This window comes from Electrophorus electricus, chromosome 6 (assembly GCF_041902795.1).
Source record: "Electrophorus electricus isolate QZ-2024a chromosome 6, ASM4190279v1, whole genome shotgun sequence".
NCBI lineage: Eukaryota > Metazoa > Chordata > Actinopteri > Gymnotiformes > Gymnotidae > Electrophorus > Electrophorus electricus.
The window spans coordinates 578,226-722,404 of NC_137502.1; the positions used below are offsets into that span (position 1 = coordinate 578,226).

The 144,179-nt window shown below is 41.2% G+C and overlaps 1 protein-coding gene across 2 annotated transcripts; it reads right to left on the reverse strand.

Moving 5' to 3' along the window:
• Nucleotides 1–34,259: 34,259 nt before the first annotated feature.
• On the reverse strand, nucleotides 34,260–107,498 carry tmtc2b (transmembrane O-mannosyltransferase targeting cadherins 2b). Of its 2 annotated transcripts, XM_081715785.1 has the most exons (13): nucleotides 107,078–107,498; nucleotides 69,507–70,083; nucleotides 58,711–58,862; nucleotides 58,034–58,608; nucleotides 55,915–56,029; nucleotides 55,122–55,207; nucleotides 53,851–54,035; nucleotides 53,271–53,349; nucleotides 51,417–51,538; nucleotides 48,041–48,122; nucleotides 46,775–46,889; nucleotides 43,120–43,183; nucleotides 34,260–38,089 (listed from the first exon to the last, which is right to left on the reverse strand). In XM_081715785.1, the coding sequence occupies exons 1-13, from the start codon at nucleotides 107,158–107,160 to the stop codon at nucleotides 37,910–37,912; spliced, it is 2,415 nt and encodes an 804-aa protein (XP_081571911.1). In that variant the 5' UTR covers nucleotides 107,161–107,498; the 3' UTR covers nucleotides 34,260–37,909. The 2 variants fall into 2 exon arrangements, with proteins under 2 accessions (XP_081571911.1, XP_035380792.2); XM_035524899.2 differs by having other exon boundaries at nucleotides 58,034–58,862.
• Nucleotides 107,499–144,179: the final 36,681 nt, after the last annotated feature.

Here is a 144,179-nt window from a genome sequence, read left to right on the forward strand (position 1 = left end):
TTACATAAAATGTCAAATATTCCATATTAGTTATCTTGCAGATTACAGCCTGCTTTTTTCATTAAGCCCTGCAACAGGTTTGTTTTTAAGCCTTTAATAACCACATTTTATATTTGTCACTTACTCTTTATAATGCTTCAGTATTGTTCAGTATTTCCTGTTGCACATGTAACCCTCATTAATGCTTATGGTATAGCCAAACTGGCAGCATGTGAAGCTGTTAGTTACAGCCATCAGACATTAAGTTAGGATAAATCCCATCGGAAATGAATACAAGATAAATAAACCTTAATTTATGGATAACTAATGACATATTTACTTTTATGAAAGAAAATGGGAAGAGACAGGGAGCATGTAAGCATTTAAAGAGAAGCTCATTTTTAGCTTTACCTCATCAAAATATAATTTGAGGAGATTTTTCGAAAGGTGTGTAGACTAACACTTAATGACACTTAAAGACAGCACTGATACTTAATGACACTTAATCTCAGCACTAAAACTTAATCACAGCACTAACACTTAATGACAACACTAATACTTAATGACAGCATTAACACTTAATGACAATTGTGTTTTTAAGATGTTGTAAGAAAAAATATGGAAAGTTTTGGAAATCTACAAACATAGAGTTCCCCTAGTATCTACTTGGCACACATTTAAAACAAAATTATATAAATAATTATCCTGTGGTGAAAGTTAATACTAACTTCTTTATGTTCTATTTACACTGGATAGATTTCAGACAGACATCTATTGTCCCTTAGTCTTGGACAAATACACAGAGACATAAATTGTACCCAACCATCAATCTTCAGTTGAAATATTAACAGTTTAAAGTCCTGTGGCTGTTTATGATTTGTAAAATATCTCCTCAGACTGTAGTTTTTATAAAGCTGAATCTACCACTTTACATGGGCATTTGCTTTGTATGTATTTAATTAATTATGTTCTCATCAGAGAAATCACCTTACCGCTGTTTATATATCTCTGGCCTTTCAACCACAACAAACTGCCATTAATGTACTTATCCGCAATTTCATGAAGGAATGAAATCACCGACAATGAAAGACCTGAGCAGAAAGTGCCTGGTCTGCAGAACTGAGAGAGGATGTAGCACAGATACTATATTTACATCCACTCTGCAGTAAGAGTTACTTCACCACACTGACCAAAGACTTAGTGCTGTAGTTTCCACATTCTTGTTAACATCCCTGCTTCTTGAACTGAAAGCCACAAATATTCTGTCTTTCCTAGTTCTGCTTGAACTTCTAATATAATCATATAGTTAGATGGCTGCATTTAACTCTCAATAGAGACTGCATCAGGAGATACAACAGGCCTTCTGCCTATATTTGATTTCCCAAATTAAATCCCTTGTAAAGATATATAAATTAAGGTGATGCTATGATAATTTGTTGTACACACCATATACAAAATGCAATGTAGTATAAGCCACTGATTTGCTAGGAATAGGATAGTTCCACCACACTTCCACCCTAGCCAATTACATTTACATTTACATTTACAGCATTTAGCAGACGCTCTTATCCAGAGCGACTTACAAAAGTGCTTTGTCATTTATTCATAGAATATATCCAAGTACAGTACAGTAGGTTAGAATTAAACATACCAATGAACTAGAATACTGGGATGAATACAGGGATGAATGCTGATACCTATAAGTGCAAAATACATGAGGTCTATCTTAAACAAGGATAAGTGCTATAAACAATAAGTGCTAGAGTTTGTTAAAAAACATAAACAGTGCCCTACAATAAGTAATAAATTAGTCAGTCAATAAGGGAGCAGTGTCAGTTGTCCTTTAAATATTCTGCAAATAGATGGGTCTTCAGTCTGCGTTTGAAGACGGCAAGGGACTCTGCTGTCCGGACAGCAAGTGGGAGTTCATTCCACCATCTTGGAGTCAGGACAGAAAATAGTCTCAATGCTTGTCGTCCATGAGACCTGAAGCAAGGTATTTCAAGCCGAGCCGTACTTGAGGTTTGAAGTACTTGAGGTACAGATCGGGCTTTGACCATTGACCTCAAGTATGAAGGGGTTGGTCCATTTTTGGCTTTGTAGGCAAGCATCAAGGTTTTAAATCTGATGCGTGCAGCTACAGGGAGACAATGAAGGGAGCGCAGCAGTGGAGTAACGTGTGAACTTCGGAAAATTGAAGATCAGTCGTCCTGCTGCATTCTGGACAAGTTGTAGAGGTTTGATGGCTCTTAAAGGAAGACCAACAAGTAGCGAGTTGCAGTAGTCTAGCTTTGAGATCACAAGAGACTGCACAAGCACCTGGGTAGCTTCCTGCGAAAGAAAGGGTCAAATCCTTCATATGTTACAAAGGAGGAATCTGCAAGACTGGGTTAGATTAGAAACATGAGTTGAGAATGACAACTGGTTACACCCAGGCTATGGGCAGCTTCGGATGGTGATACAAGGGAGTTCTCAAAGGAAACTGTGAGGTCATGGTAAGGGTTGGGAGTACCTGGGATGAACAGAAGCTCAGTTTTACTGGGGTTGAGCTTCAAGTGGTGGGCTGTCATCCATGACGCAATGTCAGTCAAGCATGCCAAGATACGTCTGGAGACCCGCGTGTCAGAGGGTGGAAAAGAAATAAATAATTGAGTGTCATTGGCATAGCAGTGGTAGGAGAAACCATGAGAAGATTTTACATCACCAAGAGAATGAGTATACAAAGAGAAGAGAAGGGGGCCCAATACTGAGCCTTGTGGAACACCAGTGGAGAGTCTACATGGTTTGGATGTGGATCCTCTCCATATCACCTGATAGGACCGTCCATCCAGATAGGACTGAAAGCATCTCCAAGCAGAGCCAGTCACACCAAGCCTGGAAAGAACAGAGAGAAGAATGTTGTGGTTCACTGTGTCAAAGGCTGCTGAAAGGTCTAGAAGAATCAAAACAGATGACAGTTTGGCAGCTTTAGCAGCATGAAGTTTCTCAGTCACCGCTATGAAGGCGTTTCTGTAGAATGTGCTGGTTTGTAGCCAGACTGATTGGGATCATGCAGCTGGTTCTGGGTGAGAAAAAGAAACAATTGATTATAAACTGCTTGCTCAAGGGCTTTTGAGAGGAAAGAGAGAAGTGATACTGGTCTGTAGTTGGTAACGCTGCAGCTGTCAAGTGTGGCCTTCTTGAGGATTGGTACCACCCTGGTGGTTTTGAATGCAGTTGGCATGTATCCAGAAGATAAGGAGTTGTTGATGATGACAGAGATGAAAGGAAGCAGATCTCTTGCGATTGTCTGAAACAGAGCAGAAGGAATTGGATCCAGCGGACATGTAGTTGGATTGCTGGAAGTCAGGAGTTGAAGAATTTCATCTGTGGAGAGAGGAGAAAAAGAAGTCAAGAGTTGGATGTTGGGGAATGCACATTAGTTGGAGGAGTGGGAACAGAGGAAAAAGACTGGTGGATTGCTGCAACCTTCTCCTCAAAGAAGGTGATAAAATCCTCTGGAGTAAGAGATGAGGAAGGAGGGGGAGGGGGAGGATTAAGGAGAGAAGAAAAATAGTGAAGAGCTTGCGTGGATCAGATGATGATGATTCGAATTTCTCTCTGTGGTAGGATGGCTTTGCAGATGTTACTTCCAGTGAGAACTTGGAAAGGAGAGACTTGTATGAGCTAAGGTCTGAGTCTACGTGAGATTTTCTCCACCACCTCTCTGCAGTCCTTAGTTCTCTCCTGTGAAGGTGGGGAGGACTTAGCGGGTCTAGAGGAGCGAGGGCACAGAAGATTCATTGATGAGGAGAGTGTAGAAATGAAAGTATTTGTAACTGTATCCAGAGAGAGAGGATAGAGAGTCAGGGTGAGGAAGGGTGGACAAAATAGTAAAAGCAAGGGAAGAAGGAGTTATGGAGTGCAGATTGCGATGGAGGAAGGAGGAACATGTTGGAGAGGACTGGATGGAAAGAGAAGGAAGGGAGACAGAAGGATAGAAAGTGATGGTCCAAGAGGTGGAGGGGGGTGACTGATGTCCGATGTTGTGGTGGTACGGGTGAAGATCAGGTTCAGAACATTACCTGCTTTATGAGTCGGAGGAGAGTGGTTGAGGGTGAGGTCAAATGCTGTCAACAGCGGAAGGATGCAGGAGGAATGCAGCTTGTCTGATGGAAGGTTGACATCACCAAGGAGAATGAATGGATTTCCTTCAATGGGGAATTGACTCAGAAGGATGTCGAGCTCATCAATGAAATGATCTAGGGAACCTGGAGGGCGGTAGATGACAATGATTAGAAGTTTGGTGGGGAAAGACACTGTAATGGCATGAAATTCAAAAGAGGAGATGGAAAGTGTAAAGAAGGAAAGTGGAGTGAAACGCCACTCTCGAGACATTAGTAAACCTGTGCCACCACCCCTGCCAAGATCCCTCAGAGTATGGGTAAATGAAAAGGCAGAGGACAGGGCAGCCGGAATCGTGGAGTTCTCAGGGGTGATCCATGTTTCTGTCAGAGCCAGGAAGTGTAGGAAGTGGAGGGATGCTAATGCTAAGATTAAGTCAGCCTTCTGGACAGCAGATTGCTAGTTCCAGAGCCCTCCTGCCACCACGATATGTGATGGTGTGAAGTGTTGTGAGTCAGTGAGATTGCTGAGATTGTGACGTCTATGATTGTGTCAAGGAGATCTGTGGGATATGTGGACAGGAAGTGTGAAGCACATTTCAGATGCTTGATTTGTGGATGTATGAGATAAAGGATTGAGATAATATTAGAAGATACTTAGCTGAGTTTGTGAAGTCCTGTAGGTGAGGTGTAAATGAACTGATTGAGAACACCACCAAACCTTCTCCAGATGTTGAGTCGTCCCAATTTAACTCAGTTCAATAAGTGCTGAGCCTGCCCCTCAATTCACACCTAAGGTCAGGGCAAAACTACACCTGTAGTGAGTAATTACTGTTACCAAGCAACTAACAACTAGGTTTAGACAACAAACCTTGAATTTCACAGGATCTAAAACAAAAGTAAGTGAACTCAGAGCCTACCTTAACCAACCAGATGATAATCCAACGAGAAAAACCAAAGCACACTACTTCTCCGTTGCCCTTAATGGACGTTCTCTTGCAGATTGGGTCTCGGACACATGCACACCTCGGGACAAGACTAGGACCTCTATAAAGTTGGACTAAACATTAATTGCTTGTTTTGTTCTTTAATTAATTTTTCTATTTACATTGTTATTATTGTGGTGACCATTGTCAGCCAGAGGAGGATGCACCCCCCCTTTGAGTTTTGGTTCCGCTCAAGGTTTCTTCCTCATGCTCTAGGGAGTTTTTCCTTGCCACTGTCACCCCTGGCTTGCTCACTTGGGGATTGGACTTGGATATTTATTGTTTTCTGACAACATTATAAAAAGCGCTGTATAAATAAATTTTGAATTTTGAATTTGTAACTTTACCACTGGGGAAAAGGTAGAATCACCTGCATATCCCTTGTGCTTCAGGAAAGGAACACTGGAGCACATTCTTAGCTGCTGCCTAAGGCACAAGGATAAGATCGCCATCACTGGTGTCATAAGCAGTCACTGAAGATCAAAGGCTATTGCTGACACCATCTACAGAGCCAAAAACTGAGCCAAGCACCTTCAATCATCAAATCCAGCAGTGGCATTTGTCAGACCTGAGGAGAAACCCCAGCCCCAGCTAAAGACAGCACCTCTTTGGAACAGCATGTGATTGGCAGGTGAGGGTCGATGAGGGCCTCTGTGTAAGGCCTACAGTCTCTATATAAGGCCTACAGTACCAGTGTAAGGGCTACAGTCTCTGTGTAAATTCTACAGTCTCTGGGTAAGGTCTACAGTCCCTGTGTAAGGCCTACAGTCTCCTGGGCATCACAGGAACACACAAGAGGAAGACCATCAGAGTCAACACACAGGCAGCAGAAAATACCTCTAGATAGGTTTGGATAAAAAGAAATGATTTGTGGGCATAGGCTACTTGAACACAAGCTGTGAATGATCACTCCCAGCTGGGTTGCCTGGGAGACGGAATCTGATATTTGAAACACCAAAAACACCCAGTGACCCCAGGTAACATAACTGATGATGTGTCCAAGTGTATCACTCGATGTATTTTTCCAAACTAATCAAATTGCAGTTGCATGCTGTTTGTTAACCCCTAAGATGGTTGTCTAGGTGACAGTGGTAACCTAGTAACAGCAACAGTCCCATTAGTAATCGCCGTAACCACTACTACTAACATTCCACTTGTCTGTTTACTCCAGGGCTTGGACTCAGACATGTGTAAAGTTGCTTTGTGACAATGGCTGTTGTAAAAAGCACTGTATAAATAAATTTAACTTTGACTTACTGCTCAAGAAAACAACAGAAATAAGGCCAATAGCTATTGTAACATTGGAGCAATAGTTCACATGATTCTGTGTTTTGGAGGATAACATCTAATTTACTTTGTGATGGACTTATAGAGATGTTTTACATTAAATAAAAACTTCTAAGAAATAATAAAACAAGGTTAAATACAGTCTAAAATCTTTATTAAAATTCTGTAATATGATACATTCTAAAAGTTAATGAAAGATATAAAACATGTATATTGCCCTGTGTATTTCATTAATGCATGGTGTCCACATGTATAGACAGAGCCACAATTTCATAATAAAGCTTTTATGTAAAATGAAGAACCAAGTCATTTTGTATGCAGAGCAAGTAATATAAAAATATCACTTAAAAAAAACAAAACAAAACAAAACACACAGCATGAAACAGAAACGTACGTTTTACTTAACGTTCAGACACGCACACCAACAAAGTCAAAAACTGACAACACAAACACGTAAACGACAGACCTTTATACATATAACAACACAATAAGGAGCAGGTGTGTGACATAAGGAGGGCGTGGCCACATTGCCAAACACACACAGAGATGTTTGGGGGGGCCGTACCTTGACAGAGCTCCCCCCAAGGCTGCGATTCCCAGCGCAGCAGCCTAATGGGCTGTGGCCCCGAAACCACCGCCAAATGGCAAGGCCAGAGGACCGAGCGACCGGACACGGGCCAGCGGGAGGAAGGACGGAGATCAGGACAACAGACACGGGGACGGACACACTGACAGGCACAGACAACATGAGGGGGACATACAAAGATACATAGAGGACTAGTGAAAAGTCCAGGGGGGCGGGCAGGAGCCCCAGCCTCTCCCTCAGTTGTCGGCTGGGCTGGAGTCCCACCTGCATGTGGGGGATCGCCTCTCACCAATTTGGAGGGCGGTGACCTCTGCAGCGCACCAGTTGCTTTGCCTGTCTCTGGGGTGGGCACTGGTGACGCCTCCCCCTCACCTCTACGAGGCTTAGGTACCGGCTTGAGTTCTGGGGCTGTACTCCTTAGTGGGTTGAGTGTCCTCGAGCGGGGTTGCCCCTCTTTGTGCCGCTCGGGAAGGTTTGCTTGCTCCCGAGCAGTGGTTCCTAGGTGGAGCCTTGGGCGGTATCTGAAGTGCCGAGACCTCGTCGCTCTCGGAGTCCGCAGACTCTACATCGCTGCCCCAAGTCTGACCGCAGACTAACGTCGCTGCACTCCCCGTACTCCCCATCATCCGCCTAACCCTCGTAGAAGTCCATGTAGGGGTCGTAGGACCCAGCGGAGTCCACCTCCAAGTGCCAATCCGGCTGGGGTCTGTAGGACTCCGCAGAGTCCAACCCTAGACCATACTCGGGGGGGCGGGGCAAAATTGCCCAGTGGCCTCCATTCCCATGGTGGAAGTGTGGAGTGAGGCCAGGATGACGGAGGGTCTTGCTGCGCGGGTTGTGGGAGGGCGTTATCTCCCTTCTTCCCCTTCCTTTTCTTACTGCCCTTCCCAGGCATCCTTCATCAGTTGGTTTTTCTGTAACGTGGGAGGCTTTAGGCAGGATGCGGAGACAAGCAGCGTGAAACAGAAACTTATGTTTTACTTAACGTTCAGACAAGCACACCAACAAAGTCAAAAACCGACAACCCAAACACGTAAACGACAGACCTTTATACATATAATGTCTCAATAACTAGCAGGTGTGAGACACAAGGAGGGCATGGCCACATTGACGAACACACACACACGCACACACATACTGTGACAAAAACATTCATGAGATTTCTAATAATGTATGAATACATATCTTAATCTTTTGCCGATTTACCCAGCATGATAAAACTTCCACTCTAAAGGGGATATATGAAAAATTCACTTTTTCTGTGCTTGTGCACATATATTTAGATATGTTGAGTGCCTATCAGCCCAAAAAACTGTGAAATTAGACAACCCAGTGAGTTTTTCTTGGCTGCCTACATCATAAAACATGGACTAAGAAAGATTTCACTCCCTTTCTATATCAGGAGGGTAATCATTCTAATTCTATTGATCTGAATCTGAGGATCTCCACCTAGGACTTGAGAACTTTGTGCCATTTTTCTTTCACATGCGCTGGACCTATTAGCACTATGCGAAGCTAATGGGAATCGCTTTGTTGTTGGCTGCACAGATCAGCACGAATTGCTACATCAGCCTGGGTCAGTACAATGCAGAGCTGGTAACAAAACTTTTCCTAAAAGAGGGATACCAACTGTGCGAGGCTAAACTGCAGATGAAGGAAATGTAAGTATTTAAAAAATAATTGTTACTTTGGCTGTTTAGCACTAGTTCATGTAAATGCCTGATGTAATTGATGTAATTTTCTAGAAAAGTATTGGCCTTACTTGTGTTACTTTCTGCAGAATCCACAATAATGTTAATAATGTTAGTTTGTTAGTTGATATTTGTATGATGAACTTCATCTTATCAGCATGTGAACATGAGAGTAAAAGTTACAAAGTTCTCATTGTGTGCACTCAGGTAATCAGGAGTTAGCAACATTAGCATGTTGAGCTAAGGGAAAATTTGCTTTATGTCCACCTGTAAATTGGCAAGTGGGCACTATGTATGTTATTGTGTGTGCCACTGCTAGAATGAGTAAAAGCCTGACATTGGCGCAAACTCAGGGTCCAAGTAGTGTTCAAACATATATGAATGCACCACTATGTGTTCTCCAGCAGAAGTGCTTCTCACAGCACCCACATGGAAGGGGTGAGAGAAGCAGTGGCTCATCATCTTTTAAAAGAACAGGCACTCAAACCAGCCTTCCTGAGCAGGGTTGTTTTGACAGTGTGAGAAGGGTGATGTGCTGCTTGATCCTTGTGGTATTTTAACTGAAACATGTCAGTAATTTCATTAAGACCCAAGGGAACTCTCTTAACTTGTGTAAAGGGGGAATAATAAGTCCCCTTTATTTTCTGTTTTTCCCTCACATGCAAAGCAAACTCGAAAGAAACGCATGTGTTATGAGTTAAGATGTAAGTTGCATTTTGTGCACAATAACCAAAAGTTGAGAGGATATTGCATGGCTGCATTACCCACTGTGGGATGTGTCTCTGGCACCAAACCCTGTATGAGGTTCAAAAGGCTCTCAAACCTTCTTCAGAATTAAGACCAATGTAAATTTGTCAAAGAGCAGCCCAGCAGACATAGTTTCCATGACCAGGTAACAGACAGACAGCTAAGGCATGATAAATCAGAGCCTTGGAAACCTGGCCTGTGCCTTCTGACATGGCCTACCATTCCTCTCTGCCCATTGAGGTCTGGTTCTAATGTGCTACAGTTGCAGCTTAGCAACAACTTACATCTAACAGCAGAATATATTAATATTACTGTTACAGTAAAATCCTATGAATAATCCCATGACCTTTAACATTTGTATATATAGTTGTTCTAGTTTTATATATAGTTTTGCATGTTTTCTACAAAAACATATAATACACCTGAAATAAGATTCAACCAAGGTTTAACAGTGATGAGAGCTCTAATACACTCAGACTAACATTCAGGACTAAACTGGAGTGTATTGATGTTAAAGGTTAAAGGTTAATTTATGAGATTAAATATGACCTGCAGCACTGCAGCAAGAAAGTCCGCTTTATATTTGCTGTGGAATGCAGGGGTAACGGGGGCAGATAGGGTTTGGAATGCAGGGGTAACGGGGGCAGATAGGGTTTGGAATGCAGGGGTAACGGGGGCAGATAGCACTTGGATTCAGTTATCTGTTCAGTTATAAAGGACAGATGCTCCTGGAAGATTCATATTCCCTTTATGTTGTTCAAAGTTTGTAGAAGAAAGACTTTCCTCTTTAATTTTAGATTGAAATGATGGAAATACTATGCAGAATTTCTGTTTATAAAAAGGTATGAGTGCAATAATCATATAAATTCATATAATTAATAATTTAAAGCAATTGGGCTAAAGTCTTCAAACTGATTTAAACTATTAGCCTTGTACTTACCAATCTAACCAGCAGAGGGGTCCATCCATTGTGCAGAAACAGAATATACTTGTTCAAGATAAGATGCACTTCACCACTTCAGCTGCAGTATAATGAGGAGTTGAGCATTTTGGGGCGGGGCTCGGGTGGGGGGGGGGGGTATCAGAGCAGAGAGGCATCAATCTGGACAGTTTCACCTGCTGCACCCCACATGAGCTGGCAGCTCTCATACTATCCATACATACTAAATATTTTAACAGCCTATGATGTGTAAATTTGTCAGCAGAGATTCTAGTCAATGAAGATTAAGCAATGTTGCTATAAAGCCATGACTCAGCTCTCACAGCCAAGTAAAGAGCAACTGCACGTCTGCTGTGAAACCTGCAGACGTCCGCTTTAAACCTGCAGACGTCTGCTCTCACAGGATTAGAATGACTTATGTCATTGTGATGCCCCAAGTGGCACTGACACAAGTTACCCAAAAAGATTAACTGGCATGCACTATATGTGCAGTGCCACGTTAAGTCAAACAACTGCAGCACTTATACCCCACTTTGTAGCTGCAATGTTTTTAGAAGCTTTGTGTGAAGACATTGTGCAGTGGGCAGTGCTTGACTGCATCTCTTATGTCCAGTAACTTTATGGTCACCATCTCCAAATGTTTTAAGTGATGTAGGACACATGTTCTGGGGTTTGAGAGGCACCATACGCATGGATGGAACTCCCTCTTCTCTTTTCCTCCTTTAATTGAGGCAGCTGGATTAAATTATCCCTGTGAAAGACTTTTTCAGATGGATCATGTTCTGATTGTGACTTCACTGTGTGGAGTTCAGCATGCAGCATGACAGAAAGGAAATGCTTGCCAAACAGGTACTGAAGCTACTTCCAGTGCCCTGTTGATCTGTATAATTCTGATCCAAGTGTAGAAAGATTTAGATTAAGACAAGTTAATGGAATAATGAAAATACTTGGAGCACTATCAGAATGCAAAAACACCGTAATCATTCACTGAATTGTGAACATGTAATTGAACATTTTCAGTGATGTGGATTTAGAGATGAAAATTCCACAATCTGCTAAAGAGTAGCTGTTCTGTGTTCCATCTAGAACAGGATGCACAAAATGTTTCATTAATTTTCTTTTTCTGATCTGCACATTGTGCTCCCACTGTTTGTCACAGGACCCTGTGACAGTGGGCACTAAGGGATCAGGGCTGCTTCGTTAGCAAAAGAGGCTCATAGCTGCATCTATGGCAGATCACTGAGGGGCAAATACCAGGGCAAAAACATAAAGCCCCACTCTCAACTACTTGCCCATCCCCCATGCCATAAAGGCTCATGTGTGCTGATGGTGAGTATATATCTGCTGCTCCCTCCCATGAAACATTTCCTTCATCTCCCACAAAGAGTCATGGGAGCTCTGCTCCAGAAATAGCCCGTGGTTCCTCTTTTGGAAAAAGAGTGGGCTATACCATCACAAGCCATTAGTAAGAATAATGAGGCAGATATGTCAGTGAGAGAGGGTTACCTCACCTACACTCATTTGCTCATGGTGGCCCAGGCATGGTATACACACACACACACACACACACATATGTACACACATGCACTATGACATGCCCACACAAACATTCACACACTCATGTACACATACACGCACACACACTGTCCTCTGCAGTGCTGTGCTCTCAGCGCCACTCTTGCAGCAACTCTCGTCCTCTCATACTGTTGCTACAGCTGGTCTCTGTTTCCTCCATCTGGGTCCATCCAGGCCTGCACTGGTACCTACACTACAGGGTTAGTCAACATGCTGATGTTTTAGGAGATCCAGTTTGTCTATGACCACAAAAAACTGAAATCCATTTTAACTAGCCGGTGAGGCTTGTCCTAAGTTAAGATCAACCGGTGTACTACGGTACTACTGTGTGCTACTGTACTACTGTGTTACTATACTATTGTGTACTACTGTGCTACTGTGTGTTGCCGTACTACTTTACTACTGTGTACTACTGTATTACTGTGTGTTACTGAACTACTGTGTACTACTGTACTAGTGTGAACTACTATATACTGTGTACTACTGTATGCTCCTCGTGTAGGACTCCAGGGTTAGAGGCACTGAGCAATTAATTTTACACGAATTCAAAGTCTTTTAAATATATTCACACAATTAGTGGTAAATATTAAAATACTCCAGCAACACATTCCCACAGTTCTGTCACTTTTTAAACCATATTCTTTGACTCACTTATTGAAAGGACAAGGGTTAAATTTAGGTTTAGGGTTAAGGTTGATGGACTGTATGAAATCACAAAATAACCTCTGGTTTTGCAAGTGTTGAAAATCTCACTAATCACATGGTTCATTCATTGGGCTTTTCTTTTTTTCTCTTTAGAATCTGGCCTTTGGCTGATGGATACTGACCAGAAAATTGAGCAGCTGTTTTTGTGAATTTAACCCTCTGAGTTTATCTCACTGAACTGCCTTAATGGCTTTGTTTCCATGTGCTCCAGTTGTGAGTTTCTTAGGGTAGGCCCTGCGTGAGACATCTGTTGATAATTGAACATCTGTGAACATCTGGGTGAACATCTGGGTGTATGTCTTATCCCTCTGTACAACACATCGCTTGGAGTGCTACAAGAGGTTGCTTTGTCTATAGCAGGTTTGTAATGCTGTGCTCAGATGTCTGTAAAGGCCATAGTTGAATAGTTGGGAGGATTTTAATTTGATGGAGAGGGTGGTAGGCATGCTGCCAATACAATCTATCAATCAATAAAAGCTGAAAAAAAATTATAAATGCAGAGCAAAAATACAAGTAAGTCATTAAATGTAATTACTTTATGCTCAGGCCAATTAAAAAGCTAAATAAATTAATACTTTGTGAATAAGGCTAAATTTATTTTACTGAAAATATCTATAATAAAACCTAAACTACATGTTAAACATGTTTTACAACTTTACACGAAGCATGTGGTTCTGACTTTAAATACAGCCTTTAATTCTGACTTTGGTTCTGCGGTTCTGATTTTTAAGAAAGTGAGCCCAACTCAAAAGCCTTGATTAGCTTTCCTCCTATCCTGCCCTTATAGCTCTGGTGATACATTACTGTAATGCTTCCCTTGTAATTTACCCAGCTAAAGCCACACGTCCAGGAGACCCACATCTCTGGGCATTAATGAAAACCCTCAACAGCTTCCTCACCATGCTTGGCAATAACAAAACATGAAATGAAATCACTGTGTCATCCATGCAAGTCTCATTATAGACTGCTGAAGTTAAAGGAAAGTGGATGGTGTTTGGATAGTGTTTACTTGGTGTCTACATAATGTTTCTTCTTACTGCTGCAGGAAAGTACAGGACACTTTTGTGAACTAACTTCAAACACGCCTTCCACACAATCTATGGGACAGCTGTAACCCTGGGTATAAATTACACTGCTCTATGAGACAATAAATACCCATACGTCATGTTAATTTCCATAAAGAGGTTGATGTACCATGATAACACATACAAGTCTGCCCTATAAAAGTGACCAAAGGTGGGTGTCATCTGATGTTTATGAAGTGGGCTAACAAATAAGTAGTGATAGAAGATCCCTAGGTCTGCCAAGATGAGAAAGGGTTGAAAAAGAACACAGACCTGATGCATTCCACACTGTTGCTATGGCTGGAATAAGATTGAAACACACAAACATTCTTCACTGTGGTGTATCAGAATACATTTCTCTACATTCTCTGAGTTCATCTCTTAGTTATGTTACAATGCATCTTGTAACTTCAAGATTATTGTTTTGGCCTTAAATGTTTGATCAGTTCAGTGTTTTGGTGCTGGATGAATTTTTGGTACATTCCTCTTTATTGGATGCAAAGATGGCAGAAAGCTTCACCCCCAGAAAAACCGCACCAAGAATGTTTTAAACAATAACCGGTATGTGGGGGAAGTGAGTGGAATTTGGATACAGAGGTTGGCCCTAGAGAGGGAGCTCACTTTTTGGGAAGCCTGAACCCTGTGACTTACTTAACATCTCATCACAGTATCTAGCACAGCCTTACTGACTAAAAATGCATCTGTCCAGTTTTGATTTGATTTGATTAGATGACTTTAATCAACTCTAGATGATATTGGACTTAGACATTTGTAAAGCTGCTTTGTAACAACTGTTGTAAAATGTGCTATATAAATAAATTTGACGTGACATCAGTTTTAAATTAGTTTTGTCAGTATATTCCTGACAAGATTTAAGGGGCTATGGTGTACATACATATATTCCTAAAATTATGTAATTCCATAAATTACATTGTAATAACTATTATAGTTACAATCTTTTTGTCAATCCTTTAAGTAACTTTTATTTTGGGAAAATTATATAAAAAAAAAAAAAAAACAATCACAAACAATGTAGTGCGATACAACCTAAATGTTATGGCATGAACAGGCTGATTTCTTTGTTGAAGTAAGAATTAGGAACAGTTCTGTGGTGTGCAGAGTCCCACTCAGCAATCTAATAGGGAGAGCATTCAGTCCCACTCAGTCCCGCATGGCAGTCTAACAGGAAGTCCATTCAGTTCTCACTCAGTCCCGCATGGCAGTCTAACAGGAAGTCCCGCTCAGTAACTTAGTAACTTATTTACGCAAGAGTACTCAGCAGCCTGGAACACAAGAACTCTCCAAGGAAGTTGATTATCTTCATTTATATGTACTTTATTTTGCTTCAAAGTGGGCAAATGAAGTATGTGTTATTGCAAAATGTCTAAGGTGATTCCCAAAGATACCTGTCTAAAAGTATCTAATGTCTAATTTGATTCCCAGAGATACCAGTCTAAAGGTATCTATTGTCTAAGGTGATTCCCAGAGATACCTGTCTAAAAGTATCTGGAGTCATTTGTTGAATAAGGATGTAGAGTACATATACTGTAAAATGTAGTTATTTGAAACTATTTTACAAAATAAATATTGACACATTTATACTGACCCATGTATATAGTTAATACTAGTTATAGTTATACCGTTAAACTTTACATCAGTTACTGGACAATCTTATCAAGAGCCACTTATAAAGTGCTTGTCTACTCAAAAACAGTAGTTGTACTTTAGTTATCTACTCAATTATATAATTACTATTTTTCTTAGAATATATTGGTGTCATTTAGTATTGTCATCATTAACCCTGGCATGTTCACTGAGAGGAAATAGCACTGAGATGTTCAAAAGGAAATGACCTCACCAGAGGAGAGAGCAAGGAAGTTTTCAGGAGGAAATGACTTAATATAGGAAATAAACTGGTAGTGACAAAGATGGTCATAAGATCCTAATTTAAATGGATATCCAGGCTGGGCCATTCCTTTGATCCTTTGGGCCAAGTGTTATATTCAGATGTGCCATACAACCTTTCACACCATACAATAACTGGAACTGTGAAGAATCTCCACATGTGAAACACAGTTGCTGTTTTCATGATTTTGTAAAAGTTGGACTATCATGAGTCTTATCATGAGTCAATAAATAGCTAAAAAAACCAGTATTTAACTACAGAGCAATTTAAAAATATCATATACCTCTTGCCTCCTTTACTAAGTACATGTGAATTGCATTTTCCTGAGTGCGCCATTTTTAAAGTAATGAAAAACAGAAGCGCGCCAACTGAACACTCAGGTAAGATACTTCTACTTATCTCACTCTTACTGTACTCTCTTCATTGTCATGGTAACGTGCACTCTAAGTGGTGCTCTACGCATGTGCATAATTTTGGATTTGATTAGTTGTAGTGTGCATGTAAACTGAGATTTTCATCAGATTATTGTGCATATAAGAGTGCATATAAAAAAGCTCAGTTTTAATCTAAAATTGGAATGAATTTTGTTGGTTTGACTAAAATCTTTGCAGGTAAACATAGCCAAAGAGAATTTGTTTCAGTGTTTTAAATCAACTTAGGCAATGACTCAGCAGAAAATCCTGTTGTGATGCATGTAACTATGTTTTATCAGTGGCACTCCCAGTTCCGGCCTCCAGAGGTCCTCATCCCCTGAATTCTAGCCACATTCATTTACACCCGATTCCCCTTACCACTCCTTACTGCACTGTAAATTCTGCTCTGTCAGTACCACATCTGGTGAAGCACTGCTTGTCACTCATTTGCTGCAATCCCAATCTGCATTTTATGGTATTTTCGACCCTTTTTTTTTTGGCCTCTGACTGTTGTTCTAGTGATAATGTTTTTTTTCTGATTTTTTGCCCTGGATTTTTGTAGCAGTGCTGTGGGTTCTGACCATGTTGTTGATTTTTATGAATCTCTGCCTACCCTGGTTTGGATTCTCCATTTATTTCCTACTGCTGCCTTTGTCCTGACTCTGCTCTTTCAGATTGTTTGTTTTCCTTTGTGCTGTCTATTAAAAGCTCCTGTTCTTTTCATTACAGATCCATTTAGATCAGTGCTGTACATAGTTCTGAATTAAAATAACACCAGCCTTTACAATGTTAACTCTACTGACTAAGTGTTATGAAGTATTGGTGTGTACATCTTTGTTTCAATGTCTTATACCATCGTGTCTTATCTTCTTACCACTTAGAATATCGACCAGGCTCCAGTGTGTAAGGGACAAATGGTTGAAGAAACTGTTAACTGTGTACAGTTAAGTTCTGGGCATTTCAAATGTAAATGTAAGCACTCATTATAAAGGATATGCCTTTCAGATTATAGGTGTTTCATAAAGTAAATTTTAGAACATGAAAATATATGATAGACAAATACTATAATCAAAAGATGAATCTGTTGAACATCTGTGTTTGCAATGAAACAACATTGTCTTCCTTTTACTGAATGGATGGATTGTGAATGGATTTACTGAATGGACTGATCAATTTACAGCCATCATTAAACAAGGGGAGCCATCCATGTCTGCCCTTTGTTTTTAACATTTCACAGCTATTGACTGCAGCTTGATTCTCCTCACCTTCACAACAATACCGTAAATAGGGAAACAAATAGAAGTACCATAAATCTGTAACTCTGAGCCACAAAGGCTGGAGTAATATGCACACACTGGTTAACTCACCAACAGAACCAAAAAAAGATGGAACAGTCCACAATCAAGACCCAATGACCAGAGAAAACAGCCAGGAAACACATACACATTCCAAAAGCTTTATACTGAGAGTCAGAAAACAAGATCTATAACTCAAGGAACACAGCACATTGTTGTACCTTAGACTGAGGAGGGGTGTTCCCCAGTTTTTATATACTATAAAAGGTAGGACACCTACCTACTAGGTAGGACACCTATGATAAGCCTCCATATGTGGCTTTAGAGCAGTATTCAGAAAGGTTTACATGAGTGGGTTAGGGTTTTCATTAGGGTCACATGACTGATATTCTCATGTGAAAGCCTCATGCAAATGTAAAACATGTAAATAGCCCACAACAGGTTGGGTTTCAGCTGTTCTGAAAGTCTAAACACATCAAAGGGTCTTTGCTATGCTTATTTTGTCTTTTAATGAATGTGACTGGTGAATTAACTTTGGTTGCTACTTTACAGTTGATGGATGGATAGTGTTTTCTCATGAATACAGACAACTGTTCAACAATTGGTGCTTCTGGTTCTTATTAGATATGGTTGTTCTCTTGAAACAATATGATAAATGTCTTTTTACACACCAGACAATACTTTTGGTATTCAATGGTTTGAAAAACAGCTTCTCTGTCACTTGGGACTTCTGATGAGCTGCATTAATTTCCAAATGCTTGTGGCCTGCATCTCCTGTACAGCTGTGCAGACAGGATGGTAAAAGCAGTTCTCTGTTCATACAGGCATCCTGGACCTCCTTAATCCAAGAAATTATGACTCGTGAAAGTATCTGTCCAGAGATGGAAGGCAGTAAAAACAACAGACAGACAGTGACTAAAGTGGAGCATTTCTGAAGACCAGAGAAATGTTCTCAGTGTGAACAGTACTCTTATACCGTCATTTAAATGCACGTTTCACAACATATTCATAACTGAGTCTATAATTAAAAGCTAAGCAATAGAAACATTTTACTGTAATTCAAACATTTTCTACAACAGTTAAATAACAGCTGAAATTTGTAAACCACTCATCCAGAGGGTGGTGCGTTCAGCAGAGCACATCACTCATATGGAACTTCCTGACATGCAGACCATATATTACAAGCAGTGCCAGACCAAGGCCAGGAGGATTGTGAAGGACCCCACCCATCCCAACAATAGGCTGTTCTCTCTGTTAAGGTTAGGTAAGCTCTTTCGCTCACTGAAGACCAACAAAGAGAGACTGAAGAGGAGCTTCTTCCCGCAGGCCATTCGGGCCCTGAATCAGGGAAACTGATAAACTGTGGAGACCACTCTGTGTACTGTGTAATTTGTCAAAAATGTCATCATAAAAAGACTGTAATAACTGTAAATTGTAAAAAACTGGAAATTGTACATTGTACATTGTGTATATATACATATTATACATATACTGTAGTTCCTGTATCTCTCCTCAGCTCGGACGGAGCAGTTACAAAAGCATTTCACTGTGAGTTATACCATGTATGACTATGTATGTGACAAATAAAACTTTCAAACTTTGAAAAGAAAAGATAAAAGTCAAAGACTTGTTCCAGCAGCAATGCAAACGAGCCTTGTGCTTCAAGGTGTTTGCAAATTCCAGAGCCCCATGGAATGAATTGTGTGAATTACATACACTATTGCAAATACAGCATTTACAAATCCTTTTGACTTCTGGGATATTGTTTGAAACAAATGGTAAACATATGTTTGAGTGTGCTGACATTGTTGAATAAGCAAGGTGTCTTACAGATGTGAGCAGCAGTCCTTTGGTCTACTGTAATGTAGAGGAAGCCATCAGGACCCACACATGCCCCTCTCATGGGTCATTTAGTACTGTGTAGTATTAACTCAAGTGTTTTAACGAACTGAATGGTGATTTATGGTGAGTGGACATGATTGAGGGTTAGCCTTTAATACAATGTACACACACAGTCATAGACACACAGAGTGGTACACACACAATAGGTTAGGGCATAAATCTATAAATCTATAGTCTAATTTTGCTCTTATTATTCTTATTATTATCATTATCTGCTTTTATCTGATATCTATACATTTTTCCTTTGTTCATGCTTTAATCTTTGTTTTTTTTTACTGTTATTTTTGTTTTTATTATCTTGTGTAGTGAAGCACATTGAGCTGCATTCCATGAATGAAAGGTTCCATATCAATAGATATTATTATTATTATTATTATTATTATTATTATTAAAAATGTTATCTTTATCTTTTTTTCATGGGTCTTTCATACTTTGTTTTCATTCTCTTATGAGTGCTGGCGCATACACATACACACACACACATTGATGAATGCTGTGCTCACACAAACACACAGACACAGAATCACACACTCTCACAAGTGCTGGCATGCACATACACATGCAATCAGTAGCCAGTGGGAGATAAACATGTAGGCATTTGTGTATTCCTGTTCTTTTGTGTATTTCCTGATCATTTGTGTATTCCTGTTCTTTTGTGTATTCCTGTTCATTTGTGTATTCCTGTTCTTTTGTGTATTTCCTGTTCTTTTGTGTATTCCTGTTTACACCAAAGGCCTTTGACATGAAAATAAGTATTTTAAAGTACAGTACAAAAGTCTTAGGTCACCATTAGATTTGCTATTTTAGTAATGGTATAATAACCACATATAATTATTTCTCAGTCTCTTCATTAAGATACAGACAGAAAATACAAGAAATATGTACACAAAATATAAACAGACAATTTTCAGAACAAAATGACTTCTACAGGCAAATGTCAGTATTTAATGTGACCTCCCTTGGCACTAAGCACATCTTAAACTCTTTTGGGGAGACTTAAAGTTTTCTGAAATAATCTTCTGGTATACAAGACTTCTCTCAGCACTCAGTGTTCACCTTTCCCGCTATTGCTCAAGTGTAAGGGGAGGCGACATAGTAGCATATATAGAAGCATTGTTGGGTTTTTTTGTTTTTTTAATGTTTCTAATACTGTATACAAATAACCTGTATTTGCTTCTTGTATTCTTATATATATATATATATATATATATATATATATATATATATATATATATATATATATATATATATACAGAGTCTCCAGAGAAACAGAATGTCTTGGACAGAGGTCCATCATAAGGGGACCCTCACAACTCCAGTATGACTTCAGAATAAACCACATGGGTAAAATGAACACATCCAGTTGGGCAATCGGCCCTGATTAAACAATGTTGATGCATCTGCTGTGTATACAAAACAAGACCTGCTCTAAAAATCCCTAAGAGTTTAAACCTATATAGAATTTATATTTACTGTAATTCAGTTGTGCATATAAAATACAACACATGGTTTGTGGTTATTAATGTTTAGTGTGTTGACTGTCTTGAGTTTTGATACAAGAGAAGTTGTAACTCCTAAGATGTAACAAGTCTGACAACACAGAGTAGCTTTTTTGCACTGAGACAATGCCACACCCTACTGACTTTAAATTAGCTTTTGATGATTTGCAAATGTTCTACTAGGCAACAAATGTAATTTAATTTTCTAAATTAAATTAATTACCAGTTAAATTACTGGTAATTAAGAATGGAACTATATATTAAACTAATTTGGAAATATCTTCCATTATCCAAATATTTGTACTAATTCCATTATTTTTTTGTCTGAAACTTTATTCAGTAATCACTGTGAATTTTTTAGTAACTGAAACATATCAAGAAAAATCCTTCAGCACTGCTGATGTTTTGAAAAGTCAATGTTTATGACATGCATAAATCTCAAATGGTGTCCAGCAAGAAGGATCTGCAGAGCTGGCTGGGCCAAATGAAGAACTGTTGAGCTAAAATTTTATGAAAGCAAGAATGAGTTCCCATCCAAATTGGTAATTTTCTTTAACCCAAACATGACTGAGTGCCTATTTGTGGATAATTTAGCAGGATAAAAGATGTCAGCAGGATGGGTGGCTTGTCTCTATATTCAGCAAATCAGCTCTATTATCCCCATTCCTCACTCTCAGATATTTGGATGGCAACAGAGATTTCAGGGAAAGGATGAAATTTCAGATTAATCAGACATGCTCTGGATCATGCACCTTCACCAAATGGATTGAGTTCCAAACCACAACTCTGAGTGCACTCCATTAGTGTAAATATCATAACTGTCAAAGGCATCAGAAACACACTGACACCAGGCTAGCTGAAGGTATTTTAAGATTGGGCCCCTTATGAGAGCAGCGTTTTGAATAGCAGTACTGGCAAGCTAAGGACCTCACTGAGGTCAGCTACTACTACTACTGCTACTATTACTGTTACTGCTACTGCTACTGGCTTGAGCTACTGTCTGATGAACTATGTGTTTAAATCAGGTAAGACAATTCTGTGTGATATGAGCTGGTTGTGTCTGTGCTTTCCTGTGCTGGGATCCCACTTCCAGCACTTGTGTTTCTTTGTTCCTACTCTGAGTGCACATACCTATTCATGCCGGCTCTCTGAGTGGACACACATAACCCCTCCTTTCAACACACTGGCAAGGCGTGGTGGGAGCTGCAGGTCTTGCTGAGGGTCTTTGCCAACCCACAGAGTGCCAGTTTGGCGTGATGGATGACTGTGGTGGCTGGCTGGGATGGATCGTCTCGTCTAATGACTCCCGGAGGACCTGAGTCATGCTGCACGGATGAATAACAAGAAGCTCAACATCACTGCAGAGGTCCAGCAGCCCCGGGACACCGAACACCTACAGTGAGACTATTTACATAACAGCCACTGAAAGGAAGAGAGCTAGTGGGTGTGCAGTGGGTAGGGGCTCTAAAGTTGAAGTGGAGGCCTACCTGTCACTGTCTGTTCACAGAGCAGGTAGCTCAATACACAGTGAAGGACAGTGTAAGCTCTGGCTAGGGCCATGCAGATGCACACAAATACAGTAAGTCCAGAAAGAGCAGAGCATTGTGAAGAGAAACTGCTGTATTCGTGTACTTCTTATTACTTGTTTTTTATAGCTTATTTTGATCTTTTGCTGTCCGGTGTTGACTGGAGGAGGCTGGGCTCCCTCTTTGAGTCTTGGTTCCTCTCAAGATTTCTGCCTCATAATTTTGGGGAGTTTTTCCTCACCACTGTCGCCTTTGGTTTGCTCACTGGGGGGTTTGGATATCTGGACTGTAAAGCTGCTTTGTGACAATGGCTGTTGTAAAAAGTGCTGTATAAATTCATTTGATTTTGTGTATAGTGGGGAGAATATTTCTGTGGGTGGGGCCTCAAAATAAATAAATAAACAAAAACCTGCTCCAGAAGTGCTTGGCTGACTTGATTTGCATAGATCAGGCACAGGGAGATTTGCATATATTTGCATAGACCAGACACAGGGAGATCACAGGGTGATTTTGATAGATCTATAGCACAGTCTCAGTTCGAGAGGATAAATTATGAACAGTTGGAGTGGACAGATTTTTGTGGTTATGTAGACAGTCTGATCTTCCACATGGAACAGATGGGTGAGAATGTGCAGGACCAACAAAGGCCATGGCAATGCCAGGACCCATATGCAGCATTCCTATCTGCTGCCTGTTTAAAATGGAACAAGAAAATCAAATTTTGGTTAAAAAAAATCTGGTAATTCATAGGGATGCTTAATGAAGCATCTGCCAACAATTCATTAATTTCTCAAGTTATCTTTTGAATGACTATATGATTATGTAATGTATGTTTCTAAGTTGTCAGTTAGAATCAAATTTATTGCATACATTTATAGAACCTAATTCTTAAAATGTATGTTTTAACAGCCATAAAATGACAGGCAAATACAGGAAAGGAAACAAACCATCATCCTTCCTTAATGAAGCTAGGGTTAACCTGAACCCTAATCCTTACTGGAGATTGTGTTAGGGTTAATCTAAACCCTAACTCTTACTGGAGATTGTGTTATGGTTAACCTGAACCCTAACTCTTGTTGTAGATTGTGTTATGGTTAACCTGAACCCTAACTCTTACTGGAGATCGTGTTATGGTTAACCTGAACCCTAACTCTTACTGGAGCTTGTGTTAGGGTTAACCCGAACCCTAAGCCTTACTGGAGATTTGGATAGGGTTAACCTGAACCCTACCCCTCACTGGAGCTCGGGTTAGGATTAACTCGAACCCTAACCCTGACTGAAGTTTGTGTTAGGGTTAACCCGAACCCTAACCATTACTGGAGCTTGAGTTAGGGTTAACCTGAACCCTAACCCTTACTGGATATTGGGTTAGGGTTAACCTGAACCCTAATCCTTACTGTAGCTTGTGTCAGGTTTAACGTGAACCCTAACCCTTACTGTAGCTTGAGGTCATCTTATACCCATACAGAGTCACACTGATTAGAGGCAGGTGAAATATTCAGAGCTAAGCTCAAGATCATACTGATATGCTAGTGGGTCACCACATTCACACACACACACATCCTGCCACTCACACATATCCTGCCACTTTGGTGCTCAGAGTTAAGCTCTTCTTATTAATTCCATACATAGTTAATATTTAGAAGAGAATGGTGTCCTCTCTGTCCGTAGTGTGATATACCAGCTAACCAGGCACCTGCAGGGTCACAGGTGAGTGAGAGACAGGGAGATAGAGATAGAGATAGATATATATATAGAGAGAGAGAGAGAGAGAGAGAGAGAGAGAGAGAGATAGAGAGAGAGAGAGAGAGAGAGAGAGAGAGAGAGAGAGAGAGAGAGAAAAAAATATTTATAAAACTCTGGGACATGGTAAAATGTGGGACATGGTATTTTATTCTTGTGCATAAAGTCACCATAACAATAACTAGCACACTGGTGTCAATGCACTCATGCAGTAAACTGACCTTTGCTCAAAACTGATATATAAATCAGTCCATTCAACAATCCTTTTTTATTTTTACATTTTTAATCTGATTTTTGAGATTTCTGTATTAACTGATGTAGTTTTAAAGTAACCAAGTTATAGCAGATCATTTATGGATGATAATAAATTTTTTGTATATCCACCTGCTCCTTTGGGATACTAATACATTGGAAAACCATTTGTGCCGTTATAATTGATTTCCATGATCTCACCATCACAAATGCTTGTACATAATCCTCTACCAAACTGCTTGTTAGCATAGAAAGCTAAGTCTCCATGGTGCAAGCATTCCTCAGGAGAGGAACAGGTGCTACAACTCCATGTCATATTCTTGAGAAATCAGCATCAGTCCAAATGCATTTTAAAATATGCCTTTTTGCCAGCAAAGGTTTTCCTGGCTAATATACTTGGAGACGTGTCCCTTCTGGTCTTTATTCCAGACACTATTCAGTCTTCATCTGAACTGGTGTCCAACTGTCAGCACAGCCGGAAGAGTAGCACTGTGTGCTTCCATCCATCTTTGGACCTGCGACTAATCAAATGCACTGCCTACCTACATGAGTCCAGAACTGGCAGCTCTGATATTAGTGGAACAGAGGACAAAGAGCAAAAAGTAAGTGAGAGAGAGAGAGAGCGAGCGCAAATGAAAGAGAACTAAAAAGAGTGAATGTGAATTGTAAGAGTAATTTGGGGTGCCAGAGCTCACATTCCTTTAGCTCACATGTGCACTGATACAGCACCTGAGTAAAGCACAACCACAAAGTGTAGTTCTCCTGGCTCACGGTGGCTGTTCACTGTAATTCCATAAATACAAAAATTCACTGTTAATCCAGGCTCTGTTGGTCACTTTCAGTTTGATTATACCCTGTACAGCCATGCATATAGGCACATAGTGTATGGCATTAAAATCCTCAGGGATTATCATTTGTTTCTTTAAAAAGGTGCTAAAAAGACAGATAGTAGCACTGTGACATTGACAAACTACCTGCTACTCTTCAAGACACTATTTGTTAACTGCTTATGTATTCACATCTCTAGCATGAAGGAGAGTCCAGAGTTGATGCTAGGGTAATTTAGGTCAGAAAGTACTTCACTGCGTCACATGCTAATAGTTAGCATTCACAGTTGTCTTGTCAATTCTAAGTTAGTCATCAAACAACACTAATGCCAGATAACAGACGATCTCTAGTTAATGCAGGGAGTTATACAATGATGAAAGACCATCCTTATGTTTCCTTATGTTTCCCAGTCTCCATTGAACAATACACAAGGCAACATTTTCCATCAGCTCCCCGTAAGTACACTGTCACTGGGCTAAATGCTGCTCCATAAATTCTGCCACCATTCCTTTTGCAGTTGTGGCTCGTGTGTTTTCAGATCCACAGAAGATTGCAGGGAAGAGTGTTTATCCAAGACAGGTTTCTGAAAGTAAATGTTCACCTTGAAAGGATTAGCATGCCATAAAAACAAATCTAGTAGGAAAAGGTATGGAACACATTCCAGTGTGATACCTGCATCTGCTGTGTATGTTGGTCAGGCTGAATAGTGAGATTTATTTCAGCTGTGTGTGGAGCTGAGTGGTTCCCTCAGGGGTCATTTGCCGTAAACTTCAGAGATTAGGAATAAAGGAAGTGTATATGTTTCTCCATCATGATATTGCTTTTTCATTAAAGAAAATTATGTATATTTTTGGTGGTGCAAAAGTTTTCCCTAACTGCATACTCGGCCAGACCAGGTTTGATGTCACCCAGCGTGTATGGCGAGTTTGTAGAGTTTTGAACACAAGAAAACAGTGGAGACAATGTTGCTATTGAATAACACTGATATTCACATTATCATTCAGCAGTCTTTAATAAGGGTGAAAATGAAATATATGAAACCTAAAAAAACATAAATCCTCACATAATACAGTGTGTAAATGTATTACAGTTCTGGCACCATTTTAGCACTGGTGTGATTAATGTAAGAATTATAGTGTTCACAGAGTAGCAGCAAAGCATCAAACTGAAAATAATTTTCATTATAGAAACAGACACTGCCCTCAGCATAGGAAAACAAGAAAGGGAAATTATTACACAGTGCAAATCTACAATCTAAAAATGTTTTGGAAAGCTAAACAGAACAAGCATTTGTAAGGGCATACTCTCAAAAACTGACTCCAATTAAGTACACTTTCCATATCACTCCATATCAACCTGACATCCACAACAGACACTTCTTAAAAATCAGTATAACTGAAGTGGTTTGGAGAGGGCAAGGGCTCATTTTGGAGTAATCTGTCTGAATTCTCCAAATTCTCCAGAGGGGAAAACTGTGAATGATGGTGTCATGCCCCTGACCCAGACTACGCCTCCCAGCGCCCAGCCTGTCACTCCTCCTAGTCCACTAATCTCTCAATCTGCCTCCTCTGATTATTAAACTCTTTCACCTGCTGCTCATTTCTTCCTCCTGTTTATATCTGTGTGTTTGCTCTTGTCCTTTGTGAAGTATCACCATGGTATTTCCATGTGTACTGAACATTCTTTCTGTCTGTTGTTTTGGTTACAGTCAGTATCACCATGGTATTTCTATGTGTACTGAACATTCTTTCTGTCTGTTGTTTTGATTACAGTCAGTATCACCATGGTATTTCCAGGTGTACTGAACATTCTTTCTGTCTGTTGTTTTGGTTACAGTCAGTATCACCATGGTATTTCCATGTGTACTGAACATTCTTTCTGTCTGTTGTTTTGATTACAGTCAGTATCACCATGGTATTTCCAGGTGTACTGAACATTCTTTCTGTCTGTTGTTTTGGTTACAGTCAGTATCACCATGGTATTTCCATGTGTACTGAACATTCTTTCTGTCTGTTGTTTTGGTTACAGTCAGTATCACCATGGTATTTCCAGGTGTACTGAACATTCTTTCTGTCTGTTGTTTTGGTTACAGTCAGTATCACCATGGTATTTCTATGTGTACTGAACATTCTTTCTGTCTGTTGTTTTGGTTACAGTCAGTATCACCATGGTATTTCCATGTGTACTGAACATTCTTTCTGTCTGTTGTTTTGGTTACAGTCAGTATCACCATGGTATTTCCATGTGTACTGAACATTCTTTCTGTCTGTTGTTTTGGTTACAGTCAGTATCACCATGGTATTTCTATGTGTACTGAACATTCTTTCTGTCTGTTGTTTTGGTTACAGTCAGTATCACCATGGTATTTCCATGTGTACTGAACATTCTTTCTGTCTGTTGTTTTGGTTACAGTCAGTATCACCATGGTATTTCCATGTGTACTGAACATTCTTTCTGTCTGTTGTTTTGGTTACAGTCAGTATCACCATGGTATTTCTATGTGTACTGAACATTCTTTCTGTCTGTTGTTTTGATTACAGTCAGTATCACCATGGTATTTCTATGTGTACTGAACATTCTTTCTGTCTGTTGTTTTGGTTACAGTCAGTATCACCATGGTATTTCCATGTGTACTGAACATTCTTTCTGTCTGTTGTTTTAGCTGTTCCCTGGTTCTCGCTTTTTGTCATATCCCTTTCTGGTTTGGTTGTTTGATTGGCCTGATGCCCGGATTGGTTTATTTTGGACTGTTTTCATGACGATGACCTTGTCTCATCCCTATGTCTTGTATATGTTCATTCTGGCTTCTAACTCTGGCCTGTTTATTGAATCTGGCTTTAGAATATCCCTTTTATAAATAAAATTCTCTCTCCAGTAGCATTACAGAATACTTCACTATTATGCAGACGGCGGATGATGACTCTCTTAACCACTCTATCACCAGTCAGGGAAGAGTACTTGTGTCACAATTAGTCCATCCCAGCTTCCATGTTCCATGTTTTCCCTGTCTTGTGTATTTTATTTCCATGCCTTAGTTTCGTTTTCTCCACTTGTTTGATTGCTCACACCTGTCCCTTGTTTCTAGCTTAAGTTCATGTATTTAAACCATGTCTGATTCCCTGTGTCTTTGGTGTTCATTGTGTGTTTGTGTGTAATATATTGAATGTTTGGATGTATGTAAGCCCATCTTTGTTTGAAGCCTCTGTGTCCGTTAGCCTGTTTGATTCTGGCCATTTTGTTTTTCCTTATTTCCATATGTTACTTAGTTTCTGTTATAGCCTGTTTTCCCTGTTTGCCTTTGTGTGCTTTTGGTTTGTATTTCCTAGCCTTCATTTATCCTAGCCCTTGGTTTTGTTATCATGTATTCTAAAATTCTCCATATTAGCTCTATGACCCTGAACTACCGTAACGACTATGATTCTGGATTTGCCTCTAATAAATCTCACTCTTCTCCGCACATGCGTCTGCCTCCCTACCGCATGTATCCACAAATGTTCAAAGGTTTAACTCAACAATAGGGTGAACAACACAAGCAGTTGTATCTTCTAGCAAACAACGTAAAAGAACTAAGCAGGATTCTACAATCGATGCATCCTTCGGGTGTTCCTGCAAGTTTACAAGCGGTTCCTGTGACCTCAGGTTTTACCAAAGGGGTTTTTCCAGTAAGCAAGCCTGGAAAACATGACAGAAAACCTAATGAATGGAGGGGATTTTTACTGCAGTGCTCCCTATATTTTAATAACTCACCTCCAAGCTCTGATCAGGCATGTATTTTGTTCATTGTTTCATGCTTTACGGGAAAGGCATTAGAACAGGCAACAGATGATGGCCTAGGTTCTGTCCTTGAATAAGAGTTCCAGGCTATATTTGATCACACTCATAAAGGAATGTCCAATGGACAGCAACTAGTAAAGCTCTGTCAAGGTAATTGTTCCGCTTCTGAAAACACTTTGAAATTCCATACGTTAGCTGCTAGTAGTGGATGGAACGAAGCCGATTTGGTTGTATCTTACTGCAAAAGATTCCAGGGGAAATATTAACAGAATTAGCATGCAAGGATCAGGGACTAAACTTGGAGGGATTTCTTTTCTTTACGGTTTGCCTGGACCATGTGCTATCTGCCGACTCAAGAGAGATAACCAGTGATCACATGTAAAAGGAGGCATGCAACCAATGGTCATTACAGGACTGAATCAATCCCATGGATTATCAGTGCCTACCTGAGGCCATGGTGTGTGACTCATCCCGTCTGTCTAAAGAAGAGAGGTTGCATAGGATACACAATGGTCTGTCTCTCCACTGTGGGGAGCCTGGTCATATCCTGTGCAAATGGGCAGCCCCTGGGCAGCATGTGGGAAGAACTCCACACACTAACATGGCGAGTCCTTTGACGAGTGAATTGGTAGCTATATTGTTTGTTAATTTTGTAATGTTCTACTGCCCTAACAGAGTGTCTGTTCCAGCGCTCATCGACTCTGGAGCAGAGGGCAACTTCATCCATGCAGAATGCATCAACCAAATAGGAATCTCCATGAAATCCCTCTGCAAGCCCATGAAATTGTCTGCTCATGGGAGTTTATTTTAAGGAAGCATTGGCTCAGGGATTCATCAGGCCTTCTACGTCCCCTGTAGCTTCAGGTTTTTTCTTTGTGGAAAAGAGGGAAGGTGGTCTCCCACTATGCATAGACTACTAAGGATTTAATGCCATTACCAAAAAATATCCTTATCCATTACCCTTTGTCCCAGTGGCATTAGAACAACTCAGTAGAGTCCAGTACTTCACCAAACTTGATTTAAGGACTAGTTATAATCTGGTCAGAATTAGTAAAGGTGATGAGTGGAAAACAGTGTTTGTTACTACGACTGGATTCTGTGAATACACGGTCATGCCTTGTGGCTTTTGCAATGCCATGTCAATGTTTCAGGTTCTCATTGACGATGTGCTCTGTTATATGTTAGGGAAATTTGTCAGCTTATATAGACAACATTCTTGTTTTTTCCCCTGATTTTGATACGCACTTCTCACGTGTTCGTACAGTGCTCACAGTGCCCTTAGGCAACCAGTTATATGTCAAATGTGAGAAATATCCACCATGTAGCTTTCCTAGGATATGTCATTAGTTCCTACAGTGTGATAAAGGATGACAAGGAAATTGACGCAGTTACTCAATGGCCCAGTCCAAAGATGATTAAGGATCTTCAATAATTCCTAATTATTGCTAAATTTTATAGGTGTTTTCTTAGGAATTATATCATCATAACGGCTCCTCTAACTGTTATTTTTAAAGATTCACTAAGAAAGCTAAACTGGAATCACCAGGCTGAGTCTGCTTTCTCATCCTTGAAACAGGCCTTCACAACAGCTCCTGTACTAAAACACCCTGACCCCTCTGAAACATTTGTGGTCAAGGTTGATGCCTCAGACATAGGCATAGGAGCTATTTTATCACAGTGCCCAGGAAAACAAACAAAACTTCACCCTGTGGCATTTTACTCTCATAAACTCATTCCAGCAGAAAGAAATGATGGAATAGGTGATCAGGAGCTGCTAGCCATTAAACTTGGCCTCGAGGAGTGGCGGCACTGGCTGGAGCGATCCTAACAGAGCAGAAGAACCTAGAGTATTTACATAATGCCAAATGCTTAAACCCCCGACAGGCCCGCTGGTCCTTGTTTCTTTTGCAGTTCCATTTCATCATTTCTTATCATTCTGGTACCCGTAATACCAAAGCAGACTCATTATCCAGATTACCTGATTCTTCCAAGAAGACTCGTCAAGTGCACAAGGGTTGAGAATAGTACCCTGTGAATGTCTAGCAGCATCCATTATAGCATCCAGCATGGGATATTGATGAAGATATCAATCACGAGTTACAAAACATATCGATTTGCCCAATTGACAAGCGCTATGTCCCTCTACACATTGGGCTCACTCCTCCCTGTCAACTGGACATCCTGGTAAAACCCTAACTCAACAGCTACTGTCCACACATTATGGGGGGAAAATGTCAGCCAATATACATCAGATAGTTGTTCTTGTATAATGTGTTCCCAGTGTAAGACACAAACAGCACTTCCTGCAGGAAAAATGATTCCCTTTCCTGTTCAGCACATCCTTGGTCCCATCTAGCCATGGATTTCATTACCAATCGCCCTCCAGTACAATCATCTTCCATCCACTGTGGTAGATAGGTTTCACAGACGTGGACGTTTCATTTCTTTTCTAGGCATACCAACTGCTTTTCAGACTGCAGAGGCTCTATTCAACCACATTTTCTGTTTTTATGTTGTTCCTGAGTATATAGTGTTGAACAAAGGACCCTAATTCACCTCGCAAACCGGGTCGGCCTTTTGTAAGGGTCCTCAATCAAATGGTCAGTGTGAAAGGGTCAATCATGAAGTAGGGAAATTCTTAAGAATTTCTTGTTTCAATAATCAGTCTGAAGTGGAATAAGTATCCTCCATGGGCAGAGATGTCCCAGAATTCCCTCATTAGTTCAGTCACAGGATGAATTCCTTTTGAATGCCTGCTCGATTATCAACCCTAACTCTAACCTAACCCCGTATATGCTATGGACTGCTGATCCTCCTGATGTACTGGCAGTGGATGAGTGGTTGTGATGTAGTGAGAAAATGAGGGAAACAGACACACTAATCCATCGAAAGAGTCCTACATCGTCAAAAGCACATCGCCGATCGACGCTGGCAAGAAGCTCCTGTGTTTTAACCAGGTTGAGTCTGGTTGTCAACCAAAGACTTCAGGCTTCAGGCTGAAGGTTGTAAAAAACATAAATACATCGAACCCTTTAAAGTCGAGAGAAGGCTCAAGGCTGTAACTTATCAGCTGGATTTACCTGTGCATTAAGATGTCTGTTGGACAAGGCTCTGTTCGATGCTGTACAACCCCCTCTGGTTGAGGTCCGGCCTATGCTGTCCATTGGCTGTTGGATTCCAAGAGATGGGCAGGCCAGTTAAGAGTACCTCGTTGACCGGGAGTGTTATGGCCCTGAGGAAACGAGTGTCTGCGTGGGACATCCTGGATCCAGGGCTAGTGGATTATTTTCACTGGCTTCATTCTGATAGACCTGTGCTGCACCCCAGATGCCGCCCAAGATGGTGTCGATGTGGCCATCCAAGTGGCCCTCCCACTGGTCATACTGTTCGCTCCCATTCTGCCTCCTTGGCCCAACACTGCAGCAGTTCAGGTAGACAGCCCGATTTTCCTCTGGGGGTGTGGGTGGTTGTGGTCATAGCCATCCTTAATCCTTGGCCGGCTCTGACTCCTTGGGGGTGGTACTGTCATGCCCCTGACCCAGACTATGCCTCCCAGCTCCCAGCCTGTCACTCCTCCTAGTCCCACTAATCTCATTCAATCTGTATCCTCTGATCAATAATTATTAATTACTTTCACCTGTTGCTTATTTCTTCCTCCTGTTTATATATGTGTGGTTGCTCTTTTCCTTTGTGAGCTATTGCCATGTTATTTCCATGTCTACTGAACTTTCTTTCTGTCTGTTGTTTTGGTTATGGTCTAGCCTGTTCCCTGGTTATCACTTTTGCCTTATCCCTTTCTGGTTTGGTTGTTTGATTGGCCTGACACATGGTTTGATTTATTTCAGACTTTTCATGACAATGGCTGTTTCATCCCTATGTCTTGTATATATTCACTATGGCTTCTAACTATAGGCGGAGTTGGATTTTACTGGTTGGATCAAAGACGCATGGTGCCTTCGTGCATTCCTGACAATATTTGCTTGATAACAGCAGGCAGATATGTCATATAACAACATAATAAGAGACATATGCTCATAAGGAAATGTTAAGCTCCTCTCTTCCACTATCGGGACCACTGAATGCAGAGGGCAATGTTGTACTGATCATAGAAACAGGAGACAGATGCTGATAATTTCCTACAGTGTTAGACACAGAAAATCCACAACTTGATGCCTAATGCCCAGATCTGAACTTGCATTTATTGATACAGGAGCAGGAAATCAGATCACCAGGAATTGCTCTCAAAATAGAAAAATATTTTTAAAAGACTTAAGGCAGGGTTGTGGTCACATTCAGCAGTCTGCATGGTAACTTTCAGGTGTGGACTGCCATGTAATAGAACCTTCTGTCCTACTAAAAACACTAAAGCAGCAACATTTTACTCGAGTAATAGCATGTGGACTTGCATCAAACAGTTAACAAGTCTAATCCAAATTCTAGAAAAAAAACTAACCACTTTACCTGCATCTTATTATTTAGTTAATAATATTAATAATCTAAAGGCATATTATTTAGTAACTAAAGGAAATTATTCAGGAAATACACTGAAGCTAGTTAATAATTTTAAGGCATATTATTCAGTAACTATAGGAAATTATTCAGGAACTACACTTGCGAGGCATTTAGCTGCAAGACTCTGGAGGTACTGTTGGTTTCTTGGTGTGTAAGGGGTCAAATAATTTGCACCCAGATGATGAGTGTTATTCATCATGCCAGACAAAAAAACAGTTATGAAACACAACCTCATAACACAGATGTCTTCATCTCCTAATTTCCCCTCTTATATGTTATAGAAAGACAGGGAGACATTGTACAGCCTGTCACACCTTAATAAACACACCAAAGCAAAGAGAACTACAAAGTCTGAAACCTGTGGCACCACTTTAGACAAATGAGTAGATTTGGAATCGCTCTCCCTGTTCATTTGTCCTGCTCACTCATCTTGTTCACTATCTGGCATACTCAGCCATCATGTTTTAATCATGATCATCACCTATGTTTTAAATCAACATGGACCCATAGTGTGATGAGTCATGAGAAAAACGAGAAGACAGGAATGTGATGAACATCACACAGCTAGGAGTTCTCAGTAGGGGGAGGAATCTTGCTTGTCAGCAGGGTGGTTCGTCTCTCCTCAAAGCACATGTCCCAGCTGTAGATGCTGAAAGACCTACACTTGGGGATATTTACATGACAATGCATGGCAGGAGATAACAGTTTGGACCTTTAGGCCAATTATATATATATATATATATATATATATATATATATATATATATATATATATATATATATATATATATATATGGAAAAGACACTGACACCTAATAATGACACTACATTTCTTGACAATGACACAAAAATAAAAGAATTAATATGACCAAATATATAGAGATCATTCCAGAATCTCACAGCTCTCTAGAGACTGACAGCAATGACGAGTCTAGAGGGGCAAAAAGAAACACATCAGTACTTTATTATGGAAAAAGGTGACAGGAAAAGTTCAGTCTGGCACATACTTTATCGTAAAATTACAATCTGGCACATATTTTGCCTTAATATTACAAAATGGGAAAAAATGACTACAAATTGATAATTTATACAAAAACAGCACACTTCAAAAAATAAAACTTTCTTAATTTAGTAAACTCTCAGTGCTCATTGAGCACTTTTCTGCAATGACCACCTGAAATCCCTGAGAACAGACAAAACCACACAAACTGCTTGGACGGTGCTCACTCTATGTCTGCACAGAGTGAAATCACACACTAACAGGAAGGTGAAGGGGAGAACACAAGGAGAAATGCACTGACTGTATTACACACAGAGACGTGGTGAACACGCTTTGTATACAGTCACGCTGTGTATACTCACGGCCACTCTGACCTAATCCTAATGCGCAGTATAGTCCTGGCCACTGTCATCTAACCCTAACTCTCTGTACACAGTCACGCTCTGTATACACAGTCAAGCAGAGCTACATGCAGACCCACAGGCCTGTTACTAAAGAAACAGTTATGGTAATATAATACACAACTTTCTCTAATCTTTTTTAAACTATGTATAATTTTTTTAATAAAATAGTAATCAAAATGATAATGTTCTAAATTTATTTCCTTCACTTTTTCAAATCAATTATTACACAAGCTGTCTGACCAGTTTCATCATTCCAGGAAACCTATTAATTTCCTTATCCACTAAAGCACCATAGGAGAGAGCCAGTTCAGGAGAAATGAAACTGAACGGGGTAAACCATCCAGACCCCTCCCAACTATTCTGAAAACAATGGTTGGGGTGGGTAGGCTTAGGTTTCTGTTCATACACCTGTACACTCAAACAAATAATAGATCTACTAGTCCCAAATGCATGGTTGACATACAACACAGTGCCAGCTGGTTTATTTGAACAGGAAAATAAAAGGAAATAAATTAACGAATTACATCAGCTAAACATTGAACAATAGGTCCTTCATATATAGAGAAAAACTGACTTCTCAAAAATGAAAAGAAAAAAAATCTATAATATTCTTGAAATAACAACTGAAAGCAATGGGAGTTGAAGGGATGGCTACAGTACAAAGAAATTCGATACATGTAATATATTCTCACAGTATGTACAAATATGAGAACCTGAAGCAAAACAAAATAAAGACAGAACATGACTAGACAGGAGAGGATGTCTTAGTACAGGACTAGACAGGAGAGGATGTCTTAGTACATTTATAATTTTATGCATTCTGGCTCAGTTTACTTGGCAACATAACACAGCCAGCCTTTTATATGTCTCAATAGACTTAATTTAAACACTAAATTTCAGTATGAGACAATAATTGTGAAAATATTACACCAAAATATCATAAAACATTCCCTTAGAAACCTATGGCTGTGCATTGTTAGATGAGTGCAACATGTTTTATATTTGGTTAGAAGACTGTCAAAGCTTTGCATTCAAAGTGATAATTTACTAGTCATGATTCCAAAGTTGTTTGGATGAGCTAGTGTCTTTCTATGGGGCTGAGTGATAGGCAATGCACATAGTTATATAGTAGCCAAAACTATAGGCTGCTTCTTGTGCATCACTTTTGCATCTCAAAATCCCTTCTAAATACATAGCTATTAGTAAAAGATGTTTAGCTGAGAGAGGCAACATCTTTGAGATGACTTTGTTTCAGCAGAATGGACAGGCAAAGGTGCTTTTACTCACTGGGCAATTGTACAGTTCTCGTGCTCCAAAAAGGTAATACAAGCATGGTAATGTATAGGCTCCAAACCTTATCCCTAACCCAATAGGCTCCCGATACTAACCTTAACACGCTAATGTACAGACTCCAAATACCAACCCTAGCATGGTAATGTACAGGCTCCAAATACCAAGCCTAGTATGGTAATATAAAGGCTCATAAATACTAACCCCAGCATGGTAATGTATAGGCTCCATATACCAACCCTAGCATAATAATGTACAGGCTCATAAATACTAACCCTAGCATAGTAATGTAGAGGCTCCAAATGATGTTATATGTCTAATATTTAGTCACCTTTAATATTAAGTTTGGCAAATCTAGACCTGTTATAACACTTAAAAAGCAAACACATATGCTGATGTTGCTGTGGTTATTGTCTGAGTTCAGGAATGTTGTGCTATTATAAGATGGCTAATGGCTAATTTGTGTACAGGGCTAATAAGCAACCAGGAGCAGAGAATAAATGATTGATTAATCAGCAAAATAAAAACAAATTCATAAAAAACCCACCATTTCTATTGATTTTAAAAATCCTGGTGGAATCAGTCTCCATACACTATGGCTCATTATCTAATGCAGACTTCAAGCTGTAGTGCACATACACTCAGAACTTCGGACTGGAATAGTAAAGTATCACTTTGTGTAGCAACTGGGTCTAAAACGGGATATAAAGCTGATCTACACGCACAAATCCAGGTCATATTGAAATATTATCAGATGTGTTATGAACAGCCATTTACATCGATGTGTTATGAACATCCGTGTTATGAACATCCATACCAGTTCTGCACATGAGCACCTGATAATGATCTTATTTAAAACATCTTTAAAAATTTTTATTTTTTTTTTACTGTTTTAGATTGGTGTCAATCATAGACCAAATCCCTTTGTTAGCAAAGCAGAGAAGCAGTCTTTATGCTACAGTAAAATTTTGAAAAAAAAATAAAAAATCTTACCATTAACCAAATTAATTTGAAAGATTTATGGGGGTTTTTTGGAAACCCTTCACATGCATCCATATGCAAACTGAATTCCACCCATGACACTGATTTGACTTAAGCACCACAAAAATAGAATAGTTTAGAAACATCAAATCCTTGTCATCTGTGGCCAGTTTATTTTTAATTGATTTAATTATCAAGCTATGTTAGAGTGGTCGGTGCCATTGAAATCAGTTTGATGAGGTTTAACCCTTAAATACCCCAACAGCAATACCCTTAACCCTTAATAATACAGCAATATGGAATAACCCTAAAATACCCCTACATGGGATATATGGAACAACCCTTAAATACCCCTGCATGGTACATGTGGAATAACCCTTAAATTCCCCTACATGGGACATATGGAATAACCCTTAAATACCCCTACATGGGAAATGGGACATATGGAATAATTTGTTAAACCTGTTAATGGAACCATGTGAACATGATCAAGGCTTTCTTAAAGATTAGAGATTGTAATTATATGAACCAAGCAGCCCACACATGCTGGATGGGTTCAGCGCTCCGTCAGCACCTCCCTAATATGCTCCTCCATAATCTCATTCTTGCCTAGTTTTGCATTCTTCAGGGCAAATATTGCCCTACAAATACCAATAACCATCAATTAACTAACTAGTATTTAAAGAATCAAGAGACTTCAAGTATCTACCAATGGCCCACTTCAAGTTAAGCACTCCCACAGAGAAAGCTGGGTCCCACACAGGTTCTTGATGTTCTCAAATATACCAAATGGGATAACACTCGTGAGGATAAAAGTCCCAAAAACTAAATATGGACACGTCTAACTCTTGGTGACTTGCTATGGATCATCTAAGCAGGATCATCCTTTTTTATGCTATGCTCAGTCCATTAGTGTTTGAGTCATGGGGACAGTGTCCTCAGGCCCTGCTTTTCCATGATGTTCCACAGCTTGCGCAGGTTGGACTGGGTGATGGTGTCATCAGGTTTCAATTGCAGAGCTTTTAGGTAATTAGATTCAGCCTCCTGTAGTTTGCCATTGAGATGAAGGATAGCCCCGAGGTTCATCAGGGCTGCAGGGTACTGAATGACAAAGAAAATGAAATCTTTCACAACAGTCATATTCTAAACAAATCACTCCAGTCTAATTATTCTCTCATTTACGGTCATTATTCTCTAGTTTTCGGTCTTGTGCTGGGTTGCCGGGCTCTTAAGTCTTTTGATGCCAATAAATGCATAAATTCTACCTGAAACATGGGTCACTTCAAGTACTGCTGGATACCATTTGCATTCACAGCATTTAGCTGACATTTTTATCCAAAGCTACTTAGAATTATGAGTAAATAAAACTTGAGCAACTGAGGGTTAAATGGCCCTGCTCAGGAGCCCAGCAGTGATAACTTGGCAGTGGTGTGGCTTGAACTGGCAAACTTCTGATTACTAGTCCAGTACCTTATCCACTGAGCTACCACTGCCCATCATCTGAGTTCTTGTGAACAGATAAATAAATCAGGGCAGCTCAGTGGTTAAGGTACTTGACTTGTAATCGTCAGGTTGCTGATTCAAGCCCCACCACTGCCAAGCTGCCACTGTTGGGCCCCTGAGCAAGGCCCTTAACCCTCAATTGCTCAAGCTGTACTCAGTCATAATTGTAACTCACTTTGGATAAAAAGTGTCAGCTAAATGCCGTAAATGTAAATCAATTGTGGATGACAGACTTTCTGTCCTGTAGGGGGCCTGTCAGGTCTCTCCACATATGAAAACACATTTGCTACTCTGGCTGAAGCCTAAATAAAAGTTGGCATGAGCAAAAATCCTCACTCACTCCAGTTCTAATATATTAAAAACTTTGCAAGTGAGTGCTTGTGATTTAATCTTAACTCATTTTCTGGAACCACTTCATGCTTCAGTTAGTGTGTTATTCTGCACCCACGAGAGTCAGAGCTCAAAGCTTAGCCTAACGGACAATTTTATGCTTGCTGCCAGGGTTCTGACATAGAAATCTAGAAGAACGTGGTCATTTGGTGGTGCATTAAGTAATAAATTATTCCAGTATTTGACCCTAAACAGAGAGGTAAAACCTCAAAATGGGATCTGGGGACCCACTTACTGTAACTGTTGCATTAAGTACTCACATCCAACACACCTTACAGAATCAAATCATATTAGAGTAGATTCATAGAGCACATGTATTTAGAGAGCAGGATGCATTTTTAAAACTAAAAAGTCCTAAACTGCCTTTGGAATCAACAACATCACAAGGTCTATGAGTTGAGAGCTTGGGTGAAATGTCTGGCCCACTGTCTGTACGGTAGCCAAAGATCATCATGCGCAATATCAAGCACTGACTGGATGTAATGATGTATGATGTAATTATGTATGATGTAATGATGTAAAGCATGCTGCCACTTGACACTGTCAGATGACAAGAGAACGCAACATAACAGAATGTGCCAACAATAAAGTTTGGTGGAGGAGGGATTATGGTCTGAAAATGTGTGGAGCTAGGACCATTAGTTTCCATTAAGGGTAATATTAATGTTAGAGCATACAAATACATTTTAGACAATTAAATGCTTCCAACTTTGTGCCAACTTTCCTATTCCAGCATGACTGTACCCCTGTGCACAAAGCAATGTCCATAAAGACATAGTTTGATAAGTTTGGTATAGAGGAACTCCAGTGTCCTACAAAGAGCCCTGACCTCAACCCACTGAACACCTTCGGCATGAACTGGAAGGCCTTCACACCCAACATCAGTGCCTTTCCTCACAACAACTCACTGAATGGGCACACTATAGACAAGTAAGCTGGATGACAGTGGGTGAAAAGTGAAGCCACTATGTGTCTGATGCCTTCCAGTGGCTGGCTGCAATACAGTTTCTAACCCTGCCAATTTCCATGTGAGTAAATGGGTTAAATGCCAAACTCTCATTTCAAATTATACATCTAATAATTTTTTGTCAATCCTGTTCTGTCAATTCTATAAGGTGCACTCTGATTAATCTCCCAATATTTTTATTCAAGATGAACTGGATTTATACAAATTACTTGATAATACAGATTTTGTGATGAGGTGATTTGACAGTGATTGGTTGTGTTGACAGCTAGTACAGTCAAACATGTACAATATCCTGTAATTAGCTAAATAATAATAATATGCAACTATTTAAATGTCATTTTGAAGGACTGAATATGGAAGCTATGATTAAGATGCTTCATGTAAGGTTATTCAGCCAGCATGCCAATGTTAAATGTCAGATATTTTGCTAGCTAAGTTGCTAAGATATTTAGAAATTAAAGAGTTTCATTCCTAAAAGGTTGGAAATGTTGATGGTTGATGGAAATGAAGCCAAATGTTTAATGATTATGGATTAGCATGGGTTATTAGATAATGCATAAAAATGTTCTTTTGTTATGTTGTTTCAGACTTAAACTCTCCTCTTCAACATGCAAAGCCACATATGTTCTATTAATAAGGTGAAGGTTTCATTAAAGCAAACATCACATAATAGTACATAGTACATACTACTACAGGTGTAGTATGTACAGGTGTAGTATGCACAGGTGTAGTATGCACAGGTCTAGTGTCTACAGGTGTAGTATGCACAGGTCTAGTGTCTACAGGTGTAGTATGTACAGGTGTAGTATGCACAGGTCTAGTGTCTACAGGTGTAGTATGTACAGGTGTAGTATGCACAGGTGTAGTATGCACAGGTCTAGTGTCTACAGGTGTAGTATGTACAGGTGTAGTATGCACAGGTCTAGTGACTACAGGTGTAGTATGCACAGGTCTAGTGTCTACAGGTGTAGTATGTACAGGTGTAGTATGCACAGGTCTAGTGTCTACAGGTGTAGTATGCACAGGTGTAGTATGCACAGGTCTAGTGTCTACAGGTGTAGTATGCACAGGTGTAGTATGCACAGGTGTAGTATGCACAGGTCTAGTGTCTACAGGTGTAGTATGTACAGGTGTAGTATGCACAGGTGTAGTATACACAGGTCTAGTGTCTACAGGTGTAGTATGCACAGGTCTAGTGTCTACAGGTGTAGTATGTACAGGTGTAGTATGCACAGGTCTAGTGTCTACAGGCATAGTATGTACAGGTGTAGTATGCACAGGTCTAGTGTCTACAGGTGTAGTATGTACAGGTGTAGTATGCACAGGTCTAGTGTCTACAGGTGTAGTATGCACAGGTCTAGTGTCTACAGGTGTAGTATGCACAGGTCTAGTGTCTACAGGTGTAGTATGTACAGGTGTAGTATGCACAGGTCTAGTGTCTACAGGTGTAGTATGTATAGGTGTCGTGGCTACAGGTGTGGCTACAGGTGTAGTGTGTACAGGTGTCATGTCTACATGTGTAGTGTCTACAGTTTGAGTAAGTACAGGTGCAGTGTCTACAGGCGTAGTATGCACAGGTGTATTATGTACAGGTGTAGTATGTTCTCTGGACTTAAACTCTCCTCTTCAATATGCAAAGCCACATATGCTCTATTAATAAGGTGAAGGTTTCATTAAAGCAAACATCACATAATAGCTGCTTTATGAGGGGAAAATACTCTCATCACAGACCAGAAAGAGACAGGTTGTGGAAAATACAATACTAATACAGCAGAAACAAAAACAAGTTTTTACATTTGTGAGTAGCAAGTGAAGTAACTGTTGCTGAACTGACCCAAACTATGAACCCAGAAAAACTCACATAAATGACACTGGAAGTTTCAGAAAATAAAGTTAACTTAAGAAGTGTGGACCCGTGGGCATGCATAACACCTCTGTGTGCTAATTTTGGACATTACACTGTCCTTCGCTCGTGTCATTAAGAGAGAGGGATTGTGTTTTATCTGAGACACTGCCCCACCTACACACTTTACTGGGCATGCTCTGGCTCTAATTTGCATCAAATGCACCAGTGCACCTAAGATGGCAGCTCGCATGTCAGCCATCTTGCTGGCTTCAAAAATTCACAATGGGAGGCAACAGTGATGTACTCCTCAGTATAAATACATTAAACGGGGCACAACAACACAAAATCACGTGAAAAGCCTTCTCATAAAAGACTTTTACAGCTATAAAAGGAAAGGAAAATGAGCATTTTGTTAAAAACACTAAATACATTGCACTTAGTTCTTGAGAATAATTGTTTACTATAGTTCTAATGTAAATGTTATGTGCATGTTCATTAAAAAAAAACTAAATAAAAAAAAAACTATATTAATGTCTATGACTTTGGAAGGGTTATTCAACAATCAGAGCTGGGGAAACACTTCATTAAATCATATTAAATTTTTAACAAATGCCCATTGTCTTTACTCCATGCATCAAACATACAAACATACACATAAGCTGTTATTTTGAAACACTCTTTTGATGATCTTTTTGATGAACTTATAAGAATATGTCATACAAAATAAACCATAAAGTTTGCTGAAACAACAAATCAGACTTTTTCGAGTGTCAACTTTCAACCTGTGCAAGAAATTCTGGGAATTATTTCCCTACCCAATACAAATAAAAGAACCTTGAACGAATCTACATATTTTTAAAAAATCTGACCGCTGTTTCTTCAAACTAAGGTCATGGAAGATCGCTGTGAGACATTGCTTGTTCTGTTCCTTTAAGGTTCCTGAGTGATGATGGACAAACTTTTAACTCTGAACATCTCCCATGCTCGGCTGGTCAGTGATAACATGCACAGGCAGACAAATCACTCTGAATTAAGCACCATATGTGTGAATGCCAAGTTTGTACGTAGTAGAGCAGGGGGCTGCAGTCTAACGACAGATGTGTTTAATAAAGTAGGGAGTTGTAATCTAAGGACAGTCATCTTTAATAAAGCAGGGAGTTGTAATCTAAGGACAGTCATGTTTAATAAAGTAGGGAGTTGTAATTTAAGGACAGTCGTGTTTAATAAAGTAGGGAGTTGTAATTTAAGGACAGTCATGTTTAATAAAGCAGGGACTTGTAATCCAAGGATAGGTGTGTTAATAAAGTAGGGAGTTGTAATCTAATGATAGTTGTGTTTAAAAATGTAGGAAGCTGTAATCTAAGATGTGTATAGTTTGGTACTTACATTGGGTCTCAGGCTAGCTGTGTATAGTTTGGTACTTACATTAGGTCTCAGGGTAGCTGCTTGCTTGTAGTACTGCTCAGCCGCGTCATTGAGGCTAGCTTGTCTGAAAGAGCAAAAAATACCAACACAGAACAAGATCAGCAGTTATGAAACATTAAGCATTGGTGTCTCTCACTTGAAATAAATTCTGTTTCATTCATTGTTTTATTTGTTATACAAGATAGACACAGAACGAAATGAGCTTTCAGTGGTTTCCTATGTTGAGAACAAGAACTGCCTGGATGATCTGTTATCTATTATAACTGACAAAGCCTTTGGAAATGAAAATTAAAACAAAATTTCACAAAATAAAGGTGTAATTTGTTTACAACAACAACAACAACAACAACAACAGCAGCAGCAGCAGCAGCATTTCCTCTTGCCCCAGAAGGCCCATGTGTACAGGTGTAGTATGCACAGGTCTAGTGTCTACAGGTGTAGTATGTACAGGTGTAGTATGCACAGGTGTAGTATGCACAGGTCTAGTGTCTACAGGTGTAGTATGTACAGGTGTAGTATGCACAGGTGTAGTATGCACAGGTCTAGTGTCTACAGGTGTAGTATGTACAGGTGTAGTATGCACAGGTCTAGTGTCTGCAGGTGTAGTATGTACAGGTGTAGTATGCACAGGTCTTGCGTCTACAGGTGTAGTATATACAGGTGTAGTATGCACAGGTCTAGTGTCTACAGGTGTAGTATGTACAGGTGTAGTATGCACAGGTCTAGTGTCTCCAGGTGTAGTATGTACAGGTGTAGTATGCACAGGTCTAGTGTCTCCAGGTGTAGTATGTACAGGTGTAGTATGCACAGGTCTAGTGTCTACAGGTGTAGTATGTACAGGTGTAGTATGCACAGGTCTAGTGTCTACAGGTGTAGTATGTACAGGTGTAGTATGCACAGGTGTAGTATGCACAGGTCTAGTGTCTACAGGTGTAGTATGTACAGGTGTAGTATGCACAGGTCTAGTGACTACAGGTGTAGTATGCACAGGTGTAGTATGCACAGGTCTAGTGTCTACAGGCGTAGTATGTACAGGTGTAGTATGCACAGGTCTAGTGTCTACAGGTGTAGTATGCACAGGTCTAGTGTCTACAGGTGTAGTATGCACAGGTCTAGTGTCTACAGGTGTAGTATGCACAGGTCTAGTGTCTACAGGTGTAGTATGTACAGGTGTAGTATGCACAGGTCTAGTGTCTACAGGTGTAGTATGTATAGGTGTCGTGGCTACAGGTGTGGCTACAGGTGTAGTGTGTACAGGTGTCATGTCTACATGTGTAGTGTCTACAGTTTGAGTAAGTACAGGTGCAGTGTCTACAGGCGTAGTATGCACAGGTGTATTATGTACAGGTGTAGTATGTTCTCTGGACTTAAACTCTCCTCTTCAATATGCAAAGCCACATATGCTCTATTAATAAGGTGAAGGTTTCATTAAAGCAAACATCACATAATAGCTGCTTTATGAGGGGAAAATACTCTCATCACAGACCAGAAAGAGACAGGTTGTGGAAAATACAATACTAATACAGCAGAAACAAAAACAAGTTTTTACATTTGTGAGTAGCAAGTGAAGTAACTGTTGCTGAACTGACCCAAACTATGAACCCAGAAAAACTCACATAAATGACACTGGAAGTTTCAGAAAATAAAGTTAACTTAAGAAGTGTGGACCCGTGGGCATGCATAACACCTCTGTGTGCTAATTTTGGAATTTACACTGTCCTTCACTCTCCCTATGGAGAGTAAAACACAGGCCCACGTGATTCAGCAGTAAAATACAGGGTTCAGCAGTTTCATGATAATAAAACCCCTTGGACTGAACTAGGCAGCAGTCCTCAAATTTGAACTTCACCATAAAATTAAATTTTCTAGAAATAACTAGCAATTTTCATGAAGACTGCCTAATCTGTCAATGCCTGTGTCCTGTGTCTCCATTACTATAGTGCTGTCTCCTGAAATGGAATGACTAAATAGCAGCTGCAGGGGCCTGTATTTATATATCTCAACTGCTCAGACCTTTTTTTAGGACAGAATTAAAGTTCTATGCTAAATTTTCTGGCAATTACAAAGGTAAAACCAACATAAGAACTAATGTGATGACAAACCAGAGATTAGAATTTAAGTATAACCATGTGTGTAATCCGCAATGCTCTTTAGCCTACATGATGAGTCTAATTTTGAGCAATTTGCACATTTACATGCAGACAACAAATTGTGGCTTTGGCCCTTGAACAAAATATTGTTAATGGGGACCCAAACCCAATTTCCCCACCAGTGGAAATGTGGCCTCTCGAAGGTTGGAAAAATGCATGTGAATATTTGAGTTGGGACAGGATTTGTTCCCAAGAAAGCAGCTACATAACTGGTGTAAACACTACTCTGAGAGGGGGACAGGTAAATGAAGCCAGTGTGTGTCTCCAGGAGGAGCTCCATGAACTGGTACTACTGTGTGTAGCTCCATAATTATAATATAATAATAATAATTTTACTCTCAATTTTAGCATTTCATCAGTCCTATCACAGGTCATTGTTCCTGTGCTATGGTGGAAATCCTTCCATTAAAAAAAATCAGAACACTCTTGTATAACTGCATCACATGACTAGTACTTTACTGTACTACCACTGCAAAAATCTGTCAGCTAATCAAGTATTACATAAATTAATCCTGATGTCAGTCAGACTGATAAAAAAAACAAAACAAAAACTAACCACCCATACTGTAATTGTTTTATTTTATAAACCTATATTATATTTATGACTATATCTATTTGAAAGAAAATTAACAACCCCCTCCCGTGATTCTGAAGTCTACTAGCGAATTTCCCCATGGCAGCCCTGCAGTAATCGAGAGGCTTTTGAAGAGGACTATGGAAATGGAGAGGGAGGAAAGAAACCTGCGTGAGTGGCAGGCCCCAGAGAGCAATGAGGGAGAGTGCTTCACATCTAGAGCTGTTTGAGCTCCACCGCCTGCCCCCTCCCCTGGGCCCAGCTGGGCTTCTCTCCCTCCTTCCATCACCTCCCTAGTGAGCTCCTTCCACGCCACCTTCCAAGACAAACATCTAAAGAACATGAGCTCCAAATGAGCATGACCACTTGCTAGCATGCCGGCAGGAGTCAGAGCCTAAGAATCCAATTACCAGCCAAGGATCTAATGCCATGTACAACACCACTGACTGGAAACCTACCACAATTCCTTAGTACTTTAAAAGCAAAATGGTACTAATTACTGTATTTAAATAAGGCCAAGTTAATATCTGAAGAATGTATTCACAAAGGAACAGAGAATAAGAGGGCTGATATTTCTTATATTGGAGGACAGTATTTAAACACATTTAAAGGCACCCTGCATGATGGAGAGAGGGAGGGTGGTACTGGGGTTGCCATGGTAATGAGGCATCTTACTGTCTTGAAAAGTGGGTGTGCTTATGCAGCAGTGTGGAGATCATTATAACCACGGCAGTGGAGCAGTGGTACTGGGGCTGTTTGAGTATGCTAATGGCTGTCTCTGAGTTACTTATTGTGCATGTCTGTGAGCTTATGATCTAGAAGAACACGGAGTACTGAGCTTGACCTGTCAACATCACATGATTCAGCAGTTCTAGTCAGTGTCATTGGGCTTGTTTAATACTCCCATGCAGTGAATGTTGGGGAGTCTCACCTGAGCATGTGAGCCGCACTGAAAACCACATCAAACTCCTCACTGTCCAACTGAGCTGCTGTCTCTGCCATCTCTGCAGCTTCCAAAAGCCTCGACTCCTCCAACAAAAACTGACCTGAGAGAGGGATGAAGGGGGTGTGAGTAAGGGAGTGTGACAGAGGGAAAGTATTACATTCTCTATCTTTCATTCTAAAGGATGAACATAACATTTCTCCTTTGGTTCAGCTGGTCTTTTCTGGCCTTGTCTTCAGACCTCCTAACACATGTACATTATACTCTACTGTGTATTTATCTTCTTAAGATTTCCTGATAGGATGGATTTCTTTAATGCGCTCTGCTAACAGGGTGGGGAGGGCAGAGCGGGGGAGCATGGAGACTCCAGCCTGCACCACACTCCTGGACCAGCACACCAGACCAGGCATTTCCCCCCAAATATCTGTGGAGGAAATCTGAACCTCCAGGAGCAGTCTCAGAAGAATGAGCGTAGTCTACTAGCATGACTGATGTGAACCTTGTTTAAGAAACCTCTGAGTTTCTCGAACCAACGGGGCATGGGCTTGACACTAATCACATTCAGTGTCTGCAGCTTTGCAGGAAGAATGTTTCAAAGTTAAGTCTCTCAGACAACATTAGTCAAGTTGAGTTAAGGCCTATCCGAGAACATCACAGTCTGCACATCATTTGGGCAAAATACATCTGAATCAGCACACAGCAGGGCACATTAATAGGGTGACCAACACGCGCAGTTCTGAGAGATATTGTGAGTTATATTCTTCATTTTTAATGTTGTTCAATACAAGTGATCCATGGTCAGACACATATGAAACTGCACTACATAGACATTGTGGTAGTTAGAAAATGAGAAAGCATGAGTGTGGGGTGAGCCAACAGTGCCTGGTCTACATCCAGAAAAACACCTGGTCTATACCCAGAAGTCAGAGATGGAAAGACATGGTCTATACCCTAGTCAGACATGGAAAATGATAGATAAACAGGCCAGGAATCTACTGATGATATCCTGTTGGTTGTTAACACTGTAGCCAAATCCAATATCAATAATTACAGTAACACTGTATACTGTGTAATTTCTGTTATTAATAGGCTTTTTAACATCCATGCTTCATACAAAACAATTTCACAGATTAAATGCAATATGACTCACTTGGTGGCAAATCCTCCCTGTATTTCTTGATGCTATCAGTGGTATTCTTTCATTAAGTCTAAGACTAGGAGTATTTGATCTTATTAATATGCAGTGTTGCTCACCATAATGCATGTAGCAGTTTCCTTTAGTGGGATCAAGCTGGATGGCCTCCCGAAAGTACCTCTCTGCTTCTGCTTTCTGGCCCTGAAAGTAAATTAATAAAAATATATATAAATCAATATTTACAACTAAATTCTGGAATTTAATGGAGACCACACAGTTCCATGTTAACCCAATATTGGATAAAATTCTGCAAACGTTCTTACATTGGTATAAAATACATTCAAACATGCTTGCAGTGATGCTACTGCATGATATGAGTTGTGTCAAACAAATGTTTAACAGACCTTTAAGTGGGAAACAGACTTCGGCTTCGGCACCATGGGCTTCATCATATAACATATCACAGTTTATCACAGAGTTCAGCTGTACAGCACTTATAGAAGTGTGATGCATTTATGTTTATCTTACTTATAATACTTAACCCCAAAAATCAGTGGTGTGCAACACTAAACTGATCTAAGGCATGTCCATTGTTTGCAGAAGTATTGTTTATTGTTAGGCATGAAGGCTTTCCTCTGTAAAGAGCACAATGAATGTGAATGATCGTAGCACACATAGTGACATCAGCTATTGGGTTTTCTGTGCATTGAAGCATTCCATATATTTTTGATTTCTGTAAGCAACCTTTTTGTAACCAACTTCTCTCTCTCTCTCACTATCTATCTATCTATCTATCTATCTATCTATCTATCTATCTATCTATCTATCTATCTATCTATCTATCTATCTATCTATCTATCTATCTATCTATCTATCAAAGCATTTGGGGAAAGTGGGAAAATGTTCCCATTTAATTCTAATTTGACTAAATTCCACGTCTCAACCATGTAGTTATAGTCATGTTACCACTCTAAAGCAATATCCTGGCGCACCTCCACTGCTCCTCACACTCCTCTCACGGTTATTGCTAAGCCCCTATTCTGAGCGTGATATCAGACGTGCCACTCTTCTGGCCTCTCTGAGGAACTCATGAATGGAGCCCCAGTCTGATTAGCTGCAGAAATAACAGAAGTCAATAATGAGCCTGAGAAGCTCTCTCCCATTCCATTACATCCCAGGGTGTGTGTGACGAGGTCGTCTAGTGTCAGCTCAGCATGGCAAAGGATCGATTTTCAATACCACTCCATTGCCGCTGATGACCTATGACTCACCATCCTGTGTGTGTGCATGCGTGTGTGTACACATGTGTGCATCAGAAAGGTTGGGGATTACTTTCCCAGGTTTAGTTTAAATAGAAGATGATTGCTTTTGACAATATCAGCTGAACACAGCTAACCAAAAACACTATTGTTTTAGCATCCGTGAGACATGATACCAGAAATAATAAAAAATAACCTCTGATAAAGGCCTCTAGAATATAAATAAAAAAAGCTTTCTATTGCTAATCCACGATTCTTCAACAGGTAAAATGTATCACTGTGTTACAACTACTTTTCCCAACCATAAGCCATACATCAGAAAAGTTGCCAGTTTGATCCAGGTTTTTTTTTAAATAAAAAAACCCCACATCCATTTCCCTTGATAACTACATTTAAATTCCCCCTAAGCAGTGAATGACTGTAATCACCACATAACTGAACAAACTCCGAAAAAGCAACCTACTTTCCTCAGTACTTTTCAAAGGCGCCAAGCAGGCTTGTCTGATAATTTGTCAGGTCTCTCACAGTACCAGGCATGGCACAGTGTTGGCACAGTCTTGTTTCTCCTTGGTAGCCCTTCAATGCTCTATAACTATACCCAGAGCAGTAGCAAATGGAAGCTGTAAACTCCATGCTTTCTTTAAAATCAATGCCGAGCTTCGAATCTCTGCCCCCTCACTGCACTGGGGTTTACCTCAACCCTGTCAGCTCTAGGAGAAAACGTCCTCTGGTTTTGCTTCTCTGTTTGACAGACAGTAAGCACGGCAATGCAACATTTATTTATATAGCACCTTAAACACATGCAAGACTGACCAATGTGCTGTACATGCTCACTATTAAAATTAACAAATATTTATCATCGTGTAAAAGTTAAAACAATAAAACAAAAATCCTAAACACATGTAGCACACAGGTAAAACCAATATCATCTTAATATCTCTAGGAGCCAATTCCATTTAGCTGTGCTGCCATAGCTAGATCTGCCTGAGTCCATCTTTGCACATTACAGTTCCCTAATTTACACAACCTGTTAGCTGGACATGCCTACTAATCTAGTCTCTCTTTCTGCTGAGCTACACCTACCCCTGATGTCATGATGTTACTGAGCCTCAACCCGTCTCAGCTGCCATAGTTACTCCCACCACCCCCTGAAGTCCCCTGCTGTAGCCCACCACACCTTCACCCCAGCCAGCTACTCTCCGTTGCCCTAAATGGACGCTCTCTTACAGGATGTCATGAGGTCATGATGTTACTGAGCCTCTACCTGTCTCAGCTGACATGGCTACTCCCACCTCCACCTGATGTCCCTTCCTGTATCCCACCACACTGCCATCCTAGCCAACTACTTCTCCATTGCCCTTAATCAATGTTCTCTTGCGGGATGGATCTCGGACACACCCCAGGACAAGACTAGAAAGTTGGATTAGACATTACATTTTTTAATTTATTGATTTTTTTCTCTTTAAATTGTGCTGACCATTGTTGGCCAGAGGAGGATGGGCCCCCCTCTGAGTCTTGGTTCCGCTCAAGGTTTCTTCCTCATGCTCTAAGGAGTTTTTTCTTACCACTGTCACCCTTGGCTTGCTCACTCACTATTCTAACTTAAATCAGTGTCTGGTTTCATAATTTAAATAAAAATCTGGGCCACTATAAAATGTACTATAAATAACTGGGTGTTCATTCTTGACCCTAAATATGTATGATTTGACATTTTTAAAGAAAAAAAAAAGACATTTGATTGATTTTTCTTTTGGGAATGTAATTTATTAAAATAACTCATATGTGCTTTTGCCCATAGGAGAACAAGTACCCATTCAGAAATCTCCCAGGTCACTTAGTAGCTGCTACCTCTTCAGTTCAGGAAGACAGTAAACGAAGATGACTACTGCTTTCTTTAACAAGGGGAAAGCAGGCGGCTCTGAACAGGCCTACAGGGGAATGAGAGGAAACAGGAGCAGGAAAGCCCAAGCCTGTCATCCTGAAGCCAAAGAGTAATAAGAGAACGTACTCTCCTTCCCTCAGCCGTGTTTAACACATCTCCTGCCTTAACTGTCTACTCGAGTTTCTGTGAGGCCTGTGGGCGTGGCAGGCATAACTGGCTACTTTTTCAGAAGATTCAGAAAAAAAGCAGTTACTCTTCCTAAGGTTACTCTTTGTGTCCTTAAGAAGCCAGATCCCCACCTTTGACAGAGTTGCTTAGCCAATAATGGAGTACTGTCCCAGGTTCTATACTTACCGTCATGGCCAGCAGCTTGCCATAGGTGAGGTGGGCTGGGATGTGGTCAGGTTTGACCCGGAGTGACTCCCTGTACCAGTGCCCAGCCTCCGAGAGCTTGTTCAGCCTCATGTATGACTCTCCTGTGATGAGCGGAAGCAGGGGTCAGGTCAACAGGTCAGAGGTTATGGAAGCACACATCCTCTCACACCTTTGTTTTATTGTGAGATCCTATAAGTAGCGGTCATATGAAAGTGACCCAAGGCAAATTCCACAGACTGTGAAATGTGATCCTGGACCTCTCTGTTCACATCAAATAAACAACTCAGCTAGGTTCCGCATTCCTTTATTAAACAACAAGCATACATTCTATCAAAATATTTTACATTTTGCCCTGATTAGTTTTCCTCATCAATGACAGTACTTCATCTTGAGTAAGACTGATGGCTGACTGGATGGTGGCTGACTGGGCTGATAGTTGATTGGTTGAATTTGGAATGAGCTGGGTTTATGGCTGAATGACTGATGGCAGACCAGGTTGTAGTAGTTGACATGCTTTTCCATGGATGGCCGATGCCAATATTTATCAAGCATGGCGGTCGTTGACTGATACACAATGTGATGGCTGGAAGTTTGGCGGTCAGAATGACACACACCCCTGAAGGTGATGGAGAATGACCATACTAAGATCCTATGGGAATTCCAGATCCAGACCGACAAATTCCAGCAAACAGACTGAAGTTAACATGACTAAGGGATTACTGTCAGTTATCACAATACAGATACAGCAGATGGTTATATCTTGACATAATGAAACATTTTTTACCCAACTAAGGAGAATTCATTTGCTATGAAAATACCTAGGTGAAAGAATGTATTTACATATGACACACACACACACACACACACACACACACACACACACACACACACACACACACACACACACGTATCTGATAATGGTTAAAATAATGTTAATTTTCTCAATTAATGTTTTTAATGACAATTGCTGTTATTTAGCATTGTCATTTCTAAAATAACAATACTTGTCACAGAGTGAATGGCTCTTCAGTTCCTTGCATTGTAATATGATCAAATCCAGGATATGAAAAAACTTGATTACAATTCAACCTTTAACTGCAAACATAAGAGCTGTGCGTGTGAGAGTGGGAGGCTGTGTTAATGACGCACTAAAAGAGGTGAGGTAAATTCCAGTCTAGGGCAGGACAGGTAGGACTCACCACTATGCTTCAATTAAAAGTGACACAAATTGTACAGTGCTGAAAGACATATGCATGCAGACTGAGTGAACACAAAAATTTGTTACATGATTAATACTCAAATTCCAGTCTTTCAGGACCACTTGTCTACATTGAAAGATATCTATACATTCCATATTTATCACTTAAAGGAAGATAGTTTTTGACCATGGGGAAATAAGGCCTTTTTAGATAAACAGAAACAAATTATGGATTATGGTATGTATGCTGGAATAGAATCTAAAGTCCCAGTGAGAGCTGGGTTCACATTCTGACAAAATCTCAATTAGTGTGCCAGGATTTGGGTTAGAGGACAACTGGGATCTTTCTGGAATTTTGTCCAGGAGAGTTAAAAGGAAATCAAGGATGGGAAAAAGGCCACTAGGAGACAGGAAATTAGCTCAGGCCAAGCCCCACTCTGCACTAGATTAACTGATACTGTTATCCAGATAAGTTCCTGTTAACTACATCTTTAAGAAAAACATAAGCATAATATATAGCATAATGATTTTGTCAGATGCTACAAACCTCAAAATGTCAAAAACATTAAGTACAAAACCCCACACCCAAAGACAATGCTGATCTCCATTTGTGTCTGACAACATACTCTACTCACCCATCATGTTGTAGAGGCTCTGAGGAGCAAACTGCCTTGGCATTTTCTGAATTGCTTCTTTGTATACAGACAGGGCCTCCTATGAATGGAACATTGAAATTTCATTAACAGAAAACACAGAAACAAGCATGGCTTCACTAGACCCTGGGGCACATGCTCCAGTAAAATGTCTCTAAACCACGTTGTAATCACGGGGGTAAAAGTTAGCATGAAACACATAATGGTTTACGCTTTAACCTGGCTTGTTGAACAGAACCTACAAAACACACATATTAGCACCAAAGAACAGGGAGAAGCAGTAGGAGTGGGGGAGAGAGAGAGAGAGAGAGAGAGAGAAGAACAGAGCGAATGGAAAAGGAGCAACAGATCAAGGAGGAGTGGGCCTTTATAAAGCACATGCAGAATTCTGCCCATAGAGACTAGCAAAGGAAGGGTTTGGACTGTGCCCCTTAATTCTGTGTGTGCCGGAATACAGCATCCAGAGTCATGGCTGGGAACAAGCCTCCAGGAGATCAGGCGGCGACCCTGTGGGGCAGGACCTCTGGGCAGGGTCAATGCATGCAGCTGGCCCTCAGCTCACCTCCTGGTGACCTTGCTCATGCAGGAGTTTTCCCAGGTTATACAGGCAGCTGGTGACAGAGCTCTTATGTGCATGCGGATCCTTCAGGTTCTCATCGGGGATGTCTGCACAAGTGAGGAAGGTGCGCTTGGCCTCTTCCAGATGGCCCTGGTTCATCAGGATGATACCTGTGTTCAAGTAGGCAGCTGAGAGAGAAAAACCGAGGCAGAGATTGAGAGAAAACGCAAAATGAGACAGGAACAGAGTGCAGTGTGAAAAGTCCATTACCATCCAGGGTGACATAATTAGGCCCAAACAGAATCAGGGAAGGTCTTCTGCTGATGAACTAGTAGCCTGATTAGAGTTATATTACAGTCAGGGTTAAACTAGGGTTAGAGATAGGGTTATATTACAGTCAGGGTTAAACTAGGGTTAGGGTTACACTAAGATTAGGTTTACACTAAGGTTGGGGTTCCTATCCCTGTTCTTAACCCCAACTCTGTTCCTAACCCTAGAACAAACAGCTGGAAAATATTTTTCACATGCTTGTTCAAAGTTAAAGTGCCAGCAGTAGCAAGAACCACTATTACCACTGTCATAGAAGCTGTGACTCACGTACTCAAATATAATTGTTTAATATGTGCACATATCTAACAGCCAAAATATTAACAAATCCTGATTTTAAATTTTGTATCCTTGGGTAAAAAAAATGTAAAAACCCTGTCAGTACTTGGATAGAATCAGATGTTTTGAACTTTGGAACTTACTTAATATTCAGTTTAAAAGAGTCACATCCCAATTATTGTACTGCTATACTTTAAACACAAAAGAGCACGTACAATAATATTTTTTAACTAAAGAGAAAACATCACATGAAAGCTTTTTTCTGCACAATCTGTTTTCAACACTTTATAGTCTTTATGCCCCAGAGTCACAGTGACTTTCTCTCCTCCCTTGGCATTACAGAGTAGCTTCAATACAGTGGACGTATAATTTTGCTCAGCACACCAGACCCGTTAGTTTCTCTGACCTTGACTCATCCAAACTAAGTGTGGTTTTAAGTGTTGACACAGTGAGATTTGAGTCATTAATTCAATAAAGCTGGAGCAAAGCTTAACGCACACACAAACACACACACACACACACACACATGCACAAACACAGAGACACACACACACACACAAACACCCACACACACACACACACACACACACAGGATTCAGGAGTTGCTGGGATACAGTCATGACTGTGGGAGCTTGAAATTAAAGCGTAGAGAGAGCGAGTGCGCATACAAGCAAGTGTTGGCCTGCTGCCGATGGCCAGCTTGTAGTAGTGCAGAGCCTCTGAGAACTTCCTGTTTTCCTGGAGCAACAGACCCCTGCCACAGAAAAGAGGGAGAAATAAATAAATAAATAAACAAGACCATTCAGGGCCGATCTTGAAGTTGGCAGTGTTCTCATGCAATGCAGGTTTTTTACTGACTGCCAAAGAGGCTTTTGTGATGCTGACAGATGTAGTGATCTACCGTGACAGAACACACACGGTCCTTTCCAGCATTCATTAATAAACTACTGACAGCAGACAGACACAAAAACTGTTCAGGATTTGGGGAACACACTAAAAGAAGGCTTTGTCATCATTATCTAGTCTGCTACAAGACTCATAGCACAAGAGCTACATAATACAGCACTGATTAATCAGTAGTGCAATATCACAATCCATTTTTAATTGATTTCTACAAAGTGACCAATCTCAGACACTGTAGATGAGCGTTCTGTGGGTGCCTTAATGAATCATGATATTCACACAATCCAACAAATGTAATCAATAATAACATGATGCAGGTCTTCTTTCACCATGCCACATTAAGGGTTAACCAGTGTGTTAAACTGTATATGTAATGTACAGTTCAGGGGTCAGTGCAGTGGTGCAGGCATTAATGTGGAACCAGGGGGTCTCTGTGGTCTCTTTGCAGGAGACAGTCAGATGATTAACAGGTTAAGTGTGAGAGGGTGGATCCTGGACGAACGTGTTGTGGGTTCACCTGGGCGTGTGTTACTGCAGGAGAGATGCACTCTTACTCACAGGTTATACAACATGTCAGCCATATTCCTCCGGTAGTACAGAGCATTCCTGTACGCCCTCTCAGCCTCTGCCATCTTCCCCTGGTTCTTCAACACATTCCCAAGATTTCCCCAGGCTAAGGAGCCAGGGTTCCACAGAGAGAGAAAGTACATAAGAGGGCATTCCAAGATTTTGCTTTAATTTAAAACAGTGTTTGAGTTCTTTGAGAGAAAGTGCATGAGATCTTTGCACAATCAGAGAAAACAGACAACCGGCTAAATACATTTTCATTTACATATTTACACTTATCCTGAACAACTAACATATTTACTTAGGCAGGCCTTGGATATTATGTTACAGCACCCGTCGGGTTCAGCAGACTAAGATTATTCAGCAGGGATGAAATTGCTTCAGTATTGTCCCAGAAGTAAGAGACAGATTAAGTGCATAGCATTGTTAGGCAAGACAATGGAATGAAGAGAGGAATACTGTCTAGGTAACTGAAGTCTAAGACATACTGACAGACTCGATAAGTGAGTCACTTATGTGAATTTCTCACCATTTAAAATAGACAGAGAACAATGACTGAAGGGCAATCCTAAATGGCAGATGAGGTTGGAAAACTTGACTCCTGACCCCAACCCTAGTCATTAACCCTAACCCTTACCTTAACCCTGACTCTAACCCTAACCCCAACCCTAACTTGACTCTTGACCCTAACCCTAGTCATTAACCCTAACCCTTACCTTAACCCTGACTCTAACCCTAACCCCAACCCTAACTTGACTCTTGACCCTAACCCTAGTCATTAACCCTAACCCTTACCTTAACCCTGACTCTAACCCTAACCCCAACTTGACTCTTGACCCTAACCCTAGTCATTAACCCTAACCCTTACCTTAACCCTGACTCTAACCCTAGTCATTAACCCTAACCCTTACCTTAACCCTGACTCTAACCCTAACCCCAACCCTAACTTGACTCTTGACCCTAACCCTAGTCATTAACCCTAACCCTTACCTTAACCCTGACTCTAACCCTAACCCCAACCCTAACTTGACTCTTGCAGGTTGCTACATGTGTCTGAGCATTGTGATTTACAGGATAATATTATATGTATATGTTTCTTAAGTATATTAAACATGAAAAAGAATAATTACGATGAAAATGTAAAAGAATAAATTACCATACTCTCATTGGTAAACCACCTCTGAGGAAGCTATGCTATCTTGTAAGCTTGCGATCAGAGTTTTACCTTTATCATGGCTTCATAATATATATGCATTTGGTCATTACCTAGAAGTTACAGCATTTAATATTACAATATTTCATGAGGAATGTGTGTGTGTGACTGTATATGTAATTTATTCCAGGACTCAGATACAATTATAGTGGAAATGTGAACACACTGAAAATTATAATCTACCATTGAGAAAGGTGACTGTTGTGGCCTGCTGGGAAATGTCTTCATCTTTTGTTTAATTCCAACAGTCTACTTCACCTCAACACTCCCAACACTAACCTTAACCCTAACCCAGGCTACTTCACCTCAACACTCCCAACACTAACGTTAACCCTTAACCCTAACCCAGGCTACTTCAGCTCAACAATCCCAACACTAACCTTAACCTTAATCCAGAAACTAACTCTGGGTAATGAGTGTACTTCACTGCAACACTCCTAGAAACTAATTAATCTTAGCAAATTTACTGCTGAAAAAGACCCTTAAACTTGCCAATTTATGAAGATCTAACAATTATTGTCTACTTAAAGCTACAGGAAACACAGAGCAGACCAACATTTTAGGGAAATTGTTTTTGGGTTACATTTTTGGAATTGTTAATTACAAGCAGTGCAGAGTTCACACTGCCCTCAATGAAACTGCATTAACCCTAACCATAATCACAGGCAGTGCAGAGTTCACACTTCCCTCAATGAAACTGGATTACTTTGCTGTTCAAAAAACTTGCCAAAGCAGAATTTCATTTAAACCTCCTGAATGGAGCTAACAAAAATATAAGGCAATGCAGTGCTTGATGTACTTCAAATCATTCAGCACCGTATGCACACTGAAATTAAATTACTTCACAAATTGCATTTGCAGAACCTGACAGGACCACGATTGAAGGGGTGAACTCACCTTTGGCAGGGTTCACAGTTATCCCTGACCTATACAGCACCTCTTCATTGTGCCAGTCCTGGTTCCTTAGAACTGTCTTCACCCCAAAGAGGAGCACGAGTGAAGCACTGCAGGCTAGCACCAGCCTCCTGGATGAGCTGCTCTTGAGCCGCACCCACAGGGCTCTCGTCCCCACCGCCACCAGCAGGCAGAAACCCATGCTGGGGATGTAGAGGACCCTCTCGGCCACCACGAAACCCACGTAGAAGAACAGGTTGGTGGCGGGGAGGAAAGGGATGGTCAGTAATCCTAATGAGAAGACCACAACATTCTCAGTTGTGGGCAAAACAGTCCTAGTTAAACGATGTGTTTGGGTACCATTTCCATTCATCTGCACATAGTCCCAGTCTGGAATGAAGGGATCGTAGCCAGTGTCAACAATGTGCCCATTTGTACTGGGTTTTCCATTTGCTGCATGATGGGCCTTGCCATCGGTCTCTTCCTTGTTTGGGTGACTGCATAGTCCAAACCATGCGAGTGCCATCAGCCCAGTGTAGAAGGCCACAGTGTGGAGATTTCTCCAATCACTGATGCTTCTGAGAAGAGGCAGAGCATCCATTGACCAATCAAAGCTTAACATATCTGGGAAGAGGAGGAGCCACATATTCAGGGCAGGCAGGTAAAAGAAGGTTAGTAACCGGGTGAGGACGCTGGAGCAATCAGCTGCAGGGTTGTCAGAGTTGGAGAAATTTGGTGGTTTGTTGCCCATCCAGTAGAGGCGAAAGGCCAAGAGAAAGACCCCCCATGAGCCCAACAGAAATGTGCTCATCAGCAGACACACATTCTTCCTCTGAAACAGACAGAGAAGAAAAGTAACTGAGGCAACATGTCCATTTAATAGCAACAGCAAAGAGAAATATTTTGAGAATAAGGAGGCAAAGCAGTTTCATGGTTAGTTTGTGATTTTCTACCATTTTAATTTAATCCTGCTACATGTTATGTTTGTATCCTGACCACAGCAGTCATTCCGAACATCACACTGAAGGAAACTGAAGGACATCATATACCTAATTATGCAATAGTCAGTAAACTGAGAACAGCAAAACACAGGAGTGCAATTTGGAACACCAAGCACTCAAGCACTCCATGTGTCACTTCACATTTCACTCCACGTTTGTTGGATTGTGAGCTATGCGCCACACAGGGGGATTATTCAGGGAAGGTTTGGTGTTACTCCTAACCCTAACACAGGGAATACAACAGTTTCATGTTCTTGGCCCTTGGTACAGACTGATTTTGTGTTAATATGGCTCAAATTATAAACATAATATGCAAGATATTGACTGCTGGTCAGTAAATTCTGACTTATGTCATGATGAGAGACTGTCACACACTCATCTCAATCTATCACGCCTGGCCTTCACAGACATCACCAAGTAAACATTAAATTCAGCCATACACATGCCTGTCCAACAGAGAACAACGCCTATATTAAACACTCTACATCTGCGTGCATGGAAGTCATTACGAGGTATTTATAAAGTTTTTGAATGTTTTTTTCACTTTGAGTAGAAGCGGTTGTGCTGATATTCAAGACTTCTTCAGTGACTTACATATAGCCGCATTATATTTTTGACTTTCTCATCAGAAAGCTGGTAACTCCTGTGCAAACCAATGTAATTTGGTCAATGCTTCATATAACTTCCATAGCAAATAATGTTAACCTGATCCAGGTAGAAATACTCATGTTGATCATTGAAGAAACAACAATGCAGCATATATGAAATGACTCAAGATTTATGGACTGAAAGGAATGTGTTAATGTGGACTAACTGCTGAGTATGACAGCACCTCCAAGAAAATCCATTTAACTATTTAATTTCTTTATTCATAGCCACTGCCATTACTAGCTACATAACAGATCATGGATGTCCAATAAATGAATGAAATAAATGAATAATTAAATAGCATCTTGCAGTTTCAACAGTCTCCACAGTGAGAAAGTGTTTCCTCTTTTGTAAGCCTGCAGGAGTGTACAGCAGTATTGATTCTCTCCTGTCTTTAGCGATCTATTTGATTCAGTGAGGAGAGAGAAACCCTCTCAAGGGGAATCTCTTAAAGAGGCCACTTAACTCTTACCTAATCATACAATCCAGACCAGCAGAGATATAGTGAGCATTTGCCCAATAGCAAAACTTCTGTTTTAAGCTCCAAGACAGTTGTAGCCCAGTATAACATATGTAGAGCAAAAGCTATACCAGCCAAACAAGGGGCATATACGACTACTGTTAGTGTTTTTCTTAATCTATTATCAAATATACATATGGTGGAATGAAGCACATGTTCCACAGAAGGTAGGGGATCCAGACCCCTAACCCTAAACCACATACCTCTAACCTTAAACTACAGACCCTTAACCTTAAACCATAGACCCTAACCCTAAACCACAGACCCCTAACCCTAAACCATGCACCCTAACCCTAAACCAGACCCCTAATCCTAAACCATAGACCCCTAACCCTAAACTCCTAACCCTAAACCACAGACCACTAACTCTAAACCATAGACTCCTAACCCTAAACCTATTACTCATCCTATTTGGTTTCCAGTAACTTGTCATTTTACAGTAAGCAAATACAGGTATTAAAAAGCTCCCATATGCAGGAGGCCTATCGATCTGTCTCCAAAGTCCAGCACAAAACCATACAAAACTGCCTGTGTGCTTGTGTCTGTCAGATCCTCTGTAACCTTTTGGTCAAAACAGGATGCAAATTAAATAGTATTTAATACACTTCTAACATACACTTCTGATGACATGAATTACAATAACAACACATCCTCCACATAAATCAAGAAGTTTAAAGGCAGAAAATGTCAGCTGTGAATAAGTAAATCCATGATAGTCAGGAATGCTAGCCCTAGCTGGAGCGATCAGAGAAGAGGTGTGATCCTGGACCCAAGAGTGCCTTTAGTGCGCTAGAAGGAAGAGTGATGTTCTCTCTGTGGTGTGTAAAGGACAAACAGCCCCAGCTAAAGAGAAACGCAGGGAACTCTGAGCTTGTCCATCTCTCCATCACGTATGTATGCACGCACACAGTGCAGTTGAGTGTAACGTTGACAGAATGCATATAGCTGAAAATCACTATGGTAAAACAGACACTGAATCCATAAGAAAGAGGAATCATGAATCCAGTCTGATAGGAGTGTTATACCCGAGTCTGATAGGAGAGTAATACTTCAGTCTGATAGGAGGATTGCCTGATAGTGTCTAAATCCACTGCAAAATATGTTATGACTATCAAACTTCAACGACATAAAGACACTTTCGTCAAGTACAGAAGTACCAAGAAATTCCTATTTTTCCAGAGGTATGCAAAACACCTTTAGAAAGATGCATGGTACATTGTGTCCTGCTACACACTGCATTAACACACACACATATTTAAGCTCCCATGCAACCCTGTCAGCCAGTTGCACTGAAACATAACAAATCCAGTCTGGCTTTTTACACAAAAAAGCGTGCGAGTGTGAGTGTAACAGAGTGAGAGTGAGGCGGCGGTCCACAGAGAGTCTGTCCTTATGGCAGCAAGGTCGGGCGCCTGTGTTCATATTTGCACACTGCTACAGATCGTCTACGGGTTTACAGAGAGGCTGTCAGTGTGGGATCATGATGGCTCCCAGGCTGCAGCGAGGATTTAACTATCTCTCTCTCTCTCTCTCACACACACACACACACACACAGCTTGCATCAGCTAGCCAAAACGCACAGACAGGGATTTGTACGTGTGTGCATGCGTGCGTGCATATGTGTGTGGGAGCAGGAGACGATGATTCAGTGTTTAATCAAAGTGAGAGGACACATAATTGAGAAAGGTTCCCGGGTTTGACAGCCGAGTCACTGCGCAGCACTCCCCTAATGTGTGTGTGTGATGCTGACAGAGCAGCCCAGGGCTCTCAGCCAGATGCGCCGAGCATGAAACATTTATCTCCACTGGTGGGACCACCCCTCAGCTGAGTGTGAGAGTGTGTGCTTGCATGTGTGTCCAATTCACTGTAACCTTCTTAAGGTATGTAGATGGGCAGAAAAGTAGTAAAGGTTTTAAAGGAAAACTGCAGTTCTGGTGGGTTTTTGATTTTGGCACTTGGCCCACACACACTGTCTCGCAGTCACTACCTGGCCATGGGACAAACAAGGGCATCAATGCTAGTCTGCCTGATCTCTGGCGCAGGCTGAAACTCCGAAACGCTAACCACAGCCATCTGTGCATGGAGCATTCACATATCTGCGGAAGAAATCATCATCGTCACTGTAAACGTACGGACTGTGGACAGCATCACACACACATTCTTTAATTAGAACTTGCATTGACGCAATGACCCATTGCACACAAGCAGCTTCTTTCAAAACTGATGAGAGAATGAAACAAGGCAAACATCAAAAAACAAAAAAAGCCAGTGTTGAATGGCAGGCACTTTAAAACATGAGTTCAATTATTGCCACTGTCCAGGCTTGGGGGGATGGGGGTCACAGTGGCCTACTGCAGCATGCTGAGGAATTCAAGCTTTTTGTCTCTAATCCAGTTTAGCTCAAAATAAGTGGTTTAGCACAACCCAGTAGGAGGGAAAGAGGCAGTTTACCCCCCTATTCTGTCTTTTTGTAATGCCTTTTCAATCAGTTTAAAAATGAAACAATTTAGCCTTTATGAAGCAGGCATGTGAGAATAATGTCCTTGGAGATGAAATGCAAAATAGACCAATTAGAAGAGGGAAAATACATCTTTTTCAGAGAGTGGCTTTCTTTCAAATGCTGAGAGTAGAGGACATCTTGATGAACATCCACTAAAACGGAGTGCACAGCTGCCCACTTTCTAGATCAACTCCTGTAAAAGAGAGTTTAGAGGGACATGAAATGGCATTTAAATGTTTGTATGAACTAGCCATTTTCATATTCCTTGTGAGGTTTGATTAAATGGGAATATCGGAAATGTGAGGTGACTTCAAATAAACAGACCACAATGTCCAAAAATGTAACAGAGAGAAAGGTCCCTCTGAAATTCACAACGAAATTCAACGAAATTTCACTGAAAAAGCACAGAAACACAACCTACCCCTCATTCAATATCTGTATTCTGCTGGAGCTTCTCAAATTTCTAGGTGCTTTTAAATGAGAAAGGAAAATGTGAAGGTGTTTTCAAAACCATTTTGTACACATCTTTTCCAAAACCTCTTCATTAGGCTGTACCATTTAAAGACAAACATCAAGCAATTGTCTCAGAGTAAAGTGGACAGAAACTGGCGGGATTCAGAGCCCAGGAATGTGACAGATGTGGAGCCTGATTCTGTGTTTATTAGGCTCCAGTTTTTAATGAGACCTCCCAAACATACACACAGCACAGGAAAAGCTCTGAGCTGTACTGCTCTGTATGACTGATCCCCATGAGGGATCTGGACTGTGGTGCACATGCACATGTGCTGTGCATACGATAAACTACTGGGAAGAAGAAAAAAAATGTTTACCAAAACCTCAGCATTTTACAACAAATACAGATTTGAGCAGAGGTTGTTAATGCTCAATTGGGAAATAGTTTTGGCATGTGGATTTTTCTTCCTCTATACTATAGTCTAAACACATCTTGTTCAATTTGCTAGGAACTGAAAATTCCAACCATTTGAAGCACCATTTCCCTGCTTTGCTCTTAAACATGTTCCGTTTTAAAAAAACAGAATGACTAAGACTCTAATTCTGCAAAGAAGAGGCCAGCACACAGTGTTTAAACCACGGCACCCAAACAGTGAGGGACAGCACACAGTGTTTGAACCACAGCACCCAAACAATCAGGGACAGCAAACAGTGTTTGATCCACAGCATCCAAACAGTCAGGGGCAGCAAACAGTGTTTGATCCACAGCATCCAAACAGTCAGGGACAGCACACAGTGTTTAACCACAGCACCCAAATAGTCCGGCAGCCGCTGAGAGCCAAAACCCTGAAATTAGACCCATTTGGGAGAAGAAACACCAACAATACCACTGCTCAGCTCACCTGAACAACCAGCAACACCTCTGTCCAGCTCACCCAAAACCTGGAACAGAAACAAGCCAGACAGGGAGCAAAGATGGCCAGGAATTCCATTTCTGATACACAGTGACATTTACAGGAGAAAAGGTTGAGATAAGTGAAATCTCGTTTTCTGTAGCTCACACTTGGCGCTGTACCCATGACTCTGGCTCCAGCACTACATGCATTGTCTGAAATTTCAAAAGCTGGTCTGAAGTTGTTTGGAACAACATTTATGTATCTATTCAGCACACATTTTATTTGAAATATCTACCCTGAATCTTCACTCTTTGGTCACTTTATTATCTATCTAATGGGACATGGATACTGAACGTAGTAAGATGTATTGTGCTAGTATTACAAGAATGTTGCTGGATTTTTTGTACTTACTAACGTTACTGAGTCGAGAGTGGCCTATCTCCCAAAATATACATTTTACATCATTTGGCAATGTCCTTGATCTTTATTAAAACCAGTTCCACACATTAGCTTAAATAGTGTCAAGAATACTATCCTGCCTAAAGTAGGAAATAAGAGTAAACTTTGTTGTTATTGATTTCCATGCATATTTAAGTGTTCAGTGACGCAATAAAGCTGTGAGTCTTCTGTCCTCATTTGAGCACAGCCAGTGTATCATGAGTATGGACAGACAGGGAAGTTCATTCCATTACCTGCGTGCAGAATGCAACCTTGATGCATGACTTTGTTTTGTGTTGATCTAAATATAACCAACCTGGAGCAGAGCTGTCTTGAGAAACTGTTCAGGTAGATTTAATTAAGAATGGCTCAAGTTATACATAGAACAAAATGGATGGTATGAATGAATTTATCTATTTATCATATCTTGACAGAACAGAATGTGGAAGAGAGAAAAAACTCTCAAAAACAGCACATCTGGCCACATTCTGATATAACTTTTCAAACTGTTCATGAACCATAATATCAGAAGCCACAGAGGCTGCTGGGCAGAACTGCACACCAATCTAACCGATTTGTGATGGTTGTATTAGACTGAATTGTATTAGACTGTATTGATGGTTGTACCCCACCAAACGCTTTACAGTGGCTGTTCTCACAGCTCCAGAATTCACAAACTCACAAACACAAAATCAGGGCACACAGAAACCAGGCCTCAGCACACCACACCCAACAGGTTCCAGACACTGTATCAGGTCCTTCAGTGTTTCAAATAATGTTGGGGTAGATTCCTTTAGCCCAAGGATATCTTCACGGCTTCAGCCATCATAAATAAAGAACATTTTTGGGTGTTATCGCTCACTGATCCTGCCCTGGACAAAGTTTAATAACAAGTAAAAGAAATGGCAAACATCCTGGAACATGTTTAAATTTTATGGTAGAAATTAGTGATGCATGAAAATTCTTGAAACTGAAATTCAGGTCATACTGGGCTGAGAACAGTTTTTTGTTTGTTTGTTTGTTTGTTTGTTTCTCTGTCTTCTCTATAAGTGCAGCTATAGCTGGCAGTGGTGTGCTAGTAGGCACCTTCCTGCTTGCTTCTGTAGTTTCTGCAGGATGGCACATTTAGAAATGGTGCATCAGACCTGTAGCTGTAGAATCTGTAGAATCCTTTGGTGTCGTACCTCCTCCTGAAACTGCAAATCACTTGTCTAATATCCCTCACCGAAACCATGAAATGGTTCCACATGGTTGTTATTTTCAGTGTTGCTGCTCAAACTGTTGGAACATATCCACACTGACAAGCAAAGCAAAGAAAAGGAAACCAAAGGCAGATTTGGTTTTGTTAAGTACATTTTAGTTATCTTTGTTTTGTTGTTGTTGTTGTTGTTATTTTATTTTTGATCAAAATTTTTCAGCTGTTTCTCTCATTTCTGGCCCTTTTGGTCAAAGATTTTTGGTGCATTACTAAAAATTTGAGTTCAGTAGGACAGTGGGTTGCATCTCTGATCCTAACCCTAAATTTAATTCTAAACCTAACCCTAAATATAAATTTAACCCTAACCCTAACTCTACCCTTAACCCTAAACCTAACCCTTAAACCTAACCCTGAACCTAACCTTAAACCTAACTCTAAACTTAACCCTAAACCCTAATCCTAACTCTAATCCTAACCCTAATCCTAAACCTAACCCTAATCCTAGCCCTAACTCAAATCCTAACCATAACACTAACCCAAATATTAACTTTAATCCTAATCCTAACTCTAATCCTAACTATAACCCTAGCCCTAACCCTAATACTAATCTCGTGAGGCTCTGGGTGAGATTCCTTATGGTGGCAAATAGTTGCTAAACTAAACCACTTTTATTTAAGTGGCAAGGACCCTTTTAGCAGCCAAAACAGTTATTAAGAATTCATCAAAGTTAGTTTGTTTTTACAAACTAACCATCTTAAATTCACAGTCAACTGGCTAACAATGGAACTAGACAAAATCAATAAAGAAAACAAAATGCAATGTACAAAGCCATAATATGCAGGATAACCTAATATTTTCATGAATTGCACCAGAAACAGAGGAAGACTCATGGCTCTCTCACCGGGGGCTTGGACTTGTACATTTGTGAAGCTGCGTTGTAACAACATCTGTTGTAATCTGTTGTTGTATAAAAATAAACTTTGATTTGATTTGATTTTGAAGACTAACAACAAACAATGGAGAAACTCAGTGCGTTTAAATCCACTTCATAATCGCAATCGGATTTCTGCAATTATCTGATTATTCAAGTGGTCATGTAAACAGCATACTCTTAGATTGGATTAAGGCCTAGAAATCCAGTTAAGAAATCTGATAAAGTGTGCTACACCTGCACACAAATGAAACCAGAGCTCTCCCGGTAGTGGCTAGCAGAATGAAATGCAGCACCAGCAAAATGGCTACCAGGGTCTTTGGGGAGACCCTGAAACACAGCACATGCATGACGAAATCAGGCACTGGAAACACTGCACACTATTAGTAACCATAAAAAAGATCCATATTTAGCAGTAAAGTGGGTCAATGTTTACAAAAAGCCAAATAAGGAAGTTTGAAGTTTATGTAAAATCCTTCTGTGAGATTATTGGCTGGTTGCATAGTAGAAATACGATTACTGCTTCATGTAAATATGATTAATACAATTAATGAATATAAATATAAATAGGATTAATGACATGTATAAACCCAGAGTTCATTAAATTACTCACAAAATCTGATTTTCTGCAGTTATCTGATTAGTGTTAGCATGTAAACACACTGTAAAGTAAAACTGAGCAGTAGATCTCTGGATATTACCCTATAATTTCAAAATGATTTACATTTATTTATAGTTCAAAATATTTATTTAATTATTATTTATTGTGCATTGTGAAAATGTCTTCTAGTATCATGATATATTTTTACCATTTCATTCTCATCTAGTCATGAGCAAAATAAAAAAAGGTCACTGCCGTGTTCTAGAATGTTGAAGAATGTTTTGGAGCTCTTCGGGAGGGCGGCGAGAGCTTGTAGAACCTTTCTGCCTGCAGTTAGAAACAGAACATCAACTTCCTAAACACCCCACTGTTAGATCTCCACTGGCATCATTCACCACATGGGAACCCGACCAGAACCTAAGAAGATTAGCGAAGGCCCTGCGGGGACGAGCACGGGCCCTGCGGGGACAAACATGGGCCCTGTGTGAACGAGTGCTTGTTTATTTGCTGTAGTACAACACTCATGTTTCCCTTCTGCACAAACACCGGATTGGAGCACTCAACACATCGACCACACTGCACTGCTTACAGAGGTGCCAGGACTGATCTCTGGGTCTGCTAAAACCTTCCCCCTGCCTCCACCTAATGCAGAACTCTGGGTAAAAAATAAACACCAAGAGCATGCAACAGTTCTCAGACAGCACTGCAGAACCTAGAGGACAGCATGAGGGACAGCATGAGGGGCGTTCAAACACAGGAAAAGGGGAAGAGCTAGAAGAGAGAAGGAGGGAGAGTCTCTGCATGTATGCATAGTTGAGTCTGCATGTATGCACAGTGCGAGTCTGCTTGTATGCATAATGCGAGTCTGCTTGTTTGTACTTTCTGCGTGCTTTGGCCCAGATGGTAGACAGGTGTTCCAGAACAAGGGCATGCATAGGACATCACTTCATCACCCCCTGACAGAAAACTACAGAGCACAGAAAAGCCATCTGTGTGTATTTGTGTGTGTGGGCGTGTGTGTGTGCACATGCATATTTTGCCACAGGGCAACATATGTTATCGCCTCACCTGCCATAATAAATACCAATAATGGCACCCAAAGCCCAACTCTACCTAGACAGACACCCAGACTGTATGCCAAACCCATTCCTTTTTAGCCACACACTCATTTGTGTACAGAACTTCATTATCTAAGATAATATTTATGTATTTGTATTTTCCGGGGCATCTGTAGAATACATAGACATAACCTGAAAAATAACTGTTACTAAGGCCATGTCAGTTACTAAGGTTGTTACTAAGTTCATGTCAGTTATTAAAGCTGCAGAACAGTACAGGATATATTCAAATTGGTGACAAGATACAAAGCAACAAGTGTCTTACAAATTCCTACACATTAAAGCATTCCATCGGAAGAGTTGTGCAGCCCTGAGCATGTGTAAGGGCTGAGGGTTAGGGATAGCTAACTGTGCTGAGAAAACCATGCTGAGAACAGTTTGTTAGTGTCCTTTGCCAAACCGTGTGGAAATGTGTCTGGAATGGTTAGAGTCCATACTCACAGCTGTTCAGCCCTACAGTTAAAAACAGGCTAAAGAGTGTAAATATATGCTGTAAATGTAGGGTGATTTGTAAAGAAATGCCATTTTCAGGAAAAATTGAATGTTCGTCTTTTCACAAAATCATAAATCACTGCCTACAATCTACCTCTGCTCTGTTAGGGTTAGGGTTAATGTACGGTTAGGGTTAGGATTGGGGTTAGGGTTAATGTACGGTTAGGGTTCAAGGTTAGGGTTAATGTATGGTTAGGGTTAGGGTTTAGGGTTAATGTACGGTTAGGATTAGGGGTTAGGGTTATGTACGTTTAGGGTTAGGGTTAATGAACAGTTAGGGTTCGGGGTTAGGGTTAATGTACGGTTAGGGTTAATGTATGGTTAGGGTTAGGGTTATTATAAAAGAACAATATAAAATAAATCTCTTCCTCTGATATGGTAAAACCATATCCACAAACCTTCATTAAGCAGAGGACCAGCAGTGTAGGTTAATGGTTAACTTAAATGCAGTTTTCATTGTGGATAAATAGGGAAATTACAAAGTCCCCAAGCAAGCATTTTATTGTGGATGGCTAATGAATATCCATTATTAACTAATTGTGAAAGCAGGACTGGTCTTGCCAAACAAGTGGTTTAATTATATCTGACTTCAGTATCTACTGCTGAAAATGAGTAGTGTGTGAGTGTATGAAAGACCACACACACCCACACACATGTTCCAAAGGAAAGAGTCTAGATACCTTATAGAAGATTCCTGGGATATGCTGTAACTTCATCCTGTGGAAGACGAACAGGTCGTAGACGGCAGCCACGGCGAGCACAGTGATGCCCTGCTCCTTCCACAGCATGCTACACACAGAGCAGGCCAGGCAGGCCAGGAGCCACGCCCAGCCTGAGGCGCGGGCACCCTCCGACCGCCGGGCACAGTGCCCTGCATAGCACAACAGTGCCAGGAGGAAGAAGAGGGCAGCACCCACGTCTGCCCGCCCCACCACACCTGCCACCGCCTCCGTGTGCACGGGGTGGGTGGCAAAGAGCAGGCCGGCCAGCAGCTGCCAGCAGCCTCGGCCCAGCAGCGCCCCCGCCAGGTGGGAGAAGAGTGCAGCAGTGAGGCAGTGCAGCCCCACGTTCACCAGATGGAAGCCCCAGGGCTCCAGGCCACCCAGCGCAAAGTTCAGGCGGAAGGAGAGTGTGCAGAGTGGCCGGTAAGACTTGTGACTACCGCTATGTGTCAGGAGCGTGCCCCAGAAGTCGTCGTAGAAGATGTTGGTCCAGGGTGTCTCAGGAAGAAGGTCCTGATTGGTTTTGATTGCACGGCTGTGAAAGAGAAGAAGAGAGTGGCTTAGTGAAACCCACCAAAAGCATTCACTGAACATAGCCAGGTTGTCAGCTAATATAGAAATTGGAAGAGAATGGAAACTCTCTGCTGTGTGAGACTGCTCAGGGGATAGAGACACCGTGTTCCTCTCAGGAGAGTGTAAAGTGCAGAGTCATATGTGTGTGTGTGTGTGTGTGTGTGTGTGTGTGTGTGTGTGGTAATGAGGGTGAGAGCTGAGTGGTAACAGCTCTCCAGCTTGCTGAAGGTTATTGATCTTTCACTATCAGTGCCCTGCTTTCAGATTGCGGTCTGAACCCAAAGCCAGTGTGTAAGCTACAATGTGAGAGTGTGTATGCTAGTGTGTGTACGCTACAGTGTGAGAGTGTTTATGCTAGTGAGTCCCAACTAAATGTAAATGTCAGGCAGAATAATTTCATTTCATATTCATGATATTCTGTCTGCAAATAAGGTTGTGTGCTGTCCCAGTGTGCAGGACAGGGACTCTGGGAGGGAAAAGGATAAGGGGACAACAGAGGAGGTGATTAGGACACGCAGAGACAACAGCGTCAGAGGAGGTGATTAGGACACGCAGAGACAACAGCGTCAGAGGAAGTGATTAGGACATGCAGAGACAACAGCGTCAGAGGAGGTGATTAGGACACGCAGAGACAACAGCGTCAGAGGAGGTGATTAGGACACGCAGAGACAACAGCGTCAGAGGAGGTGATTAGGACACGCAGAGACAACCGCGTCAGAGGAGGTGATTAGGACACGCAGAGACAACAGCGTCAGAGGAGGTGATTAGGACACGCAGAGACAACAGCGTCAGAGGAGGTGATTAGGACACGCAGAGACAACAGCGTCAGAGGAGGTGATTAGGACACGCAGAGACAACAGCGTCAGAGGAGGTGATTAGGACACGCAGAGACAACAGCGTCAGAGGAGGTGATTAGGACACGCAGAGACAACAGCGTCAGAGGAGGTGATTAGGACACGCAGAGACAACAGCGTCAGAGGAGGTGATTAGGACACACAGAGACAACAGCGTCAGAGGAGGTGATTAGGACACGTAGAGACAACAGAATGTCTTTCCACAGTGGGAAGGTCTAATAGTGTTTGCAGAAAACACAACAGAGAATGCTGCACTTCATCTGAGGTCCAAGTTTGCTTGCATGTAGATGCACACACGTACATACACACGCACATGCATACACACGGCCCACACATTTAGGCACACACACACACACACACACACACACACACACACACACAGGCATACAAACACGCACGTATGCATACACACACACCCAACACATGCAAGCTCACGTCATGTTATCCCTTTCAAGAGTCATTTATGCTAAAGTCTGCATCACCCCGTTATGTGGTCTCTTACTGTAAGCCTCAAAACACACACACAGACACACACACACAGACACACACACAGACACACAGCCCTTATGAAGTGTGCGTGAATCCGCAAGCATCATTTGGCTGCTTTGAGGTGTGTGACTCCTACAGCCATGTAATTAAAACATGTGAACCAGACACGTGTGACAGCACACACCCATGCCACACTGAAATCACCACCCCTCCACAGGCAATCAACACAGGGCAGAAATACTACATACGCACAGAGAAATATTACATACGCACACATAGATAGACAGCCTGTGATAAAAACACTCAAGACAATAGATCAAACAAAAAAAAATAAAATCAAAGATCAGTTGGGAATGGCAGGTGAGAAGGACTGCGGTTTTGGGATGTGCGAAACTGCTGGTCTACCTGTGCAGTGTAAAGGGTCTGTGGAGACTGGGTTAGGCTCAGGTTTAGACATGTTTACACTACAGCTGGGTTAGGCTCAGGTTTAGACATGTTTACACTACAGCTGGGTTAGGGTCAGGTTTAGACATGTTTACACTACAGCTGGGTTAGGGTCAGGTTTAGACATGTTTACACTACAGCTGGGTTAGGGTCAGGTTTAGACATTGACACTACAGCTGGGTTAGGGTCAGGTTTAGACATATTCACACTACAGCTGGGTTAGGGTCAGGTTTAGACATGTTTACACTACAGCTGGGTTAGGGTCAGGTTTAGACATTGACACTACAGCTGGGTTAGGGTCAGGTTTAGACATGTTTACACTACAGCTGGTTTAGGGTCAGGTTTAGACATGTTTACACTACAGCTGGTTTAGGGTCACAGTTAGACATGTTTACACTACAGCTGGTTTAGGGTCATGGTTAGACATGTTTACACTACAGCTGGTTTAGGGTCATGGTTAGACATGTTTACACTACAGCTGGTTTAGGGTCATGGTTAGACATGTTTACACTACAGCTGGTTTAGGGTCAGGTTTAGACATGTTTACACTACAGCTGGTTTGGGGTCAGGTTTAGACATGTTTACACTACAGCTGGGTTAGGGTCAGGTTTAGACATGTTTACATTACAGCTGGGTTCGGGTCAGGTTTAGACATGTTTACACTACAGCTGGGTTTGGGTCAGGTTTAGACATGTTTACACTACAGCTGGGTTCGGGTCAGGTTTAGACATGTTTACACTACAGCTGGGTTCGGGTCAGGTTTAGACATGTTTACACTACAGCTGGGTTCGGGTCAGGTTTAGACATGTTTACACTACAGCTGGGTTAGGGTCAGGTTTAGACATGTTTACACTACAGCTGGGTTAGGGTCAGGTTTAGACATGTTTACACTACAGCTGGGTTAGGGTCAGGTTTAGACATGTTCACACTACAGCTGGTTTAGGGTCAAAATTAGACATGTTCACACTACAGCTGGTTTGGGGTCAGGGTTAGACATGTTCACACTACAGCTGGTTTAGGGTCAGGGTTAGACATGTTTACACTACAGCTGGTTTAGGGTCACAGTTAGACATGTTTACACTACAGCTGGTTTAGGGTCATGGTTAGACATGTTTACACTACAGCTGGTTTAGGGTCATGGTTAGACATGTTTACACTACAGCTGGTTTAGGGTCAGGTTTAGACATGTTTACACTACAGCTGGTTTAGGGTCAGGTTTAGACATGTTTACACTACAGCTGGTTTAGGGTCACAGTTAGACATGTTTACACTACAGCTGGTTTAGGGTCACGGTTAGACATGTTTACACTACAGCTGGTTTAGGGTCACAATTAGACATGTTTACACTACAGCTGGTTTAGGGTCATGGTTAGACATGTTTACACTACAGCTGGTTTAGGGTCAGGTTTAGACATGTTTACACTACAGCTGGTTTAGGGTCAGGTTTAGACATGTTTACACTACAGCTGGTTTAGGGTCACAGTTAGACATGTTTACACTACAGCTGGTTTAGGGTCATGGTTAGACATGTTTACACTACAGCTGGTTTAGGGTCAGGTTTAGACATGTTTACACTACAGCTGGTTTAGGGTCAGGTTTAGACATGTTTACACTACAGCTGGTTTAGGGTCACAGTTAGACATGTTTACACTACAGCTGGTTTAGGGTCATGGTTAGACATGTTTACACTACAGCTGGTTTAGGGTCATGGTTAGACATGTTTACACTACAGCTGGTTTAGGGTCATGGTTAGACATGTTTACACTACAGCTGGTTTAGGGTCAGGTTTAGACATGTTTACACTACAGCTGGTTTGGGGTCAGGTTTAGACATGTTTACACTACAGCTGGTTTAGGGTCATGGTTAGATATGTTTACACTACAGCTGGTTTAGGGTCAGGTTTAGACATGTTTACACTACAGCTGGTTTAGGGTCAGGTTTAGACATGTTTACACTACAGCTGGTTTAGGGTCATGGTTAGATATGTTTACACTACAGCTGGTTTAGGGTCAGGTTTAGACATGTTTACACTACAGCTGGTTTAGGGTCAGGGTTAAACATGTTTACACTACAGCTGGTTTAGGGTCACAGTTAGACATGTTTACACTACAGCTGGTTTAGGGTCAGGTTTAGACATGTTTACACTACAGCTGGTTTAGGGTCATGGTTAGATATGTTTACACTACAGCTGGTTTAGGGTCAGGTTTAGACATGTTTACACTACAGCTGGTTTAGGGTCAGGGTTAAACATGTTTACACTACAGCTGGGTTAGGGTCAGATTTAGACATGTTTACACTACAGCTGGGTTAGGGTCAGGTTTAGACATGTTTACACTACAGCTGGTTTAGGGTCAGGGTTAAACATGTTTACACTACAGCTGGTTTAGGGTCACAGTTAGACATGTTTACACTACAGCTGGTTTAGGGTCAGGTTTAGACATGTTTACACTACAGCTGGTTTAGGGTCAGGTTTAGACATGTTTACACTACAGCTGGTTTAGGGTCAGGTTTAGACATGTTTACACTACAGCTGGTTTAGGGTCATGGTTAGACATGTTTACACTACAGCTGGTTTAGGGTCATGGTTAGACATGTTTACACTACAGCTGGTTTAGGGTCAGGTTTAGACATGTTTACACTACAGCTGGTTTAGGGTCAGGTTTAGACATGTTTACACTACAGCTGGTTTAGGGTCACAGTTAGACATGTTTACACTACAGCTGGTTTAGGGTCACGGTTAGACATGTTTACACTACAGCTGGTTTAGGGTCATGGTTAGACATGTTTACACTACAGCTGGTTTAGGGTCATGGTTAGACATGTTTACACTACAGCTGGTTTAGGGTCAGGTTTAGACATGTTTACACTACAGCTGGTTTAGGGTCAGGTTTAGACATGTTTACACTACAGCTGGTTTAGGGTCATGGTTAGACATGTTTACACTACAGCTGGTTTAGGGTCAGGTTTAGACATGTTTACACTACAGCTGGTTTAGGGTCAGGGTTAGACATGTTTACACTACAGCTGGTTTAGGGTCATGGTTAGACATGTTTACACTACAGCTGGTTTAGGGTCATGGTTAGACATGTTTACACTACAGCTGGTTTAGGGTCACAGTTAGACATGTTTACACTACAGCTGGTTTAGGGTCACAGTTAGACATGTTTACACTACAGCTGGTTTAGGGTCACAGTTAGACATGTTTACACTACAGCTGGTTTAGGGTCACAGTTAGACATGTTTACACTACAGCTGGTTTAGGGTCATGGTTAGACATGTTTACACTACAGCTGGTTTAGGGTCAGGGTTAAAAATGTTTACACTACAGCTGGCAAGACTTCTTGACATGGCTGCCAATATTGACAATATTCACTTTGTTGAACAGATGGAGACTGGGGGAAAGGGGTCAGATTTCAGCACACTGCTCAACCAGAGCCAAAGAAGCACTTTACAGCATCTCAGGATACGGGCACAGGATACAGGCACAGGAGATGAGTGTTCATTGCATCGTTTGCATAAAATAATAAAGCAAATTGGCCTACTCAAATAAGCTAAGAGCTCATGAAAACGAATGACTAATCATCAACCAGCTCATTTGGATTTGCTGTGCCCTGTAAACGTCCACGCATCCTGGGGCAGGCAGGCTCCACTCAGTCTTTGTTTATTCAGCACCTTTTTTTCTCTCCTACACATCTGTCAAATTAGAGCTTCATCCTGTCATATATATGGCGGGAATGTGAGCCTTTTTTGTGGTTCTGACTCCAAACATTTCAGTGTGCTTCATGCTGGGTCCAGGAAAAACCAACCCTGCGAGAATCTGAAGGTGAAAGGTTACCAGACAGAGGATTTTTCCACACATATGATGTGAATTAATTATATGTGGACTTTTATTCATGTTTACTTAAGTAAGGTGAGAAAGATGATGAAATAATGCTATTAGTTAATTACATTATTCCAGTATGGGACTGGTACACAGAGTACTAAAGAAGGAACTGAGGGGTGCTGGGAGAAATGGGGCCATGTCCTGCTGATACCTTTTCCACATGCTTTTTGTGATTGGCTGCCTAGTAGTCTGTCAGGGATGAACAGAAACATGTGACTGCCAACCACAACAAGCCAAACATTCTGGACTTTTCTGTCTGGGTTGTGTTGGCCTGCTGGCGATGCTGAGTTAAGTCCTGTCGCCACCCGTCTGCTCATCACTCTTCCCAACTGTGACTGGTACTATCCTTCTAGCTGGGGTAGCAGAGCGCTGTGGAGAAGCTTTAGAAATGGCTGTGCTGTGCCGCACGGCCAGCAAGAAAGCAACAGTGGTGTCAATGGCAACCCGGCAACCTCAATGTTTGTAGACAAGTACTGCTTGGCTGGATCCAAACACAGGCGTGTGACTCGAGTTGAAAGCATAACAAAACATACAAAGCATCTGGTCATCCTAATCAAAGCTCAAAGCCTCAAAACTCAACACATCTCTACACTTCACTCTTTCCTGCAGTATAGACACCAACACAGGTAATGAGAAGCACACACTGATTCTGCACACTATGGATTTCATTTCTTAGGGGGTTTCAACACAGACTTCCATTCAACTTCCATTCAGTTCCAAAATCAGCAGCTTCAATTTTGTTTATAACATGTTATTTAGTAAAGCAGTTTATACTTGTCATCTTACAAACTGCAAAGAATGAACTGAACCATCTCAGAAATGCTCTCTGGACAGTCCAGTATGCAGTGACATCCTGTCTGTGCATGATGGGAAGAGGGAGACAACTGGCAGGTTGTTCTGTTTGCCAAGTGTGTGTCATCACCCAGCTCAGTGTCTGAAAGGGCCATGCTCGTATTTCCAGGAGCTCTGTGGGGACGCTCTCGGTGCGGTCACTCTGCTTCCCTGGCCAAGCCTTTGTCCATGGTTTCTTCCCATGAGAATGCCTGCAGGTCGATAATAAAACACCTTCCCCTCCCCCGCAGAAGGGCTTCTCCTCTTATGAGGAATTCTCAAGGACTGCGCCTTTGTTCTTAAAAGAATGATTAGCGTTACTTAGTAAGAACTGGACTACAAGTCTATACAACTAATACAATTGTTTAGACCCCTCCAATACTATTTGGAGCAAATGTACAGAAACCATTGCTGCCTGTGTAACAATAAACACAACTCATGCATCACCACTCCACCTATCTGGTGAGCACTGAGACGCAAGAGATAACCTAAGACCTGTAATGTTTAATGTGATGAGGACAACTTACAAAAGAGACGCAGAGAGGCCCATGGCACTCCAAACCAAAGGAGACGTTCCAGAGACGTTTCTCTACCACACTTCAAAATCTCAAATTTTATAAAAGAGCAACTAGGGAGAGAAGACATTCTGGTTTGAGCTCTATTTGTGAATAGTTTTTTTTTTTCTTTGATTCCAAAAGACGTGCAGCATTAAAATATATTCCCTGAAGATGTGGACATTACCATATGCAGATCAGGTTAGATGTCATTCTTCACCATGGGTTATATTGATTTGGGGAGACAATCTCATTTGCATACATAAATAATTTGTATGTGAGCACATTATGGAGATGAAAATTATGGAGTCACACAGGTAATTTTATAAACAGCAACATCAAAAATAAATCAGTTCAATTAATTTAATTCAAGATAATAGTCTGATTTAGACAAAGTCACTAAAAAGGAGTTTCATCACAAGTACATTATAACACATGATAACAGGGAAAGAGGGTTGAGAACCCTGCTGAAAAACAAGTCCTGGATGAGCAACAATACAAACCCACATATACACAATCCTGAAATACAATATGAACCCCAAAATTATCCATATTCTATAATAAACTGAGTCTTTATGCTGTAGATGGAATATATTCTCCTGGCAGATGATTAGCCAAAACATCAAAGCATCAGCAACTGGCTATAATTGGACTGGAAAAAGACAGGGTGAGAAGAAATGAACCCAGCCAATAGACCATTACTCACACACACACACACACACTCACTCACACACTCACTCACAGATGAGGACCTTTAAAATCAGCACAAGCTAGCTTAAGCCACCGTGAAATGTTCATCGTCATGGGTGGATGTTCATTTGAGTATAATAAAGGAACCCACTGAAAGGTGACAGAAGGCACAGCAACAGTGGACGAGCAAGTATGAAGATCAGTTTCCAATGTAACCAGCAGGCAAATGTCCCAGGGATAAAATGTTAAATCATTCACAGGAATTAAAGTGATCCATTTAACTTTCCTTGTTTTCTTTCCCTCACACTGTTTCACATTACTTTGTAGTTTGTAGTTTAGTCACACACATCAGCACTTTCCCTGAGCTTTTCATATTGGGCCATGGATCAATCTCCTTCTAATGACAGAATCAATAAAGAGAAGCTCTTATTTAAACTACATTGACATCAGCACATTCGGTGTGGATCTCCAAACCCATAATAAATTGGAGCAAGTCTTGAGAAATCAGCTCCTTTAATTAGACCCTGTCTCATCTCTTGGGGAAAACAGAAAAGCTTTGGATCATTATTCCATTCCTTTTACTCAGTGGGAAAAAAAAGATCAGCGTTCAACAATAGTGTTAGAACAGCTTTAAAAAAGGCTGCCATGTCTCTGGGACAAGAGGCATGCATTTGGCAGTAAACAAAGAGCGATAACGCCACTGCATTACCACCCTGCAATGCACCACCCAACACCCATGCCAGTGCACAAGCCCTACCTCCCCTGCTCCCCTCCGTCACTGTGACTGAGGAGCACCGGCTCCAGTTTTCTTCATTCCTGAGGTCCATAGTTTCCACTGGACTTCATGGTGTCTTATTTCAGGTATGCATTGTAATAGCAGAACCCAGCGGGTATGGATATCGAAATTCTACATGGTTAGTGGTCGCATGCCAGTCTTGCAGTGATGTGCAGGTTCCCCTCAGCCCTGTGATGTGTGGGGGGAGGGTGTGGGGGGAGGAGTTGTCGGTCTGCAGCCTCCTCTGGCTGGGGTGGGTCAAATTAGCCCCATTTTGTTCCAACACGTGAATTCCTGTGGCAAGACAAAAACGATCGTCAGGCTGTCCTGACCCTAACCCTAGTCTTTAGTGTTAGGGTTAACCTTAACCCTAACCTTAACCCTAGTCTTTAGTACTCAGTGTCTACTGCTAACAGACAGCAGACAGATGAAAACTGACCAGTGGAATACAGACACCTGGCAGCGTAAACGTTGTGGTGCAGAAATGAGAACGTGTGACAAATACTAGGTGCAACCCTGCCCTGCCCTTGCATTGGCTATGGTTTTATCCAGAGATCCAGAACTTTATCCACTTTAACTCCAGAACTGCTTTTGCATTTTTTTTTGGTTGCTGTGCTGGAATCTCAGCTGTTGTATTAGTTGCAGGGTGTCTGCATTTGAGAGAGTGATTAGGGACAATCTGGCAACCTTTCTGTCTGCTTCACAATAAGGCTGTCCTGCATTCTTAAACTACTGTTCTATCACAAAAACAGATGAAGTCTGTGTGAACACACACAAACACACACACACGCTCACAAAACCACATATATGAGCACACACATGCATGCACAGATACAAAGGCACATGTGCGCACCCACACAGTCCAGCTCTAAAGCCGTGTGACAGATGTTCTGCTGTTGTGGCTTAGCTGACTACTCTTACAAAGCACAGGGTTTTATGTATTCATTCAATCATTCATTCATTCATTCATTCATTCAGGATTCCAGTAACAGACCGGGCTACTGCCCATCTAAGCCTCACTGCACCCCACCCACAGAGAACCACAGAGGCAGTAGTGCAGAGTCGTGATCTCTCACAAACAGATGCAGCAATGAGAAATGAGAGCTTAGCATGTGCATCTGAACGCTTGAGCAGGAGCAAATGAAATGCACTGTGTCCTTCACACATCACTCATCTTGAGCATGAGAGCCCAGTTTGGTTTCTGATTAGAAAGCCCCTTTTTGGACTTACTCATCCATCACAGAACACTGTCACTGTCACACTCCCTGAATCAGCTTCCCCTTTTACATCTGACAAAGATCACGTCCTCCTCGCTTTCATCTGAAATTGCTACTGTGCGACATTTCCTAAGTGTTAATGAGCTTGGGCACAAGAACACATCACTGTGTGATTCCACGTGCGAAGGATCAGGGGAGAGTCTTCATATAGCTGCACACTATGAACAGATTCACACCCTCAGAGGCACCCTCACACACACTTTACTTTTCTAGTACATGTGCACACTCACACACATGCATGTACACAAAACACACACACACACACACACAAATTAGCTTTCAAATAGGAGTCTGGTTCCTAATTGAAATTGCATATGTTGGCCTTCCTGCTTTGGTGCCCTGGGAAAGAATTCACATATGATTCTGTCTGGTATGCACACACCAACACGTGATCCTGTCTGGTACACACTCGATAAGGTAAAAAAAATACCACTGACACTCGATAAGGTAAACACCTCAGGAAAAAAAAACTGACAATAGACTAATGTCCCCAAAAAAGGAGGTGTTTGTAAGAGGCTGCCATGTCCAATTTGGAATACCAGCCTACTAGGGAAAGTGATTCTAGTAATCAGACACTGGACAATACTTCTGGTTACAAGAGACCCCACAGAAGAATAGAAAAACATGGAGTAAATGACCACTATTAAAGCTGAAAACATGAGACCATTTGCAAGTCTAAAATATGTCTGCAGCAGAGACATGATGAAACAGTCTGTCAAGCCTCCCCACCCCTCGTTCAGACCCAACTCACATTTAAGAGACTTTAATTACCTGAAAGGATAATTAAATCAAATACATCACAAACAGCCTAAGGCATGACATTAATTTAAAAGCTGCATACATTTCTTTGTATTGCAGTTGCGTGAGAGGAGGCAGTAGAGTAAACCCATAAACATACTTCAGTCAAACCAAACAGCCACTTTACTGTTTTTAAATGCTTTGTCTTCCACATGGTGTCAATTTGAGTCTTGCAAAGGAGCTCACTTGTGCATTTGAGACATTATAGTTGCCAGCTCAGAGTAACCGCACACTCAGTGGAGCAGGCACGCCCGGCCGAGTGCAGCACACACACACACACACACACACACACACACACACACACACACACACGCTGAACTGACCCACACAGCACACAGACTCACACACAGTACACAGCCCCCACCCCAACCTCACAAACCAACACTTGCCTGTGTTAGGACATCCTTACAGCACTTCACAAAACCAGTGAACAATGCATCACCCAAATAACATTTATTTACAGAACCTGCTGAGAAAATCCAAAGTAACAGGATTTAGAAAGAAAAATCTTTTTGAACTCCACCCCGCTTAAGTAAACTTCCTTAAACATTCATACGGTTTCAATAATGTGGGGCTTCCTGTGCTCATATATGCTCATATTTGCAGCTGACCACACAGAGGGGAAACCCAGGAACCACAGGACCAAAACTCTCCTGGTGTCTGCCCTCATCCTACACACACACACACACACACACATACACACACGCACACACACGCATACGCACATACGCGCACGCACACACAAACACAGGACCAAAACTCTCCTGGTGTCTGCCCTCATCCTACACACACGCATGCACGCACACACACGCACGCACACACACGCACACACAGGACCAAAACTCTCCTGGTGTCTGCCCTCATCCTACACACACGCATGCACGCACACACACGCACGCACGCACACACACGCACACACAAACACAGGACCAAAACTCTCCTGGTGTCTGCCCTCATCCTACACACACGCATGCACGCACACACGCACACACACATGCACACGCACATACGCGCACGCACACACAAACACAGGACCAAAAATCTCCTGGTGTCTGCCCTCATCCTACACACACGCATGCACGCACGCACACACGCACACACAGGACCAAAACTCTCCTGGTGTCTGCCCTAATCCTCCACCATACACACACGAACACACACGCACACACATGCACGCACACACACGCCTCTCAGGCCAATGGGGCTCCATGGCCACCTCACAGGAGCATCATGACACTTTCATATTCATAATTACATATTCCTGCACTAAACGTAGAAACACAGTATTAACACAATATTAATATTAGCCGCATTAGGCAATCATCTCTGTATTGCCAGTTTGAAGGTTAGGCAATAACTATAATGGTGAACAAGTAATAAAACCGTTTTACAAGGCCGGAAAGCTTGATCCAGTATGACCTCTACTATGTGTTTACATGAACATGTATCTGTGGTTGTCATAATGGTTACATCTGATTATTTACACACGATTCACGGAAAGTCATTTTGCCAACCAGCAGTTTGAGAAACTACTCTGGGTTAGTGTTAGGGACCCGACATATCACCAGACGTAACAAGGGAGAGAAATCCTCTCCAACATGTGGGAGAAACTTCAAACACCATCTACATTTAACAAGAAATGACCGATTACAAGGCTTTCACATAGAGCAGGATTTATGAGTACAATGTAAGCCAAGATGAAGGAAGGAGAGTAGGGCTCGCGTGGGTTCTTCTGGGGGTCGGGAACTGTGTTTACAGCAGTGGAACGAGCACTCTTCTGTCCATGTGGCACGGTAAATAAAGCTCCAGCTTTTAGCTGCCTGGTCCCTCATTAGGCATTTCTGTGGTGGCGCACAGAGAGCAGCAGACAGCTATGAGCCACAGACGGACCATCCTTTAACCCGTGATTACATCTCAGCCATAAACACTGCTTCCAAAACACTGTTTCCAGTGATGGCTTTGAGAATTTAGAAGAAAATGTGGTTCTATAGGAGAATTCTTGAAATGGTTAACCACCAGAGCAAAGTTTAAAAATCATCTACTACAGATATTGTCTCCAGCTGGGAAGCATTCTTGAACTGGGATAATCCAAACCCTGCATGTCAGTGGCTCAAAATGAAATTCCTGTTTTTCCCACCACTTTAATGAACAAAAGGGAAACATTCATGGCATGTCTGGGGATGTTTGCTGGTAACATATTGTCACATTGTGGGTGGAGAACGCGACGCACAGGGGAGGGGTTTAACAAAGACCCCCTCCATGCTGTGGACAAGGAGCTCTGCCCAGCACTGCCCACACACCAGCTTTGTGAATGAACAACACAAAGAAACAACTGTGCTTCTTCCTCAGCCACTGAGAGGGAGGAGGGTGAGAGGTGGTTTGGGCCCCTGCTCGATAGGACGCTTGAGTACAGCCATGTGTGGTCCATTACCACTAACTAGAGCACCACCACACCCTCAACCCCACTAAAAGAGGAGTAGGCTGCACAGCTCAGAAAAGGCCTGGTAAAAACAGCTCAGCCCATTCATTACCCGTGAGAGGCCTATTCAGCAGCAAGCAAGAGCACTGAACAGCACAGACACTTAAACGCCATCAGTAACCAAAGGACAATAATGGTGGAAGTACTGGAGCAGAAAGAAGACGGGAAAGAGAATGAACAGAATTTTGCTTCAGTCTGGCGGTCTAGGAGGAATTCAGTGGACCCAATATAAAAAAGACCCGTACGAACCCTGTTAAGACTACAATTAATTCACTGGGTTATGATGTTTAAGTTAGTGGTTAAAAACTCAACTAGGGTTAGATTGGAACTAGGGTTAGATAGGAACTAGGGTTAGATAGGAACTAGGGCTAGATTGGAACTAGGGTCCTCCAGATGAAATGCTCCGAGCTGCCCATTTTCCAAGACCATCCCGACAGCTGTACTAACACCTCACAAATCTCGCGCACACACACACACACACACGCACACACACACACACACACACACACACACACACACACACACACACACATCATTCAGTTTTTCCCACTGTATGGCTCCTCTCTGGAGTCAGATCACAGAGCAGAGGGCAGGAAGCCTTCTCATAAAGAATTAGGGTCAGTTTATGTGTGTGTGTGTTTGTGTGTGTGTGTGTGTGTGTGTGTGTGTGTGTGTGTGTGCACGCGCATGTATGACCAGCAGGAGACATGGATCATGATGACCGGAAGGTGAAGAGGTCAGTGACATCACATTACCTCTTCCACCAGAAAGCTTGAGAACACAGATTCAACTATCTGCTGCAGATGGCTGAACATGTGCTGCTCAGAGAAACTGCTGCTATTACAACTGCAGGCACCAATTTGTAATTAATCTTTCATCCAATATGAAAAAAACAAAATATTCAATTTCCCAGAGACTTATTCACCAAGACTCTTGAACTGCCTGTAGTTTTGTGTATACAGACAAACTCCACTGCACACGTAAACCACACATATGCACATGTCATCAGCCTGTTACAACAGCTAACAGATGCATACATGTGTGGGCAGGGGGACGTTTAAAAGGGGCCAACACCTCTTCTCAACATCAAAGGAGAACCAACACAGGGAAACACCGTTATGTGACGTCCAACGCATGGAAACACCGTTATGTGACGTCCAACGCATGGAAACACCGTTATGTGACGTCCAACGCATGGAAACACCGTTATGTGACGTCCAACGCATGGAAACACCGTTATGTGATGTCCAACGCATGGAAAACACTGTACGTGATGTCCAACACATGGAAACACTTATGTGATGTTCAGTGTTATGTGATGTTTTTATCAGAGTTTCAGATTTTATTTCTAATAGGACTTGAGTAACCCTAGTTGACTAACTCTAGTTACTATACTATAGCTTGGCAGTGATAAAACATTAATTTTAGTGGAGGCATTTATTGCAAAGATCCTTTTTAACCTTACATCTTAACCTTACATCCTACACCATCAGCACAGTCACTGCAAGCAAAATCAATACAAAAAAACCTTACCAAACATAAAAATATTCAACAATAGAAAAATCAGTGTTGAGCATGACATTCAACTGCTCTGCATTTTACTACTAAAACTGTCTAAACATTAGATTATCTTATCAGAGAGTGCTGGCAGCTATATCTGCATCACCCTGAGCCAAGCAACAATCAAACCACATGAAGCATTACCTTTTCCTATTAGGGAAAGTCTACAACACTTGGTTCATTTGATCCTCCACTACCTGAGATGTCCAACTGGAATCTGGTTTAGTAGAGGGTGAAAATGCTCAGTATACACAAAGCACAGATCATTGGAGTGTTATGGTGCCTGGGGAGAGGGATCTGATGCACAGAAGAATGGCTTCTCCTCAAGATGAGCTGCCAGTAACTGTTCATTACCACACGTGACATTTGACATGGGATAGTCATGATGACACTGTAAGTTAGGCAAGGCAAGACTTTCTATGTAAAAAGAAAAAAAAAGGAAAAATAAAATCCTGTAAATTACTGAGTCAGCAGGAAATGACTCGGCACCAATATTCAAATATTCATTTCAATATAGAGCTTGCTGTTTTATTGTTGTTTATAGTGCCTTGAATACTGGAAGAGAAATGCATTATGGGTCATGTCAGGGAACGAAGGGTGGAGGAGATAACAGGACAATCGGCCGCTGCCCTCCCTACATCACAGCACTCAGCCTAGTGCCCTATAAATCTAGTGCCCTATAAACCTAGTGCCCTATAAACCCAGGCAGAAATTATTCAAGAGCTTGCCTCTGTGGAGAAGCCTGACAAAGAGGCAGAGTGGCATGGGGAAGTGATCTCACACAGGTGAGGAAATGATCTCACAAATAAACAGGCTGGCTAAGACTAAGTGCTGAGCATATTAAAAACTAACATTTGTTGAAAGTGAGAAAGTGAAAGTGAGTGAGAGAGAGACTCCATGGCAAAGACTGTTTGAAAGCCTGAGCACCACATCAGTCAGCCGGATTTACTCATTTCTCTCTCATTCTTTTTTCCATCATGCTAACAACACAGAACGAGACATTAATCATGTTAAAGACTTCACTTAAACCATTAATTAGCCATTTGGTTCAGTGTAATACATCTGTTTGAGGTCTGGAGTGATACATTTGCACATATGCAGACACAATTAGAAAGATTTTGGACTGTCTTGTTCAAAACATTAAGCACAGTTTTTGTTTTGGTGTGTATTTTATCATTGTCAATAAAACATCACGTTTGAGGCTTAATGAGGCTCATGATGTGAAGAATCTCTGTCTTTTTTCTTGACCAGCATTATGTCTTTACATTTTCAGCATTCCATTTAAACAAATCAAGAACTTCACATGGACAAAGACTGGTTTGCACAATAAGAGGGCTATGGACAAGGTTAAGAGATGGAGAGTGCAGTGTGGTGTTTCATCCACTATCTGTTCTACCACTGACAGCTAACCATAAACCCAAAAATCACTTACAAGGACACAAGGGGGATGTCACGGTACGGCCCCTCCTTCCAGATGTCTCCGTGTGCACATTCGCCCGTGTGGCTACGTCCTCCCTGTGTTCCACTCCTGATCCTTGTTGTGTGTCATTAGTATGCGTGTATAAAAGTCTATCGTTTACGTGTTACAGTTGCCGGTGTTTAACCCTGATAGCCTGTGTGCTATGTCTTCGGAGTTTTGTGTGTTAATAAACGCATGTCTATATTTTAAGTGTGGAGTTTATGCTCTAACTCCACACTGTTACAGGGAAACTCTACCATATTTTAAATCAAAATGACAAAGGAGCTCACAGGAGCTGCTAGTGCATAAATCTGGCACCACATCAGGGCAGGATGCACTTCCGCATGTCTGCTTCTTCCTTCACTGCAGATGAAACCAAACCTCCTAAAATACTTGCGTAGCTTTTTGATATGAAATAGACAAACAGAGCTACTCAGGACTATAAACATGTCCGAGAAAACATCAGGGCACATAAATATGTTTATCAATATATTTGCCCATCTTGGGCAGACCAACCTGTTCCAAATTCTGATAGCATTAAGTACAAATACACATAAATGGTGACCACGTTAGCCCAATCAATAGAACCTCAGTGCTGTTCAATCCATTTAAACCAATCCCAGGATGTGTTATGTAAAATGAGCCAATGGAGGCAGCAGTTTCTCTTACAGGAGATATTTTACTGAGCAGTGCCAATGAGCTCAGAGACCAGCATGCTCAGCAGAGCTGGAACTACTGGAAGCAATTAATATTTTTTATGGCAGCTCTCCTTCCAGCTGTGATGGAGCTGTAAACCCTTATAGTAAAAGAGTGCAAAACACATGGTTTGCCCAGGAACAGTCCATACGCATGCAACTGAAACAAGCAGCTTGATTATGGAGAGGTTTGGATACCTATTCCTGGACATTTAAATTTGTTAAGTGTTATCAAATAGAAGGTGGGAGGCGTTAGCATGGCCGTGTGTCACTGTCAGTAGGTGGGAGGCGTTAGCATGGCCGTGTGTCACTGTCAGTAGGTGGGAGGCGTTAGCATGGCCGTGTGTCACTGTCAGTAGGTGGGAGGCGTTAGCATGGCCGTGTGTCACTGTCAGTAGGTGGGAGGCGTTAGCATGGCCGTGTGTCACTGTCAGTAGGTGGGAGGCGTTAGCATGGCCGTGTGTCACTGTCAGTAGGTGGGAGGCGTTAGCATGGCCGTGTGTCACTGTCAGTAGGTGGGAGGCGTTAGCATGGCCGTGTGTCACTGTCAGTAGGTGGGAGGCGTTAGCATGGCCGTGTGTCACTGTCAGTAGGTGGGAGGCGTTAGCATGGCCGTGTGTCACTGTCAGTAGGTGGGAGGCGTTAGCATGACCGTGTGTCACTGTCAGTAGGTGGGAGGCGTTAGCATGGCCGTGTGTCACTGTCAGTAGGTGGGAGGCGTTAGCATGGCCGTGTGTCACTGTCAGTAGGTGGGAGGCGTTAGCATGGCCGTGTGTCACTGTCAGTAGGCGGGAGGCGTTAGCATGGCCGTGTGTCACTGTCAGTAGGCGGGAGGCGTTAGCATGGCCGTGTGTCACTGTCAGTAGGCGGGAGGCGTTAGCATGGCCGTGTGTCACTGTCAGTAGGCGGGAGGCGTTAGCATGGCCGTGTGTCACTGTCAGTAGGCGGGAGGCGTTAGCATGACCGTGTGTCACTGTCAGTAGGCGGGAGGCGTTAGCATGACCGTGTGTCACTGTCAGTAGGTGGGAGGTGTAGCCTCATTAAAAGGACAGAAATGCAAGTACTAACCTTAAGGTCATTACTCACACCCACCAGGCAGTTACATATAATAACCCAGAGTTAGAGATGATAACCCAGGCCTTTTACTCATGTTTGTCTGTTTACAGCTGCCGTTAAAAGGTTGGGTGGTCACGAAAACAGGCATTTTCATCCCATTGGAATCTTCAGCTGCAAATTCACTCTGGGACATTTCATAGTTTGTGCTTGTTGAATAAAATGTTTAAAATGTAAATCTCCTACAGCAAAAACTGTAATAGCTACACATTTTAGTATCATTACAATGGCATTCATGACTGAATTTAATTAACCAATGTGAATAATTCAGTACATTAAATCCATGTGGAAAGGTTAAGGTCCTTGTTAGTTTGCACAAGTTTTTTTTTTTTTTCATAATCATAATAAACTCTTTGCTAACGGTACTCACTCACAGTCTGCACTCTTGAGATGCAGGATCAGACTTGTTGCTTGTCAGCATACCCCTAACTCTAACCCTACCCCTAACCCTAAATCTAACCCTAATCCTACCCCTAGCCTAACCCTTACCCTAACCCTTCAGTCTAACCCTAACCCTAATCCTACCCCTAACCTAACCCTTACCCTAACCCTTCAGTCTAACCCTAACTCTAACCCTAACCTAACCCTAAATCTAATCTACCAATGATTTCATTGTTAGTTTGAGGGAGCCATTTTGACCACTCTTGATGCAAATAAATTGATGTAAAATTAATTGTACTGAAAATGTATTTCTTAAATGAAAATGGATATCTAACATTTCAATCAGTTGGTTCTCAAATCAAGGGGACATCAGTCTACAGTCCAAACTGAGTAAAAAGGAAAATATTTTGGTGGATTTGTTTTGTCACATTTTAACTTAGTTACTCATATTTAAAGCTATTATTAAAGCACATAGTGCATATTAAGGCAAATTGTGTCTGTCTGGAGGATTCACAGACAACTTTCAATTTTCTTTAGCATTACTTTAATATTCCTTGCAGTTTCTTCTGTAGATGTAGATGTGACCATCTACAGTGTAAAACAGCCACTCATAGAAAAAAACAAACCAAAACAGCATAACAGCTTCCAGAAAGAATTTTATACTGGAGGGCAGAACTGGAACTACAAAACTAAACTGAAGTACAAAACTGAAATCTCTGTACTCTTCAGCTGGGAAAGTTGCTCATACTTTATAGAGCAGAGGCCGGCTACGTACATGGCTACAGGGCAGATAAAACATTAAGTATGAACATTTCATGATGTTGAGACTTCTTCTTTATGATGACTTGCTAATTCTAACTCTAATAAACCAATTCTTTACAATGATTATGTAGAAAAATGGCACACTGCAATAAAGAACAACAAAGAAACACCCTGACCTTTGACCCCATGCATTTAAAAGCACAGCAACTTAAGCTGGCTGTAGGATTTCTTAATTAAAACAAAAACAAACAGAAAAACAAACAAACAAACAAAAAGCCTATGACTGTGTAAAAACACGACAAAAGCCAATAATGTCTAAAACTGTTACTGTGTAGATGGCTGGAAAGGTTTTGAGATTTTGTGAGAGATCTGATCAGGTGGGCCAAACCAGATGGCAGTGGTGCTGCATTTACAACCATCATTGTACCCATAACATCACCCTGGGCTCCGTATAGGGCTGGACAAGTTCACATTCAAGATGAGAAGGGGAAGATCTCTGCAGCTCTCCTGTGTTACCAAGTTTGTCATTCCCACTGCAAGAATTAAATCCTCTTTTGCCAGGATATGAGGCACCTTTGTTGTTTCTAATCAGGACGAGTGGTTCCTGTGTTTAGTAATCATAACAATAAACCTCCTGTCTAAATGCCAAAAGATTTTTTATACATCCACACAATGCTTTAATATGTAAAACAGCTGTTCATCTGTTGGATAGATTGTGTGGTGGAATTAGATTACTAAAATCACTAAAAGAACTTTTAGAATAAAGTATGCCCACCTCACACAACTCAGTAGAATAAAAAAGTACAAAATTAAAGCTGCTGTTACCACATCAATGTGGAATTTTCCTACACTCATCTGAAATGAAACACTTGGCATTTGAGCTCTTTAAGAAGGCTGAAAGCTCTTCTGTCATGTATTTTATTCCTTTTGTACTCTTGGTGAATCTAATCACCATCAATGGGCATCTGTAGTGAATAATTAAATCATAGGCGAAAGAAAGAGAAAGGGAGACACAGAAAGTGCTCACCACTCATCCAGCTCTGCTGAGGCCCTTAGAAAAGCTGAACTCTCATTAAAAAGTCACACAAAGCAGGTTAGAACCTCACACAGCAGACACCCTGAGTCCCCCCAATCTTGCACCCAGGATCTGTGGCAGAATGCAGATCATCTAGGCACTCACCACTTGCCCCCACGCCAAACCATGCCATGGAAACCAGCAAAGGACAAACGGACAAAATTCTTCCTCAGTGTCCCACCCAAGATTTTCCACCACTGGAAGGCAGCCAAGAGTTCAAATTGGTTCAATAAAGCTGTAAAGGTTTGATAAGGCCCTCACATCACAATGCACCTGCAGTTGCAAGCAGGTGACTTGTAGATTTTAATCAGTTCAAATTAAATCTTCCAGTGATGAGAAAAAAGTGCAAGAAAGATTTGTGTGCCTGGCTCTTTCTACACAACTTCAAATAACTCTGAGAGGATGAGTGGGCCAAAACTTTGGATAAACCTCCCTCACATGTTAGCACCACTCTTTACGATCTGTGAAATGGGCTGCCCCCCCGTTACATTCCTTCTTGCGCCTTCCTTCACTCTGGTTAAGAGTACCTCAGACCAAAGAAAATACAAGAATATGGATTTTTATGATTTGAAAAGTGTCAGTGCAATTGACCAAACCCCATTCTGGCTCCAAGTCTTATTGCTGAAAGGCAACACTGCCAGGTATGGCAAGGCAAACACATGAAAACAGAAGACTTGGATCGCTTATATTCCTTCAAGAAACTTGTTGTAATTTTTCTTATGTTAGCCCAATGAGAAAACTTCTACAATTTATCAAGTTCAAACTTGCCTTGTACAGGAAAAGCCACAGTAGGTCCACATGGTAATATAATCAGGTTATTAAAGATGTCTACATAAAAGGTGCAATATTTGGTAATCAGTAGTGCTTGAAGTCAAACTCAAACTGACACACACTCAAACTGTGACAATTTAAGGTCAATTATCCTTCACTGACCATGACGAGATGTTTAGGGGTGGGGTTTAGTAAACCAAGCCTAGATGTTTGGGGGTGGGGTTTAGTAAACCAAGCCTAGATGTTTAGGGGTGGAGTTTAGTAAACCAACCCAAGATGTTTAGGGGTGGGGTTTAGTAAACCAACCCAAGATGTTTAGGGGTGGGGTTTAGTAAACCAATCCTAGATGTTTAGGGGTGGAGTTTAGTAAACCAACCCAAGATGTTTAGGGGTGGGGTTTATTAAACCAAGCCTAGATGTTTAGGGGTGGAGTTTAGTAAACCAACCCAAGATGTTTAGGGGTGGGGTTTAGTAAACCAACCCAAGATGTTTAGGGGTAGGGTTAGTAAACCAATCCTAGATGTTTAGCTACTGATTGTTAATGTTGAAAACAGACGTGTAACTTATCATACAATTTAACCATAAAATTCATCCTATATGTAATTATTTTTCAAATAATCTGGTGTCAATTACTATATTTTGTTTTTATTTTATTTTGTAATAACTGCTAATCCCACTCAAGACGGACTAAATCCAGAACAAAAGCTGATTTCTTTTTTCACATCCTTGCCCTCACCAACTCCTTAAAGCCTTTTACTGCATTTCCCAGATTATGCTATAATGCTGGTCTAGTGCAGTCTGTAAGTATTCCAATAGGGACACTGTGTTTGGCACTGTACTCATGTACATTCTGTTTGAAATGAAACAACGGCAGTGGGGTCAAAGTGCACAATGTGAGCGTCATCAGTGAGTTCATTGTGTTTAGTGTATCTAATCACTTCAGCCTCTGCAATATTCTGAACTGCCCCAGTTAGCAGAATGGGCAGTATTCCCCAATGCCATCTAATCAGAGCTAAACCCCAGTGCCACGCTGGGGGGCAGAACTGTTCTGGCCAGCCCAGATGGTATTATTCTTCATTAAGGGCTGCAAACAGCGCAAGGCTGCTTTCCAAGGGAGGATCAAACGGATGACTGGAATAATTTGTTTTCCAGTGTGGACACAGGCAAGGATTCTGCTCATTTCATCATTTCAGCCAACTACGCTTTACACACGCTCAGTATCTAATGACCTGGTTCCAGCTACATGTCCATGTTACAGCAAACATACAAATGTCAATTCCTGAAATGACAAACATCCCTGGTTATGTTGCTAGAAAACATTTCATGAACATAAAAGATGTTTTTTATATTTGTATTACCTGTCACATGTGAAGACATGTGATTTGAGAGTGGACAAGGTGTCAGTGAAGAACACAAGAAGAAAGCAAAAGCAAAGCAAACAGGAAAAAAAACATCTCCATGTGAAAGCCTGCAGTAGATAATACTGCACACATTCAACACAGGCAAATAATCCCCTTTGCCATTATAAACTGAACTGGATCCTGATCTAAAATCACTCCCAATTACCAGCCGGTCCTTGATATGGCTGCGGGCATGTTGAACAAACAGTGCTGTTGTCCACTGCTCATCTCACACTGTTTTCATCCCTTCAAGGGATGTTCTGTGAAGGCAGGCCAGAAGATGACTAGCCTTAGGCACACATATCAGCATTAAAGTGGGTCAGAGCCAAGACAGAGCTTTAGAACTTCAGCCCTGCTGACTAGACCAGTCACTACATCAGCTGCTACCCCAGGCCTGGGCGGGAACAAATCACCATGGTTTCAGATCTGCCGTTATTGATTAATTGCTGACAATTTGGAAATAAAGGTCATGTTAAAGCTCAGAGAGGTTACTATGGCAGCACTGCTGATGCTATTAAACAATTTAACGATGAAACGTCTTTAAATAAGATACTAAAAACCCCTCCGTGCACCTCTGAGCACGGGTCAGGTTAGTGTCTAATGCAACTTCCCAACTAAAATACACAGAACACAGAAACTTCACACATTTCCTACTGATGCTCCTCCAGGTTTCTAAAGAAATCCAAACATTTAAGAATTAACAAAAACAAACAGCCCTCCATATACAATCAACAGATGAGGACCAGATACTGGCAGTTGTCTCAACACGGACTGAAGTCACAATAAATCTCATTCAAGACAAAGAAAACATCTTTGTTTACTTTGAGCTACACTAGACGCTATAAGCTGAGGCAATGCAACAAAAAAAGCAGACACAATGGTGGGCCGTTGTGAACATTTTACCCTTTCTGTGCTGGCCTTCAAATCCACTCTGTTTTCCAGTCTACACTGCAGCCATAGCATCACCTCTTCTGCCAAACAACCTTAATGTTTACTCCATGGTCTGCCCAAAGGTGCAAAGCAACTAAACACCTGAAATGAAACCATAAGCCACAACCCAGTTGATTAGAACAGGTATTAGGGTTGTTTTTAATGACATCATTCTAATCATTTAGAGTTTTGCAGAAATAATGTGCTTGGCTTATGCACATCATTAATCGGATTTCATGGAGTTTGAGCCTAAGGCCTTTAAAACAACTGTCCCTATGGTGGAATACTCCTATAAGCATCAGTCCATGGAATTTGTACTCGCTACTGAAATATGTGACCTGTGGCCTACATGACATTATATGTAATATAAATTGTTCAGCATCAGTAAAAGCATTGGTGTTCTTCCTTCAAGTCTGATATTATTTTGGTTCCATATTAGACTGTCGGTACTCTGACAGTAACTAGGGAATTCGTAAAGCCTTTATAGAAAGGTCTTGTCAGATCATGTTCGGCTTCCACAGCTGGAATTGCTTAGGCAGGGTCTTTATATATTCACTTGCCCTCCACAAACCACAACTACAGAGGGACTCAGCACTGCCCTATATAAGGCCGTCACTCAACCTAGAGTTTCCATACCCATACCAGTCTGTTCAATTCTGATAAATACCTATAAATACCACTATCACATAGCAAACTACTTTTATTTCAGGTTTCTTCATAAAGAGTTATGAGATAACAGGTGCAGCTATTAAACCCTATGCATCACATCAGGGAAGAGAAGGTACGTTGAATATGAAGAATGTCTATAAGTAGTTTTGCTAAGTCGGTCTTCTACATCCTCTCCCATGTCTTCCTGTCTCTGTCCACCATGACTCTGTCTGTGCACCTGCCCATATCAGCTGAGCAGCTTTCTGCCAGTGCCAATGACAGTGCAAGCTGCTTCTTGCCCTGTTTGGGTCTTTTCTAATGCAATTACAATTTCAGAAACATGAGCCCTCTGGTGACCATTGATGTAAATCAGGGTTTTCTCCAAGGGCTCAACTTCACCTGATTCACTGTGAGGCTGAATCTATAATAGCTACTGACTTCTTGCATTGACTCAACCAGCAGGTAGTGGAAGTACTTTAATGGATGCAGTTAAAATAGATGGAAATCATATGCAATAAAAGAAAATGTATGAATCTTGAACATTACTGTTGCCTACATAAAATATGTAAATATAAGGTTTCGAACTGTCTGTAATTTTGATTCTGAGGATATAAACTGAGAGGAGGCCAAATGTAAAGCACTCACTCCAGCTTATGCAATGCAGATCTGTTTACCCAGATGTTTACCATACCTAGACATTTACTGGACCCTCCCAGCAAATCCCAGGCAAAAGACAATTTCAGCCAAGCAAGATGATTAAAGCATTTAAATGGGTCTGAACTGGTCATATTATCCATTGACAATTTAGAAATGTAATATGATAAACACTCATTTGCTCACAGTTTCTAAGGATACAGAATTCAGAAAAAAATGTTATTTCAAACAGCTCCTCCGACTATAAATCAGATTTTAGCCTAAGCAAGACAATTATCTCAGTGATACTGAAGCAGCACACAAGCCACCCAACATCACATAAGAAACTTGTGTGTCTAGGACGAGACCCCAAACCCATGTACCTGGGAGGAGGAGACACACAGAAATCCTGAAAAGCAGAAATACAAACGATCAAATGGTGAGATTTGTTACTACATAAAAACGTTTTATTTAAACAAGTTAAAATGTTAAATTGCACAGGCCTAACCCTAATTACATTACATTTCACTATACCTAAACCTAACCCTAACCCTAGACCTAACCATTCCCTCTGCTCACATAGGAGATTAGTTACATCCTTCATCTGATGTGAGCTACTCAATGACTGCTGTATGCCGCTCAATGACTGCTGTATGCCGCTCATAGACTGCTGTATGCCGCTCAATGACTGCTGTATGCCACTCAATGACTGCTGTATGCTGCCAGGCTGCAATACAACCACAAAATGTGAGCTCACGCAGCTTTCATAACCGTATAGTGGCCCTTCAGAGTGACGAGGCCTAAAATAAGGTGGGAGGGACAGCTCTGACAATGAGAAATGCAGCCTCAACAGAGGGTGGGCCCTGTTGTGACAGGCTTGGTCATTTACAAACGAGACAATCTAATTCGGAGGTCTTTGTGATTTTACCTAAGGGCATCTCAAAGCTGGTACTTAAAGATGTGAATGCCTTTTTCCTCTTGGAGCAGAAAGCTGGCACATTTCACCAAGATGACATCACTTGGGGAACCCCAGGATGCATCAGGGACAAGCTGAAGAATTCAAGGTCACCACACTCTGCTTGAAAAGACACTGCTTCCTCTTAGGGTCTCATTAGGCTTGTGTATCGCTACGCAACGTGTGATGGAAACATGTCCTTCGGGTCTCACAGGACTACAATGTGCCTTTCCTTGATAAAGACTCCCTTTTCTGGCTCATTGCCAATAGAAACTAAATGTGTGATGTGATTACATTTCCTCCGAAGCTTGTGACTGCTAGTGATCTCACTCTCTGCTCATGTCAAGCCATTACCATGCAATTAAATGGACATTTAGCAAGCAAACATTTGAGCGGGCCTAGTGCCTGCAAATTCATCTGTTCTTTCTAACATCCAGTATCAATCACACCGCCATACTGACATGCAGTATCAGTCGAAACCACATATCCAGACCAACAGCCCCCCACTACTTCCCACAAAGCAAAGTAGAAATGCATCCATTCCAATAACATCACACCCAACATTACACTAAACATTACACACAACATCACACATAATATTACAATCACACATAACATCACATCTGTGTGTCATCACATGGAGAACTAAGGAAGCCAGAACTAATGTAATTTCACTGGAATTCACCATAAATCTAACCCTGCTTCATCAACATATGTTTATTAATAAATAAGTGAGAAAAGCAATAATTCATTCATTCAGTACTGTTAACTGGGAAATATGCTGCATAGGGTATAGTGGGGCAAACATGTTTTTGATGTTTATTAAATCATTTTCAAAGTATTTGAACAAGATGAATAATTTTTGTTAGCAGGCGTTCTGCACATCTCTGCTACAAACAAACATCTAAATGTTGTTTCCAGCATCACCCGTTTCTGAACAATTTAGCCAAAAGTGGAGTGAGTGCAAACGTTACATCTTACCCCATAGGGTTAGGGTTAGGGTCAGGGTTAAGGTTAGGCTTAGGGTCAGGGTCAGGTTAGGGTCAGGGTCATGGGTAAGATGGCATAAAAATATCTGCATCGAGATAAATATTATTAGTGAAAACAGGCTACATCAAACGTAATGAATTTACTTTTGATGACAAATAGCAGCGTGATAAAACTGAAATACCATTTATTTATATGGAATCTATAGTACATATCTGATGAAAAAACAGCAGAAAACACTTCTCAAATTTGGATGGGGGAAATATGGACTTCTACCATTGTTTCTGGTATAGCGTTAACTGTAACACTGCTACAACATGCCACATATGGGCAGCCAATAAGAGGGAGGTTAATGCAATATAGGAGTGAATACTGAAACTATTCTCTCAACTCAAGGCAAAAAACGTTTTGTGGTATAAAGTCTTCAGCAGGAATCTGGCAAAATATCGGAATATAATCACAATTCGTTAGAGATTGCACCAATCCAAATTCCACAGTTGGAAAACACAGACAAGTTTAGCTGTTTTAGGCAAAGCAATGCTGACCAAATTTGCCCCATCAATGGAAAACCTGTTTGCTTTTACATCTCAGACCTTCACTAAGAGGAAATGTAATTAACTGGTTCTTGCTCTGCTGGGTTTTCTAAGCATACCACGAAAACACACATATTCACTTTCACACACCAATCTCCCTACAAGATCTAAAAATAAGCCCTGTTCCACTCAACTCGCCTCCCCCCTGTTCTAGAGACCCAACTCTGTCCAATATCTCACAGGGCACCAGTCCAAAGAGGGAGCACAAAGCCCCGCCCATCTCTTACTCTTAGATCAGGGCTGACGCTCTGTGAAAATAAGCCAGGGCATTGGAAATGACTGATGATCTGAAAACTGCGCAGGCATAGCTGGAGTTTCTGAGTGATCTTTGCCCATCACTCGCTGACCACAGTGAGTGGAACGCTTCCACAGGCATGCAGCGCTTCCGAAAATGACACAGAATCTGGATATATGCTTGAAACACAATACAATAGAAGTGCTTCTCCAGCTGGAACTGTGCCGGCTGGTCCTCTGAGGAGACATGCTGGACAGGGCCTGTAGCTGCCGTGTGTGGACAATGCCACGTGGCAGGGGGTGGAGCAGAGGGAGGGGCAGGGTGAGTGGGGTGAGTGGGGTGTGCCCTCCTGATGCTCTCCAATGTATTCTTCGCACCTGCTGCTGCCTGCCAAAGAGCACGAGAGGGGAAAAGAACACAGGGCCAGAAGGAAAGTGACGGCCTGCAGGAAGCTCTCCTTTCGTTCATGTCCCACACAGCTGCCGAGAGTCTTCAGCACTCCAGTATCGAGGACACAGCTCGAGTCCTTTCACACTGCAGGACATCCGAGATGGACAATGTCCCTCCAACAGACTACAGCATCATACATCTGTGTGAAGGCCCTGTCATACCTTCTCTGGTGTGCCTGCTGACGCCAAGTAGTAACTGGGGGTCTGGGGAATGTAGAACGACCGCAACCATCACAGGAGCAAGACTGTGTGCTCAAGACCTGTAATACTGTATAAGTGCATGACTGTTAGACCTGTATTACTTTATTAGAGCATGACACTTAGACCTGTATTACTGCATTAGAGTGTGACTGTTAGACCTGTAATACTGTATTAGTGCATGACTGTTAGACCTGTATTACTTTATTAGAGCATGACACTTAGACCTGTATTACTGCATTAGAGTGTGACCGTTAGACCTGTAATACTGTATTACAGCGTGACTGTTAGACCTGTAATACTGTATTAGAGCATGACTGTTAGACCTGTAATACTGTATTAGAGCATGACTGTTAGACCTGTATTACTTTATTAGAGCATGACACTTAGACCTGTATTACTGCATTAGAGTGTGACTGTTAGACCTGTAATACTGTATTAGTGCATGACTGTTAGACCTGTATTACTGTATTAGAGCATGACTGTTAGACCTGTATTACTGTATTAGAGCATGACACTTAGACCTGTAATACTGTATTAGAGCATGACTGTTAGACCTGTAATACTGTATTAGTGCATGACTGTTAGACCTGTATTACTTTATTAGAGCATGACTGTTAGACCTGTATTACTGTATTAGAGCATGACTGTTAGACCTGTATTACTGTATTAGAGCATGACTGTTAGACCTGTATTACTGTATTAGAGCATGACTGTTATACCTGTATTACTGTATTAGAGATACTTACAGCTTGACTGTTAGACCTGTATTACTGTATTAGAGCGTGACTGTTAGATCTGTATTACTGTATTAGAGCGTGACTGTTAGACCTGTATTAGAGCATATATGACTCAAGTGGCCTGGTCCCTGACCCCAACTTTCTTCTCTAAAACAAACGTTCCTCCATTGTTATACACAACAGCCATGAGTTTAAGAACAACATTTGGTCTAATCACATTGCTCCTCAGTCAACAGATATAGAAATGAGTAAAAAGACTCCAGTAAGACTCTAAACTGAAATGAAAGCTTAAATGAAACTTTTTTTCTAATAGAATTGTAATCCTAAATGTTTTGCCTTGCAGAAAACCAGAAATCACATTTAGCTATAGTATTTAACATTACATAAATACGTATGTAAAACTGTTCAAAAACTGCCACTTTCAACCAGATTACACACCATGTTTCTACATATTTTGTGGATAATACTGCAGAAATATTTATGGAGCTGAGATTGAGGTACCTGCCAATATCTGAGGGGTAAAGGTAATGTGGGTCTGGCCAACATGGTTGGTTCCATGAATACAACAGAGGCTGCAGTTCTTGCAAAACCTCTAAAAGAGCTATAAACCACACCCCCACCACGCCACCCACTATCATCCAGCTTGAGCTATGCTCAAAGTGTACATTACAAAATAATTTATATGGTTCTGTTATATGACCCTGATTGGCTGCCCTTTCACACTCACCTCTCTGCTCAGAGGCATTGCTACTCACCCACATGATCAGATTCATTTTGACAGGTAGGTACACATGGGATCTGACAGGTCACAGAGGCCCCCAGAGACCCTACGCACCGCTGCTTAGTGTTAATGGTGTAGACAGTGAGACAACAGAGGAGCTGCACAGCACAGAAGTAGTCATGCACTCTGCACCTCCCCATCTCCTCCTAGCCAATCACCAGACAGCAGAGCTTCCTTACCAGAGCTGTCTGATGCAGGCAACAGAGGAGTGTTTTGTTTATCATGGATCAGGCTGTCTCCTTGCACTAATTCCAGCAACCGGCTCATCTGATGTCATTAAAGTGAAGGCTGAGCCAGACCGGAACATCACATCAGATCCATCAGAGGACATTAGTCCTAAATCACAGCTCTTGTCTACAGCCATTAAACACCTACTGAAATGAAAGCAAATGATTTGAGCCCTGTTCCTAATGATGGTCTGAAACCTTACACCAGACTCCCCCTGCTAGGCGACCTTCCCGGCCTCGGCTTTAAAAGCCTGCTCTCAGTTGCCAAGCTAATAAAATCAATCTTTGTGTTCATACTGCCAACATTTATTATTTATTTATTTACAGCTTTTAAATAAACACAATTTAATTGTGATTTTAATCCTAGTGAGCCACACATCTTATTACTAATCTCCTGTTTACCACCACTACCTCAAACCTGTCTGAGTGGGAGAGCGAGATTAGCAACACAGGGGTCCAAACAGGAGGATTCAACTTAATTATTAGTGGCCAATATGATAAGCTCTATTTGATATGCTCTTTGTGAGAGGAGGCAGTGGGGCTGATAATGAATTTGGACAGTTAAGCTGTTGGTTTTAATTAGCCATTTGCTGAGACATAGCAGGATATAGATGGGGGCCAATGCTAGCCCACTGCACTCAGTAAAGAAAATCACTTCTGCTCTCCATTACTGTACAAAAAACCTGCCACACTTATGGCTGGTTTCTCACCGCACTGCAACAGGCATGATCACTGTCCGAAAGGCTGTGATCTGTGAACAAGGTCTACTTGTCCCGGTGTGGTCATCCCATCCCAAGCTAAAGCAGCAGATGTGACCCCAGCAATCACAGAACAATTCACTTCCTGTGAAGAGCTGGGTGAACAGAAGGAGCCATCCGATCTGCCCCGACAGTGCACCACCTCCATAACGAAGCATGGCCAGGCTGGGCCGAGGGCCACTCCACTATCTACGAGACTGAGGAACGAGGGAGAAATATCAGCCTTGCTACCAATCCTCAGATTTTAGTCTAGACACCATCTGGACAACGACACTTACCAAACAATATCTTTTAGATCAGGGCCTAAGATTATGCTCAGATATTAGACCTTAAGTGTCACGGCACGCTTGCCTCCCGCGAGTCACGTGCTTTGGCCCGCCATGTGTAGTGGGAGGATCTTCGTTTGTGGCCACACCTGTACACACCTGCACCTTGTTTGTTTATATGTATTTAAACCCGTGTCGAAGTGTGCAGACTTTTGTTCATTGTTGACGTAACGTGTTAATACGTTAAGTCTTTGCTACTCAACAGATCGTGTGGTCAAACGTTTGCTCACTTCATCCACAACGTTTGCAAAGTCTTTTTATAAAAATAAAAACTTTCCAAGAGGCTGTATAACAAAGAATTCTCACCTTTTAACTGATGCCTGTACACCATCCATTTCAAATAATCCACATGAAACAAGACTGTTATTGTAAAGCGACCTTGAGTCTATGAACTATATAAATTAAACTTAATTATTATTATTATTATTATCATCATCTCATACCAAGGGCATTTGCCAAATAGTGTCAAGAACAATTCTTCAGTTCTAAAGTGAAAGGGGCCTAATTAAATATCTTCATGATATAACCTACTACGCCCACAAAACAATACAAAGACAAGAATTTGCAGCCTTTTTTCTGCAATCTTCTTTAGTGAAAAAAACTGGTAAAGCTGAGCTGTGTATAAAAGCTTTGATGTTTGCAGTAGCATATGGTGGTTAGAGAGGTTAGAGACTGGACAAGCTCTCACTTCATGAGGTAACAGCCATGCATCTGAGCTGCTGGTCACTCACACACATGTACTCACAGAGACACATGCACGCACATTCACACACACACAAACATGCATACACAGTAATTCTCACACACACATGCATGCAGGGAAATACACAGGTGCACACAAGCATGCACCCAGATATGCACATGCACGCACCCAGACACATGCACGCCCACTAATTCTCCAACTTTTGAAGAGGTGCGTTAGGCATGTTGAACAGGGAATTCTGAGGATGTGTGGAACAGTGTCAATCTCTGTCTGAAATCACACACTTCTCTGCACATTAACTCTGAACCTACACAGTAGTGCTGACTATGCTGAGTCACTGTGCTTGTTCAGAGCAGTGTTACGGAAGGCAAAATCAGCACGGTCTAGCAACACTAGCAGAAGAAAAAAAATTATATCTAAAAATCTACAGAAAGCAAAGAAAGCTTTCATTTGCATTGTTGCACAGTACAAATCACATCATCTCAAAAACTGATTCCCAGAGATAAAGATTTAAGATAACCTGATGATTTTTAATAGATACTGACATGCTGCTTCCAACTAACTCTAACCCTAGAACTGACACACAGACACCCTCAAAACTGTACACAACACAAAGGCAAGCACACTACAAAAGTAACAGACATAAAACAGCTTCTACAATATCTCATTGAAATGGTCCTACAGCCAGAAAATAATGGTTCCAGAATGCAGTCGTCTGTATTGTATCTGAATAAATCTTTCAGTTTGTTGTTCTGCATCAAATGAAAATATAGAGAAGGGCCGGAAAAAATAACCCCACAATTCTTTGCAAACATGACCATCTGGATGCAGCCGTTAGGGGATTAGAGGAGGCCTTGCAGGGTGAGTGTGAGCTCAAGCCTCCCGCGTCCTCGTTCACTCTGAAGGGAATAATTACAGGGCACTGGGAAGAGAGAGAGAGAGAGAGAGAGAGAGTGTTTCAGATCCGGCCCTTGGTTCTTGACATGGCTCTGGAGTCAGATCTGCAGAGAGGAGTTCCTCCAGATACACCATGGGACACACAGCACTATCAGAACCACATCACCACGTGAGTCCCAGCATCAGCACCGGTCTGTTTCCAGCCACAGTAACTCGTCCCTGCCGCACTACAGCCAGGGGCCCTGCTCCATTCATCTCAAACAGATGAGTCAATGCTGACTGTTCCAAGGTCAATTCTGTTCACATATTACTTAAAAAGTAAAACGACATGACTTTCCTAAGAAACACTGACACATGCAGCTCTGTGAAGTGTGCATTAAGAAAAGACACCAAATACAATTAAACTGATCTCTGAAACAATGACAAACCAGTGCCAGTCTGACTATATGAACAAGCAGGGTTCCTTCTCTCCTAGCCAGCTCCCCCATGAGGTTCACAGCAGGTGGCAGAGAGCAGGCACATTTCAGCCCTGGTATTTCCTTTAGCCACTTGCCTATCTGAGACTGGCTTAAGGAGATATGAACCATGTGAGTTACAGCTGTCAGGCTCCAGTGTAATGGGAGATTTACAACAAACACAGCTCCCTAAAGGTGAAAGGCACACCCAATGCTAAAACAAAGTTTATTACAGTTGGGTGAGGGGATATCACCAGGGTGCCATCACTTCTCAAGACACCCATGAACTCTGAGGGGAGAGTGGGATGTGAGAGAACTGAATTTACAGATTTACAGTGTAGCAGAACTGAAACAGTGAATAGACTTAATAAATGGGGTATATTACTGGCTCTGTAATGACAAGAGAAAAATCATACTATAAAAGACTTACATAAATCTCAGAAAGACTGTCACATCAGCTGAACCCCAAGCACACTACAATACCAAACATGCTGTTCGACACACGGCTAACGACTCAACCAATCATACACATTCCTTCCGATCCTGATCAGCGGAATATTGATATCACCTGTTTCTCTACATTTGACTGCATGTAAACCTGCCTAGAACTTCCCAGTATTGTGAAGTATTGCCACTAGTATCTACTGTGCATACTGAGCGGTCTTTTCTTGATTTCTCTCCTGTGTATCTGTTTTGTTTTTTGCTTTTCTGTTTTATGATTTTTGCCTGCCCCTTTTTGGAATAGTGTGCCTGGTTTGTGATTGCTTTCTGGTTTTTTGACTCGGACTGTTTACCTCTGTCTTTGCTTTCCTGGTTTTGACCCTGGCTTGTTCACCCACCATGAACTTGGAATCCAATAAATCCTTCGTTCTACATCCGCGAGCGTCTGACCTTGCTTGCCCCATCACAAAGACTTCTAATGTCTGAGCTTGGTCTCTGCTCTGTAGTGATGTCTCCAAAAGAATCTTCATGGACACTAGCATAAGTCTGCATCTTATTTCAGACATTAGACCGGTGGGGAAGACCCTAATCCATACAGCCCTTTCACCTTTCTCTGTTTTTCTCACAGATGGACTTTATATGCATACCTATAGTGTACACAGCATTGTAGTGTATAATGTTTGCTGCAGACTATGTGGCATTTAAGTGTATAAAGAAGAAATATGGTTACTGGAGGAGAAACAGGCTTTTCAACAGGTAAAAAATAAGTGTTGACAATATCACCAAAATATGGTTGGGTACTCAAAAAAAGGTTGAGGAATAAAAGGAGCATACACTCCAATGCTATACAGGTATATAGGTATGTATATAAAGTCCAGCATAAAATAAAATAATATCAAATATTAACACTAAACTCACTTTGTCTGCCTGCATCATCCTTTACAGGGTTTGTGTGGGCGGTTCATATGTGCTTTGGGCATTACTCTCACCAACGTGTGAGGGCAGGAGCCCTTTCATAAATGCCATGTTTACTGAAATGATGTTAAGGGCCAGAACCTGCGCTACCCTGTCTACGCTCTGTACTCCAAACTCCAATAAGGTCCCTGCATTTTTAAGAAAGCAATTACACAGCTGGTGTTTCCTGACAGGGCTCTGTTGAACTAAACAACAGCTTTGCAGATGAAGCAAAAGCAGTCCTGATGAGTGTGTGGTGTTCTAAAACCAGCCGGAGCGTGTGGTGTTCTAAAACCAGCCGGAGCGTGTGGTGTTCTAAAACCAGCCGGAGCGTGTGGTGTTCTAAAACCAGCCGGAGCGTGTGGTGTTCTAAAACCAGCCGGAGCGTGTGGTGTTCTAAAACCAGCCGGAGCGTGTGGTGTTCTAAAACCAGCCGGAGCGTGTGCTGTTCTAAAACCAGCCGGAGCGTGTGGTGTTCTAAAACCAGCCGGAGCGTGTGGTGTTCTAAAACCAGCCGGAGCGTGTGGTGTTCTAAAACCAGCCGGAGCGTGTGGTGTTCTAAAACCAGCCGGAGCGTGTGCTGTTCTAAAACCAGCCGGAGCGTGTGGTGTTCTAAAACCAGCCGGAGCGTGTGGTGTTCTAAAACCAGCCGGAGCGTGTGGTGTTCTAAAACCAGCCGGAGCGTGTGGTGTTCTAAAACCAGCCGGAGCGTGTGGTGTTCTATAGGTTGCATGCTGGTTTGGAACCGTGTCCTACTTGCACATGTGATAACAGGCATTGAATAGCCACTCTTGCCATTCCACATCTGCTCCCTCTCAGTGAAATAAAAAAATAACTGTAGCTGTGTTCCGCTGGCCCGAATCAGCCTGACAGCTCTGCTTTCAACTCCTTTTCACACTTCACTGCAAGGGACACTAGGAGACCAAGTGTCATTTCAGTTTGAAAAAGCTCATTGTAAGCCTAAAACGCTGGCCTCCTCTGGAAAACAATACACATCAGTACACGTCAAACACCAGCATACAAAACACTCGAGGGTGGAACTCACAGAACACAGCAAACCAGCATATACGATACATGTACAGCAGATCTCCTTTTTGTAATCCTTTTTTTGTAAACCTGATACCTTACAAGCCCTCTGTACCCTAATCCTAAACCCTAACCCTGCAACTCTGCAGGGTAAACACTAACCTTAACCCCCACCCTTAACCCTAAATCCTACAACCCTTTGCAGGTGCTCCAGTAAATGCACCAAACCACCACCCCATTAATATAATTTCAAAACTGTCAATAGATCTGACAACAGCCTAAAAGCTTGTGAGAGCAGTGTGTTCTTAGTAAGCTCCATCCATGCGGCCATGATGTGTTCGGGTGGATAATCTCGAGCGTGATAAGTGCAGTGAGGCTGTCTGCCCACACTACACACACTCTCATGCTGTACATACGTCAGCACTTACTGTAATACCCACTCAGCATGTTTTCATTTTAAATAAACAAATACAGCACAATACAATACAAAGCACTACACATATATACATCTGGAGGAAAAAAAGCAATTGCTCACTCACAACGTTAAACTTGAAAAATACTTACTTTTATTTCATCCCTTTCCACTAAATTTGGTCAAACAAAATATTTATCTACTGTTTAAATTTACTAATTAATTTATCCAATCTGTTATATCCTATTATTTTTTACATAATTACGGTGATAATTATTACATGCCCGGTTCATTCCGTGGTTCAGGAACATGCGTGTACATAAAATATTATTTGATAAATATAAATAAATAGTCTATTACATATATTAAATAAGCTATAATCGGTCAACTAAGCCTGAGAGTATTGAGAAAAGGCTCCTTAATATGAGGATATTATAATTTTGTATACACACATATAAGAGTTGTATATATATTAAAAATTGTAGTGAACTACACAAGATGAGCAGGACGTTTTGGACACCTCTGTCCTACACGGTCGAACTCTCTGTAATGTCGCTGTGTAGATACTCCAGTGGAAACACTAGTCAAATAAAGCAGCATATCTACGTGGTCGAGTTCCCTGAGGAAATGTGATTTAAAGGGGTTGAATAAACGTGAAGTTCTCCATCACGTTCTACTGAAATTGAGCTTGAACAAGTCATTAAACAGTTGGTAATTTAATAATTAACTAGCTATACAATGTGGAATGAACCCCAAAGGAACATTTTTGCGCGCAACCAATCAAACGACTAAAGGCAAAATGTCAGATATGCGATCCAATACCTTTAAATCAATTATTATAAACTAGTAGGCGATATAGACTCCACCTCTATGCGGGTTTAGATCAGAAAACACCAAACCAGCATCTCGATTTCAGTGGAACATGATGGATGACGTGTTGCTAAACTGGAAAAAACAAAAATCTCCTTTGTTTCCCTCATTACATCTGATAAACACTCTAAAAATACATTATTACATTTAAAGGACCAAAAGTAACAATCTGCATATGAAGGGGACAGTGGACAGGGCACAGAATTAAACTAACATTACTTACTGATCGGTTTCAGTAGAGGCGGTTATTAGCGTTCAGTAAATCACCTGCTTGCATCAACAGCAGCAGCACAAGCAGCTCAAACTTCCGCTAAATACCGCCAGTCTCTCCTAACGGTGTGCAACCTACGGACACGTTAGTGTAGACGCCGAGGGCACAAGCTTCCCTCCCGCACCGGAGCTGAGGAGCCGGTGTTGCACGTGAAGGGCGCGCGGTTAGGTGGCGTACCTGTCATCGTAGCAGAACCCCGCGCGCAGCGTGTTGGCGTACAGGACCAGGGCCACGGCGCCCGACAAGAAGTCTTCAATCATCTCACAAAGAAAAGCAAGCAAAGGAAGCTGAAGAGCAGACAGGTCATCTAAATCCTCCCTCTTATTTCTCCGTCTTCGTCAGGATGTCTCTGCCAAAACAGAAGATCCGCGTGCCCATTCTGGGAGAGTTGAAATGCGCGAGCCGCCCATTCTACTTCTAACCCATGTTGAGTCTTTTGATCCACTGTGGCATACGGTGATTTGCACAGTATCTACAGTACAAGAGATCGCCTTTGGATGTCCTTCCAGCAAGAAGGTTTGGGTGTTGCATAGTGGACGCGATTAAACGTCGAGATGCAGCCGCGTGTGGTTGGCGTCTGTAGTGCGCATGTCGCGAGCCCCTCCCCCGTGTCTCATCCGAATTAAAGAAAGAAAGCACCGATTTCACGAAACCAGCACAAATGCATGGTGTGCAACAGTCCAGCCATCACACAGCCTGTTTACGGACACATTTCAAAGATTATTATTATTATTATTATTATTATTATTATTATGTAAATATAGACTATATCAACACTCAATGTGTAAATATAAATTATAGCTGCTCTCTTAATGTGTACGTATAGACTAAATATAGACTAATGTAAAATAAACATGTATTTACAACATACTCCACACTGACATCAGACAGCAAATATTTTCCAAAGCCAGTAAAAACTAAATAAACAATATTTTGCTTCACATTTTTTGATTATGTTATGTGTAGAGAAAGCGCATTTAATGGTGAATCAGAGAATTAAATGTTCTGTCACTGCAAACTTAATTAATTACTTAAAGTAGGCTTTTGGGTTAGCTTTAGAGCCCTAACTGGACTCTAGTTAGTTTTCACTGTACACCCTGTGCTCCTGAATGCATCAGTGCATCGGTGTAAAGCAGGGATTAGGGTTAGGGTTAGGATTAGGGTTAGCACTAGGATTAGGGTTAGTGTAAGGAAAATTGGTAAAGTGGTAAGTATCACATGATGTGGTTTGTGGTGAATGTAAAATAATTTTATATACATAACCAACAGACAGTCAAATTCAGATTTATGATGTAAATGTCACTGTTTTTTTATTTAACATTTCAATATAAAAATGAGTGAATTAATTTTTTAAATTATTTTTACATTTTTAAGTATCATTACATTAGTTTTGTCTAAAACTAAAAAAAACTCTTATTGATGTTGAGCAAGACCTGATTACAAAAAAAATGTCTTGTGGTTATTCAGTGTGTGTTACTGAACTTCTTGTGGCTGTATAGTGTGTGTTACTAAAGAAACTAGTGCTGGAATGCTGAAAGTCTGATGGTATAAACATGAGGACCTTAACACAGTTTTAGGAATTTAGACCAAATCTTACCAAATCTACTAATAAAGCACACTCTGACAGATATTATATACTGTTAACATCATTAACATTTTATAGAAACATGTTATAGAAACAAAACTAGGATCTTAGACTATGAAGTTCACTTTATTAATTTAATCATAAAATACATTTAAAGTTTAAAATTAAAAGAGAGATAGAGCATTTATTTGCATAAATGACAACTGGTTACCATAACAAAAAAGATGCACTGTTTTCAAACTTTATGTAATGTAAATACAAGTTCATGTTAATTTTTTAAACCAATACTAAACACAATCAATATTTTGTGGAATATCCATTCATTTCAATTACAGCTTTGAAATGCTTTGCCACCACTTGAGTAAATGAGATTTGTTTCAGGTGTTTGTCACATTGATGAGGCGAGTCAGGATGCACAGACGAGTGGTGTCGTGTCACACACAGACATTTATTAGCACACGTAACAAACAGAAAGCAAAACATGAACAGTGGCACTATGTATAAACAAGACAAAATGCACCAAGCAATAAACAGTACCACAAACACTACTAACACACAACCACCTAACAAGGGAGGGGCATGACACACACAAACACACATACACACACACATACAATCACCAGCACATGGACGTGGAGAGGAGTTGAAGAGGTGGGGGCTCTGTCATAACAGTGATCACCTTAGTACCTTATCAATGAATGTTTCAGGTGATCACCTAATCAGTACCTCATTAATGAATTAATTGCCCTGTCATAACAGTGATCACCTTAGTACCTTATCAATGAATGTTTCAGGTAATCACCTAATCAGTACCTCATTAATGAATTAATTGCCCTGTCATAACAGTGATCACCTTAGTACCTTACCAATGAATGTTTCAGGTGATCACCTAATCAGTACCTCATTAATGAATGTGTTGAAATGGAATAGAATGGCTGCCAAATATGTACAAATGAAAGTGGCGTTTTGATGGGTTTCAGAGCTATATAGTCATGAAGTAAATTGTTATTTTTAAACTGCTGAAATGGAAAGACCTGCTTGAATGCTCATGTGGGGCTTATAGTGTCAAGTGAAATTTATTTTTTATAGCACTTTTTACAACAGCTGCTGTCACAACGCAGGTTTACAGATATTCTAGTCCAAGCCAAAAGTGAAAGTAGCAAACATGAGGAAGAAGCTTTGAGAGGAACTAGAACTCAAAAGGGATGCTCATCCTCCTCTGGTTGACACCAGACACCACAACAGCAACAATTTAAAAATAAAGAAAGTAATAAGAACAAATAAGCAATGGAAGTCTATTGTGAGTTTCTAGAAGTACTAGTCTGGTTGCACTGAGTATAGTGAAACCCATCAGACACAAAAACATCTGCCCAGCTCAACAGAGTGGCATCAGGGGGTGGTGGGAGGAACCACAGCAGCTGAGGTGGGTTTAGTCTCAGGAACAGCATAAGACTTAAAGCAGGAAAGAGCTATTCCACCAATCCCAACCACTTTTTTGAGTCTCTATAGTAGGATCAGGCTCTTGGATAGGAGTAAAGAATTCTATTGCCTTTAATTACATGTTGTATTGTTTATATGTAACTGCCTGATGGCACATGAATATTCTGAATGCTATATCCAATGCACTTAATTTTCTTACTGAAAAAACTCATAAAGTCATTACTACGTGATGTTGTAATCTGACCTATGATGTCGGTTTTATTCATACTTAGTTGTACAATTGTACTAAATAACAATGTTTTTATTATTGTTATTGTTATTTTCTGTTAGGTTCAAGAGATAAGATGTTCGAGTGGTAATAAGTGCTTTTCTATACTTGAGAAGGCTCTCCTTCCATACAAGCTGGAAGACTGCAAGTTTAGTGTGGCGCCATTTACATTCTCTTTTGAGTGTTCTAAGTTGCGCTTGTGATCATTATACCATAGTATACCTTTTATTTATTTTACATTTTTATTCTTAAGTGGAGCAAGATCATAAAGTGTGCAGAAAAATGTTGATTCTAAGTGTTCAGGAATTTAATCAAGTTCTGTAGGGTTTGAGGGTATCCTAGTCACAAATGATAAATCTGGGAGATTTTCAAGAAATCTAGATGCACTGGCTGACGTTATTGTGTGTCTGGTGTGGTAGAGAGGTGAGGTTACTATATTATGGGTCATATGTAGTTCAAATTAAATGACAGAATTGTCTGAGATGGCATCAGACTGGGGTATTAAGACTGTGTTCTCTATGTCTACACCATCTGTATAACACATGGTGGCCCGAGTGCCGAAGGGCGAGGGGCAGGACGCACAGACTCCAGCGACGTGGATGAACATTTATTTACATAAAACGACAACAGAACTCACACGTATTACAGACGCAGAACATGAACATATAATGGTTGACATTAAACAAACACGATGAACACGCAAACGTTATACAATGATGAAAAGACCATTAACCTTACATTAACACGTTACATCAATATGTTATATCCACACGCTACATCAACAATGACCAACGATACTGCACACGCTGATGTGGGTTTAAATGCACACAGACGAAAGGAGGTGCAGGTGTGTGCAGGCGTGGCTACAAACAAAAGTCCTCCCACTGTACGTAGCTGGCCAGACCATGTGCCTCGTGGGAAGCGAGCGTTCGGTGACAATATGTCAGTACTAAGTCAAGCGTGTGTCCACCAGAGTATGTGGGTTCTCTTAAATATTGAGTGAAAGCAATTGATTCTTGTATAGAACTAAAGACTGACCTCAAAGGCACTATCAAAGTGAATGTTCACCAACAATAATGGCGCTTTCTACCAAATCAGCAAAGGTGATAATCAGCAAACTCATAATTAAATCCTGAATATGGCCCTGGTGGCCTGTAGATACCAATTAGTGAAAAAGATTGAGTAGGCTTTTTATCACTGGTTACATTGTTTATGTTAGTAAAAAGAATTTAAAAGGATTTGAACTCATAACCAGCTTTCTGGTTTATGCCTAATGTGTCAGTATAAATAATTGCAATGCTGCCTCCACAGCCAGTTAGACGAGGGTGGTGTCCATACCTGTAGCCAGAAGGACACGCTTTGTTTAAAGCTATGTACTCATTTGACTTGATACAATTTTCTTTTAAACATAGTACATTAAATGTATGATCAGTGATTTATCATAAGCCCTTTCGATTTATTTAGTAATCCTAGTTTTAGATCAAAAGTGCTGGCAGTGTTCTGTGTGTCATTTATTTTAATACTAATCAGGTTATTAAAACATTTTTTCCTGGTTTTCTGTATTTCTGTTTAACCCGGGAAATATACACAGTGTTAATAAGGTGAACCTTGGGTGACATCTCGAAGCGATCAGGACTGTTGGTTTAACATCTTTGTCTGCTGCGTGGCCCTCGAATGTGGTCCAATTATCTATGAACCCCACACTGTTTTATAAGCACCACTTTGACATCCAGCAGTTCAGTGGAGATAACTGGCTGTATACTATATTGTATTTAAAATCCAGCTGCTACTGACAGCTGTAATATCAAGCTTTGCTTTGCATTTGTTCCACTTTCACTCTTTGAATGACGATGCTCTTTCTTTAGGGTTAGATGTGTCTTATACATCAACTGATGTATAAGACACATCTAACCCTAAAGAAAGAGCATCGTCATTCAGGTTTAGGGTTAAATGTGTCTTATACATCAGTTAGGATAGGGTTAGGGTAAGATGTGTCTTATACATCAGTTAGGTTTAGGGTTAAATGTGTCTTATACATGAGTTAGGGTTAGGGTTAGGGTTAGATGTGTCATATATCAATTAGGTTTAGGGTTAGATGTGTCTTATACTTTGGTTAGGGTTAGATGTGTCTTATACATCAGTTAGGTTTAGGGTTAGATGTGTCTTATACTTTGGTTAGGGTTAGATGCGTCTTATACATCAGTTAGGTTTAGGGTTCGATGTGCTTTATACATTAGTTAGGGTTAGGCTTAGCATTAGATTTGTTTTATATATCAGTTAGGCTTAGATGTGTATTATGCATCAGTTAGGGTTAGGCTTAGGGTTAGGTGTGTCTTATGCATCAGTTAGGTTTAGGGTTAGATGTGTCATATATCAGTTAGGTTTAGGGTTAGATGTGTCTTATACATCAGTTAGGGTTAGATGTGTCTTATACATGAGTTAGGGTTAGGGTTAGATGTGTCTTATACATGAGTTAGGGTTAGGGTTTGGGTTAGATGTGTCATATATCAGTTAGGTTTAGGGTTAGATGTGTCTTATGCATCAGTTAGGGTTAGGCTTAGGGTTAGATGTGTCTTCCACAACGTGGATCATATGAGTCACAGATAAGTAATGTTAACATTTCCAATATGTGATTTAGGCCTTGATAACCTTAACCAGAAAGGAACAGAGAGTTCATATGTCCCTGTCGATTTCTCTCAGCCACTCAGCCATCTGGATCTGTAAAGCAGAGGGCAAATCCCTGCTTGGCCAATATCCACTCAAGCCATTCCCTGTTACATGGGCCAAGGCAATGTGTTTCATGCCCATAAAGCCAAAGGAATCAGTATTTTCCACTCCAGTATCAGCACCTGTGCACATTCGCCATGCATCAGGACAGAGCAGGCAGACCTCTGAAAGGCCTGTCCACAGAGGAGTGATAAGGAGGAGTGATAAGGAGGAGTGATAAGGAAGAGTGATAAGGAGGAGTGATAAGGAAGAGTGATAAGGAAGAGGAAAACACAGAGAAGGGCAGCAATAACCAAACAGTGACATCACATCCTTTTATGCAATAGGCATCAGAATGTTTTTTGTTTTTTTTAAAAAACAAAACTAAAAAGCACAACGATATTTGTTTTTTCTCTGTAGGAAGTGTGGGATGAATCAGGAAATGACACCAAAGCTTTTCAGAGTTGTTTTGGGTAACAAAAGTAAACACAGTACACCTGTTAAATTTGAACACTAGGCAACATTTTTTTTCTTTATTGTCCTTTTCCATCTGAATGGATTCCATAGATAATCTGGAAAATTATGTGAGCATCGCAATAAATCTGGAACTCGTTGTATTGGCTTTGGCTTTGGGAAAGAGCTGCATTAATATCCCATGCTGCATGTAATATGCTCATGTTTCCAAATGTGTCCCAATATGAAAATTCTGAGTTTCTGGCTTAGATTGGGAAAACGTTTTCATAGCAAGTCTGTGAAAGGTTTCTGCTTCATAGGCAGAAACAGGCTGAAACAAGAACATTAAAATGGTCCTAAGATGAACTTCTCTTGTGGATGTAAGACTAGATGAATCCAAATGTCAAACATTTGAACTGCATCACTCATTCATTCATATTCCTTACTGCATCCCTTCATTTATTCATTCGTTTGTTCCTCGGAGTATAATGAATAGAACTGAACATTACCTCATTCTCCTAAATATTGTGAAGCTCACATCTGTATGTTGTTCCAGTGTGGGACTGAAAGGATGTTTGTGGCTTTCTCCCACCCTGTCCTGGGCATGGGGGTTACTGAAGGTCATTAAGAGGTTTGGAAGGGCTACTCACCTTGGCCTCTCTGCTGGGGCCTCTCGCACTTCAGCAACCTTTCCCAGCACATCCAGCTCCCACTCCCTCACCTGATTTACATAGTAAAATGATCTTGCTCCAGAGTTTTGCCAGCCTCAGAGCTCCCTCGCGGCACCAACTGCTAGCAAACAAACTCTATTTTAGTCTTCCACTGGTATATGCCTGAGCTTTCATTGATCCATCTTTCCCTGAATGGTCTCAGCAGATACCTAAATATAATTTGGTCTGCAGCAAATTTGATTTCCTTGGTTCATACAGGAAGTCTGACCTCCTGTGAGTAAAAAGGCCCACTGGTACTTCCCCTTTGGCCCAGTGGGCCTTAGTCAGTGCTGGGCTATAATGTAAACTATGCCAGCGCCAGGTGCTTTAAACCGGGTCAACAGATCCTCTTATAGGATCAAGAAGTAGCAGGAAGCATTCATTCTCCAGTGAGCATGGACTGGAGACAGCAGTTCGGATGGAGACAGCAGTTAGGATGGACTGGTAGGGTTCTTGGCAAAGTTTGATAGCGATCAACCCTGTGGTCCCAGTCTCTTGCGATCAACCCTGTGGTTCCGGTCTCTTGCGATCAACCCTGTGGTTCCGGTCTCTTGCGATCAACCCTGTGGTTCTGGTCTCTTGCGATCAACCCTGTGGTCCCGGTCTCTTGCGATCAACCCTGTGGTCCCGGTCTCTTGCGATCAACCCTGTGGTTCCAGTCTCTTGCGATCAACCCTGTGGTCCCGGTCTCTTGCGATCAACCCTGTGGTCCCGGTCTCTTGCGATCAACCCTGTGGTCCCGGTCTCTTGTGATCAACCCTGTGGTCCCGGTCTGTTTGTTCTGACTTCATTATTCCAAACACCAATTTCCTTCTTTTAATCTCTCAAATGTGTTATCAAGGCTAAACTACTGTAATGCGCTCTCTACTCAATTACCAAAAACCACAATAGACCAACTGCAGCTTTAATAACACTTTATAACCCGATAAACATTTTATAACCCTAACCATATAAACACTTTATCACCCAATAGCACTTTATAACCGTAACCATATAAGCACTTTATAACCCAATAACACTTTATAACCTTAACTCTATAACACTTTATAACTCATTAACACTTTATAAACCTATAACACTTTCTAACCATAACTCTATAACACTTCATAACCCTTTAACACTTTATAACCCTTACTCCATAACACTTTATAACCCCATAACACTTCATAACCCTTTAACACTTTATAACCCTAACTCTATAACACTTCATAACCCTATAACACTTTATAACCCTAACGCTATAACAGTTCGTAACCCTTTAACACTTCATAAATCTATAACACTTTATAACCCTAATTCTATATCACTTTATAACCCTAACTCTATAACACTTTATAGCTCTAACCCTATAACACTTCATAACCTTTTAACACTTTATAACCCTATAACACATTCTTATGGGTGAAGTGCCTAATAGGTTGTGCTCCAAATAAGTTGTTAAAATAATCAAGTACTGAATTATTGTACTTAAAGATAAAACAACATAATGTGTTTGTATGTACAGCACAGATTCATATCATTATTCATACTGTGGTTCATACTGAAAGCCAAACTGCCATTTTTTTAAGTGAAGGCAAAGTAACTGACTTTTCTCAAGTATTTACATACCAGTCTTCCAAAGAATTGAAACCCAGCAGCATTTCCACCAGTTACAGCTGTTTGCTTTACCGGTGCTGCCAGGTAGAGGAGAAGCAGCTGGACTCCATAACGACGGCACTGCAATTGGAATGCAGAAGCTTTGAAGTGAGTGATGATCTGAGCTCTTGACAGCGAACTGAATCTCCCCTTAAAGTAGACAGTGCCAAGGCCGACAGCTGCACCCAGATCAGCGTATCCTCTCATCAGACAGAGCAGACACGTCACTACAACTCACACAACAGCCTCTGGAAATAAATTACAACTGCCAAAGAACCTAATGGAGAAATGGTGAGGTAGGAATATATAAAATAATGATGGTTCTCCTGTATTAATCATTATTACCATTATGAAGGTAATAATCATTATTACCTTCAGTAAGACCACACAACTGAACAGTGTTGTCTGACTGTCTGGTATGAAAATATGGTTTGAGTTTTGTTTCAGCCACAATGTGCAGTGGTATTCTGTCTGTATCCAGGGTCATGCAATGGTACAGTGCAGTGGGCAACATTGCCGTCTCTCCAGTGGGGGTTGGGGTTCAATGTCCAGGCAAATGCACCCTGCTAAACCAACACGAGTCATTGGGCAAGAGTCGGAACACTGCCAGTAAGCCTGCGCTGAAGGAGGGCTCAGTAGTTCAGAGCTGTGGAACTGGTGTAGGAATGTGGCAAGAAAACCTGACCTGTGGCTTTAAACTTGATGGTCTGAAGATACAATACATAAAGTCACACTGATTTCTCTATCTTTAAAGATGGAGAGAAAACCTGCCTTGTCAAAGTAACAGCAAACATATGACTATGTTAAAGTAGAAAATCAGAACACACTGCACTAGAAATGGTTTTAGAAGTAGAAGTGGTTTTGGTTCCTCCTGAATCCTTCAGATGAGGGGTTGAGTAGCTTTGCCCACTCTGAGGAAGCTCAACTTGTGACTTACAAACGACTCTGTGGGGACCTTTTCCACTAAGAGCGTCGGGGTATGTGAGGACAACCTGCCCCGCCAGAAACTTGTTCCTGCATGTATTTAGATTATTTTCATACTCCATTTTAGTCTGTTTTGATTAAACATTATGCCCTTACTGTTAATTATCTGCTCTAATTTTGAATTTAAACTGTGTGACTCAAAGATTGTGTGTTTGCATGTGTAATGAGGATGATAATATACTGTGTCTGGTGAGTTATAGAGGTAGTGTGTGTTTGTGTCTGTGTGTGTGTGTGTGTGTGCATGCATGTGTGTGTTTGTATGCGTGTGTGTGTGTAATAAGGGTGATACTATACTGTGTCTGGTGAGTCGTAGAGGTAGCGTGTGTGTGTGTGTGCATGTGTAATAAGGGTGATAAAATACTGTGTCTGGTGAGTTGTAGAGGTAGTGTGTGTTTGTTTGTGTGTGTGTGTGCATGTCTGTGTGTGTATGCGTGTGTGTGTGTAATAAGGGTGATACTATACTGTGGTGAGTTGTAGAAGTAGCGTGTATGTGTGTTTGTGTGTGTGTGTGTGTGTGTAATAAGGGTGATAATATACTGTGTTTGGTGAGTTGTAGAGGTAGCGTGTATGTGTGTATGTGTGTGTGTATGTGTGTGTGTGTTTGTGTAATAAGGGTGATACTATACTGTGTCTGGTGAGTTGTAAAGGTAGCGTGTATGTGTGTGTGTGTTTGTGTGTGTGTGTGTGTGTGTGCGCGTGTGTGTAATAAAGGTGATACTATACTGTGTCTGGTGAGTTGTAGAGGTAGTGTGTGTGTGTGTGTGTGTGTGTGTGTGTGTGTGTGTGTGCATGTGCGTGTGTGTGTGTAATAAGGGTGATATACTGTGTCTGGTGAGTCGTAGAGGTAGCGTGTGTGTGTGTGTGTGTGCATGTGTAATAAGGGTGATAATATACTGTGTCTGGTGAGTTGTAGAGGTAGTGTGTGTTTGTGTGTGTGTGTGTGTGTGTGTGTGTGTGTGTGTGCGCGCGCATGTGTGTGTTTGTATGCGTGTGTGTGTGTAATAAGGGTGATACTATACTGTGTCTGGTGAGTTGTAGAGGTAGCGTGTGTGTGTGTGCATGTGTAATAAGGGTGATAAAATACTGTCTGGTGAGTTGTAGAGGTAGTGTGTGTTTGTGTGTGTGTGTGTGTGTGTGTGTGTGTGTGTGCGCGCATGTGTGTGTTTGTATGCGTGTGTGTGTGTAATAAGGGTGATACTATACTGTGTCTGGTGAGTTGTAGAGGTAGCGTGTGTGTGTGTGCATGTGTAATAAGGGTGATAAAATACTGTCTGGTGAGTTGTAGAGGTAGTGTGTGTTTGTTTGTGTGTGTGTGTGTGTGTGTGTGTGTGTGTTTGTGCGCGCATGTGTGTGTTTGTATGCGTGTGTGTTTGTAATAAGGGTGATACTATACTGTGTCTGGTGAGTCGTAGACGTAGTGTGTGTGTGTGTGTGTGTGTGTGTGTGTGTATGTGTGTGTGTATGTGTGTGTGTGTAACTAGGGTGATACTATACTGTGTCTGGTGAGTCGTAGACGTAGTGTGTGTGTGTGTGTGTGTGTGTGTGTGTGTGTGTGTGTGTGTGTATGTGTGTGTGTATGTGTGTGTGTGTAACTAGGGTGATACTATACTGTGTTTGGTGAGTTGTAATACAGGCAGCAGTGTAGAGGCCAGTTTTACTGTCTGAATTCTAATGAGACCTAAACATGCCCTGCATATTAACAAGTCTCTCTCTCTCTCTCTCTCTCTCTCTCTCTCTCTCTCTCTCTCCCTCTCTCTCTCTCTCTCTCTCTCCTTCCTTTTGTGACTGCAGTGTCACTAGGACAGTTTACTGACTGCTGCAGTGAAATGTATCTTGACTGTGCTGTTCAGTGTGATTAATTCTTGTATGAAAGGACAATGAAGTAAAAATGTTATTATATATTTTTATCATAAATGATTACGTCTACAAAATAATCAGAGATACTGGTTTTAAATAAGTTTTATATTTATTGCCTGATTTCCGCAGTGGGATTTTAGTGACTTTTGGCTTACGTTACATTTCAGTGTAGAATTAAGAGAACTGCTTGAAATCCAGTCACAGAGAGCAGGTCACAATCAGAGTCAGGGAACTGGCTGCTACCTTTAAGTTTCTGCAGTTACGTTAAATTAAGCAAATTGATACTGGATAGTACTGTTTCCAGGGAATCAATGCTAGTTGCGCGCAGCTAGCTAGTGTTCAGCTAAATATTACTGTTTCTATGGCTAAAATAGCTTTATGGAAACTCACATAGCATTTGTCTTATCGTACGTTTTTACTGCACTCACTGTGGAATGTGGGTTTTATCATTACGTTTAAAAGTTGCACTAAACACTAAACTTTGCTTTCGAATGTGAGATGGACTGATGGATTATTTAGGGAAACATCCTAAAGTTCCTAAACAGAATTCCTGTTAAGCCTGGATAGATCTTGTTTCTTATGTTCCAACATGCTGCACTGATGTGGAATCTTAATTAGAGTTTGATTCGTAACTGCTGGCAGGAAGTCTTAAAGAGAATTGCAACTGTCAAATAAAATAAAATCACATCTCACTCACTCACTGTGATTCAGGGATCATTGACCACCAGCAGGCATGAAAGTCAGGCATGAATTCAACATTACTTGTTATCTTTCTCTCTTTTTAAAATGTTTATTTATTGCATTTGACTGACACACACTGGAGTCCAGTTTTCCACCACTTATTCTCGAAAATAAATAGAATTATCATGCTGAGTGAGTTTTTTTGCCCTGTTTCTTTTTCTGTATCAACTTTGTTCATATTTTGGATTACGCATTTCTGGATTTGCCCTCCTGTTCGTATTGTTTGCTCTGATCTGTTACTGACCTCTGCCTGTTTATCGTTTTATACCTGGATTGCCTGTATATCTGTAAAGCACAAACTATCACTTCCTCTGTGGGCATCTGTGTATTTCTGTTTCATTATAAGAAACTGAAAATGTTTAAAGTGATTTTTAAAATCTGTTTAAGTGAAAAAGCAGAACTGACAAAAATGGCAGCATAGAAAACATAGTATTTGAGTCATAGTATTTGAGTCATAGTATTTGAGTCATAGTATTTGAGTCATATTGGCTTCCAAGGACATAAAACAGAGTTCTCTAAGTTTTCACATAAGGTCTCTAGAACACAACAATGAAATGGCACATATGTGCACATTTAATCAACTTACTGAAAATGAACAAACAAAGGATATTTACATCAAAGTGTAACTGGAAAACAATATATCTGAAAATCTGTTAAGTGAAAACTGCAGATGTGACAAAAGCTCAAAAAATACAAATGTTTTTATATTTTTACATATGGTTCATGTTTTCTGAGGAAGAGCAGTACGACTTTGATCCACTCCTGCTAGAATAAGCAGAGAAAATTGAGAAAATTAAAAATAAATCTTGTTAAATCTCTACTACAAACCTAATACTATCTGTATGGCAATTGTGATGTATAGAGTATTTTTATTTTAAATGTTTTTAATCATTAAAGAAATACAAGAGAAAAAAGAACTGAGTACCTACACATAGCAATGAAAACTCAGAAAAACCAAAACGAAGTGAGCAGCACTTTACCACTAGTAGTGGGTGGCCAAACACTATTCCATCATAATAATGGCTTAGTTCCATCACATTCACTTAAGATAAAGACATTTTCTTACTTTCATACATGTGAAACTCCAGTAGTTTTATACAAATGATATAGACAGCACTGCTTAAAGGTACTCTGATGATGTGCACAGGGCTTATGAGGACACGCCCACTGAAGATTCAGCTTCATGCTGTCATGAAGGTTCTGGTGTGGACACTATTCCATTAGCTCCAGTCCAGGTTTTCCTGTTGCTCTTCCAGCCCACTGATAACAGCACCTGCAGCTCATTAAAGTCTCATTAAGCCTCTCCATTCAGTGACTGGACTTGTGAAATGATGCCACTCTTATGTGCATTACTAAGATTTTTTTTATGTCCTGTTTTCTGGTCCCTGTACCGCCTGGTGTTCAACCCTCTGCATGTGTTTGGCTTCTTAGTTATCCACTTGCCTACACTCATCCTGTCTATGTGTGTTTTTGATCCTACTGTCAGCAGTCATGAATCTTTATAGATTTGCCGAAACTCTCTTTGTGTGCTGTGTGTGAAGGCTACTCTCTGTTACAGACACCAATCACAACAAACAAATTATGTTTGCATAATGTTTACTGAAATCAGTAACAAATCAAACTGACAATTTCCAAGATGGGTTGAGATCGAGTTGAAATCAAGTTGTTTTCTAAAATGATCTCTTCCATTGCACATATTAGGATGAGTGGACATCCTTCACTTAAACATAAACTGTATTGAGTAGATGCAGAGCTGAAGTTACACATCTCCACACAGCTTCATATCAGCAGTCTTATACATTAATTAAGTAGGAGGAATGTAAATTCATTAATGGAACCAGTGGGATTATTCATTTCGCATAAAACTCCTCAAAGGCCTCACTTATGAAAATAATGGCTATTGAAGTTACAACATGTGAGAGACATTCAAGAAATAGAGTTCAACTTCACAATAGTGAAATTAAATTTCAAGAAATCTTGATAGCTGAGCAGTCTTTTAATAATAGCCCCTTGAAGTCTCAGCCCCCAGCTCCAGGGCAGCCATTTGAGTTATACTCAAAGCAACTCAGAAATGTCAAAGTGCTAATAATACTCTTTGAGGTTAAGCAGCTTTACTGGTCCCTGTGTGAGGAGTGAACGTGGTCTGTGATGTATTCTCTCTTTGGAATGGGCTTGTGTCCCAGTGCTGCTCCGGCACAGTGTGCTGATCAGCCAGTGGATTACAAAGCCCCAAGGAGAACATGGAGGAAAATATTTGGGCTGTTCATATTGATTGATAATATTTGGGTTGTTCATGTTGATTGATAATATTTTGACAGCCTACCCCTGCATATTCTCCTTTTCCATAACCCAGTATCATGAGGGCTTCCACTCAGCTCGAGCAAAACATAAAGACCACATTCAACTCTATGTAGTAAACATGAATGAATTATGGATGAAATATGCCTTCTGCCTTTACTCACCCCATAAATGATGCTAAGAAGAACTGAACCACCTAGCGCTCTATAACAGTACACACAGATGACATTGTCTATCATGGTGCCAAACTTGACATATTGCATATGCAAACAGATGTCAAACTTTTTAATCACCTCATTTCAGAGGATTTCAGCAATATAGCAACAATAATAGAACAGCAGTGTGGGTAAGCCTCTGCCATTCTGAATGGTCTCACCATCCAGGTTTGTTCTCAGTTCCTTATCTAAACAGCCACCACAGATCCAGCAATATGTGCCTGTGCTGGACTGCCAATCATCCCTGGTATGGGCCAATCAGGAGGGGAACCGCTGCCATTACACACAAAAACCTGTAAGATGTCATCTCACTAACAAATTTACATTTATCTGACACTTTTAGCCAAAGCAACTTACAATTATAACTGAGTCATGACTGAGTCATGATTGTACAACTTCAGCAATTGAGGATTAAGGGCCTTGCTCAGGGGCCTCACAATAGCAACTTGGCAGTGGTGGGGCTTGAACCCCACTGTCACAAATGTCATCACACTAAAGTCTTTGTTTAAAGTAGATATAGTATTTTATATGCAAATAAACATTTACTGTTCAAATACGTAGCTTCTAAGTAGCTTTTGTAGCTGGCTAAGACTTTCGCACTTTGGTAATGTTTAATATATTGTTTGCACTTTTATAGACACAGAGAACCTTTATGTCATGTGGGATGGTATAATTATAGTCACAGATATGGTGTGTTAAGGTCACGTGGGCAGGTATAATTAAGGTCACAGGTTAAGTGTGTGAAGGTCACATGAGCAGGTATAATTATAGTTAAAAGCGCAGAGCAATAATCTCCTGTGCCTACATTGAGATGGTAAGTATGTCTCGGACCACTGTGCTCACCTCAGAGATGGCAGATGGATCAGGCATTTTGAATATACTTAGACCACTGAATCTATTCTTATACACACTGTAACGATGGAAAAGACAAGGGAGACAGAGGATCCAATTGCTGGAGGTTTTATTTTTGCTATGCAGCCTGACACTTGGATACGGAACAAGTAGCAATAGACCTGCACTGCCCTGTAGCAATGCGGCAATCAGAGCCATCCTGTCCAGAGTGGAGAGGAAAGGTCCAGGCGGTACCGTGGGCTTAGGCAGGAGGCCCTGTCTAGAAGGGAAACAGAAGTCCAGAACCAGGGAAACAAACAGGCAGATAAGTCACGAGTTATGCATGGCAATAACTAGAATGGCAATAATTCACAAGGAGGAACTGGAAACATTCAGTATTAAACCGGAAGGAAAAAACAAGATATTAGATGAGGATCTAGTGTGGATGAGATCTGAATTGACAAAGATGTGTCATCTAAGCGGGCAGGTCTAGGCATGACCTTTTGGGTGGAGTTCATTGAATACGTGATACATGCACACAAATATTAATATGCAATATTGTCTTCATTAAACATGTATCTGTCTAACTAAATACTGCTATACCTTTGTCTACACCTAATTTTTTAAAAAATCTTTGGATGCTTTACATTTACATTTACAGCATTTGGCAGACGCTCTTATCCAGAGCGACTTACAAAAGTGCTTTGTCATTTCCTCATAGAATACACCCTATTACAGTACAGTAGGTTAGAGTCCAACATACCAATGAACTAGAATACAAGGATCAGTGCTGATGACTAGAAGTACAAAATACATATAAGCTCTATAACAGACAACAATTAGTGCAATAAACAATAAGTACTAGTACTAAAATAAGATTTACAAATAAAAGATTGAAAATAGGTTGATACAGTTCATTTTTATGATCCTCAGGGCATTCTGGGATACAAAGAGAAACACACATCAGACAAACATTTCTTTTTGTAATCCAAAAACTATGAATCATAAATCTGTGGCCTGGGACTCAGCAAAATAATAGTGTTAATGTTTTATAGGGCTAGGGTTAGTGTATAATAGTGTTAATGTTTTATAGGGCTAGGGTTAGTGTATATTAGTGTTAATGTTTTATAGGGCTAGGGTTAGTGTATATTAGTGTTAATGTTTTATAGGGCTAGGGTTAGTGTATAATAGTGTTAATGTTTTATAGGGCTAGGGTTAGTGTATAATAGTGTTAATGTTTTATAGGGCTAGGGTTAGTGTATATTAGTGTTGATGTTTTATAGGGTTAGGGTTAGTGTATAATAGTGTTAATGTTTTATAGGGCTAGGGTTATTGTATATTAGTATTGATGTTTTATTGGGCTAGGGTTAGTGTATATTAGTGTTAATGTTTTATAGGGCTAGGGTTAATGTATATTAGTGTTAATGTTTTATAGGGCTAGGGTTAGTGTATATTAGTGTTGATGTTTTATAGGGTTAGGGTTAGTGTATAATAGTGTTAATGTATTATAGGGCTAAATTTAGAGTATAATAGGGTTACTGTATAAAATATTAGCATATAAATTTTTTTTTTTTTTTTTTTCAAATGAAGGATTTGAACCAGTATAGTTTTGGACTATAGCTTGGTAACGTGTGTCTTATCATGTTCTGGCTAGTGAACTTTCTTGTTTCTTCCCAATCTTCATTAAATTGTTTTAAAGGTTTGAAATGACTGGTTGTGGTCAGGATCCATGTTGGATCCTCTTTGGTCTGCCAACAAGCAGGTTCACCAGGAATGCAGTAGACAGCACTGTTTCCCATCAAAGCTCTGTTTTTGGCCAGTAGAAGTCTTTGAAACATCTATCACAACATCCTGTGCTAATTTTTTTCCACAACACTCTTTTGCTTTACAGGAAATCTCTTGGTCTGTTTATTGTAGCGTGACACACAAGACAACAGAGGAAATAGGAGACTTCTGTTTATTGTGGAAGACAACCAAGGGTGCTGTGTGGCAGCCCGTCTGTGTGTGGGCATGAGCCACGTAAGCACTAAACAACAAATACATCTCTCTGTTTACCTTTTATGAATTCATGCATATCCTGAATTGCTAAATCCGATCAAGGTCATGCTTTTTGGTCTGTCACATTTTCTGAAGTGGTGGGCTGATATGCTCTTCCCATTGGTCTGAAAAGGCTCTTCCTAGTGGGCTGGTATGCTGTTCCTATTAAGCTGGTGTGATCCGCCCAGTGGGCTGATATGCTCCTCCCTATGGGTGGCCAGGTGAAGCCCATTAGCTCTGCCCTGATCTCTTTATGCTTGTGCTGGACTCACACTGGACAGTGCACATGGAGCACAGCACAAAGCATGCGGTGTGATGTACAGCATCAGTCGTAGTACAGACTGACATGTGCAGCTTGGGATCTGATTACTGAACACGTATGATCCATTAAATCACTGAAGACCATTTTAAATATGTGAAATGATCAAATTCACTTAGCAGTGATCATACACTGGTATTGGTACCTCTTTGTAAATAGTATATATAGTAGAGGAATAATGGATCACTGAATTGTTTGGATGGTTTTTTGAAATTGTTGTTTGTTTCAATGCTTTTGTAAGAGCTTGAGAAGAGACATAGAGAGACAGACCCCACTGTACACACATGCTGCACACACACACTGCACACACATGCTGCAAATACACGCTGCAGAATCATGCCTTCACATACACACACTGCACAATCACACTGCACACAGTCCCCGCTGTACACACACATTGCACATGCACGCTGCACAGACATGCTTCACACACACGCTGAACACACACGCTACACACACACACTGCATACACATGCTGCACACAGTCCCCACTGCAGATTACTCACTGATTCCCCATGTGTCAGATGTCCACAGGCGTCATTTTGATGTCCATAACCTCTTACAGTTTCTGTTATGATTCAGAACACTGCTCAGTCTCTGCACCGCCGACTATAATAATCTTGCTGAGCTGTCAGAGTTTAACCATCACCAGTGTAGCAGCAGCCAGATGCTCTACTGGGACAGATATATGATCTTTATTGGGAAACTATAGGGATGTTAATTAGGAATGTATAGGAATGTATTAGGAATGTATAATTTATAAAATCTTAGGGAATTTATAGAATCTTTATTAGGAAGCTTACAGGGGACCCAGGCCTTTTACGGGGGGCCAGGCCTTTTACAGGGGTTGGGGGGGGCGGGGGTGTAGGCCTTTTACAGGGGGCCCAGGCGTTTTGCGGAGGGGGGTGGGGCAGGCCTTTTACAAGGGGCCCAGGTCTATCATTCAAACCTGTTTGAAGTCCTAAATGTTTCTTCAGAGGTGGGGGGGCAGGCCTTTTATGGGGGGGGGGCATGCCTTTTATAGGGGGCCCAGGTCTTATCCGGGGGGCAGGCCTTTTACAAGGGGCCCAGGCCTTTTTTTTGGGGGGGGGGACAAGTCTTTTATAAGGGGCCCAGGCCTTTTACAAGGAGCCCAGGCCTTTTACAGGGGGCCCAGGCCTTTTACGGGGGGGGGGGGGCAGGCCTTTTACGGGGGGCCCAGGCCTTTTATGGGGGGGGGGCAGGCCTTTTACAGGGGGTCCAGGCCTTTTATGGGGGGGGGGGCATGCCTTTTATAGGGGGCCCAGGTCTTTTCCGGGGGGGGGGGGGGGGCAAGTCTTTTATAAGGGGCCCAGGCCTTTTACAAGGAGCCCAGGCCTTTTACAGGGGGCCCAGGCCTTTTACGGGGGGAGGGGGGGCAGGCCTTTTACGGGGGGCCCAGGCCTTTTATGGGGGGGGGGCAGGCCTTTTACAGGGGGCCCAGGCCTTTTATGGGGGGGGGGGCATGCCTTTTATAGGGGGCCCAGGTCTTTTCCGGGGGGTCGGGGGCAAGTCTTTTATAAGGGGCCCAGGCCTTTTACAAGGAGCCCAGGCCTTTTACGGGGGGGGGGGGGGGGGCAGGCCTTTTACAGGGGGCCCAGGCCTTTTATGGGGGGGCCCAGGCCTTTTACGGGGGGGGCCAGGCCTTTTACATCTGCAGGTAGGAGTTTCTGTAAACCCTCATCAGGATCTCAGACTCATTCTGGAAATGATCACAAAGCCCAGACATAATGAGGGGCTAAAACTAAGGAAAAAACCTGTAATCATTTTATCATTCAAACCTGTTTGAAGTCCTAAATGTTTCTTCAGAGGTGTTTTTTGTTGTTGTTGTTTTTTTGAGTCTAAAAATATGGATGCAGTGCAACATAGGAATGAAAGTGAAACTGCCTGGGACCAGTGTTAGAGCTGTCTGATCACACCATGCCAAAGACATTCATGAGGAAGAAAGATCCTTTATCAGACTGCTGCAGGTTCTAACTCCCCAACGCTTACACTCTGTTATCCAGCACACTGACCACTTGTATCATACTGACCAGTACAGAGATAATCTGCACTTATACAAAGTTTATCTGATAAATAACTCACAGTGATTTAAATATCATGAAGCTGAATGGATCAATTGGGTTTATTTTAAAAGGGCAAATGATGGCAAATTAATTGATCTTTATAGACTGCAGATTTTGTAGACTACAATGACTGCTTAACAATGACACTTGCATTGCTGTTGGCAACTGTTGTTAGTATTGCTAGAGTTTTACACAAACGTATATCCAGGTTGTCTTTTTTGGAATATGAACCCTGGCCCCAGCTGTTCACCACTGCTGCTGGGTGAACCTGCCCATGGGCTTTCAGACAGCTTATTTGGACAGGGTTTCAGGCTCATACAAATTCAGTCACACCTCTCTTTCTCTGTCTCTCTCGCTTTCTGGGAAAAGTACCCTATAGGACAGAACAAGAGGGGCAGCTGGTGTTGAACGATCACAGTGATATATGGAATAGGGAGAACTCTATGTACGCATGACAACAGCAAACTGATATTGGGGTGTGGAAAGCCACTCAGCCTGATTCATTCTCCACCCTAGCACCCATCCCCTAGCACCTCTCCCTCCCACCTCCATCCTAGCACCCATCCCCTAGCACCTCTCCCTCCCACCTCCATCCTAGCACCCATCCCCTAGCACCTCTCCCTCCCACCTCCACCCTAGCACCCATCCCCTAGCACCTCTCCCTCCCACCTCCACCCTAGCACCCATCCCCTAGCACCTCTCCCTCCCACCTCCACCCTAGCACCCATCCCCTAGCACCTCTCCCTCCCACCTCCACCCTAGCACCCATCCCCTAGCACCTCTCCCTCCCACCTCCACCCTAGCACCCATCCCCTAGCACCTCTCCCTCCCACCTCCACCCTAGCACCCATCCCCTAGCACCTCTCCCTCCCACCTCCATAGCCTGCCAGAGAGCCGCTGGTGTTGGCCAGTGAACAAATTGGGTCCTTGAAAGGAAGCTGCCTTACTTCACATCCATTACACATGCATGTCTGGGCAACATTTGTGACTAATCTTGCTGCTCACCTTCACAAAAGCTCCATTAAGATCTAAAGGCAGTTCACTAGCAGCCAGAGGATATTGCTCTATTTGAAGCACAAGGCAGTGTCTGTGCCTCTGCTGTGTAACCCTAATGAGAAGTGACCTTCGGGGTGAAGTTTGGTAATTGTGAAGGGAGCTATCACGTTTTTTAAAGGAGTTCATTTATGAGCTAAAATCTTGCAGTAAAGCATTTAAAAACCAGCTGTTATTGAGTTCCACTTGCAATTATACATTTCTGTAACAGTTTATGTTTAATGGTTATACATTTAGAATATTGTTTATGTAGAATGATTTTGCATTTATATTGTCATTTATATAGAATGTGCTATAAGCACAATGATTAGAAGTTAAGACTCTCTACTAGTGGATCCATTGTTTATATGACGCCCAAGTAGTGATGAGATTTACTTCCTAGCTAATATTTACACCATAATTCTACTCAAAGGATCTATATCATAAACAAAGATGGCAAGAGTGAACTACATGGCTCATGTGCTTCTCCAGGTGGGTCACACTGAATCAGACTTCCCCATGTTCCATACCACAGAGGAAGTGGGTTGTTTGCCTACTTACATCTCTACACATCTATGCCCTTCATACACAAAACCTTTCACCAGGGAAAAAATGTTGAATTAACTTCACTCAGGTTTACCTTTACACATTGACATACACACATTCCAAAAGATTGTCTGAAGTCAGGGAAAATTTGATGCGATACAAAACAAGAACTATCTGCACTGATGGAAATAAGACCACACATCATTAACACTGATGTGTCAACTGATCACAGAAAGACTCACACTGATAGGGTAAATAAAACACCTCACCAGTCACAGAAACATTCACACTGATAGGGTAAATAAAACACCTCACCAGTCACAGAAACATTCACACTGATAAGGTAAATAAAACACCTCACCATTAACTGAAATGAAGTTCTCAAAACACCCACCTTTCATCACAATAACAAAGCAGTTGGCCTTTAAAATTATTATAGCGCTTGGATAAGTGAAGACAGATGAGAAATCCCATGGGGCCTCTAGGGGGCGCTGCAGTTGGGGGCACTCCATCATGATGAGATGCTCCCACACTGTTTCTTTTGCCTGGGCACAGTGGCGTGCCTGTCTCCTCGAGGGGCAGAAAGGAATATATGAACAACATTAATAAGATGAAGGGTCTCCGTTATTCTCCCAGCAGGATTGAGCAAACTCAAGACTCAGGTAGTAAGTGTTTATGAATTCCATGTAAAGACATGGAAAACTCCCCAGATCTCCTAAGGGAGTGCTACCCAGAGTCATGGGCCGATCTGGTGGCTTGGCAGGAAAGATTAAAAATGGGAAATAAAGAGCTGTTAAAGGCTGAAGTACACAGGCGTACACACGCCACCCCCAGGTCTTATGGTGGACTGTAGATAGGTGTCCTGGGATTTCAACTTGATCTGCTCATCTGTGATCCAAACGACAAAGCAATGCGGTAAAACATATCTGCAGCTTTGAGAAACAAACAAACCTCTTCAATGATGTGAAGAGGAGTTCACTATAGACTAAAGCAAAAACAGATTTCATAATAATAACAACAATAATTAATCAGCACAAGATTCTAATTTAATTAAATATTTACATATTTAATTGAAAACAGTGTAAAGTTTTAGCAGTGTATGTTGCGTTATGCTATCTTTTGTTGGGAGAATGTAAGGCCTTTGGGCATTAAAGGTTGATGCTGAGCAAGAACTAAGAACACACATTATGCAACCCATGAGGCAACATGTCACAGTGTTCATATTTCTCACATTATGTGCTTCTAGTTATGGGCATCTTAACAAATGTGACATCAGACTTTCAAAGAACACTGGAGACAAATACATGTTGGATGCCCTGTTTGGAGTATTGGTGGTAGTTGGATAAGGTCTGGATTAACTAAAGCCTACAGGAAGAGTTCTTGGCTTTAATACATACAGCATCACTGATCCTCACATGTAGCAGCATCTGTAAAAATCTCTGTGCCTCTCTGCAACCCAACCAAGAAAACTTCCAAATACATATTTCATTACTAGTGTTAACAATAAAAATCATCTTATTATTCCTAAACATTCATTCCTCAATTTAAAGGGGCAATAAGTAATTTTTACCATCAAAAAGTAGCAAACAATATTTATGAAAGTGATTATTTATTATTTTTCTATAAAGTGCAAATCACATGTGATGAAGAATCAGGTTGTTTTGCCGTCCTAAAATGAAGTAGTTTATGTTCCAGAGTGGGTCCCTCACATGGAGGAAGCCATGTTTAAAATGGATATAGTACAGAATCTATGAAACATCCAGACCACGAGGTGTCAGTATAATGTTTCATGACACAAAGAAGAATCATTGACAAAATGACATCGCTCCTATATGAATTTAGAATTTAATAATATTGATGACTAATGTGATCACCACAATTACCACATTATTGTTCTAAAAATACAAAACAGTTACAAGATATAAAAAACAAAGACTTCTGGTTTTGTGTTTTCTAATCTATCTCACAGAATGATTAAGAAGAGCTCTAAAACTGAATGAATTTCCTATTTAAAATCAGCAAGTTTCTATTTCAGCACATTGTCTTGAAATTAAAGTGTTAAAGTTGCAGTGATCTCTAGATGTGCAAGTGTTTCCCGAGGTCTATACCTGTGGGGGTTTGCTCTTTTTTGTAATATAGAAGTCAACCAGGGTCTAACTGTAAATGCATTTGATTAGGAATTGATAAGAATATGATTCACATGACGGTAAGTCATGTTATTCTGTTTCAAACTGAACGCTTGTTCAAAGCCCCATATAGCATAGCTGTCTGATCGTAAATGTTGTGTCAGCGTGATAAGGTTAAAGTTATTGCTGTATTGCATTGTTTGATAAATGAGACATTTTCTAGTTTATCTGGTCTCTGAACATTCAGAAATATATAAAAGCAAGACAAAGGAACTAAAGTTTTGTCAAATATATGAATAATGAGTGTGCCTGGCAGCATGTGTCGTTACATGGACTTGATAGAGAGGAAAAACACTTTGTAGGAATTAAGCCAAAATATAAACCATATGGCTCTAAGTTGTCCCTTAGGCTGTAAGTGTATAGGTCGGCTTTCCAAAGCCTGTCTTCAACGCACAGATTCAATTTTTACCCATGAAAAAGTCTTGGTGCTGAAGGCTAGTATTACACAGCAGAGAGCAGACTGGGCATGAGGTCTGGGTGTTTTTGCCATGATCAACTACAGCTATGACTTACTGCGGTCAGGAAGTACCCCAGCCACATACTCTACAGCGCATGAACCAAATTGCTCACAAAATGTTCAGAGTACATGCTCCTGGGTCGAGATTCCCTCTACTGCACACGGCAGCCACTCGGGCCCCCGGCCTGGATCTCTATAAGAGTCTGCTTGTGTCTTTCATCACGATAATAAAAGTATAAAAGTCATGTCAGGCAAAAGGAAGAAAAAAATGAGGAAAACCTGCCAGTTAAGTTACACTACATACAATATGATAGTGAAGTAAGTCCAGGACTGTGCCATGAAAGTGCTTTGTGGATCTCTGGAGACATTGTTCTTAAAATAGGACTTGAATTGATGTCCAATTAATGTGCTAACAGGGGTCAGGATGGCGATGAACTTTAATGGATAATATGTCTCAGTAAATGTCCTGCAATATCCCTGGTGGTTCTAATTAATAATGTAATTTTGTGAGTTATTAATTTTCTCTCCCTTGCCATAGCAGCAAATTGTGAGTGCTTTTTATGTATGTAGACAATCACAAATCACATTGTAATTATAGAATAATTCAAACCTGTATTTCCTCTCAACCTTATCTGGCAAAATTAAATCAATCACAAGCACAAACTATAATGAACAAAAGGGGTAGAAGAGCAGTAAGAGGAAAATGACCCAAGCAGCACTTTATCTTCTCTGACAGCCATTATGCAAAAAGTAAACAAACTCTAGCAAATACACAATCTTTCAAATCCTTTGAAGGCAGCTGGATAGAAGGTCTCTGAACACATTTAGCTGACATTCAGCACAGTGCTTATAAATGTGGTGTTATTTGGCAACAAAGAGATAAACTTACTGACTTTCCATAAGGGTCTGCTGGTGCTGCAGCCATCAGTGTGTGGGAGATGCATACAGATGCTGAGAATCACAGGAGAGAAGTTAAAGAGGCCTAAGATTTTCTGATTGTGGCTTCAGCATTTTGAAGCCACACATCTGCACAACATGTGTTTCAGAGTGTGGGATGACCATGCTTTAGTGGGCTTACTGATCACCCAGCCATGCTCTGACATCACCCAGCCATGCTCTGACATCACTAGACTCTGACATCACCCGGTTGTGACATTACCTCTCCATGCTCTGACATCACTCAGAGAGAACTTTCCATATGATCATTCAGGAAGCAATGGAAAACCTGTGACTCATATTTCCTTTAGGTTGGACAGCCATGCTCTGACTGTCTCACTGGTTTCCTCTAATCCACGCCTTCTCCGCTCTTTAAATCTTGTTTCTGTCGTTTCGCTGTGCCTCTTATTTCTATAGGTTTTATTCTGTCTGTCTAACTTCTGCCTGCTTTTGTTCCTTGTTCACAATTATGGCATTTAGCTGATACTTTTATCCAAAGTGACTGAGTACAACTTGAGAAATTGAGGGTTAAGTGCGTTGCTCAGAGACCCAACAGTAGCAACTGAGCTACCACTGCCCTGATAGTTAAAACAGAAAGACTCTTGTAAAGGTTCTTGTAAAGGCTCTTGTAAAGGCTCTTTTAAAGGCTCTTGTAAAGGCTCGTGTAAAGGCTCTTGTAAAGGCTCTTCTAAAGGCTCTTTTAAAGGCTCTTGTAAAGGTTCTTGTAAAGGTTCTTGTAAAGGCTCTTTTAAAGGCTCTTGTAAAGGTTCTTGTAAAGGATCTTGTAAAGGCTCTTTTAAAGGCTCTTGTAAAGGTTCTTGTAAAGGTTCTTGTAAAGGCTCTTCTAAAGCACTGTGATGTGTCATGTACCTGTGGAGTGCAGCAGTGGGTGTGGCTGAGACTCATGAAGGGCTTTATTTGCACGTGTAGATGGTACCTGTTTTGTTTTTTTATTTCCTCCTCCTCTTAGTTCAGTATTGAGAACAGTTTTTGTTCAGAATTGTTTTTATTTGTTTTAATCATTTTTGTTTGTCATGATGATGAGCTGATTGAGACAAATGTAAAAAAGAAACAAACAAAAATCCCCATAAATCCCTGCATCTGACTGCTGATTACTCATAAAGCCCTACGTCTGACTGCAGTTTACACACAGGCCACTGAAGTATAGCCAAGCACAGAATAGCCAGACAATATGCGAACATCCGAATTCCTCAGTAACAATCACATTTATGTGCCTGAAGTTAGAGCCCAGATCTGAGGACTGCCCTCTTCCTGCAGAAAAGAGCTCTAAGTGGCTGTAGTAAAATTCCCAGGGAGTAGATCCTGTCTCCCTGTGGGTAGAGTGGGCAGAGCTGAGAGATGACCCCACCGGGGCCCAACTAGCTCTGTGACAGCCCCAGAATGCTTGCAGCTCTACATAACACTCTAGTTCTGTCTGGTCCTGTTTAGCTTTATCTGGCCATGTACAAGTTGCTGGGCTCCCAGTGCAGGACTCCTCAGTAAGCATGGCGTGGTTGACAGTGTTCTTCCCTGGGACTAATGGCTCTGCATACACTGGTGATTTCTAGCAGTGCAGTGCTGATGGAATGCAGATCTGTACTCTGTGCGAATCCCTTTATTTACCCAACTCGCTCCTGTAACCATAAACACTGGCCACAAAGCACTGAGACATACACGTGCGCAATGAATCAGCTTCAAAGCAGTGGAAAGACCAGTTAATTGCTGATAGCTATAAAGTAGAACACCCATATTCTATAGGAGATAGCAGAGTAAAATGTCTAAGTTAGATTTTTTATCTTATCATGGGGATAAGATAGTCACCTCATTTCAAGTGTAGGATTAGCCATGAAAAATGTCCATATGATTAAACAGATCCTTTGTATAGATGCTGCATCTCTTGTCATGTTAGTCCTTAAGCGAGGACTTTCTGAATGATCATTCAGGAAGCAGTGGAAAACTGTGACTCGTACTTCCTTTAGCTTTTATTCAAGCACCATGGCCTTTCTTTATTAACCGTGCCCAACAATCTCTAAGGAGAAATGGATAGAAAAAAGAACAGTAGCTGCTTAAAGATGAACAACACAGCACACGACCTGAACATCACAGCACACGATCTGCTAACAGCTGAACATCACAGCACACGACCTGAACATCACAGCACACGATCTGCTAACAGCTGAACATCACAGCACATGATCTGCTAACAGCTGAACATCACAGCACACGACCTGAACATCACAGCACACGATCTGCTAACAGCTGAACATCACAGCACACGATCTGCTAACAGCTGAACATCACAGCACATGACCTGAACATCACAGCACACGATCTGCTAACAGCTGAACATCACAGCACACGACCTGAACATCACAGCACATGATCTGCTAACAGCTGAACATCACAGCACACGACCTGAACATCACAGCACACGATCTGCTAACAGCTGAACATCACAGCACACGATCTGCTAACAGCTGAACATCACAGCACATGACCTGAACATCACAGCACACGATCTGCTAACAGCTGAACATCACAGCACACGATCTGCTAACAGCTGAACATCACAGCACATGATCTGAACATCACAGCACACGACCTGAACATCATAGCACATGACCTGCTAACAGCTGAACATCACAGCACACGACCTGAGGCAAACCTCAGTCTGAGAGTCTGATAGTCTGTCAGTCTGTTTCTGTATCACTGTTTTTTGTTTGTTTGTTTGTTTTAACAGTTCATATGAGTCTTACCATTACTCTCAGAATTGTCAAGTTAGTCTATAGTCAATGTTTAACCCTAACCAAAATCTGTCATTTTTGAGAAATATCAGAACATAAGACAAGGAAAAACCCATTTAGAAAACATAATTTTTCCAGTATGTTTTGGTGAAGTAAAAGAAGACAAGAAAATGATATCAGAGGTTCGAGTGTGGATGAGGTACAGGCTTTAGAGTTCTGGCATCAGCAAGAAAAATCCGCATTGTGAATGAAGATCTCTCACTGGACCAGTTTTCATACACTGCAGTCACACAGGTCACTGTTTCCCAGCCAACATGCTGGAATACACCTGTACTGTATGTCTAGTTGTCTACCTGCACAAACACACCACCTTCTATCAGCCTCAGACACTGCTGAACTGTTAGAGTCTGTGTATGTTAGTGTTACACTGATGGAAGGGGCTTTAATAATAATAAGAACGGTTAAGCTTGTATTTAATGTAAAAGAAAGTAAATGAAATAAATGGCCAAATTAGGGTTAGGTATTGCAAATATAAAATTAGGATAGACTTAAACAAATTTATGACAATAGAACAATTACAGAAATATTATTTGTGTAATAGGACTCAACACACTGACAGCACTTCTGTGACGTTTAACGGGTTAAGGAGGATGCGGGGACGAGGCATGTTAAGCAGAACATACATTTTAATCACAAACACAACTCAACACAAAAACACACTACGTGGGTCAAACACTGACAACCTTGACGATACGACACGAGACATATACACTCATGACAATTACACACAACAAGGATCAGGTGCACAACACAAGAGGGCGTGGCAATATGGACACACACAGACACGCAGACATACATTTGAGGGGGGAGGGGCCAGACCGTGACAACTCCAGTCATCAACCAACTCACACATTTCAGCTTTGGGTCTCACTGTTGGACAGTCTCAGTCCAGGATTGTGGGGTTGCAATGAAAAAAAGGCACAGTCAAGTAACATCAATGACCAAAATAGTTGCCAACATATTTAATTGCTGGTAGTTGTTGACATCCTTGCATGTGTTTTTCATGCTGACTCAGACTGCTCTGATGTTTTAGGCATTACCACTCACTAGGGTCATGCCTGCAAAAGACGGCAGTTAGTCTGTGTCAACTTCTGACTCAGATGAGTATATTGTCTGTGACAGGGACTCCAGAGCCATTGGGAAGTCATGACACATGCTCATCATCCCCTTCACCTAATCTAGGTCACCAGATTAGTGGACTGTCTCATCTGTTTCTCATTTACTGTCAATTATTAGTAGTATTTATATCGGGACTATTAGTCACATTTTTGTGAAGTTTTGCTAATGTTTTCTGTTGTGTGCTGAATGAATGTTGTCTGTTGTGTGCTGAATGAATGTTTTCTGTTGTGTGTTGAGTGAATGTTTTCTGTTGTGTGTTGAGGGGGTGTTGTCTGTTGTCTGTTATGTGGGTGTTTTGTGTGTTCCCCTTTTTGTGGTTTTTGACCAACTCTTTGGGATTGTCCCTTGTGCTTGTCTGCCTGGAGTTTTTGGATCTCTGATGTTTGGACTGTTGACTATTCTCTGGATGTACTTGTTGCTGTGCCCTCTGGTTCTGACCTTGATGACTCTTAATCCTGGAGCATCCGGTTTGTTATCTAAGTGTTACAACTGGTCTGAAGTGAACAACAGGGACATGGTATCACCTTCATGGCTAAAATCCTTCAGAGTGTGGGAACGTTTCACTCTTAACTCAGCTAACAAGGTTTTGCATTTGAACTTTCGCAACCTTGCAGACCTTAAGAGGATGTGCATTAGCCCTCTGGGTGATCAATACTGGTCTCTGTAAATTAGTTAGCTAGCTAACGTTAGATTAGCCATGTTACTTGTAATGTTTTCTATTTTGAAATGCATTTTCTGTTGATAGATGAATTGTTAATGCTTATTGTTAATTATTTATGAACATACTAGCTACACAGCTGTGTTGGAATAGTAGGAACATGATCTTTGGGGATAAAACAAAAATATTCCAGGAATGGAGATAAACAGGCTTTTTCCTACAGGGAAAGGCATACAATGTTATTTGTTAAAAGTATGTTTTTTTTTTCTTTGTATGACAATGTATTGCCCTAAATTTACTATCTTAAATATTGCATCATTGGCATAGCAAGGTTTACAGCTGGTGAATGTTTCTAAGTTGCAGGAAAATCTCCAATTTTGTGTGTGTGTTGCAGTGTGGGTTGCATTCAGATGGCTTAAAACAATTTATAGGTCTCATTCTAACTTGATTTTTGGAAAAAAATGACAGCCCTAATAACTCACACCTCCATTTATCATGAAACTGGACTTGTAGAGGGGAGACATTAATGTAAAACACATTTGAATGTGTATTTCAATATCTACACAGCGTCCAAGAGTCAAGAACATATTAGATGTTGGGCTTTTTCTATTTTTTTAATATTTAAAACTGGGAAAGTAAAGACATATAATATTGAATGAAGTATTAATCTTTATTGCCTTGTTATCACATGCCTAAACAATCATTGAGTGGCACAGCTTTATTTTACAGAGCACAGAAAAGAGCCGGTGAAACAGGTCAGGGTTAGAGAAACGGTCAGGAGTGTGTTCTGTCCCCTCCTCTGTTGTATACCTGCTAATGGATGTGCAGTCTGGCAGTGTTTGAGTATTTGCTCTTTTTACAGCTGATGTATACATACTCCACATCCTTTCAGCCTGCACCCATGAAGCACATGGACTAATGTGTGATCTTGTAGTCGCGCGGGTCTCTCCTGGGCTCAAAATGGCTTTAGCCTGTTTAGCAGTGTGATTAGCTCTGGGCTTGTACTGATGAGCCATGATTAAAGCATTTTTGTGAGTGGTGATGGATTAAACACTGAAGGCCACTGCAATGATATTTTGGCTTTACATTATACAGTCCCTCAGGCATTTAGACAATTTAGAAGCAGTAATGCATTTACTGTGAATAGGTCTTTGTAGTTTTTGGAAAACCGTGAATATCTTCTAGCCCTGTTGTCACATCTAGTATTTTGTGGTTGTTAGAGTGAAGGGTACAGATGTTAAAGGATCTCTTGAGTACTGGAAACCACAAAGTAATTTGTACCTCACACTTACCTCAAAACTTTCCACATAAAGCAGCACTGTGGTGTGATTTTCTGTGCGATATCATTTCTAATCTCCAAGCAGAACACTCCACTTCTCTGAATTAGAGCAGGCAAATTATTGGATTAGAGTTTGTATTAGATGATATTTTGTGCTGGATTATTGTTTTCTTAATTCCAATTTACTCTCCAAAAGTCAAATGATGAGATGCTGTGGATTTCCTTCAAATATATCCTTTTATCCTTTTAAGTAAGGAACTATGTGTTAACCAATCTGTCATATAATCTATCATATAATCAGAATTGGTTTGTTTTGCAGAAAATGAGGTTAGAAACATTTATTCCATTTCTTCTCCAAGTAATGACAAACATGGCTAAAATATCAGACTTTACACTGAATTATTGAAAATCACAGACTAAAGAGTTGTACGCTTGTTGCCAAAAATTACAGATTCAGAGTGTGATGTTTTTATTACCTGGGCCTAATTAAATGAATCCACGTAAAGATGGGAACAGCTGGAATGCCTTTTCCAGCCAGCTTTGTTCCAAAGGACACACAAACACTGCTGCATTTACTGGCTGATTCATGGCTCTCCCAACATTACCCAAACTTCATTAATGTTTAAAAATTAAACAAAGCCACTATATTTGGATGTTGTGTATTTCATGCAACATATTTTAAGGAGATAACCCTTTTCCATACATTCCTACTTCTGGTGGGGGTGGGGGTATGGGGCTCTGAGATGTGTATCCTTAGCCAGGTATTCTTGGATTTATTGCCCATGTGGTGAGCACCTTCTATAGTTGATTCACTCTCCTGTGCTCAGTGAGACAGGCTCTTATCTGTTTCACAAAAACTAATTTGAAGAAAATATTATGGAAACATACAAACAAATACTAAAATGTAAATATGGCCTTGTGTGTCCCAGGAACCTTGTGCACATGTGAATAAGTCCACATTAATCTAATCAGCAGGGCAACTGTGTTTCATTGCTGTGATATAATGAAAGAAACAACTGAAGACAGGAGAGACAAAAGATGTAGAGAACATAATTAATGTGATTGGTGAGATGACAAAGCCCTGTAGAACTCCAGACCAAACTGGAATAATGTTCAGCTCTCTGGCATCTGGACAAAAGAAGGAAATAGAACGATGCAGCATGCCATGAGCACATGCCCTCATGGACTGGTTCAAAGGTGAGCTGCAAAAGGCCTGCAGAACACTGCTCCATCTGCAGCAGTTCAAAAGAGACAGTGAATACGCAGGCAGTTCTACCCACAGGAGAGCTGGAGGTCCAGACCACACATCTGTTAGGCATATTACCATCCAAGCTCATTATCCAGGGATAGGGCTATCATCTGGGATAGTACTGTCATCAGGGATACTGCTATTATCAGGGATACTGCTATCATCAGGGATACGGTTATCATCCAGGCAGCAGGTTGGTGGGTTGTGTTTTATTTCCCAATTTTCTACTTTGCTTTTGATACCAGACAGAATCCTCAACATACTTGAACAGCTCCATGGAAAACCACATGAAACTGCTCGTGAAATATAAAAACACTTTCAGCTGATGTGGTCAAGTCAGTGAACAGAGTGGATCAGGGTTTTTCTGTAAAGCTTCACTGTGACATTGCCTGTTTGGCAAAAGAATTGTACAAATAATCATGAAAGGAATTGAGCTGGATTAGAAGAATAAAGTCTTGTTGTTGGTGGGCATGGTCTAACCCAGTGGGCGTGGTCTAACCCAGCTCTGCTAATAAGATTCACTGAGATCTGCATGGCATGCTCTCAGCTCATAAGCACATCAAAGCCAAAGTGACATAGTTAATGGTATCTGGCCCTTCTGCTTGTGTGTGCACACTCCTCTAGGGTTAACCCTAACACTCCACTGGTTCAAAGTATTGTGTGCACACTCCTCTAGGGTTAACCCTAACACTCCACTGGTTCAAAGTATTGTGTGTACACTCCTCTAGGGTTAACCCTAACACTCCACTGGTTCAAAGTATTGTGTGCACACTCCTCTAGGGTTAACCCTAATACTCCACTGGTTCAAAGTATTGTGTGCACACTCCTCTAGGGTTAACCCTAACACTCCACTGGTTCAAAGTATTGTGTGCACACTCCTCTAGGGTTAACCCTAACACTCCACGTGAAGTGGCTCTGGCCCAGGTTAGGCCTCCCACCAGCTCCAACACAGGAGCTCAGCTCCAGATCTATTTCCTAAAAGACTTTTGGCTTCAGCCACCTGTGTGTGTGTGTGTGTGTGTGTGTGTGTGTGTGTGTGTGTGTCTTTTTCTTTCCTCACAGTGTGTCAGTATCTGAGCCTTCCTGGGCCTGTGACAAACACACAGCATGACCGCTGACTTTAGCATGTGCACTGCCGGACACGAGGGCTGCTAAAGCATGTTATCCATTACAGCCTACAGCCAATGATGTGCGCCATTCTGAACTTTGACTTGAAAGCAAAATATATTATATGTGTCTACAGCACAAGTGCAGTACATGTCATAACATGGAATTCACTGTTATTCATTTTTGTCAGCTGTCATTGACAAATATCTGTTTTCATAACCAAAGCTGGAACATTTTTGCCTTAAATGACTACCAGTGATTAAAAACCCTTTTAACCTCGGGAGTATGAGAAATTGACTTTGCCATTTCAAGTGTGGGTAAAAAATCTTAGAGTCAGATAAATCTACAACATACAACAGTATTTACATGCTTGGCCAAATTAATCCATTACAGAATGGGAGTGTGTGTGTGTGTGTGTGTGTGTGTGTGTGTGTGTGTGTGTGTGTGTGTGTGTGTGTGTGTGTGTTTGTGTGTGTGTGTGTGTGTGTGTGTGTGTGTGTGTGTGTGTGTGTGATGTGTGTGTGTGTGTGTGTGTGTGTCTGCCCATCAGTGGCTGAAGGAAGCTACACTGGAGGATGGACTACACAGGACTTTGTCAGCTTGTATGTTGCTCATAAAATATAAATTTAATTAATCAAATTTGGTTCACTGGAGGTGAGTTTTGTTCTGAACACTCAGTATTTTTAGCTTTTCATGAACAAATTTAGAGAACTACATAAATCACCAGCACTGAAATACCTGAGTGAAATACCTGAGTGAAATACCTCACTGAAATACCTCAGTGAAATACATTAGTGAAATACTTCAGTTCTCTGCACAGTAGACCAGCCTGGCTTTCCCTTTTTGTGCACCAGTGATCACCCTGTAAATGTATTGAACAACAACAACAACAAAAAAGCATATTTGGGTTATACAAATGAGACAAAAATGTTTGCTGCCAAGTGGCAGGTTAGGCCAGGAAGATAGTATAGCCAGGATGACAGTATGGCCAAAAGGACAGTATGGCCAGCCAGAGGGTATGGACAGGAGGATGGTATGACCAGCCTTCCAGCTCTTAACATATTCATTTTAGATGCAGTGAAGGTGAGACAGAAGTTGATTTTTATTCTCCTCTAACCCTTGCTCTTAAGGAGGTCTGGTGTCTCTCCACCTGAACACAGGTCTGGTATCTCTCCACTTGAACACAGGTCTGGTATCTCTCCACTTGAACACAGTTCTGGTATCTTTCCACCTGAACACAGGTCTGGTATCTCTCCACCTGAACACAGGGCTGGTATCTCACCACCTGAACAAAGGATGTGCAGTCACAGTATATCTCCCAGAAGAGCTTTTGTAAGACACAAAACTATTTAACAAGACTCAACACGGGAATGTTTTGCATAATTTCATTTTAGGGCTTGTGTAATGGTCTTTTGTGAATCGTTTTGGTTTATTTCATGGTTGGAATTGGGAAATATTTTGTTCTTGAAGTTAATTTTCAGGAGGTCTTGCACTAGTACTCCGAGTCATGTCACCACAAGACCTCTAAACATTAAATTTACAAACACTATTAGCATTAACTATCATCAGTGAATTTTCAAAAAAGAAAAAAAGCAATGGTTCTACATTTTAAAATAACAAATACCCCAAACTCACTGGAGTCTCATTGCCTATATCGTTAGAATCTTTAAAAAAAGAAATAAAGCTGGTTCTTTGTAACACAAAGAAATCTGATTGTCTGAAGTACTAGTGATTTATGTAGTTCTCTAAATTTGGCAACACTGATAGAAGAGGAGTCCAAAAGATGAAAACAGCTCTTGAAGTGTTTAGTATTTGGCTAAAGAGTGGGACCTTGCTCTTGCTGTGCTGTGTCTGCAAGGCCCATATAAAGGACACATTGCCATAATACAGAGCACACCAAGACTTTAGTGGCTACAGAATAAATATATCACTTGGATAATTTATTACAATGAGAGCTGAGAAAGTTGCTCTAGCTGTAGTGAGGCAAGTTGGATCTGAGTCCTCAGTGGCTGCTTTTGTTTCAGGCAGGATATGTAAGTTATTCTCATATCACACTTTAAATGTGTTAGAATGATTCTGTATAGGACTGGGGTCATATTGTATGCCAAATGGCTGAAGGTGATTGTAAAGAAATTCACCTATATACCAATTAATCCATAAGGCTCTAAACTTCCTCTTGGAATTTCAAGCATTTCTTGAATATGTCATCATGTCTGTGGGCCTTTATAACAATCATCAGTGTCAACAACCAGAGACTGGGAAAATGAAAATCCCAACCGTCTCCTCTGTGTTTTATGTTCTTCCCCAGTCTCCATCCTGCGATCCTTGTGAGTTACAACCCTAACCTATAATTTACAAAGCCATCCTGTGAAGCCACAAGTTAATAGGTCCAATTGTTTTAAATTATCTTATGGTTTTCCTTTGGACAAAGGGCCAGTAACCTAAATCAACACTGGCATGGAGAGAACCATCTTACAGATGGAAAAGAGTCTGCTGAAAAAGTGATGTCATTTTTTTTAGCTGATATATTTATTTACTCTCGACATAATTCATATTGATATTTTAAATATTCAGGAAATGGTTAAGAATAAATAATCTTGGCAATGATGGTTAAGTACAGGGTGTCAAAAGCAAAATAAGGAATAAAATCATGTGAACAATAATGTGTTCCCAATATGTTATTTATGTTTCAAGTTTCAAGTTTAAGTTTGGTTTATTTGTCACATACATACACAGTATAACTCGCAGTGAAATGGTTGAGAATGCTCTGTCCAAACTGAGAAAAAAGAAAACAGGGGTGCATAGAGAAATATATATATTCTATATATGTACAAAAATATATTAACAATGTATGTACAATATATGTATATTATGTTTATATACACAATGTACAATGTATATGGTTGTGTGTGTATATATAATATATATATATATATATATATATATATATATATATATGTACACAATGTACAGAATGTACAGATCCATCTTGTAAAATGACATATTTACAGTTTTTCTGTTACATGGTGGTAATTGAACATATTTACTGTTATGTTACATGGTGGTGGTGGTCCCCACAGTTTATCAGTTTCCCTGATTCAGGGCCCCAATGGCCTGTGGGAAGAAGCTCCTCTTCAGTCTCTCTGTCTTGGTCTTCAGGGAGCGAAAGCACTTCCCTGACCTCAACAGAGAGAAGAGCCTATTGTTGGGATGGGTGGGGTCCTTCACAATCCTCCTGGCCTTGGTCTGGCACCGCTTGTGGTAGATGGTCTGCAGGTCAGGAAGTTCCATGTGAGTGATGCGCTCTGCTGAACGCACTACCCTTTGGAGTGCTTGTCTGTCCTGCTTGGTGCTATTCCCAACCAGACTGTGATGTTCCCCGTGAGGATGCTCTCGATAGTGCAGGTGTAGAAGTTCCGCAGTACCTTAGAGGGCAGTCTGAAGTCTCTTAGGCGTCTGAGGTGGTAAAGACGCTGACGAGCCTTCTTTGCCAGGGAGTTGGTATGGCGGGACCAGGACAGGTCCTGCGAGATGTGAACACCAAGGTACCTGAAACTATCTACTCTCTCCACCGTGGTTCCACTGATCCTCACAGGTTGGTAGTGCTTCTTGCTGCAATCCACGATCAGCTCCTTTGTCTTACTGATGTTTAGGAGGAGATTATTTTCCTTGCACCAGTTTTCCAGGTGTTTAATCTTCTCCAGGTAGGCCCTCTCATCGTTGTCTGAGATCAGGCCCATGAC

Coding starts and splice junctions, on each gene's coding strand:
- tmtc2b (XM_035524899.2), bottom strand. CDS start 107,160: ATGATTGAAGACTTCTTGTCGGGCGCCGTGGCCCTGGTCCTGTACGCC. Junction 70,084..107,077: donor GGGTTCTGCTACGATGACAG/GTACGCCACCTA, acceptor TCTCTTTCACAG/CCGTGCAATCAAAACCAATC. Junction 43,184..46,774: donor AGTGCGGCTCACATGCTCAG/GTGAGACTCCCC, acceptor TTGCTCTTTCAG/ACAAGCTAGCCTCAATGACG.